This window comes from Rattus norvegicus, chromosome 3, assembly GCF_036323735.1.
Source record: "Rattus norvegicus strain BN/NHsdMcwi chromosome 3, GRCr8, whole genome shotgun sequence".
In the NCBI taxonomy this organism is placed as follows: Eukaryota; Metazoa; Chordata; class Mammalia; order Rodentia; family Muridae; genus Rattus; species Rattus norvegicus.
In genome coordinates, this window is record NC_086021.1 from 161858989 (window position 1) to 161999146 (window position 140158).

Sequence of the window (140158 nt, forward strand, 5' to 3'; positions counted from 1 at the left end):
AGTGAGAAACGACACGGAGGCTTCTTGAGTACGCTGGTTCTGGCTATCTCTCTCCTCTGCCGCCTCCTTCCCACACTGTGGAACCCTCCGGGCCACACTATTCAGGCCCTGGGTACTGGCCTGTAGACTTTGGTGGGCTCCAGGGACGATAAAGATGTTGCTCAACCCAGTTCCCCTGAGCCCTGGCGCCCTCTAGTGACCGATGTGGGGAGGACGGCCAATTGGACAGAGCCCTCAGCTTCCCGTCTCTGAAATGGAACTAAGATGTCAACATCCAGACGATGATGAAGACGCAACAGAATCCCTTAGAAGCCGGTTGTCCTGGGAGAGCCTAGCACAGAAGTGGTGCTGAAAGTTCTGTGAACCCATGCTCCCCCAACCTCACCCTGGGACTGGGGTACAGCAGAGGCCAGGACAAAGTCAGCCCTTCCAACGGGTCAAGTGTTTTCTCCATGCTCCTCCCCTACAAATCTGTGGTCAACTGTTGTGGGCTTAGCCAGCTCACGACCCCCGTCTACACTCACCGCTCAGACCGAGACTGCTACAGAGATTTTCACAGCTTCTTTTGAACAGAGGAGGGTTCTGAGGCCCAGGGAGGTTAAATAACTTCCTGAGGTTGCACAACTAATGCATGATAAACCTGGTTTTAAAACCAGGTTTTGCTTAACTCCTTAACATCATTTCATTTGTGAGGGTCAGGGATGAGGGCAGCCATAGGACCCCAGCTGTGGACCCCAAGAGCATAAAGACCATGCTGTTTTGCTCTGACCGCCATATCCAGCACTGGGCCCTGGAACATAGCAGCAACTCAATAAACATTCCTGAGATGACTGGGGAAAAAATCCAAAGAAATTCGGTCCTTTGTCAAATCATATAATTTTTTTCCCCCATAGAGTGGCTGTTGGTTGGGGGTGGGGTTCAGTGGTAGAGTACACGCTTAACATGCACCAGCCCAGGGGTTAAGTTACCTTCCTGACAAAGCCAGGGGAGGACAGGGAGGTGAGCTGCTTGTTGAAGGATCTCCTTCCTGTCCTCAGAAGTGTGTGATAGCCAGCAGGCACTGGGTGAAGCTAGCCTCTGGTCTTGGACTCTGCCTTAGAACTGTGTTCATTTCTCCAAAGACAGAGTCCTCCAGCTATTGGTGCAGTAGCCAAAGCCCAGGACTCTGTTTTGGGTCACCTTCCAGGTCCCCTGAAATAGAGGTGACAGGTAGGACAAAGGGTCTGAAACCGAGAGCACCCGGGTGGTAGGTCTCTGTTTGCTGTCGGTTGGCCCTACTCTAAAGAGGTCTTAGGGTCTAATCACTGGGAAGCAGTGCTTCAATGCAAACTGGGAGCGGTTTATGACAGGCTAAGGCTGGCTCCATGAGCTGACCTCATGACAAGTGATTTTATCCTATATCTGCCTCAAATTCAAGGGGCTTCCAGCTCAAGTGCCAGCTGAGTCCCAGGCCCTGCTTCCAGTGCTTCCTGCATTGTAAGGCTCCGTCCTCCGGGCAGAGGGGTGAAGGGTGCTTTGGACTTCACTGTTAGTGACCTGGTCAGATATCTCCACTGCCTCAGGGAGGGTAGTGCTGAAGGTAAAGTCCAAACCCCGTGGCAGACTGCTTTTAGTAGAAGTGAGAGAGGAAGCAGCCATCTTGGGGCTCATTCTGCTGTGTCAGAGGGTGAGGATGCTTCTGGCAGAGCTGGGCTGGGGATCTTGTGAGGCATCAGGTTACAGAAGCTTCCAGTAAAGGAGGAGCTGGTGAGCAAAGCATGGGGCAATGAGGCAACCCTCTTCCCACATTCTGGGTGGGAGACATGCTCGTCTTTGAACCACATAGACCAGAGAGTTGTACAGGGTTGGAGAGGGCAGCTGGGACGAGGGGGAGCTGGGACTAGAAGGGGTTGGGGAAGGGAGGCTGATTCACATGAGTCACGTGACCCTCCTCTCTGGCTGGTCTAGAGGACCTGGATACTCCTCACCAAAGCGCAGACTGGTGCTTAGGCTCAGGGTGGCCATCCTTAGTTGGGCTGGCAGTTCTCCTGGCACAGAGACTGAGCAAAGGGCCAAGAGCTTTGCATTGCACCTGCTGCCCACTTTGTGCTCATGTCCGTGTGCCTGTGCCCTGTGCCCATTTCCATGTCCAAAGATGCCCTTGTCTATCCCCCCATGGGCCTAAAAGGAATCTCCCGCCAGTCCTGATACCCATGTATTTTTGTCTTCTTTTTTTTTTTTTTTTTTTTTTTTGTACACTCTCCACTGCCCAGGCCGGTATGTCCATGTCCCCTGGGTTTGCTTGCTCTCCTGTTTGGTGCCATCACAGCACCCAGCTCAGACACTTTGTGAACACTCCCTTGGGCGCCACCCACAGCAGCAAGCTGGGCGCCAGATATCACGTGCAGCAGGCGCTGCACCACTCACATCGCCAGTGGAGGCTCCTGAGTGTCCCCAGGTTCATGCTGCAGCTTTCTGTCCAGCACAAGGTGGCTTCGAGCACCAGCATAGTCCTGTAGAAGAGCTGCACATGCAGCCATCAGTCTGCAGGGAAGAAGAGACAGAGGAGGGAGGAGCTCCTCCCCCAGGTCCCAATATCCATAACGCCAGCATCCTCCTTGGCATGGACCTGGAGGTCCTCCGATTCCCACTGAGTGAATTTTTGCCATTTTGACCTCTCAATCAGCATCACTGATATAGAAGTTGGGCAGTAGGAGTAATAGATCCCATTGTAGACGCTCATAGTTTGAGGACTCATTCAGTACAGTGCTCCTCTTGTGTGTTCGAGGATCTGGGTTCCATCCTCAGCACCAAATACAGCCAGATGAGGCCTCAACTCTACACAAAAGCTACAGACAACCGAGGAATGCTGACAGCTGGATAAATAGTTTTCCTCAGGGAAGAGCACACCAGTTAAATTATGCGATACCAAATGGTAAGTCCTGTAAATGTATATATACACGTACACATCATACAGACTGAACAGGTTGTACTTACGTGCTTAGGAACACACACACACCATCATCACCACTACCACCACCATCAATAACAACAACAAAGAAAGAGGAGGCCATGAATCTGAAAGAGAGCAAGAGGCAGGGTACTTGGGAGGGTCTGGAGGGAGGAAAGGGAAGGAGAAATGATGGAATTATAATATCTTACAAATCGTTAACAACAACAAAATAAGTCTACACAAAACCCAGGCATGACGGCACGCAGTTGTAATTCCGGTGCAGGGGGTTGGGGTAGAGACAGGAGGATCAGAGGTTCAAGATTCTCTGCTACATCGCAAGTCCAGGCCAAAATGGGCTGTACCAGACCCTATCCCCAAACCAAATAAGGAACGCCTCTAGTTTAGTGTCAAGGACATCGAGAGGCATGACTTGGGGTCTGGGATTCCAGAAGCTTCTTCCAGTAGAGCCTTTTATAAGATTTATTTTTATTTATGTGCATATATATGTGTCAAATCTGTGCAGGTGCCCATGGAGACCGGAAGAGCCCATTAGATGCCCTAGGACTAAAGTTATAGGTGGGTCTGAGTCAGCCAGCAGACATGGGTGTTGGAAACCAAGCTCCCATCCTTTGGAAAAGCCAAAAGAGCTCTTTATGACGGAGCCATCTCTGCAGCCCCACCAGCAGAGGTGCAAACACAGTAGCAGACACAATCATGAGGTCAACAGCTCGCACCTCCCTTTCATCAGCAATGGCCCTGAAAGTTCAGGTTAAGGTCTGGGCTCCTGCACCAGCCTCTGAGAGCCTGTCCTCCCTCTGCTGCTGGACAGCAGAGACCTGCTAGTAAAAAGCTGCATGGGCTCAGACAAGGTTAAGAGTACAGGTTACCACAGTGTGAGGTGTCTGGTTGCAGAATGGAATAGCGCTGTGTCTTAGATCTAGGCCAGAGAGAAGACAGCAATGGGTGAATGGAGTCAGTACTGTGGTCAGGCAAAGGGCCCGGGACACAGGAAGCTTCTGGCCTGCAGACCACTTCTTGTCCTTTTCTTTTGTGGCTAATCCAAAGTTCTCTGAGCATCGGAGAGGGTCAGCTGTGAAGGTGGAAGAGGAGACCTGGGTCCAGAGGAGCTGCCAGGTTATCTCCCTCTGAGCAGAGAGAGCACAGGGCAGTCTGACGCCAGCTAGGGCTAATGGACCCAAGAGTTGATGAGGGTGTTGGCGGGCACAGATTCAGATGCTGGGGAGAGAAGCCCTGGAGGGAAGGATAGGGAGAATGACAGAATTGGGGTCACAGGTAGACTGGATGCTGAGGGGGCACTGGGAGCATGGGAGATGAGGGCGTGGCAGGGACACAGATGATGGAGAGACCTTCACAGGGACGACAGATAAGTAGACAGGAAAGGGGAGGCAAGCAGGGGAGGAGGGGACCAATGAGAGAGCTGGATATGGAAGGACAGAGGAATGGACTCTGGGCAATGGGGGGGGGGTTGGGTGTGGAGAGGAGAGGCTTGGGGCAGACAATGATGGAACTGAAGGCAGGGCGGGTAATGGAGGCAGACAGAGCCAGGATGAGGGAGGGGGAGGAAGGATGAAACTGACCATGGCGGGAGAGCTGGAACTTAGGGCACAAAAGCCAGGTGGGGGATGTGGTGATGCTAGAGAGGGCGGGGCTGGTCCCAGGCATGGCTGAGATGTGCCTAGGCTGGCCAGGCTGACCTGGTCTGTCCTGCAGGCTGGCCCACTTACTTCCCTCAGGGACCCCTCGAAAATGTTCTCCTCATCACAGAGAGCCTGAAGCTCGGTGACTGAATCAAGCAAGGATGTGTCCCAAGAAAAGAGGTAACCCCAGAGAGAGTGACCACAGCCTACTGCCCATCCGCAGACAAGCCCAGTTTCTTTCTTTCTTTTTTTAAAAATATTTATTATGTATACATCATACAGCTTTCTGCCTGCATGTATGCCTGAAAGGCAGAAGAGGGCACCAGATCCTATTACCGATGGTTGTGAGCCGCCATGTGGTTGCTGGGAATTGAACTCAGGTCCTCTGGAAGAGCAGGTCCGTGCTCTTAACCTCTGAGCCACCTCTCCGGCCCACCCAGCTTCCTTATTTTCAAATATTGTTTACCAACCATTGTGAGTTCAAGGACAGGGGTGTGGGTACCCGGGTGATGCACTCTCGAATGTCCCAAAGGCCATACTCTTGTTGATGGCACAGAGGAGGCGGGTCTTCCAGATGGAGGGTTCCTCCTTGTCAGAACCCTCCAGGTGCTTGCCCTTGTGCACAGCCAAGGCCTGAAGGTGAGTGGGAGACCTGAAGAGGAACGGCCTTGATGGGGCTGGAGCTATGACACCTCCCATCCTTCCCCTCCCTCTCTCCCATCCTTTCTGACATCCATATTCTCTGAGCCCCCTACTGTATTGTAACCAGAGTTGGGAATAGATGGGGCCCACAGTGGAACAATCCTTATTCTCAAGGAGCCCCTGTGCGACAGTAAATAACAGGGTGTTGAGCGTAGATGAACGGCAGAGGGGTGACTGCTAGTCCCTAGAGTCCTGTTCAGCGCTTTGCATATTGGTTCTTTATTCTCATATATTATATGAGAATAAAGACGTCTTGACTTTAAAAGGAGACAACAGGATATAAGACAGTGGCAGTTTTGTCTTAGACAGAACCATGGGGCCACACCTCTCCAGATTACCAGGATGGACAGAGGTGATGCTCCCAGCTCCTATCAGCACAGACCATAGCACTGGGAAATTCCCTAAGCGGCCTCATATATGCATAAAGCACCCAGCACAGATACTGGCACAGAGCCACAGCCTACTTGTAATACTTAGTCACTGTAGGGAGGACACTCCAATCACAGGCAATGTGGACTCGGGGCAGAAGGTGCTGGTGAATGGCGGGAGTGGCCCTTGTTTTATGCGCAACTGTGACTCCAGTGACCAGGCAGTGCCTGGCACACAGGATGCTCAGCCAGCGTCTGTTAGACAAACCGAGCTGTACTTTAAGGCTGTGTGGAAGGCTGCGAGGCACAGTGATGTTCCTGCTGGGTGTGGAAGGACGAGGTGCATTCAGGGAACTGTGAGCAGCCTGGACCTAGACCAGCTGGGCGTATGAGTCTGAGGCTGTGAACATACCTGGGCATGTGTGTCTGGGTGTGTGCATAGTTGGATGCTTGAGTCTGATGGTGCGTGTGTGTGTGAGAGAGAGGTGTCTATTCAAAATCTGAATTTGCAATACATGCTTGTACTAAAGTGAAGGCTAGCTTTCTCTCTCTCTCTCTCTCTCTCTCTCTCTCTCTCTCTCTCTCTCTCTCTCTCCCCCCCTCCTGAAATAGGGTTTCCCTGTGTAGCCTTGGCTGCCCTGGAACTCACTCTGTAGGCTAGGCTTGCCTCCAACTCAGAGGTCCCCCTGCCTCTGCCTCTTGAGTGCTGGGATTAAAGGAGTGCTCCTGACCACCAGCTGGCAGTGTTTCCTTATTTACTCTAAACCTCTTTGTCAAGAGCCGGGCTTGGGTGTATGTATGTAGCTCGGTGATAACATCCATGCCTACCATACACAGGAACCCAGGTTCAATCTCCCTGCACCACCAGAATTAAAACCAATCGACTTATTTTTCCCCCATTATGCACATGTCTGAAACTTGCTGCTTTGCAGAAGAATTTAAAAACTCCCCTAAATCTCTCCCCTGAGCTTCAAACCACCAACGGCACATCAAGCCCCTGTCATCACCCTGACTACCATGTGTCCCTCTCCTGAGTAGCACTAGACACTGTTCCCTTCATTAATTCCTTCCCAACTCCTCCAGTCCTGGTCCCATCTGATTTCTATGCCTTTTTCTTGCAACACAAGTTTCGGGGTTTAGGAGTTACAAATACATTACAGGAAGCAGGGAAATGCGCAAATATGGACTCCATGTGGTAGGGAGAGGAGAAGAGACATTAAGGAAAAAGAGGTGGAGGCAGGGGTGGAGGCAGAGCCTGAGTGTCCTTGAAAGCCAAGCTTTATCCATGGGTGCAGGGGCAGTGGTGGGTGGGGGTGGGGTTGGGGTTGAAATCAAGGTTGTGAGTGTCCAGGTGGATGGGGAAACACCTCGGATGCTTCCAGAACACTGCTGTGAACAGTAGTGTGCAAAGTTTAAGGGACAGGCCCTGCAACCCTCCCAGCCGACACTTACAGAATGCCAGCTGCAGGTCAGGCACCGTGCTCGGTGTCAGATCAGTGTGACAGGGCAAGATGACAGACTCAGGATCATGGGGGGAAAGCAGTGAGTTAGAAGTTAGTGAGTCAACTCTGTTGGTCTTTCTGTGGGGTTCCTATCCCCTCAGGTCCTTCAGGATACCAGGGAGGACCCACCCTCTCAAGGGAGAAGGGAAGGGGGAATGGAGATAGGGACCGTGTGTGGGGGTGGGGGCGGGAAGTGCTCAATGTTTGGGATGATGATGATGATGATGATGATGATGATGATGGTGATGGTGGTGATGATGATGGTGATGGTGATGGTGATGATGGTGATGGTGATGATGATGGTGATGATGATGATGGTGATGATGGTGGTGATGGTGATGATGGTGGTGATGATGATGATGGTGATGGTGGTGATGATGATGGTGATGGTGATGGTGATGATGGTGATGGTGATGATGATGGTGATGATGATGATGGTGATGATGGTGGTGATGATGATGATGGTGATGATGATGATGATAAAAGTGAGTGAGTTAAGTCAATGGACACACCAGAGAAAGCTGTCTCCAGGAGAGATGGCTAGGTTGAGAATGACGGGGGAAGGTGGAGGGAGGAAGCAATACAGGCAGAGGAAGATCCTGTGGAAGCTCTAATGGTAAGATGAGAGAGAGGAAGCATTTAGAAACTGAAAGAGAGGAGAGGGAGGGCCAGCAATAAAGTCTGGGAGCGCAATTCCTGTGGCCCCTGTGGCCAGGGTAAGAAGGGGACCACAAGACGTGGCAGTGAGGAGCCATGGGTGACTCTGAAGACAGGGAGGTCATGGACATCGCATCACTAGGACGGGCCTTCTGGAGAGCCTGCGAACACTTGTAAGATGGATTCGCCAGGTGCTGGACCACACTGGTGAAGGCTAGGACGCCTCCTTTGAACTTGTCAGCTAGTGACATTATTAGCAAGAAGGACAGAAGCCAGATGAAACGGAGACTGAAGAAGCCAGGAGGAAGGCGGACACTAAGCGACTCGGGAGAGGGGAGTTGAAGACGTTCTCGGTGGTGTTTGTGGGCCTGATGTGCAGTAGGCTGCTCATGGCTCAGGGGAGAATTCTAAAAGCCCCATTCAACGTGGCTAATTCAGAAAGTTTGAGGTGCCTGGGCAAGGGGTAGAGCCTCAGTAGGAGAGCCCTGAAAAGAAGGTTCCCAAGAGGCTGCGGCTGGCCGTTTTGTGGGTGAGAATTACAAGAGAGGGTTGCTTTCTAGTTTCTCTGTGGGGTGAGAGGTGAGGACCCCAGAGGATGGAAGTGACAGGCAGTTGCAGGCTAATGCTAGCTAACTCTAAGAATGTGGGGAAAGGCCTGTGCCTAGGCTACAGCAGGTCACTGAGGCTTAGGCTTTCCCAGGACCCTGCTGCATCCTACAGCAATCAATCCGACCTGCCGTGTGGTATAGATAACCCTGCAGAGCCGCGTGTTTGCTGGGAATCCTCAGAAGAATTTTGCCCCAGCCTTCCATCATAATCCTCCCCAGCTTTCACTTTCTAGCTGTGCCACCAGCCAGTCCCAGAGATGCAGAGGCTCTCCAGTTCCTGCCATAGATTTCTCAAGGACGGGATCTTCCTAGGCAACGAGCTAGGGATGGCGGGCTGGACCTGCTTGTGTCTGAATCACCAGGGGCCTGAAGGGTGCACACACATAATGAAAGTGAAAGCTTGGGTAACGGTTCACTTTTCCAGTTCCTCTACCCCAAGGCCCTTTCCTTTTACTGCTCCTGGTGGCCTGCTCTCCTGGAGCCTGAGGACAAGGATGAGCCCCCAGAGTGCAGCACGCTCTGGTCAGGATTTTGTGGGTGGAAGAAGTCTCCAGCAGAGCAGCAACCTTGCTCCATGGGACATCTGTCCTCTGCTTCTCCTAGCCTACCTGCAAACGGTCTATTTTTGTTTAGTTTTTTCTCTCTTTCTTTCTGAGACTATTCTGTTATGTTACATGCTGGCCTCTCATTCCTGGACTCCAGCATTCTCCAGCGCCCCCCCCCCCCCCACACACACATAGTCGGACCACACAGGGTCCAGCTGTCAGTCTTCTCTCAGGACGTGGACTGTGGAAGTTAGAAAGGCAAAGTGCTTCTCAAACCTATTTATTCTTGTCATAATCAGGAGGCAGTTAGCAGCTTTAAAAGCACCTAGGTGACCTGCATGCCAGTCCCGAGAGGCCCAGGGACCCGAATGCTAGCCAGCTCCCTACTCTCATTCCGTGCAGGCACTCCATGGACCTCACTTGTCCCTCCTGGTTCGTGACTGCCTGTTGAGTGGCTGCTCATCATTGTGCTAGTCTGGCTGAATCCTCCCCCCGTTGGGTCTCAGGACCTTTAATGACTTACACTGCTGCTCTATGGCGTCACCGGGGACAGCTAGGATTCGAAGCTGTATGTCTGTGCCCCTCGCTGAGAACTACATCTAGAATTTACACGTTCCTGGTGGGGTTCATGATCCACTGAAATTACATGAGAACATTTTCACAGTAATGTATTGGGAGTGGGGAAGGTTGAGACAGGGTATTTAGCCCAAGCTAGTCTTGAATCAAAATCCTTCTGCTGTAACTTCCTGAGTGTTGGATTGTAGACACACACCACCATACCAGTCTTTAGGGTCTGTGTTTTTTATTATGAAGAAATATTTGCATTATGAAATATGCTGAGTAGTTCAGGCTGCCCCAGACCTTGCTGTATATGGGGTGGAACTGAGGCTCTGAAAGGAAAAAAAAATCCCCTGGTGCAGTGGCTGTTCAAGCCAGCATGGAGAGATGTGGGGAGTCAGGTCTTCCCTTCACAAGCATCTGTGGGAGGGCATTCTTATTCCTCCTCCTCTCGGTCCCATACACCAGCAGCTGTCCCAGGATATTCATGCAGTCAGGGTCACTCAGACCTGTGAACTAGGGGGTGGGGGATGGGCACAAGGTATTTCATGTGATTAACAAGAGTAATAATTAGTTGTCCATTTAAGTTGGGCTGGATCCAGGACCCCACTGAATGTTGAAATGCATGGCAAATCCTTTAAACCAAGTGGTGGACTATTTACACAGAACCGGCAAGAATACACCTATGTACTTTGAACCCTTTTCTAAAAATACTTCCAATGTGAAGCAAATGTCAGGTGCCTGATACATTGTTTAGGGAACGGTGACTAGGAATAAAAGTCAGTAGACATTTTCCCATCTATACTCTAACTGGGGCTGGAGTTTTAGAAGCCAATATGAGGTGTTCTATCCTTCTAAGCAGTCGACTCCCCTGTGTCAGAGGAGCCTTTCATATTTCTAGATCATAATGAAGAGTGGACCCTGCAGTCATATTGGAGTCTGAGCTCACATCTGAGTCCTGTCTTCTGCTTATAACCTGGGGCACTGTTAGGGAGGATGGGAAGAGGATCGGCTGAGCTGCAGTGTTTAGCACAGTGACAGAGTCCTTAGGAGGGAGCCCTCACTGTTACGATAAGGTGTATTGGTGATACTCGGCTAGGGAAGCATCTGGATCATTACACCAAAGGGGCTCGTTAAGTGGCTAAGGGTTAGGAAACAGTGGCCAGGTGGCAGTGCCACCAACCAATCAGGAGGAGGATGCAGGCTTCACATTGTCCTAACTCAGGGCCTTTGTACTGCTCCCCCATCCCACCCCCAGCCAGATGCAAGATGGTTCCACCCCCTTACCCCCTTTTTTATCTGGTGTTTTCCACTAGAATGTCAGCAGCATACAGGCAGCTCTTTGCTCACTGTGGTAGCCCCAGGGCCCAGCACAGTACCTGGCTCACGGCTGGCTTGAACACTTGAGTACATGAGGAATTGGAGGTTGGTGTCCTCATTTCACCATTCGCTCAGCTCGGTGCTGAGATCTCTGCCTCTCCATCTGCTACGAAGTCCCAAGAGTCTACTTGGGCTCTTTCAAGTCGTCAGCTCTGATGACACCCATTCCTCTGTTTGCCCATAGGGTTACTGTTTTATTGGCTTGGTTACCTTAAAAAAAAAAAAAAAAAGAGTCCCGCCACCCCCTGCATCCTGCTGGGTCTTTCTCTCCAGGAACCTCCTCCCTGTTGTCACAACTGGGAATGATCTGCCCTTGCTGTGTGTGCTTGGGCCAGCTGCCCGACCTCTCTGAGCCTGGGTGTTCTCCCTGAGGATAAAGCCATCTCAGACAGTGAACGGTGACATGAAGGCCACGCCACCAATTGGACCACACTGACCAGTTATTTGTGCAGAGAGGGAAGGAGAATTAGAGAAAAGGAAGGGGCTTCGGAGAGGTGAAGGGTCGGGAGAAAAGGGGCACAAGGGCGGTGTCAGAAGTCCAGGCCCCTGAGAGATGGAGGGGGCGTGGGCTGGTGTCAAAGAAGGGCGTGGTCTTGGATTTCAGCTCTGGAGACTGGTGGAGAATGGTGCTTCCCCGGGCCTCTGGAAGTTGTTCCTGCTCTGCTCCTGCAGGCCCTGGAGCCCAAGCTCTGCGGAATGACAGAGGCACTGGGCCAGGCAACTTCTGCGTCTTTAAAGATTCTTCTTTAATCTCCTCCAGGCCGGTCCGTCCCACCCGATCCTCCCTCCTGCTCCCCGCTTTCGCCTGTCAGGGTGGAGGCCCAGGATCCTTCTCCCGAGTCTAAGGCACCAAGTGGCTTGCAGCAGGCCGGCCGAACACAGACTCACAGAGCGGACACTGAGGACGGACGCAGACAAGCGTGGTGGGTACGGGGCGGGGGCGAGGCTCCCACGAGCTCTGGGTGCGTCCCAGCTGCGGGAAGCCCCGCCGCCCGCGAAGGCTGAAGCGTCAGGACGGGCGGAGCGGCGGATACGGCGCTCACTTGCCGCCCTTGCGCGACAGGCACCGGGGGAGGCAGAAGAAAGTCTGCTTGACGCGCGCCAGCAGCGGCAGCGGCCGGTGTGATTCCCGCGGCGATCGCGGCACCAGGCGCTGCAGGGTCCCCTCGGAAGCGGCCGAGGACGCTGTGGTGGCCGACGGGGCCGAAGTCCCCGGACCCTGGCGACAGCGCCTGCAGAGAGGCAGCAGCGCGCGCAAGTCCTCCTCGTCGCGGAACGGGATCTCCCCGAAGCGCTCCTCCAGCTGCCGGCGAAGCTGGGGCGGGGAGGGAGGAGGGGGGCGAGCGTCTAGCTGTCACCCGTCTGTTACCTCCACCTCTCCCCCAATACGTGGCTCATCTAAGCGCTCTCTGTCTCCGGTCTAAGACTTCCCAACCCTCACGGGGGTGGGGGGGTACACCCCCGCTTCAACTCAGGTCCTAACCTCTTCCGGAACCCCCACTGACCAAGACACTCCCATTTTCCAGACTGGCCCGCTGCAAACAGCATTAAACCACCCGGCTCCCAAGAAATACTAAGCGAAGGGACTCCTTTGCTCTCAAAAAGACCCTGGGTGGAACAGGACACAGACTCCTTCCCCCGCCCACAATGGATAAACCCTGGATTGTCTTGTGTTAGGGACACTTGTGTTAACTACAGTCTGGTCTAAAGGCATCCAAGTTCTCAGTTAAAAAGACAAAACAAAACCTGAAAACCCAGGTCAGGTGTGACCTATGGTACAATCCCAGTGCTTGGAGGCAGGAGGATTGTGAGTCTGTGAGCAAAGTGAGAGTGTAGAAAGGGGAGAGGCACAGGCTACATCCCACCCAATGGGTGCTCAAAATCAAGGGAGAATCCAGGCTTCCCTGGCCTTGCACAACTCCAGCCCTGCACAGCCCCCTACCTTCTGGGAGTTTGCCCAGCCAAACTCCTCAAGTTGCTGCCTAAAGCCCGGGTTTGGGTTGGCGATGGGCCGGGAGGCCTTGATGGCTTCAAGTACTTCCTGCCAGCCAAGTCCGGTCACTGTCATCACATAGGCGATCACTACGGTGGTACTTCGTGATATACCTGCAAAGCTACAGCCAGGACAACCCCGGACTTCAGGAACGCCCCAGTCCCTTCCATATTCCCTCCCTGCCAAGCCCCTGGCCTTACTGGGGCTTCTTCATGTTGTCCCTTGAGCTCCAACCACAGGGAGCCTGGCTTCACAAGCTCCAAGATTTGGCTTGTGACACTTCCCTTTCCTCTAACCAATACCACACCAAGGGGCTGGCTGGAATAGTCATTCATTCATTCATTCATTCATTCATTCAACAAACATCCCCTGACCATCTTTTTGTTCAGGTCCTGGGGTACAGTAAGGAATAAACCCATGGCCTCTGCTGCCCTGGAGACACAGCCCCTAGCCAAAGTAGCCATTTAAGATACTGATGACCGCTGGAAGCCAAGATGAGTCTGGGGCCACATAAGTGGAGAGGTTTCTTTAGTGGGAGTGGGACAGGTGTAGGGGAGAGGATCCCTAGGAAGTGACATCAAGCTGAGTTTTGGAAGGTAAGGTTAGCCCAGAATGTGGGGCAGGGACCGTAGGTGAGTTGTGGAGCCCTTGTGTGATGTGTTAAGAGTCTGAATTCAATTACCCATACCACAAGAAAAAACAAGACAAAATATTCTTAGGCAGTACGTACAAAGATCCCGAGGTGAAAGATAGGCTGTGGGTTTGAGGAAGGGGAGGTTAGGATGGCTGAATGTGGGGACAGCTATTCCCTTGGCCCCAGCTAGAACCCTTGGTGAGGTGCCATGGGATGGAGGGCATCCTTGGGTCAGGGACACTGGAGAAGACTCGGAGTCCTAGCCCTGCACTGGTGCCTCAAAGCCCAGCAGGGGAGGGACGCAGAAGCTAGGATGATTGGTCTTCCTATGTGACCTCATCCGGCTCCTTTAACGGCCCTGTCAACATGACATTTACTCCCCCACTTTACAGATAAGGAAACCGAGCCTCAGGGAAACACAGTTGCTGGGCTATGGCCATCTGGCTGCTAGGAGCAATGGGCCTCAGAGTGGTCTGTCTGGATGAGTGATGGACTGTCAGCAGGCTGGAGGGGACCTGCCCCACAGGAGAGACAAGCATGTGAGGACTCACCAGTGCACAAGGCAGTTCCCCCCGTTGAGACGACAAGAGTGGATAAAGTGGACACATTCTTTGAAGTGCTTTTTGCTAGAGAAGAGAGGGACAGGGAAGGCAGTGCTGGGGGGTAGGCCTCCCGGGAGTTGCCTCCTCCCCACTTACAGACAGCAAGGGATCTACAACCCTGGGTCCTCAGTGCAGCCAGTGTGTACAGTGAATGGGGCCACTGCTTGGAAAGGAGGCAGGCAGCATAGCAGGCAGGAAGAGAGGCCGGCCCCACCTCTCCGGTGGGTACAAGGAACAAGGACTTGGGTGTGAGGAAAGTGAGGGTGCCATTCTTCTGGTATCTACAACCAGAGGAGCTGGGGCAGTAGTTAGCAGTAGGTTGGGAGAAGAACCCCAAAGGGTCCATGCCAAACTCCAGGTACCAGTGCTAGTGAACCAAACAAGACCCCTGTTTTTCAGAGTCCCTGCAGTCATCAGGTACTGTCCCACATCCTCAACTCGGGTCACCTCATCTTTGCAAACATCCTTGACTCATCACATCCTGCCTTGGTGTAGCTGAAGCCCAGAGAGGATAAATGATTTCGCCAAGGTCACAGAGCAGTAAATGGCAAAACCTGGCTGCAAACCAGGTGTCTTAACTGCAAGCCAGGATGCAAGCCTGACCCTCAAATCTCCTGTACACCCAGTCCCGACAGACAGGACACTTTCTCCATGTCCTAGGGGAGGAGGCTGAAGCTCTAGAGAGAGCTGATAAGGGAGGGACATGCTACAAGGACATGGTTGAAACAGACTCAGGATGCCCCTGTGACAGCTTTCTGGCCTCAGTACTCTATGCCCTCACTCCCACCTCAGGGGCAGCTCTTTCAGCTGTTGACCCATCCAGGGGGAACTTACATGGGTACCTCAGGAGTGTCAGACACTGAGATTCGAAGATAGGTGATATCCTGCAAGGAGGAAATGCACACTCAGATGGTGGGGCCTTGCCTGCACCCCTCCCCCAGCCTGAGCTGCCCAGGCCAGTGTGACCCCAGCCCAGTTCGGCCCCTCCCTAGACCACCAGTGTTTTCCAGTCCCCAGGCTGTGAGCCTGCGAGCTCTGTGTGTAAGACGGTGTCCTCCCCCACGGGTGACATGGGCAGGAGGGCTTGCAAACTGGGAAGGTGTTTCCTTAAGGAACTCTCCTCTGAGCAGGGACTGCAAAGTTATACAGTGAAAAGGGCAGAGCTCATTTCTCTTGAAGAGAACAAATTATGAAAAGAACGATCAGGCAGAGCAAACACCCATTTGTAGTCCTGGCACTCAGGAGGTTGAGGCGGGGGGATTATGAGTTAGAAGCCAACCTGGGCTACCACAGCAAGTCTCTGTCTCAAAAGACAGACAGACAGACAGACAGACAGACAGACAGACACACACACACACACCACTACCGCCACCACGGCCACCACGGCCACCACCACCACCAGCAACAACAGCATCAGCAGTAACAACTTCACGACCTGGTCAGGCAGCCTAGCTTTGCTTCGGCTCCTCACAAGGGTACTGCAGACAGTTTGGCCCATACCCCAAACCCCTCACTGCCCTTTCTCAAGTATTCCCCTCAATGCTTTGTTACAACCCCTTTCGGGTGCCTGGTTTGCTGCTGACTGTGGCTCTTAAAGGACAAAGGACCTGTCCTCTTGCGTCCATGGAGGTTTTGTCCTATCTCTGTCTAACACTTCCAAGGTCACGGAATCCCTTGTTGTTTGCAAGATCTGCAGTTTCATTTTGCAGTGTGTTCAATGAGGGCTTGCCTGGTAGTGTCCAAACCCTGCCCGCTGCATTCCCCGATGGGAGGGGTGGCTGCTGGGGAGGTGTTGGGGGAGGGCTCTTTCTCTAAGCACTCATTGCTTTAATAAACACATTAATAACTTGGAAAGCATGCCCATGCAATCTGTTCAGACTACATACTCCAGTGCTCCAGAGCGAGGCTGCCCTAGAATGCAAAAATCAGACTCCACTGGCCTGGAAATTTCTTCATTGACAATGAAAGTCATAGATTATTGTCAGCTGCTCTAGAGACTATCAAATTGGATAGGTTAAAAAACAAAACAAAGCAAAACCTGAGGCCCAAGGTCATCACAGCAAGTCCGTGAGGTGTCCGTCATCACTTTTTAAAATTTATTTAAAAGAGTATTCTGCCTGCAGGTGCGCACATGTGTACCATTTGTGTGCCCAGTGCCCTTGGAGGACGTCTCTAGAACTGGAGTTACAGTGAGCTGCCAAGCGGGCCCTGGGAACCAAACCTGGACCTTTTATAAGAACAAGTGCTCCTAACCACTGAGCCATCCCTCCAGCCCCATGGAGCCTGTTTTTTGTTTTGCTTCTTTAATCTTAGATCTCCTGAGCCTTTTCAACCTATACCACAGAATCTAATATAATGGTCTCTTTTATTGGAATAGACATACACACAGAAACATATGAAAAATAATGTGTATATGTATGTGTATATATGCCTATACATGCACAGATGTATGTACAGGAGGGATACCTACATACATTTATGTACACACATGCTGAGGCCAGGGGTCTTGCTCCCTCATCCCCTGCCTCATTCCCCTGAGACAGGCTTTCTCACAGATCCTGGAGATGTTTTTCAGCCATGTGGCAGTCAGCTGGTCCAAAAGACTCTCGGGCCCCAGCCTTGTGCTATTCTCCCCATCCCCGTCTACCTCCAGTGCCCGGGCCACAGGCACACATGGGTATCTCTGGCTTTCACACGCGTGCTGGGGATCTGTGCTCTTAGCTACTGAGACAGCTTCCTAGCCTGGGGTAAGAGTATTTGGAAAAAAAAAAAACCCTTATCTTTTATCAGACTTTGTTGAGCGTCTATAAGTGACTCAGAGAAACTCAGTGAGGTCAGTACTATTGTAAGATTTCCACTTGATAGATAGGTGACTGGGGCTTGGCTCGTCTTGTGCACAAGGTCACAAGGAGAATAAATGGTCTCTTCACTAGCGCCAGTGGTCTTTCCTCTCGGTCCTAAAACCATCCTCTCTTCCTTAGGATTCCAGAGAGCAGAACCAACCATTTACTGACACCATGCCTTACAGTGTACAGAAGAATCTTCTACATCCGGCAGAACCTTTGCAACTCTCCCAACAGCCCTCTGGGGCAGTTGGGATCAAAAGTACCAATGAGCTGAAGTCACAGCCCAAGGTTGTACAGCAAGGCACAGAACCCAGGATCTTCTGTTTGGAACCATCCAGACACTTGGCAATTGGAAGGATGCCCAGGTAGGTGCAAAAAATAAAGGATTAATATGAGACCCGTGTTAAGGTCTTAGTATTAAGGATTGATTCAAGCCCCCTAGGGTCAGAATGCCTATGTTTAAATCCTAGTTGGCCAGCTTCCTCACTGTATGACCTTAGGTGAGTTCATTTACCTCCTTGGCCTCAGTCCCCAAACAGGGGTGATAAGACAGCCTAATGAGGATGGATGAGTCAGCTGGGGTCCAGATGGTAGTCCAAGGACGGTGGCTCAGGGACAGAGCATTGGCCTAGCGTGTTCAATGTTCAACACCCTAGGTTCTATCTCCAGTACTAGGAAGTAGGAGTGGGATGAGGGGCAGCCCGGACCAACAGCTCTCTCTCCCCCCACCAGCCCTGGAGCGGAGGGTTCGGAGTACCTGCAATAGAGGCTGAGGTGATTCGTGGATAGAGACGATGTGCGTGATCTTATTCCGGCCCAGCTGATCCGGGTCTTTGGCATCTGAAAGAAACAGGCCGCTTGAGCCAAGTTGGCAGGTGAGACTTATTTATTCCCAGTGACCAAGTGCAGCAAAAGCCAGTGCCCAGCTTGCATTCTCACCCCTCCCCTGCCCGCTTGGACCACCCTCTGCAGGCTTGCGTGTTCCTTCCCCCACCTCTGGGGCATCCACCGGACATAGGCTGGCGTGGCCCAGCCAGCCTTGTGCTGTTCTTCCCATCCCAGACACCTATCCCTACTTCATCCTCCAACCCAGCACTTGTACTTCTAGGAATCTGAGGACAGAGTGAGTGCACACGCAGGGCTGCACATGGAGGCTGGTGTTCTCTGCAGGGCCGTTTGATGCAGAAGCAGTTAACCGTTTAGAGTAACCTAATGCCCACCAGAAAGGGACCGGATGGACATAAGTACCTCCGTACTCTGGACTCCTGTGTGACAATTAAATCGATCCCTGCGAGCTGATAGATGAGGATGTCCCTGGTGTGTGTTTTAAGTGGGACACATCACTTCCTGAGCGGCATGCAGAGTGGGGTTCCGTTTGTTTTAAAAATTGCATCTGTATCTACACTACGTGACCCCTAACCCTGGAAAACACCTTTTCGGGATGCCAGTGGCCATCTCTGGGGAGTGAGATGTGCCAGCATGTGCCTGCTATGTGCAAGCTTTGGCTGGGCACTGAGTCTGGGGTCAACTTCATGGCACTGTCCTAATGGGACTAACACACAACGTAACCAGATCCACTCAGAAATCAATGTGGCAGGAGCTGCTATGGAGACTCCAGGGAGGAAGGAGTCAGGGCCATAGGGTGGGTCACCTGAGTCTTCCCTGTGACCTTTCCACCTTGGGCCCCTAGGCCTTGAGCCAGCCTGTTTCAGCACATTTTCCACCACAAAGTCAAAGGTCTGTGTTCAGCTCTGGCTCCCTAGTGAGCATGAAGCTGGTGATGGCAGGGATGGGAGGGCCCTCCCCCTCCCCCATGGAAGTCTGTGGGAGAGATGAGAAAGCTGCAGGCTTGCCACCCCTGGCTGGAGGCCATTGGTGCTTCCACTCAGGACTCTGCTTATAGGAGCTGGTGGGCCAGCTCCTCTTCAGAGAAGAGTTCACAGCTTCCCACCGAGGGAAGCCATAACCCTAGGCAGACCTCAACAAACACCTAATGGAGGAAACCCTCTGGGCTGGCAGGCTTTGTGCTGAGGAGGTTGGCAGAGCTCAGAACCTTCTGTTGTGTGGCCTTTAACCTGTTGGCGAACCTTGGGAGGGAGGCTGAATTGGGAGTGCTCTTTCCAGCCTAGGGCAGGCCAGCCGTTGCACTCCCAATCCTACATGAATCCTTTCTCCTTCCAGCCTGGCATCCTCCCTCCCCCCACAGTCCATTCTTGAAAGCATCTAAGTTGTGTGGGCCTGAGCGTGAACAGTGGACACAGGCCTGGGACAGGCAGAGTGCCATGGTCTTGGGGCAGTGCTCACCAATGAAGTTTCCAAGGTAGAGTCCAGGAAGTACCTGGAGGAAGGACAGCAGGGGTCAGGGGTCAGCCTGCACCCCTTCCCACCCACGGTAGCTGCCTCCCTCCAACTCCCCCCCCCACCCCGAAGCTCTTCTCTATTGGTGGTGAGACCTCAGGAAGCCATCTCCCTGATAGGTTCTGAGTGCTGCATGAGGGGTCTGGGCTTCTGACAAGGATGCAAGAACAGGGGATCAAATTAACCACAGGAGGGGCCAGGGAGGTCAGCCTGGGGAGAGGTAGAAAGAAGAGTTGGTGTGAGTAGGAAGTCCCAGGTAGAGATCAGGAAGGGGGGCAGGGACAGAGTGGACTGAGACAGGCACAAGTGGAAGGCCATGCAGAAACAGAGCTGGAGAAATAGAGAGAGGTTCCAGAGTCCATAAGTCAGTCTGTCTGTCAGTCTGTCCATCTGTCTGTCAGTCTCTCTCTCTCTCTCTCTCTCTCACACACACACACACACACACGCACGAGACAGACAAACAGACAGACAAACAGACAGACACATGCTCCTGGAGAGGCAAGCGAAAGGCACAGCAAAAGTCAAGAGTCCGCAGAGGACAGACAGGCGCAGGCAGAGACAGAAAGGCAGGCAAATGCAGTCTGGAGGGCAGAGTGACAGAGATGTGGCATACATCTTGGACATCTTGGAGTGGGAGCAGAAGGTCAGCGACCTGTCCAGGGGTCGTCGGGCACAGCGGGGATCCCCCCTACCTTGGTCATGCCATTTCCCATGATCCTGAGGCAGGGTGGCGGGGCGCACGCCCAGCTCAGCGCCTGGAAAGCGCTAGGTTCACAGCTGCCTTACTGGCCCAGGCCCGGAGCCTGCAGTCTGATGGAGAACCAGGGGCCGAGCGTCCGCGACCTTGCTTAGCCCTGTCCAGTCGCCACCGCCGCCCGCTGACCCCCGGCCCCGGAGGGAAGTGATGGAGCTGCTGCCGCCGCCACCGCCGCCGCCGCCGCCGGCTCCTCCTACCCTCTCGGTCATGTGGGCCCCCCTCCCCCGTGGGCCGTGGCGGGGGGCCGGACAAAGCCCTAGTGTGCGGGGCCCACGGCCCGCGGGACAACGGCAGCTTGTTGCGGCCGCGTGGGACGCCACCTCCGGAGGTGGGGGCGGGGCGCTCCCCCCACCCTGGCACCATCAGGCGCCGCGTTTAGGGCGGGCGAGTCGCCCCCAGCTTAAGGCTGTGCCTGCACCTGCCTAAGGCTGGGGGCAAAGCAGCTAGCTTCTCCAGCCTGGGTCCCTTTAAAGGTAGAGGCTGGACTCATTATCAAAGGTTTCTGTTTGCAACAAGAAAACAGAAAAATGTCCTCCCCAGCCCATGCAACCACCTTAGCAGTCATCCCTCTCCTCCCCTTTCTAGCTCATCTCACTGTTCTTGTCTACTCATCCATTCTATCCACTTACCCATCCGTTCACCTTTCATCCACCTATCATCCATATTTCCTTCCATCCATTTATGTGTCAGTTCACTCATTCACCCATCTCTCACCTCTCTCCCTCCCATCCATTCATCTATCCATCATTCACCCATCATCCAGTCTTCTCTCGTTCGTCCTCCCTCCCATCCACCCTTCCATGTATTCTGGTCCCCAGGGAGGATGGGGCCACGTGAACAATTCCACTTGAACCAGGTATAACTGCCATTAGAGGCCTGAAGAAGCAGGGGTAAATATGGGGAAAGAGTGTTGTAGAAGGGTTTCAGGCACCTGGATCCTGCCTCAGAAAACTGCAACAGGACGTCCATAATTCAAGCCCATGTGCTCACACTTGTTGAATGATCTGAGGTCTCCATGTGGCTTCAGCTGATACTGTCTTCATAAGCATGCTAAAATAAACGAGTCTAGGCACCTCCTGTGGGAACTGAATAGAAACAGCTGAGCCTGCTTTGTTCCCGTGGACATCATCCTTATCCTTCTATCCAAGTGATTGTTGGGGAGTGTCCACTCAGGCAGACAGAGAGTCCGTTTCAGCTGTAACTGGGGAAAAAGAAAGCCATTCTTCGTGCGACTCCCTTCCTTGAGTTCACAGTATATATGGGGTATTTGGTTCAACACTCTCAGTTTTCATAAAACCCAAATGATTCAGCAAATATTTAGTGAGCAGTGAGTCCTAGGGACAGAGTCATGGGGTAAGATAGGGTGACTCTTACCTTCCTTAGTTAACCCGCAGGCTAAAACTCAGCTTCCTCAGCTGTGGGCACCGACCAAACTGTGATGGCTGTGAAAAATTTGTGTAAAAGCATGCGATGCCTGATTTCTTTTTTTTTTTTTCCGGAGCTGGGGACCGAAGCCAGGGCCTTGCGCTTCCTAGGCAAGCGCTCTACCACTGAGCTAAATCCTCAACCCCGCGATGCCTGATTTCAAAACCAAACACAGTGATTCTGGGGGTGTTTCTTGGCTTTAAATCTCCAGCACACACTCTGTGTGAGCATTCTGTCAGGCACTCACCACCCACAGACTCTACCTGAGACACCTTAGCCCAGACTTGAGACTCTGGTGTTGTGAACTACAGTGTTTCACTGTACAACTTTCTTCTAGCTATGGGGGTGGGGGACTCAATGTTTTCCTGCCCCCGATCCTCAGCCTGTGTCAATATCTTCCCATTTCGTCATATTGAAATGTTTGGTATTGTGTTGCTGTTTTAGATGCTGTTGTGTTGCTGAGTTCAATTTCCTAAAACATTATTAAGTGAATGTAGGGTCAGGATTAGGGCGGAATTTTCAACACCTTCTGACATTTGTGCTGTATATTTATGCAAAGTGGCATTCCCAGCATTGACGGTTACAAAACTAAAATATCAGCCCTGAAGAATGCCCCGCAGTATCAAATATTCAGCCGAGATTTAGTTCTTTATGCAGAAGGTAAGTAAGTACCTCATCATCTCATTGGGATGCAAACTTGCTAGAGCCTTTACATATGTGATATTGTATGTAGATGAAAAGTTATCTTAAAATAAATTCTCTTCTCATTCATTATCAGTAAATGTTTGGTTTGCACATCTCTTTTATACACATACATACCGAGGGGTTATTTTGAAGTTACATGAAAAGGGGCTGGATACAGTTCAGCTGGTAGCGTTTACCTAACATTCATGAACCCTGGGTTTTGAACCCCAGCATTCCTGTAACTTCTTGTCATCTAGCACTTGGGAGGCAGAGGTGGGAGGATCAGAAGAGCAAGTTTGAGGCTAGCCTGGGCTACAAGAAACCTTGTCTCGAAAACAAAACAAACCCAAAAAAGGATGGAGATCACAAATGGAAAAAGAAGCCTTGGCCGAATTCCCTCCCACGAAGTACAAAATGTGTGCATGTTTAAATTGAATCTTTTTAGTATTTACATGAAAATAGTAGATGCAAATTAATCGTTGATCATATTTTGATTTAATTCAGTATATTCAGATCCTGATCATTTTAGCTTTTGGCCAATGTTTAGAGATGGGTGATGATGAGTCTTATGATCTTTCCATGGCATTGTCTTCAAAACTCCGTGTGTGGCTTCTACTTCTGACAAACCTCAACTCAGACCATGTGTGAAGCAGATGCTGGTAGCCTTAGGTGCCCAGTGTCAGCATAGCACACATCCCGGATCTGGGCGAGAAGGCAAAGGAAAACGACTAACAAATAATTCATTTACCAAAGGTCGAGGGTGACCACCAAGAGAACAGAGCAGGGTGGTGGAGAAAACCTGGGCAGTTGAGCTGAGAGCTGGCAGAGCCCCTGCAAGAGTGGAGGAGGACAGAGGACAGCATTGCAGAGGCCTGCCCTGGGAGTGTGGCTTGTGGGCCAAGCAGACACAGCTGAAGCAGAGGGAGCTGAGGCAGGGGCATGAGACAGGCTGAAGAGTGCTGCAGTCAGGGCGCCTGCTCAAAGGACCCTCCATGGCACAAGTAGGCTTAACATAGGTTTCTCCTCCATGGGATAGAAAGCCAAAGGGAAACTTTAACCAAGGACCCATGGCATCTGGTGTAAGCATTTACGTCCCTCACTATGTTCCCCTCACTGAAATCATCAAGGAGGCTACTGCAGCTGGGCAGGTGGAAGATGAAGGCAACTTGTGGGTGGAGCAGACAAAGAGGCTGCAAGGAAGGGGGGGGCGCTCCCTGTGTGTGAATATCTAGGAGTGTGGCAGAGGATACGCAGACAGAGGTGGGTGGGGAAGGAAGGGACTCCTAGGTTCCCTGACTTGAAAAATCATTATCTCTGCCACGGAAAGGAAAACATCAATAATTCAACGTGTGGTTATTGGATGTCGTCATAGGTGGAACGTCACACCAAAGATACGCTGATGTTGACATGAGTCTCCAGAAGGCCTGGTCCCTGAAGGTAAAGAAAAATATTCCTCTCTTCAGGCTCCAGATCCCCTGCTGCTAGGAGTCTCAGCCAGGGTCACCTCCAATGACTCCCTGGAGTCTCCCCTACCTTAGAGCTTCCCCCCACCAGTTTCTGTTTTCTTCCTCAGCCCTCCCGCCTATCCCACCCAGCTTCCTCCCTTCTTCTACTTCAAGTATTTATTTATTTCCCCTCTGAGTGAGATTCAAGCTTTCTCCCTTAGACCCTCCTTGTTACTTAGCGTCTTTAGTCTGTGGGTTGTAGCGTGGTTATCCTGCACTTTATGGCTAGTATCCACCTATAAGTGAGCACATACCGTGCATGTCTTTCTGGTCTGGGTTACCTCACTCAGAATGATTTTCCTAGTTCCATCCATTAGCCTGCAAATTTCATGATGTCCTTGTTTTTTTTTGTTGTTTTTTTTTTCTTTTTTCTTTTTTTCGGAGCTGGGGACCGAACCCAGGGCCTTGCGCTTCCTAGGCAAGCGCTCTACCACTGAGCTAAATCCCCAACCCCCCTTGTTTTTTAAATAGCTGGGTAGTATTCCGCTGTGTAAATGTACCGTATGTTCTTCATCCATTCTTGAGGGACATCTAGATTGTTTCCAGTTCCTGGCGATTGTGAATAGAACTGCTATGAGCACAGTTGAGCAAATGTTCTTATGATATGGTGACACATCTTTTGCGTATATGCCCAGGGGTGGTATAGCTGGGTCTTGAGACAGATCTATTCCCAATTTTCTGAGAAACTGACAAATTGCTTTTCAAAGTGGTTGCACAAGTTTGCATGGCTACCAGCAATGGAGAAGTGTCCCCTTGTTCCCTGTCCTCCTCCTGCAGCCAGGCAGGTCTTTCAGTGGAGGGAGGGGGACAGCAATCTAACCATAAAACCTTCCATCCCCAAATTTCCCTGCCTACAAGGAGTGCAAGGACAAAGATGGAGCCGAGATTGAGGGAATGGCCAACCAGTGAGGGACAAAACCGAGACCCATCCCATGGGAGAGGGCTAACCCCTGACACTATTAATGATATTCTGCTACGATTACAGACAGTTATGCTAGCATAACTGTCTCCTGAGAGGCTTCATCCATTAGTTGATGGAAACAGATGCAGAGACCCACAGCTAAACAAGGCAGAGCTCAGGGAGTCTTGTGGAAGAGTGAGGGTGGGGTGGGGGATGAGGGAGCTGGGGTGTCAAAGACACCACAAGAAGACCTACAGAGTAAACGAAGCTGGCTCACGGCAGGGGGGGGGCGGCTCACAGAGACTGAACACCAACCAAAGAGCACGCAGGGACTGGACCTAGGCCCCTTACACATGTGAGGCAGATGTAAAGCTTGTTATTCATATGGGTCCCCTAACATTGGGAGTGGGGGCTGTCTCTGTTATGGGCCTCTGGATCCCTTTCCCTTAGTGGGGCTGCCTTGTTGGGCCTCAGTGGGATAGGATGCGCTTAGTCCTGCTGTGACTTGATGTACCAGGATGGTGGGTACCCATGGGGGGGAGTTTAGAGGTGGGACTGTGAGGAGAGGAGGGAGGAAGTGCTTCGATCACGTTGTAAAGTGAATAAATAAACAAATAAATGGGGGGGATGCTAATAAATGGGGTGTGAACGTGCAGACCTGTGATCACAGCATTCCGAAGATAGATGCAGGAGGAGCAGGAGTTCAAGTTCAGTCTAGGCTACCTTGTGAACTTGAGCCAGCCTAGACTATATGAAATCTTGCCTCAAACATACACAACCCAGGGGACAGAGGGCTGAGAGAACTGATAAAGTATCCTGGAGACAAGGTCAAGGTTGCATAGCAGAGCACTAAGAATTAGTCTGTGAACCTAGGCAGGAATGGTGCTGGAGTGTCCAGTGAAATCACCAGTCTAGTGTTTTCTTAGTTTATTTCATCTATAAAAGATCAGCCCCAGTAGCCCTTTGTGTCCCGACTTGGTACTTAGAGGGAATGGTCAAGTCACAGGAACAAGAGACCTCTACCAGGGTAAAAGCCCCGAGGAGAAAAATAAGGAAGTTATTAGACATCACACACTTAACAGCTATGAACTCTTTGCTCTGCAAGGGCTAGCAGAGCCCGACTTCCTTAAATAAATCATGAGGTGACTATTTTACAAAAAATTCTGCTAAAACATGGGTCTCCACGGAAACCAGTCCACGGCTCACCGTGGTAACGAAAATGCTTGTTCTCAAAGATGTCCACATGCTGATTGCTGTCAATGTGTGTTGTGTTATGTAGGATGGGGGGAGATTAAGGCTGGAGGCGGATTAAAGGCATTGATTAACTGGCGTGAGGTGGAATGGTGCTGGAGTGTCCAGTGAAATCGCCAGTCTAGTGTTCTCCCAGGTGACAGGGAAGGTGACTGGGTTAGAGGGACATAGCACATAATAGGAGTGAAGGTGGGCAGGAACAGAGTGGTAAGTGAACTCTTATTTCTGGGCTTTTTTTTTACATTAAGAGGTCAATAGAGCATCTATCTCAGGGCAGGCTAGATTCCTTGAAAAGATTCAAAACAAGTTTAAAAGATAAACTGATGTCTTTGGAAACTTACAGGTAGCTGACCTTGGAAGGTGACAGATGGGCGAGGGAGAATCTCTAATAAGAGCGGGGAGGAAGTGGTGGGGAGGGACCCAGGTGTGTCACCCTCCAACATATTTCCTTAGGGTGGAGGTTGCTTAGCTCACACACGAGAGACTTCAGGAGCTGCTGGTGTAAACTTTAAGGAAGCAGAATTATTTCATTATGGTTACCAGAGAGAAATCGGCCATGTGGACACCTTAATTCATCCAGTGAGACCCATTCCAGGCTTCTTCCCAGAACCTTAAGATAACACGTTCATGGGATGTCTAGGTTACCAAGTGTGTGGGAACTATAAGTAGCAATCAGAAAGTTTCTATTGCTGTTAGGAGAAATCAATCATCCCACAGTCTGGTGGCGTCCGCTGTGCTCTTCAGTACGTTGCTTCAAGTCTATGAGCCTCATCTTCTTTATCAACAAATGGGAAGGCATTGAAAAAGACTCTAGGTTTGGGGGTTGGGGATTTAGCTCAGTGGTAGAGCGCTTGCCTAGGAAGCGCAAGACCCTGGGTTCGGTCCCCAGCTCCGGAAAAAAAAAAAAAAAACAAAAAAAAAAAAAAGACTCTAGGTTTGTAGTGTGAGTAGATGAGATGGCTTATTTAAAGCACCCAGTGGAGACCCTAGCACACGGGAGATTATGAGCCTTGTCGTGGAGCCCTGGACAAGTCTTAGGTGTTAGAGCACCCATTCCAGACACTTATAAATAGGTCATGCCCCCTTGCTACCTCACACCCTCTACAAACGTGCAACTGCTGGAGCTGGCTGGCAAGGTGGCCTGTGACCCCGCAGTCTCTCCCACCACCATGCCCTTTGGGGGGACAGTCCGGCTACTTGATGGCAAGCATGTACCATAGACTATTAATTAACCATGTCTGCTGACTCCCAGCCTGGGACCTTCTGCTTACCCTGGAAACCTTAACGTGTGTGTGGGCACCCTCTTTGCCTGGTACCGAAGACACCCCCACACTTCCATGTCCTTAACAAAACTGTCTCTTAAAGGGCAGTTTGTCTCAGCTCCTCTCTCTCCAAACCAAACCATTGCATCTCCCTCCTGACTGGAGCTTCTGGGTCACTCTCAGCGTGTCCAAGTCAACCAGCAGCATATAAAGATTTCTATCTCAGGCCTCACCAACACGTGGCCTTTCAATGACATCAGTGTGATTTCATTGTTTTTATCTTTTATGTGTAATTTCCATTTAATTTTCCCCAGAAGGTGGTTTTTCTGTCCTTAAGAATCCAGCTGTTGGGGCTGGAGAGAGGGCCCAGGAGTTAAGAGCACTCACTGATCTTGCAGAGGATCCAGGTTTGGTTCCGTGCACCCACATGGCAGCTCACAGCCACTTGTAACTCCAGTTCCAGGAGATCCAACACCCTCTTCTGGACTTTACGGATATCTGAATTCACACATGCACATACTCCCACCACACGTACGAATAACTAAAACTAAATTCCTTTAAAAAAAAAAAAGAGAGAGAGAGAGAATTCATCTCTTTACATGAACTTTGGTGGCAGTTGTTGGGGTAGCATCAGCGGGTCTAAATTGGGGTGGGGATTTGGTCATTCTGGACTTCACAAGGTAGATTCATGAGCACCTTGTGAACAGCGAACCATGCAATGCAGCCTTAGAGGTCTTGGGAGTACAAAAGCATGGAAGTCACTTGCTTTGGAAATGTCCCCAACAGCAGCAGCCTCAGTTAATCTCCAAAGGACAAATTTCTTTAATGGCATTGACTTTGAGTATGCACAAGTCCAGTAAATGAAGCCATTATTCTACACAGGTTCCTTCCTAGTATGGGTTCTCTCGGGAGCCAGGACCTGAAGCTGCTTTTATTTTTTTTTTAAGATTTATTTTATTTATTATATATGAGTACACTGCTACTGTCTTCAGACACACCAGTAGAGGGCATCAGATCTCATTACAGATGGTTGTGAGCCACCATGTGGTTGCTGGGATTTGAACTCAGGACCTCTGGAAGAGCAGTCGGTGCTCTTAACCACTGAGCCATCTCTGCAGCCCGAAGCTGCTTTTATTTTGTGCAACTGATATATTTAAAATCCTAATCTATAATTCTGTTAATTCTCAGATGGTTTGTAGTTAGAGTTGTCTTTCCTTCCTTCTTTTATTCCTTTACCCTCCCTTCCCTCCTCTCTTGTCTATCTCCCTCCCTCCTTCATCTTTTCCAGACAAGGTCTCAGTAGATAGCCTGGAACTCAATGTATAGCCAGGCTGTATTCAAATGTGCAGTAATCCGCCTGTTTCTGCTCCTCAAGTGCTAGGATCCCAAGTGTGCACCCCCTGCTCAGCAGATTTGAATTTTTTTCTGCAGAAAATTCCCTACCTTGGTGTGTGATATCGTCATCTTGACAGGATCTAGAACCACTAGGGAGGCAATCTCTGGGTTACCCGTGAGAAATTTTCTTCTTCTTTTTTTAAAAAGATTTATTTATTTATTATATATGAGTACACTGAAGAGGGCTTCAGATCCCATTACAGATGGTTGTGAGCCACCATGTGGTTGCTGGGAATTGAACTCAGGACCTCTGGAAGAGCAGTCAGTGCTCTTAACCACTGAGCCATCTTTCCAAGCTGAGGAATTTTCTATATTGAGTTAATTGACGTACTAAGACTCATCTGAAAACCACACAACCTATGACCTTCTGTGTGTCTTCTTTCCCTTAGCATATCATTCAGGTTCAACCACACCCGCGTCAGTGTGTCTCAGTCCACCCTGCCTCTTTATGGCTGAGTAACATTTGATTATATGTATCTACTGTAACTAATTTGTCTCTCAATGGACATTCAGGTTGTTTCCATTTTGGGGACCTTGTGAATCTTGCTATTGTGAATATGTGTGCATAAATATTTGAGTACTTGTTCTTAATTATCTCGGACATATATTTAGTTTGGGGCTTTGTATTCTACTCTCGCAGTTGGTAACTATCCATTTAATTGATATTTTCTCATTCATTCATGCAGCCACTGGGCAGTGTTAGCCAGCTGTCAAACGCTAGGCACAGTGGAAAATACATAAGTAGTCTTTTTTTTTCCTTTCTAGGTGCTTATGGGAGGAGATACTACAGATTTAGAGGATTTTTTTTTCCAGAATGGAATAATAGACAGCTGGAGAAGTTCTGAGACAAAGTGCAAGCTGAGGTTAGGGCAGAGGGGTGAGGAGAGCTGTCAGTAAGGGGACCCTGTGACAGGTGGACTTCAGAAAGTGGGGATGGGAAGCAACGCCAAATTGTCAACTGAAACAGGTTGGAGACTACATGGGAAGAACAGGGTCACAGAGTGGGCGGATGAGCTTAGGAAGGCTGCCAGTGGGTGTGTGTGTGGGGGGAGGGGTGTGGTGGAAAGTGTGTTCCAAGTGGTCAGGCATGATGCTACAGCAGGCACGGGGTGAGCGCTGGCAAACAATTGATACTTAAGGGTTATTATTATTGCCTGGCTAGTGGCATAGGCCTTTGATCCCAGCACCTGGGAAGTGGAGGTGGAGGCAGAGGAAGACCTCTGAGTTTGAGGCCAGCACGGTTGACAAAGTGTATTCCAGGACAGCCAGTGCTACACTATTAGACCCTGCCTTACAAAAAAAAAAAAAAAAAAAAAAAGGGTATTATTCCCTGTGTGGGATGTAGCTCAATTGTACAGTGCTTGCCTATTATACAGGAGGCCCTAGGTCAATCCCTAGCACAACAATGCAAAAACAGAGTTTTTATTGTAAATTGTAACTAGCTTATTTCTGTTTTTGAGGCAGGGTTTTATATCATACTGGCTGGCCTTAAACTCACTTTCTATCCAAGGATGCCTTTGAATCCTTCGGCCTTTACTTCCCAAGCAAATGCCACTTTGCTCGGTTGCTTAAAAGGTAGAGAAAGTTATAGAGCCAGATGTAGAGGTGTGGTGGAGGGAAGGGTATAGGAGTTCGAGGTCATCCTCGGCCTTGAAGTGAGTTTGAGGAGTGCCTGAGTAACGTGAGACCCTGTTTCAAACAACAACCCAAATGAAGAAAAAGAAAGAGAAAGAGAGGGGGAGAGAATATTAATAATATTAATGTTTCACGGGGAGACCAAATAAAGGTGACCCGGTGAGGAAACGTCCTTCAGTTAGATTAGAGGACTGCAGTTTTGTTTTGTTTTGTTTTCTTGCTTGCTTTTGTTTTTGTTTTGAAACGTGACCATTTTTCAAATGCAGTGCTTTTAAATGGGCGGGGAAGTAGAGCTGGAAGCAGAATAGTAAGTGCTATGGCGGGCAGCCAGCCAAGTGTACCCCAACGTTGGGAAGTGGCACCAAGAGAGAAAGATTGAGGCAGTCAACTGACCTGGGCAACACTTCCAAGAGCCATGGGTCTGAGGGAACCAATATATACGGCCTAAAGGCGAGTCATTCAAACAGATTGCTATTATCCAATCAGATTGGAGGATCCGGACACCTCCTTTTGTTGCCGTGGCAACGAGACGCCCAAGCTTTCTAGGGCGCCCGTGGCGGTTTGGTTTGGGCCCGAGTCATGTCGCGACAGAAGGTAGGACTTAAACAATCCGATGATTTCGATTGTTCTTAGAGGGAAGGAAACCGCGGAGGGATTCAGAAGGGGAAGGTTGGGTGCAGTTATTAGAGGGAATTAAAAAAAAAAAAAAAAAAAAAAAAAAGAACACTCTGGACTCTCCTAGGACTGCAATTCCCGACATGCCGTGCGCCACATAAACATGCTCCGCGAGAGCGCTGTACTGGCGGGAATTTACTGAGTGTAGATTCTAAACTGAACCTAGCCATTTCTGGGCCCCCTAGATACTTTCCTGACTTAGAGAAGCCATTAGAGATTCTTTCATCCCCGTTTGCCTGTCCGTCTGTCGGTTCGTCGGTCTGCCTGTCTGCCCATCCATCCATCCACCCATCCACCCAAAAAGTTCTGCTGTGGCTTCTCCAAGCCCAGTGCTCTTTGAATCTCAAATGAGACTGGAACGGACAAGCCAACTCTGATTTTAAGACCAGGAAAAATGAATTCTAAAGAAGGAAAATGAGTCTCCTTAGAACCCAACATTCTGGCCCCAACCTGCTTCTTATCTTGTGCTTCAACTCTTCAGAGTGCGGTGAATTTCCTCCTTTTACTAGGCTTCCTTATTCTGTCTAATGTTCTGTCTTTCCTTCTAGACTCCAGGGTCGACCAGCTCCCTGGTATTGTACCCCAGCACCAAGCACAGAGCTGGCACACACGTTTCACTACTGGGTGACTGACTGCTGTTAATCAAGTTAGCGAAACTAACTCCTCTGTTTCAATGCCTTCATCAGCAAATCCTTCTCTTTTAACTTTGTGAATTTATATTGAACTTATTCCCTCCACTTCCACTACCACTGGCTAAGTCATCATCATTCACTTCTTCTTCTTCTTCTTTTTTTTTTTTTTTGGTTCTTTTTTTCGGAGCTGGGGACTGAACCCAGGGCCTTGCGCTTCCTAGGTAAGCTGCTATACCACTGAACTAAATCCCCAGCCCCCATCATTCACTTCTTAATTGAAGTAACACTCTTTGAATACACAGGCTGGGAAATATCTCACTGTTAAAATGTCATTAACAAAACCCAAACCAGCATCTACTGCAGTAACCCTTTCCATACAACCTGTTTCCTTTTGATACTGAACAACTAGGGCAACCCCATCTTGTTCTGACGCCATTTTGTGTTTGATTAGACAGTTCTCAGCCCTCTAAACCCATCCCCCATGGGATGTCTGTCTTGGCAACACATTTGAGATTTTCATGGCTTTGACCATGTGTAATGGTCCATGAATGACACCCCAAGCTCAAATAGTATATATTCTACAAAGAGTGTTTTATTCTGCAGAAGTCCAGCTTGCTGGGGTCTGCCCATTACCAAGATAGACAATCAAGTGAGCTTGCAGGCCTGATTTAAAGCACATTGGAATTCCAGGGTAGATGAGCTTTATCTTACTCTAGCTCTAGGCATTCCGGAACCATTATCCGGACATGAATGCTAGAGCCTGGGTTTTGTTTTTTTGTTTTATTTTTTTTTTCTATTAGTAATCGACATGCTTGTCATTGCCTGGACTTAGCCAGTTCTTAGGCTTGGTCTTCTTAACTACTAATTTGAAGCCTGTCATGGAATCAGCCTAGCTGTCTCATGTGGTCCAGTTGTATTAACCAAAATAAAGTAAACTAAAGTAACTAGAAAGGATATGAGTAAAAAGCAATTGGCATGTTCTGTCTAAAATAATTACTATGCTCTTCCAGAAATGAGTGTTTTAAGGTTACTTTGACACTCATCTAATTTTGATGTAAATTATGGTCTTTATGGATGTGGTGGTTGAAAGTGCTTGGCCCAGAGAGTGGCACTATTAGGAGGTGTGTCCTCGTTGGAGGAAGTGTGTCACTGTTGGGGTGGGATTTGAGACCCTCCGCCTAGGCATGTGGGAGCCAACCTTCTCCTGTCTGCCTTTGGATGAAGGTGTAGAAACCTCAGTTCCCTCAGAGCCATGACTGACTGGATGCTGCCATGCTTCTTCCCTTGATGATAATGGGCTGGATCTGTGAACCTGTAAGCCAGTCTTAAATGTTTTTTATAAGAGTTGCCTTGGTCATGGTGTCTGTTCACAGCAGTAAAACCCTAACTAAGACAGAAATTGGTACCAGGGACTGGGGTATTGCTGCGATAGACCTGAACCATGCTTTTGTTTGGAAGAATGTGGATTTGGGAACTTTGGATTTGGAAAGCCGTGGAATGCTTTAAGTGGAGTTTAATGGGCTCTCCTAGTAGGACTATGGTAGACTTTGTTGCTGAGGGTGATTTGAACTGTGGAAGCCCTGGCTCTAGAGGCGTCAGAGGAAAAGAAGTTTAGTATGTGGCCGAGAGTCTGTTCTTGTGTTATTTTGGTGAAGAACGTGGCTGCTTTTTGCCCTTGTCTGAAGAGTCTGCCTGAGACTAAGGTGAAGTGAGTAAAATTAATCGCATTGACAAAGGTCTCAAAACATACCAGTTTAGACTCTGCTGTGGTTTAGTTTCATGAAGAGCATTTTGATAAAGCAGAGCACGTTGAAAAAGGAAAAAGTACAAAATGTGTGATTCAAGTAATAAAGGGGCACCAGGAAGTGCATGGAGCTGAATCCTGTGTTCAAGGAGATAAACAGATGGTGACCTCAGGGCAGGATCCTGCCCAGTTAAGTTTATTGTTTATGCGGTTGCATTTGAACAGGAATATTATGTTAGGTATCATCACCTGGTTTTTGTTTTTATTTGGACTTTTAATCTGGAATGAACTACAATCCAGAAATGGAGAGCACGCTTGTGATCCAGATCTTGAGGCTGGAAGACACAGGCTTTTATCCAGATCTTGAGGAATAGTGGCCATGAAAAGCTTTGGCCCAGGCATAGTGGTACACACCTTTAATCCCAGGAGACAGAGGCAAGTAGATCTCTGAGTCGAAGGCCAGCCTGGAATAGAGCAAATTCTAGGTGAAGAAAAGCTTAAGTCCAGGTGTGGTGGTACATGCCTTTGATCCCAGCATTCAAGACAGAGCCATGCGCTTCTCTGAGTTCAAGGTCAGTCTACAGAGCAAGTTCCAGGATAGCCACGCTTAGGCAGAGAGAGTTGGAAAGCAGAAAGCCAGTGATAATGTAGTAGAACAAGGGGGCCATGTTCCAGCTCTAGCAAGCAGCAGAACTCAGCAGCTTGGGTCATGTAGCCACTAGAGTGGCCATTAGAGTGAAAAAATAGAAGGGACTACTGGGACAATTGATGCTGGTTAGCTAGAGCTAAAGAAATTAGCAGTAATTAAGAAGAAACTAGCATCACTGATGTGAAATCTGGGAAGTGTTTTCTGAGAGCACAAAGAAGCTGTGTTCCAGAAATAGACAAGTTTGTACCTTGTGCTAAAGCCGGACTTGCTAATGTGTAACAATCACCCAAGGTATGAAGGGGTCTTGGAAAGCAGCTGAGACTTGGCACTGTGAGAGGTCAGAGAAGGCCACTGGTAAAGGTGCAGCCTCAGTTGCAGTTGATGGCTCAAACCGAAGAGGTCATGCAAAGGAGTTAAGGCTCGGCATCATGAAGACAGCTTATGAGAGGCTATTAGTGAAGCCTAGCTGAAGCAGAAGACCCCAGTGTATTGGAAATGCCAGTACCATGGAATGATCACCAAGAAGAGCAGCAGCAGTGGAGTGGATCAACCTGAACTCAGAGTCCTACAGAGGGACGAGCTGGAGAAGTGATGCCAACTCTTTGGAGGAGCCCAGAAGATCATGCATGGATCCCAGACATTGGAACAAGATGCTGTAATGTTGAAGTTGCCTTGGAGACTCCAAGATGTTCAAGATGCCAGAGCCAGGGGATATATGCTGAGGAAAGCTGCTAACAGAGAGTGGAACCAACCAAAGAGAATTGTGCAACACTCAACAAAAATGAAAGAAGTTGGAGATCTGAAGAGTGTTTTGACATCACACAAGAAGATGCAGAGCTTGGAGTTTGCCCAGCTGGTTTTTGGTTTTGTTTGGTCCAGTATTTACTATCATATTTTGAATGCTATTGTATATCCCAAATGATGCTTGAGGTATGTGATCTCTTTTTCATTTTGACTTTATATAGGATTACAGGTAAGTGATTGACTTTTAACATTGTTGAGACTGCTATAGACTATGGGGACTTTTGAAGTTGGACTAAATATATTTTTTTATTATGCTATGGGTAGGTATGGCCCCCGTAGACTCATGTATTTGTATATGCTTGGCGCAGGGAGTGGAACTATGAGGAGGTGTGGCCTTGTTGGAGTAACTGTGTCACTGTAGGCATTAACTTTAGTACCCTGGTCCTAGCTCCCTGGAAGTCTTCTCTTAGAGGCCTGCAGATGCAGATGTAGAACTCACAGTTCCCCCTGCACCACGCCTGCCTGGATGCTGCCATGCTTTCTCCTTGATGATAATGGACTGAACCTCTGAACCTGTGAGCCAGCCCCAATTAAATATTGTCCTTATAAGAGTCGCCTTGGTCATGGTGTCTGTTCACAGCAGTAAAGCCTTAACTAAGATACCTGGAGAGATAGCTTAGTGTTTTCTGTGAAAGAGTGAAGACCTCAATTAGAATGCCCAGAACCAAGATAAAGCTGGGAATGGGGGGTTGGGGATTTAGCTCAGTGGTAGAGCGCTTGCCTAGCAAGCGCAAGGCCCTGGGTTCGGTCCCCAGCTCCGAAAAAAAAAAAAAGAACCAAAAAAAAAAAAAAAAGCTGGGAATGGTAGCACACGTTCTGTAAGCCTAGTCCTCCTAGGAAGAGATGGGAGGTGTAGGCAGGGGAATCTCTGGGAGCTTGAGAGACAGCTTGCCTAGCATACAGGGCAATGAACAACAAAAGAGACCCTGTCTCAAACAAGGTGGAAGGCAAGCACTGGTAGGACTGTTCAGTGACCTCCACATATGCAGCAAGGTCATGTACCCTCTGTCTCTGTGTCTCTGTCTCTGTCTGGCTGTCTCTCTCACACAGTTCTTGTGGTGTCAGGCAGAAATAAATGTAAAACATCGCTGAAGAACTAGAACCTGATGACTCTGATGGGAAAATAACATAATTATCAGTGAAAGATGTTTTTAGTGACTTTCATAGTGTTTCCATAATTATGAAAGAAAAGATGCCTTAAGTAAAAAAATGTTTAAATAAAATACTGTTCATGATAAATCCTCAAGAAACTAGGGAACAGCAAACCATTTGCCCTTTTTGGTATAGGACAGTTATAAGAACCTATAGTAATATCATTGCTTAAAACAAATTTTTATTACTTTTTTAAAAAATTATGTAATGTGCTCCATGATACATATGGAGGTCAGAGGACAAGTTGCAGGAGTCCATTTTCTCTGTTCACCATGTGGGTCTCCAGGATTGAACTCAGATATTCAGTTAGTTGCAAGCACTTTATACACCGAGCCATCTTGCTAGCTTCAGCAACATCATTTTTAAAAGTTGAAACAGGAAATAACCCTCAAGGTCAAGTCACAAGTTAAGGATGCTTGCATTCAATACTTTTAGTCACCATGTATGAGGGTTTAGACACTGCAGTTGAGCAACGGAAGTAAATAAAAGACATAGATAATAGTTTTTTTGTGTGGATGCAATATAGGTTAGATTAGACCAGATTAAAAATAAAGAGAGATTTATTAGATGCTACACCTGGGCAGGTTCACCGTTCCCAAGCAATGTGACTGGGGAAATTGCGCACCCAGGCTAAGAAAGAGATGTTTTAGAGGTCTTAGGCAAGGGGTGATGTTGTGTCGGCCAGGAGCTGGGATTGTGTCCATGTATGGTCAAAAGCTGAGCCCCTGGGTGGGCACTCTTGTGTGAGGTTCTGGAAATGCAGATACAAGGGGTGATGACTGCAGTTTCTCAGTTTATGTGGGCAAGCAGGGGTTCCAGCCAAACAATAGATATCAAAAAGTAGGGAGTAAGTCTGCCTTTATTTATAGATAAGATGTATATACATAGAGAATACTAGGGAGTCCATAAGCTTCCTAATTGTTCAGCAAGGGTGCTGACTGCCGGTTACTACACATTAATTGGTTTTGCTTCTGCTTGTATCTATTTTCAATGGAACAAGCTAATCTAAGTCTATTGATTAGAAACCTTGTTACCTAGCAGGCCTGGTGGTCAGAAGTATGAACTGAGGTGTTGAGTTGACAAAAGCCATCTAGGAAAGACCATGGCAAGCGAGTGAGTTTCCTGGAGATGGCCACCATTTTGCGTGGCTACAATGGGTACACTCTGGAGAGGTGCAGCCCCAGAGGCTTCATCCCAGGATTGCTTCTCGCGGCTGATGTGCCTTTCCTGCCACTATTACATAGCCTATAGATTCCTGGGACTGATAGTCCACCCTACTGAGCAAATTTCCTGCAGATCAACATGAAGATAAACTTTAATAAATCAATGCTGTCTGGATGAATTAATGATTTTATAGAATTCCTAATTTGGGGGTTGGGGATTTAGCTCAGTGGTAGAGTGCTTGCCTAGCAAGCGCAAGGCCCTGGGTTCAGTCCCCAGCTCCGAAAAAAAGAAAAGAAAAAAAAAGAATTCCTAATTTGATTCAAATAATTTTAGGAAAAAAGTTTAAGGAGATGGTTTTAGTTGTTTTGCCAGAGAGATGTAATAAAGTTAGAATCAAGAATACAATGTACCTCCTCCTCATAGAATAGTAAGTAAAGGCTGCAGAATAAGGAATACCATGAGCTTTCATAAATTACACTAAGAAGAGAAATAGGCTTGGGACAGATTTGTGATCAAGGATTCATTGTAGGTCAGGTCCAAGGATGAAGCCACAGTGCGCTCTATAGTAAAGCAAGGCCATGTGAGACTGTTGCTTTGAACTTATAATGAGCTTACAGAATGAAACACTGCTCTGAACTTACTATCAGCATCTTTCTGTAACTCCCTTTTGTGTATCATTTTATCTGTGAGGTAATTTTATAAAGAACTTTTGTCTAAGAAAGTATAAGAAGGTCAGAGAGAAGGAATAAAGAGTGGCATTTGGGGCTCAGCCCCATCCACCAAATGTATATATTCATATGTCTGTCTGTCTATATGTATGTATATAGATATGTAGGTATATGCCTATGAATATGAATGAACACTTGCGGAATTGAGACCAGTGGTCAGGTTCAGCCAAAGTGTGCGAGTATGTGTGTATGTGGGTGTATGTCTATGTGTTGTGTGTGTGTGTGTGTGTGTGTGTGTGTGTGTGTGTGTGTGTGTGATTTTTTCTCTATCTTTTTCTTTCTCACTGGCTCATGAAGAGTTAATGAACTCAGAGCCTCTTGCTTAGCCAGGGAGGTACCCTTGAGCCAGAGAAAAACTAAGCCCTTTTTCTTAATCCCCTGCTGCTATCCGGGGAGTCAGATTACTAGAAGCCAGTGGCTTTTGGCCACAGACTAGCAAAGAGTTAAAGACAGAGCTGCCAACATAAAGCAGCTTTGGCCATGACACTGACTCCATATCCTTTGCCGCCTTCCTCCATGAACTGGGTTACAATGCAGATTACAATGCAGTAAAAAAGATTGCTCATTGCAGAGACAACCTAAAATAAACAAAGGGAGAAAATCGAAGATAGAGGACTTAGCTATTTGACTTCAGTATTTACTAGAGTCCACAGTCCTCAAAACACTGTGCCCTGGCTCTGGTAGCTGTAGTCTAGTACAGTGTGAGTTTAAGGCCAACTTTGTCTCAAAAATAAAAAACGAGAGCTGGAGTGGATGTTTGGGAATGTAGCTCAGTTGCAGAGTGGTTGCCAAACACACTCAAGGTCCTGGGTTTGAGCCCTAGCACTGAATGCTTCTCATCCCAGAATCTGAGAGCCTGAAACAGGAGGATGAGCGGTTCAATGTCATCTTTGTTACAGAGACAGTTTTAGTCTGAGGCTAGGCTGGGCTGTGTGGGCTCTGTCAAAACGAAACAAAACAAAACAAACAGCTTGGGCTGAGCTCATCACTGGAGGACTCGCCTAGCATAAGCCAAGCTCCACATTCAACTTCTGACTGCTTAAAAAAATGCGTTAGTGACACAGGACGAAATGCAAGCAAACCAAACAGAGCGGACCCTTGACAGGTAAGTTTCTTGCTGGGCTAGCGCGAAGAGTCTAGCATTTATGTGAAATCTGGGTGTGCACTGCGAAGATGGCTCAGGGGTTCAGTTGCCTGCACCGCGACAAGAGGACCCAAGTTAGGATCCCCAGAATCCATGTAAATGCTGAGCAGGCATGGCAATTCTCAAAGTCAAGGTGGGACTCCCAGAGCAAGCTGGCTAGCCATGCTAACCAGAGTATCAAGCTCTGGGTTTGATTGAGAGATCGGCCTCAGTGGCACAATGGGGAAGAGTGATGAGCATGGTTCCTCACATCAACTTCAGGCCTCCACATGCACACAGGTGTAAAGACTCTAACACACACACACACTCACACATACAAACACGTGCTCTCACACACATGTGCTCATACATACACATATACACGCACATACATGCTCACACACACACACATATACACACACACACATGTTCACACACATGCATGACTAACACACACAGAGACACATGCTCACACACATACATAACATACACATATACACGCACACACATGCTCACACACATGCATAACATACACACAGAGACACATGCTCACACACATATAACACACACATATACATACACATGCTCACACACATGCATAACTAACACACACAGAGACACATGCTCACACACATGCATAACTAACACACATACACACACACACACACACACACACACACACACCTGGAAATTGCAAAACAAAATAAAAACTGGGAATAGTATCCAAATCTGTAACCCCATCTCTGTTGTATAGGGAGATACGCAGATCCCAGGGGCAGTCTGGCCAGCCCAGCTATCAGAAATGGTGAGCTCTAGGTCCACTCAGAGACACTGTCTCATTTAATAATGATGGGGGATATCCGAGTGGGAGAAATGTACCCAACACTGATCTCAGGACTTTACTCTCACAGGCATGGGTGAGCACACCTACACACACATGAAGCATCTGACTTGTGTCCAGGATGTGACTGAGAGTGGAAGAAACCCCTTACTCTAGAAGAAAACCATCAGGGAGGCACCTGATGTGGTCTTGTGAGACACGTCAAACAGTCCATTAAGCTGTGTACAGACTCTCCATCCATAGAAACTATATGACAATAAATGCATACTCTTCCAAGACACATCTGTGGTACTGTGTTAAAGGCAACAGAAAAGCCCATCCACCCAGAAGTCATCCTGAACAGGGACAGTTTGCTCCCTACTCACCCATGTATCAGGGACTGATCCTACCAGGAAGTGGGGAAGGGGCAGTCTCCTTGGAACTTAATTGGAACCAAACAGTACCCCTTACCCATAGAGGATTGGGTAGGTGTTTGTCAGGGGTGGGGGTTGGGGATGTGAAGAAATCGCTTCTGAGAAATGGGCACAGTCCCTTCCTAGAGCCTGTGTACTATCAACACTCTAAGAATGGAAAGTCTAGGCTCTTCTTAGGGAGCTGGAGGAGCCCTCAAGCTGGGCTTTGAGTTAAGATTTGAAGTACTGGTGAGCAGGCCTTCATAGAGTGATCTCGCCTGCGGTGTAACTCTTCAGCAATGGAGGATTCATTCCATGGTAAGCAGGTAGGTTCTGCCTTGATTCATGGGCAGAGATGATGAGGAAGAACCCAGTCAGGCTGGAGGTTTGTGCCTGAGGACCTACACCCATTGAGTGTGGTGGTTTGCGTGGCTCACTCACGGAAAAGGTTAAGCAGGGAAGTACATGGGTGTGCAAATCGGTTACATCATTTTTCTTTTCTCTCTACAGAGTCAAACTTCCAAGGGCCACGGAGCGTCAAAAGGAAAAGAGAGGTGCGTGATCTCACTCTCTCCACACAAACAGGACCTGCCCTCCTTCCCTCCCTCACTTCTTTCTATCTCCCTCTGTGGCCCAGGCTGACCTAGAACTCACACAACGGGATGCTCCATGACACCTGATCATCTCTCCATTATTTAGTTCAATAATTATGATCGGAACTTTAGTGACCTTATGAAACAGTTGTTGAACGGCTATTGCCCGAGTCAGACCTTGGACCACCCCACCCTGCCCCTTGTACTAGGTCATCAAATCCTCATGTTACCACCATCCTTGAGGTAGATCTGCTAACGTGTCCGCTGTTCAGATGGAGGAAACTGGAAACTCAGAGAAGACAAGTGCCTCGCTGGGAATCCTGCAGTTGTAGAGCATGGCTGGTTGGACTCAACCACTATCTGGCCTCATTAGTTCTGTAAACCTAAGGCTTGCAGTGTACCCTCCCCTCTGGCACTCTGCATCTATAACAGCCTGGGCTCCACACTGAGCACTGCCCTAAGCACAACCCTCCTGAACCAAGCCAGAGAACAATGCTCTTTACTGGCGATTTTCCCGGTGTGGAGGGGTTTGCACTATACACATTGTAGCCAGTGTTTTTATCTTTACTGTTCCCTGAGGTTCCTCCGACTCCCTCCTCCCCTGTCAGTCAGGTGGCTCTGCTGTAGCCTTGCTCTCTCCATGTTTGGTTCTATCTCATCAATGTCTCCAGCTCACACAGACACATCCCAGATCTTGACCCTGAACTTGCATACCGACCCTAAAAAAACCAAGAACACTTCAGTCAATAGGACCCACCACCCTATGGTCAGGGTACCTGTCAATGAGAAACAAGTAACACCACGGCCAATCAGCAAATTGCATTTCCTTCCCTCATCAGAAGAAGCTGCAAGAGTGCTGCTACAGAGGTTTGATGTCAGAGCTTCCTGACTGTGTTGGGCCTACTGAAGCTGAGGCAGGAGGATTGGGAGTTAACATTAACTGGGCTACCCGAGTGCCTGTCTCAAAAAACAAAACAAAACAAACAAACAAAAAACCCAAAGAAACAATAACAACAAAGACAGGAATAGGTGTTTGTGTGTGTGTGTGGGGGGATTCCTGATACACCCCTTTCTTTTTTTGTTTTCCAGAAGTCCAGCCTTATCTTATTAGTCATAACCATAATATACGACCGTCCCTCACAGCTCAGGAGCTAGGGATGTGAGCTGCCTGTTTGTATAGTTTCTGCTCTGCACCCTGCTTATGCTGCAGAAAGTTACACTTTCAAAAAAAAAAAAAAACCCAAATAAGAACACAAAATGGTAGTTTGAGTATCAATTAGTGGGGCTCTGAACATGTGGGCCACTTCCAGGCTGTCCTAGGCTATCTCCTAGACATGTGGATCATCTGGTTCCCTTTGAAAGCCTGGGTGTGTCCCCCGAATCACACGTCAAAATAAAGACCCAGAGCAAGATATCTGGAGGATGGTTTCAGGAAGCACCAGGAAGTGAGGGGACCAGGCGACTACAGGAGGGAATTGGTGTGGCTGAGGCCAGTGGGCTCCGTCTGCCCGAGTAGACCATAAAGCAGAGCTGGGAATCAGCCTCCAAATCCAGGCACTGGCTGTGTGCTGGTGAGAGGGAGGCTGACTCCTCACTGCTTCAGAGCTGGTCTGAGCCTGAGTGACCCCTGGGGGAAGGTTCAGGTGCTGAGGGGGAAGGCACTCCGGGTTGGCGTGTGCAGAAGTGGAGAATGTTCATGGGATATGAGCGTGCTCCCACAGTGATGTTTCCATAGCAAATGTCAACAATTGAGCCCTGACAGAGGTCCCTGGCATGTTTCTGAGAATACACCTAGGTGCGTACTTGGTTAAAGCAGGGTATTTTCAGGCTCGGCTTTAATAGAACTGACCTGTGAGTCAGCCAGTGGCTGCTTCCTTCCAGTGTTTAGGGACTTGCTGGTTCCCTATGTACAACATATAGCCCGTGGTTTCTTTGTTGGTGGTAGTGGTTTTGTTTGGTTCTTTATTGGTTGGTTGGTTTTTCGAGACAGGGTTTCTCTGTGTAGCCCTTGCTGTCCTGGAACTTGCTCTGTAGACCAGGCTAACCTAGAACTCATAGAGGTCTGCCTGCCCCTGCCTTCGGAATGCTGGAATTAAAAGTGTGTGCTGCCACCACCATTCAGCTTGCTGCTGGTTTTAATAGGCCCAATCCCTGCCCACTAACAAGGTCCCAGACCTTAGCATGACTGACTCCATGATGGGAGTGACACTCTGGCTGTGAAACTCAGCACACAGACAGCACCACCTGCCAAAAATGAAAACAAGGCCCAATCCATCAGAGTCCACAGTTCTGGGAAAGTCTCTAAATGTTCTAACCTTGTTTTCTGGCTTCTGCAATTCTGCTTCTGGCTAACATTCCTGTTAACTGAAGTATATCAGTCCAGAACATGGTCTTTGTGTTTAAAAGCTTGCCTTGAGAAAGGTTCAGTGCTACATGAGGATCCTGAACACCCAGCAGAGGCATCGACTGGGTAGTAAAGAATTTCTATTGGTTTAAACTCATGTCTGAACATTCTTCTCTGGTGAATACCCCACACCACCATCAGCACCATATGGTAATTACGAGACCATCCCCCCTTCATGTGAACTTGTTATAGTCTGCTTAACATTTTCCCCAGTCTGGTGGATTTTTTTTTTCCGGGGCTGGGGACCGAACCCAGCAGTCTGGTGGATTTTGAAGCTGTCTTTTTTGTTCAGGATAACGTACTCCTTTGTAATGTTCCACTTGGTCTCTATTGCTTTTTAGCTAAACCTAACCTTCTTATTTTTTTTTTTTTAACAGTGGTTCTCAAGACCAACCTCACCTACTTCAGACCCCATTTCAAGAAAAAAGATGTTTGTGTTGTTTTAAAGGCAGGGTATTTCTTTGTATCCCTGACTGTCCTGGAACTCACTATATACGCCAGGCTGGCCTCAAACTCAGAGATTCCCCCAGCGTCTGTCTCTCAAATATGAGAAACACTGTGCATGCCTAGAAATTTTTTTTAGTTCAATCTGTTGTTCTGCTAAAGGATTAGAAGAAAAATCTATCTCATAAAGATAGTAACTCCTGAAAGAGAGCTGTAAACTCCCAGGAACACTCATGACGGTGACCCAAGGGGATCAAAATGTGCATCTGTTATGGTTTTTATATCTGTCTCTCTGCCCCCGTCTCCCAAACTGGAAGTTTAATCCCCAAAGTCTAGTGTTGATAGTAAGTTATTAAAATATTAATGTTATTTAGAGGTTGAATAGCAGAAATGCCTTTTCTGCTTTAGTTGATATGATTGTGTGATTTTCCCTCTTGCCTCTGCTCCTGTGATAAATTACATCAATTAGATTCCTAACACTGAGCCAGCTTCGCTTATGAGCAATGTGCCACTTGGTCATGAGGTATAATTATTTTTGTATTGTTGAATTTCTTTTGCTAGTGTATGTTTATGAACATGTGTGTATGCCTGTATTGTGATGATGAGGATGTACCCATGGTCTCACACATGCTAAGCAAGGACTCTGCTACTAGCCACACCCCAGCCCGTAGTCTGGAGCTGTGTTTTTATGTTAACTGAATTTCTCTATCAGATTACACTAGTGTCGCAGATGAGCCTGGAAGCTCTCTCCCCTCTTCTTCTTCTTCTTTTTTTTTTTTTCTGGGAGAAAGTGTGTAAAACAGAGGTGGCTTCTTCAGACCCCTCAGGGAATTAATTCTCTAGTGGAACCCTGTGGGTCCAGGTCCATCTTTTGGGGGTATTTTCATATATTAGATTTGATTTCTCTAAGAATACAGCTACTCCAATGTGTATCACACCAAGAGAGGGGTGGTAGTCTGGGCTTTTCAAGAGCTGTGTCCCCTCAGCTGTCATGCTTGAGTTTGCAGAGGGGCTAGCCTGCTCTCACTGTGGTCTTGGTGTCTGCAGGGTCTATAGTAGCACACCATTTGATCCCACCTGTGGTAACAGTGTCTTCTCTGTGTCGGTATTGCTGATAGATCTGTCAATTTTATTGGTCTTTCAAGACCTCCATTTTATTGATTTAGTCAATTGTTTTAGTAGTATTGATTGATAATTGCCTTAAACATAATCCCAGAATGGAAGGACATAGTAGGACATATCCCCATGCCTACTTATAGGAAAGTGTAGGCTCCCCCGACCCTAGGCCTCCTATGATGGGGGTAAGTGGTTCACCTTAGCGCCCGAGGGAGACGAAGGCCTCAGTTCCTATTCCTCCCCCTCCTCCGCACCATCCAGTGACAGAGCAAGTGTTGGGTACATTGATGGAGCCTCATGGGAAGTGAGGGCTCTCCACTTGACCTTTACTGGTACCCATGGAGGTAGACAGCAGGTATTCACCAGAGGGAAGCCATTATTATACATTCTGCTTGTGGAAGGCTGTTCTGTCTTGGACTTCCCTAGGCTGGAGAAAGCAGGCTGCTTTTAAATGTTGTTTAGGGCCCATGCCCATTACCATGTTGGGATGTCCGTTGGCTGGCTTTTTCATTTCCACATCTGGGATGTGGAGAGGCAGGAAGAGCACCAGGGTTGTGAGAGTTGCTGTCCCTTGGGTCTGGGTCTCTGGCTAGCTTCCTTGGGTACCATTCAGTCTTCTTACGTTTGTTTTCTACACAATGTTTTGGGTTTTTTAGTTGCATTAGTAGAAGGAATAGGGAAAAGTACATCTGTTCCGTCTCCCCAGCAAGGGGATCTGCAAACACTTACATGTGACATAAGAATTGAGTCACAGCACACGTGAGGCAGCCAGACCTTGCCTAGCACATAGTAGGGACAGGAGAAATGCTTGCTTTATCATCTTATTTAAGGCTGGCCTCAAATTACGTAGCCAAAGGTGACCTTCGACTGGCCCTCCTGCCTCCCGAGTACTAGGATGGCCGGTGTGGGCCGCCACACCTGGCTTATTGTTTTTATCATTTATTGTATGTGCACGGGTGTTCTGTCTACATGCAAGTCTCTACACCCTGGGCATGCCTGGCACCCACAGAGGCCAGAAGAGGGCACTGGAATCCTTGGAACAGGAGTTAAAGATGATTGTAAGCTGCCATGTGGGTGCTGGGAGTCAAACCTTAGTCCTCTAGAAGAGCAGCCAGTGCTCTTACTCACTGAGCCATATTATTGTTGCTGTTTTAGGACAACACTAGACGCTTTGTGGTCTAGGCTGATATCCAGTGGCCTTGAATCAGGGCCTTCTTCCTCCCTCAGCCTCCTGGATTTCAGGCATGGAGTATCTGCTTAGTTTGCTATTTTGCATTGCCTGCAGATGCTAAGAGTCTGGGTGTGGCTAGTCTAAGTGCTGGCAGGCAGTACCAAGCTCTGAGAATGGGCACATCTGGCTGTGGCATCTGCATGTGGAGTCTGGCTTTTCTTCCTCTGTTTTGTCCCGATCCTGGAAGACATCCTAGGAAAGTCACTGAGCATAATTTGTGCTGTCCTATCTTGCAGAGAGCAGAGAACATTAATCCGATTCAAGACCACGCTTATGAACACGCTCATGGACGTACTGCGCCACAGGCCCGGATGGGTAGAAGTAAAAGAGTAAGACACACACCCACCACCACCCCGCTCAGTTTCTCCCTCTCCCTCCGCTCAGCCCCTCCCCTTCCTCAGCTCCTCCCTTCTCTTTGTCTCTCAGGTCCTGGTCTCATTTTGTTTTTCTCTCAGTTCCTCTTTCTAGCTGCTGGAATTCACCCTAAAGCAGATGTGAGGTGTTTTTTTGTTTTTGTTTTTGTTTTTGTTTTTTTTGAGGGGGTAGTGAATGGGGGATTCACTTCACTTCATTTGTGTCCTACAAACATCTAGTCTATTGTGATGCCTTTCCGGGTGCTGGCCAATTGCTTGAGACCCTACAGCATGTGTGAAGGTTATATTAATTGTCAATCATATTACAGATTCGGTAGGGACAAGCCACCAGTATGTTTGTGAGGGAGTCTGTATATTAGGCTACTCACGGTAGGAAGACCCATCTTCACAGTAGGCAATGCCAGGTCATGGGCTGGGGCGGAGAGTGTCCCAGGTTGAATTTGAAGGGGGGGGGGGAGAGAGCTGGGCACCAGCATCCAGTCCTGACTGTGGAGGTAATTGACCAACTACCACACGCTCCTGCCAGCCTGATGGGCTGCATCCCCTTCAACTGTAAGTCAGAAGACTTCCTCCCTTCCTTCTGTCCTTCCTTCTGTCCTTCCTTCCTTCCTTCCTTCCTTCCTTCCTTCCTTCCTTCTTTCCATTGCTTGTCCAGTATTTTGGGCACAGCAAGGAGAAAACTAACACAGCTTTCAGACGTGCCTGTAGGATGCCATCCAGGTTTTGGGTGATTTCTGCCCACTCATTGTCTCTCATTCTCAGCAGAACAAGGCATGTTTTCCTGCTGGCTGGAGCTCACCAGGGACCAGCCAGGCCAAGGACTGCTCTTCCCCTGCCACTAATTAGTCTGTGGCCTAGAGAGAGTGACCTGACTGACTTGGCCTGCATTTCTCTTGTGCGGTAGCGGCTCTGGGGACAGTGACAGAGACAATAATACATGGGCACATGACATTAGGTGCAGTTACGGAGGTCTGAGGCTTGGATGTGTGTCACAGAAACCCACAGGAGGCTTTGACAGGTGGAAATTTCTGGATCTGAAAATCCAGAGACAGTAGAGCCCTCTGCCCCAACCCCCACAATGGGGATTCCATTTCCTTCCGTCTTTCTGTCCTGCTTTCTCATGAGTGAAGCCTCATCCTTGTGACCTGAGGCGACACTTCACTGTTGCCTTCACATAGCGGTGGCAAGGTGAGGTGAAGCAAGTGAGCCTGCCCCCCACAGTGTCTTTGGTGGGACTTAGCCATGTTCCACACCTCACTGCCAGGAAATCTGGACAAACTGCACCACACATTTCCCAGTTAAATTCAGGGAATTCTAGCTGGGTGTGGTGGTGCAGTGCTTGGGTGTCCGAGGCAGGCAGATCTCAGTGAGTTCAAGGCCAGCCTGGTCTCCTAGCAATAGTCACACTAACATGGTGAGGTTCTGGGAAGAGCATGGACTTGAGGGATAGGGCCCAATAGCCAACCATGCCAAGTTATCCAACAAGCAATTCATTGTGTCCCAGTCACTAAGCCACCTAGGCACCCTGAAGCACTTAACACCAAACTGTCTCTTAGCCACACCACAAATCTTCCACCTCGAATCTTCCAGGCAAGTGCCATTATGATCCCCCATCCCAGTAATGGGAAGCCAGGGCACCGAGTAATGGGAATGCCATCTTGAGAGTGCTCTGCATAGGAAGCCATGGAGCAGGCTGTGTGATTAGTGCCTGCCTGCAGAATTGGCTCGTCCCCTCCCACTCTCAGCAACCTTTCCATGAGCAAGGGAGGCAGCAAGCCAGCACCCTAGACCCCAGAGCTTCAGTCCAGCAGGAAAATGGACTGTGGGCTACATCTAACTGGTCCCCTCATTATCATTCAGTGCTAGTGAAGCTCATGGTGGCAGCTGCCCTGTTTGCCTTGGTCATCTCACGGTCGTCCTTCCCTGGAGCCTGGGCCCTGGTGCAGGCAATGGGAGATGACTTAGAGGACAAGCTAGAGGGCGGTGCAGAGAAAAAGATACTGTTTCCACTTGTCCTGTGTCTTGGGTCCTTCTCTGCCTCTCCCAGTCTGTTCTTCAGTTTGATAGCAGGGGATCTGAGGCTCACACTATGGGAGTCACCCTCAGTGCCTGATCCTCGACTGGCTGTCACAAGAGTTTTCAAGTCAGGAGAAGCTCAAAGGCCAGGGCCTCTCTACCTCTTTATTCCCTCTGAACCCAAAGTCTCATCCTTGAGGACTTGTATTTTCAAACAGAATTAGGTCTTGATCGAGAGCTTTGAGGTCAGAGTTTAGAACAGATATGGCCAAGCATATCCTGTTCCCTGCCTCCTGCCGGGAAAGCCAGTATGAGCGCAGGAGCCACCTAGGGACCCGGGCAGTCATCAGGATACTTCAAGGATGAGAATGGGAAGTAGAAGGACCTTTTACCTGGCTTAGTCATTTAATACCGTCCTCCATAATTAAAGAGTGGCCACATGGAATGAATGTGAAGATGGCGGGTGCATGAGTGAACTTGCAGGCTGGGATAGATCTGGTGCAGACTGCTCTGCAAGCCTTTGTTCTGTTGGGTCTTAGCTCTTTTCTCATCTTCGACTCTGGCATCTCAGCCACCTCTATGGCTTCCTTCATGCCCTTGAACCAGGGCATGTCCCCAGGGACCTGCTCCAACCCCCTCCCGCTGCCCCTGACCCTGCCACCCTCTTCACCCCCCAGACCTCAGCTGAGGGTCACTCAAAGGGTCCTTCCCGACCTCATGACTGCTTTGCTCTGAAACACAGTTCACAGTACCTCTCTCCTTGTTGTCAATCAAGCTTACTGGAGTGAGGGCAACATCTGGCCACGTGTTTCGTCATCTCACTCCCCACAAACTGCCTCTCACTGGCACCCCGGAGACAGCCTTCACACATCCCTCAGTCACTCAGTCAATACTCAGATCCCGGGGAATGCTAGGAGTGAAGTGCTGGTCACTGCCCGTTCATATCCTCGTGTTTCTGAAACACACTGCTATCTTCTAGTGAACACACCCTCAGCAGACAGTTCTAGAACATCTGCCCTTCTCCAAGCCCAGGGCAACCACAGCAGTGACAGTCCACAGAGAAAGGTCTACCGGTCACCTTTTGCCAGCCCCTCCTTTATTGCTCCCTTTCTTATTGAAAAGTAATTTCACCTACCAGAAGATAAACCCTTTTCAAACAATACAATTCTAGCTGGGCTCTGCGAGTTTAAGACCAGCCTGGTCTGGTTAGTGAGACCCTGTCTCAAAACGACAGCAACAGCAATGAGACCCAATTTCACATCTTTCTTTTTCTCTCACCACCAGTTTGTCTTCAGCCTCACTATGTAGATGAGGATAACCCTTTGGAGTCTTTCCCACTGTTCTTTCCCTCAGTTTGTTCTACTCAACCTCATAGAAATGGGGCTGGACAATGTGCCTTTTCTCTGTCTTCTTCCCTTCCTGCCTTTTTCTCCCTCTCTTTCCTCCTTTTCACCTTCCCTTCCTCCCTCCCTCCTTCCTTCCATCCCTACCTCCTTTCTTCTCTTTGTCCCTCTCCTCTCCTCCTTCCTGAGTCAGAGTCTTGCTAGTAGCCCTGTGTAAACCCATTGTGGCACACTAGCCTGATAGTCACTATGTAGCCCAGACTAGCCTCAAACTTGTAGCAGTCCTCCTGAGTGCCGGCATTTGTAGGTATGAGCCAGCTTGCCCAGTTCGTCTAGTCTTCTACTTGTTCCAAAGGTGCAGCCGTGTTGAGCATGTCTTCATTTGTATCAGTACCTTGTGCCCCATTCCACTGCTGGAGGTGGAACCCAGGACCTCATACATTCTACACAGCCATCAGGCCATTAACTCACCATCCCCCATTTTTCTGGTTGAATAATATTCCACTTCGTGGATGTACCACATTCTCCTTATCTATTCATTAGCCGATGGGTATTTGGATTGTTTCCACTCTAGGACTGTTATAAATAAAGCTTGTGAACAAGACCCATGTACAAGTTTGAGTAGATATGTTTTTATTTCTCCTGGGAGAAACACCTACAAGTAGAATTGTTGGGTCTTGCATATAAATTCTTGAGGAAATATTAGAATCCTCTGAAGTGGCTTCTCCATTTTCTGTTTCCAGCAGCAGCATATGCAATCCTAGTATTTCCATATCCTTCTCAATGTTCATTATTATCCATTAAAAAAAATTGACATCCAGGTACTGTCTTAGGGTTTTACTGTTGTGAACAGACACCACGACCAAGGCAACTCTAATAAGGACAACATTTAATTGGGGCTGGCTCACAGGTTCAGAGGTTCAGTCCATTATCATCAAGGTGGGAGCATGGCAGTGTCCAGACAGGAATGGTACAGGAGGAGCTGAGAGTTCTACATCTTCATCTGACTGCAGCCAGGAGAAGACTGGCACCCACGTAGCTAGAAGGAGGGTCTCAAAGCCCAACCCCACAGTGACACTTCCTCTAAAAAGGCCACACCTCCTAATAGTGTCACTCCCTGGGCCAAGCACATTCAAACCACCGTGGATATCATTGTGGTTTTTCTTATTTTGGTGATTAATGACATATTTTCTGTGATGTAGGTCATACGCAAATCTTTACAGAAACATCCTGTTTAAAAAGAAACTCAGAATACAATTTGGAAGTGGAAATTTTTTATTTATATTTTTTTGAACTAGCATCCAAAATAGCAAGTTTCCATGTGTACTGCTGCCCCGAGTACACACGGGGCACTTTGTCATGTATCACTGCTCCGAGTTTACTGCTGCCCCTCGTGCACCACCGCCCCTCAAGCACACTGGCCACTTTGTCATTTCCTTATTCCTTGGTTTGATCCTCCATCTTGTTGGCCCTCCTCTCCTAAGCAGATCCCTTTCTGCTTTCTTGACCAACAGAGACAGTGATTCCTGACAGTCCATCCCACAGGCCATTATACCCTTCCCAGTGTGATTTATTTGGAATTGTCCAGGGATGTGGCTATTAAATTTTGAAAAAGTCATTTGGAGCTTGGTGGAAAAACAGGGTCCACATGCTCAGAGACATTCCCACACAATGTCCTCTGCAAAGGACAGAGGGATTCCTCAAGCCCCACACCTCACACCGGAGGCCAGGCTCCTGTGCACGGTTGGCATCCAGGAGAGATGCCCATCCAACAGCTGAGAGGAGCGGAGAAACAATCTAAACCCTTAGTTTGGGAAACTTCTAATACCCAGCAGACCTCGCTGGCCATTGTTCCTCTTGCTTTATAGAAGTCTCAGAGCTTAGCTCTCTGGACATTAAGCCAGCAGCTCCTGTAGGCAGGTCAGGATTTTCCGTAGCCACAGCAGAGTGGCGTGACCCTGTGATGCCAGCGCCTCGGCCAGGAAGCATCCATGAGAAAGTCAGTGCGTGTGAGCAGCCATTTTTTGCTATTTTTTGCTCACACACTAAGAACTCACTTGTGCCATCTACCACAGAAGGTTCTCATAGCTTCTCCCCATCCTTGTAGCCTCCAGTCACTGGGGTGAAAGGGACAGTTGGGAAGTACAGTAGACTATGGCGTTCTTCCTGACTTGGTCCAAGTCAGGCCTGGTTTATTCATCACTTCAGGAAGCTGCCTCCTTATTACAGTTTGTTTTGACTTCAGATCCCTCAAGGTGTTTTTCAAAACTCAGTACTTGGCCACAATAACAACAGAAAGAGCAGGAGCAGGGATGGTGCTGGGGTGGGGGTGGGGGTGGGGGATGGGAGGGTATTTAGTTGAGTTTCCATTGTTTTGGCAAAATGTCTTCTAAGATAAACTAATTTAAAAACTGGAAAGAATGTCAGCAGCAGTGGCACACACCTTTGATCCCAGCACTAAATGGGGTGAAGGCAAGTGGGTCTCTGCAAGTTCAAGGTCAGCCAGGGCTATATAGTGAGATCATGTTTTGGGAAAACAAAACAAAACAAAACAAAAAACCAAAGGCTTATTGGGTTGGGGAGGCCGTGGCCCATGATCAGTTGGCCCTTTCCTCTTAGACCTATAGTGAGGCTGAAAGCATGCTGGGATCTCATGGTAGCCATGAGGCAAAACCAGAAGCCAAAAGCCAGGGAGGAGCTAAGGGTCAGACCCATATCCCATTCCAGCTCACGCCTCTCGATGAATAACAACCTTCTTCTGGGCTCCATCTTTAAAGACTCCACCATCTCCCAGTATTGCCACAGGCTGGTGACCAAGCTGTCAACACTCCAGCTTTAAGGGGACAATGAAACTCCAAATTAAAGTAGCAAGGCAGGGGCAGAGAGGGTGGATTCTGTGCTCTACCATACAATGCAGCCTGCAGAGGTAGCAGTGAGTACCGATTGAGGGGCTGCTGAAATGTTTAAGCAGTGCACCCTGCACCTCAGGAAGTGGCTGAGACTGGAGCAGGCATGACCACTGTTGAGAAGTACCAGAAGGCACTCTGGGCTAGGGCGGCAGCATCTGCTGGTGCCTCAGGGAAGCTAGCCACTGTGGCCAGCATTCTCCCTCCACTCACGGTCAGATGGTTGTGTGCTGTCAGATGGCTGTGTGCTGTGAGACCCCAGCAGCACCCCGTCCTCAGATCTGACCCTTGTCTCTCCCTCACTGCAGTGAAGGTGAATGGGATTTCTATTGGTGTGACGTCAGCTGGCTGCGTGAGAACTTTGACCACACCTACATGGATGAACACGTGCGAATCAGCCACTTTAGGAACCACTATGAGGTGAGCCTCCCGGTCTGTGAAGTGAGATGGGTCTGGGCCATGGGACTATCTGTTGGAGCCCTTCGGATTGTTCCTGCTACTCTGAGGGTCTGAGAGTAGACACTGGTACCAAGAGGTGGGCAGGAGGACCAGCAAGATGGCACAGCAGATAAAGGCTTTTGTGTCCAAGCCTGAGGATCTGAGTTTGACACCCAAGACCCACATAGTGGAAGGAGAGACCGACACCCAGAAGTTGCCCTCTGACCTTTGATACTAGTGGGCTCTATCGATTAAATAACCACAGTACTGGAAAGGCTTAGCAGCAAGTGTTAGAGCTCTCTAGACAGAGAAGGGCCCAGAGCTGGGTATTGCTGACTCTAAGGGGGTCAGGGGCTTTTCTAGTGTTTAGGTCTTCCCATCTTAGTAATTCTCCTACTTTTCCATTGGTCTTTTGTTTGTTTTGTTTTTTGAGACAGAGTCTTTCTCTGTAGCCCTGGCTGTCCTAGAATTCACTATGTAGACCAAGCTGGCCTCAAACTCGCAGAGATCTGCCTGCCTCTGGGATTAAAGGTATGGGCCACTATGCCTAGCTTCTATTGGTTTTAAGGTGTGCATGTGTCCTTTCTGTTGTGGGGATTAGATTGCCCTTTAGGTCCACAGACACAGAAATGGTTGAAATAGGGCTTGGTGCTTGAGTAGAGAAGTTACTATGAATAGGGTTGAGTAGGGTCAGACTGGGCCCCCAACACTCTTCTCCCTCTGTGGTGTAGGGGGGACAACTCACTGCTGAGGACAAAAGCTCAGAAAGGGGGTCACTATGTCCCCTTTCTCTTATTTTAGCCCCTCTTACATAAGTAAGTGTAATGAAACATGTTTTCTAACTAGAGGTGGGCAAGGCAGGAGCAGGGGGTTACCGTCTGCCCTCCCCGCTGCCTAGCTCACCAGGAAAAACTACATGGTCAAGAACCTAAAGCGATTCCGGAAGCAGCTGGAGCGGGAGGCAGGAAAGACGGAGGCAGCCAAGTGTGACTTCTTCCCCAAAACCTTTGAGATGCCCTGCGAGTATCATCTGTTTGTGGAGGAGTTCCGTAAGAACCCCGGCATCACCTGGATCATGAAACCTGTGAGTGCCTCTGCAAGGAGGGGCAGGACTGAGGTGTGGTGTCCCAGGAGGGCCCCGTGTCAAAACCGAATGCCTTGTGTCTCTTGGAGGTTTCATGAAAAAGAAGCAAGTCTGTGGGCACTTCAGGAAAGCACGCTCACAGGACCCTCAGGGCTCCGCAACTGGACCCCGGGGAGTCCTGTTTCAGGTTCTCCTGCAGAGCTCCAAGATGCATGGGGTTTGGGAGCTAATTGTTTTTCAACCTTTTATTTTTAAAGAAATATTTTAGATTTATTTTGATTTTGTGTGTGCATGCTTTGCCTACATGTGTGTTTCTGCACCACTTGTGTGCATTGCCCATAGAGGCCAGAAGAAGGCATCGATCCCCTGGAACTGGAGTTACAGACAGTTGGGAGCTGCCCTGTGGGTGCTGGGAATTGAACCTGGGTCATCGGGAAGAGAAGCCAGCGCTCTTAACTGTTGAGCCATCTCTCCAGTTCCTGCCTTAGGATATCCCCACATGAATTAGACCAGACTGCTCAGGCCCACCCGATCTGCCCAGTGACTCTGCCTTTGCACACGTTCCTGGGTAAGGCATGCGCACACTCAGGTCTGCTTATTTTGTCTTGATTTTTGAGACAAAATCTCTCTATGTATTCCTGTCTTGTAGCTCTCTCTATAGCTGTCTTGGAACTCACTCTGTAGACCAGGCTGGCCTCAAACTCAGAGCAATCCATTTGCTTCTGCTTCCTGAGTGCTAGGATTAAGGGTGTCCAGCATTACACCCAGCCTCACAGGTTTGTGAAACTGACCAGAGCTTCCTGGGGCAGTGTGAAGGGAAGATGCTTCCTGAACTCTTAGAAATTAAAAGAGAAATGGCTTGCTGTTGAGCACTGAACTCCAAGCCTAACCTGCATGTTTTGTATTCAACAAGCTCAGCCTCAGGGAAACTGAGTCCCATGACGGACCTGGGTCAGTACTGTCCCAGCTTACAGATGAAGCAGGTGGGCCTTAGCTCGAGGTCACAGAGCTCACGGGTGGCAGAGAAAGAATTAGAATCCAGGCACTTAAGAGGCCAAGGCAGGAGAAATGTTCCAAGTTTAAGGCCAGCCTAAGCTACACAGTGAGTTCCAGGATAGCTTGGGCCATAGAGTGAGACCTTATCTCAGAAAAAAATAAAGCCCAGGCACCTGCTCTCATTCTTGCATTTCCTAGACAGCATGCCTCAGCTGTGGGACACACACACACACACACACACACACACACACACACACACACACACACAGAACACTACCCACAGAGCCAAGGTTCCGCCTCTTAATCACAGCTGTCATGGTATCACCACTAACAAAAGCAGTGGGCTGGGAGAGGAAGCGGCTTAATGTGCAATTGCTGGTTCCCAATTAGCAGACAGTGTCACTTGATGCAGCTGGGGCTGCCTGTAGCTCTCTGCTCAGTCTCCTCTCTCTGCTGCCACCAGATTGCCTCACCAGCCTGTTCAGGACTCTGGGAAAGAACCAGGAGCCCGGGAGCCACCCTCCTGGGGGACATGGTGGACCAGTGTGTTTTCCAGTACTGCCTTACCTAAGTCCATCCCCCTCCAGGCACCTGTGCCATGGCTACACCTGCATAAGCCAATCCCAAGCCTGCTCCTCAGCCTCACTCCTCAGTTGCCTGCAGAAGGCTGTGCCCTGTTACCCAACTCTTACCCTCTTCCTTAGGCACAGAAAATACAAGGGGGCTTTGGCGATGCTGCACCCCCATCCCAGCACTGTTCTGTAGACTCTCAGGGCCTTAAGACCATCTATCTCTCAGCTTTCCTCTCTAGGGATAAGAACAGGCCTTTGTCCACTAGGCACAGCAGCACACTTGGGAGGTAGAGACAGGAGGATCAGGAATTCAAAGTCATCCTTGGCTACAGAGTGAGGGTTTGACTTTTATTGTTAGCACCCAAGATAAAACCAGATGTGGTGGCCTGTGCCAATAATACCAAGGAGTTAGAGATGGGAGCGTCCCTAGGGCTCACTGGCTGGCCAGCCCAGACTGGCTAAAGAACCAAGCCCCAGGTACCAATGAAAGCTCCTGTCTTAAATAGTAAAGTGGACATGCTGGGTGCAGTGACCTGCATCTTTGATCCCAGGTGGGCTGCTGTGAGTTTAAAGCCAGTCTGGTCTGAATAGTTCTAGGCCAGCCAGAGCGACACTGAGAGACCCTATCTCAAAATGAATAAACAAGGCAGGTAGTTCCTGAGGAATGACATCTGAGGTTGTCCTCTGTCTCCTACAACATGTGAACATAACAGGTACAGGAACCACACACTTGTGTGTGCCCCCAACACATGTAAATGTGCACACACGAATAATAATAGTATTAAAAAGGATCAACTAAAAGCTAAGAAATGGGCCTTTGGGTTTGACCATAGGAAGTCCAGTCTAAGAGCTGAGGGCATAGCTCAGTGGTAAATGCTTGCCTAGCTTGCTGCCTGAGGTCCCAGCTTCAACTGTCAGTCCCACAAAAACTAAAACAAAAACCAAACAATTTAAGTCCAGTCTACTGGAAAAGAAATCACACACCACACCAACGTTTCTCCCATCTGTCCTTCCTCTCCGGCTCCCCTGCTAGGACAGGAAATACAAGGGGGCTTGTCACTGAATCCTGAGAGCTGGCCTGCTTGGGCAGTAAAGATCATAAAACCATCTCCAGGGACCTAAGCAAGAGCGTGGGACTCCTGTCTGTCCATGCGCATGTGGAGAAATGCACCAACTGGACACAGAACAGTGCTTTATTTAAAGCCACTTCCCAGATATGATTGACATATGAAATCTGAACAACATCATGAAGCCAGAGAGAACTATGACAGAAGGAACAACATCATGAAGCCAGAATGACAGGACAGTGGCTTTCAGCCAGGGATAATGGCACATGTGTGTAGTCCTAGCACTCAAGCAGCAGAGGAGGAGAATTGTTGCATGTTGGACGCCGGCCTGGTCTATCAGTGACTAGCCAAGGCTACATAGCAAGACTGTCTCATGAAGTCAAAAACAAGACACAATAAAGAATGGGGGTTTTCAAAGCATAAAGTATATTTAATTACAAAAGAAAGCAGCTATGTCGAAAAACAGTTATTAAAACAGTTACTCCAGGCCCCCCAGGAAACGCATATCAAGAAAGACTAAATATGACTGTTGGAGAGAATGAGCAGGAGAAGCAGGTGGAGCTGAAAGACCTGGAGGGAGGGAGGCAGGGAAAGGAGGGAGGCAGGGAGGGAGGGGGGGGGAGAGAGAGGGGGAGAGAGAGAAGGGAGGGGGAAAATGTGGCTGGGGGTGGGTGAGAGTTAGGGCTGTTACACCCAGTGGCTTACTCTCCTACTGGGCAGACCCACATGCTCTCCATGGTGCAGCTCGCACACTATTAAGCATCCTCTCTCCTCCTCATAACATGCTAAAGGGCCTAACAGCAGACTCCATCCCTGTGGTGATTTGAGAATCGTAAGATACACGAATACTCTTCTGACATCTATGCAACAATTGTCCTATAAAGAGGCTGTGATTTCTTCTGATGGTAAAGTCACAGACATGACTAATATTCCCAAGATGGGCCACCCGCACGCATCATAGAAAGAAATGCACAAATCTGCTTAGATATTAATAGAACTAAAATATGAAGAAGTCTTCTCCTTGAAGTTTCTAAGCCCCAGGTGACTTTCTTTAATAAGAACAGTCAAGCCAAGGATGGTTTATTGGGTGTCACACCCAGCAGGCGGGCTCCTCCTGCTCACATCATGGCTGCAGCAGCTCCACTTTTACCTCACCTCTCCCCACCTGCCACCAGATAAACGAATGCCATGTCCTTTATCACTCTTGAAGAAGACACACTCTCTCAGAAGTCTCTGCAGCAGACCCCTTGGCGTCCTGAAGGCCAATGCCGGAGTCAAGCACGTGGTGAATTAGCAAGGCGCGACCATGAGGAGACCTCAGCCAAGGGTAGAGCCCCAGGAGGAGTTGATCAGCCCCTGTCTTCTGGGTGGGATGAAGTGGGAGAGGCTCTGTGGGAGACCGTCTATCAACCTCAAGGCCTCACAAATGACACCAGTTGTCTTAGGGCTTGTGTTGCTGTGAAGAGACCCGCGGCTAAGGCAAGTCTTATAAGGACAACATTAATTGGGGCTGGCTTCCAGGTTCAGAGGTTTAGTCCATTGTCATCACGGCAGAAGCATGGCAGTGTCTAGGCATGGAGCCGGAGGAGCTGAGAGTTCTACATCTTCATCTGAAGGCTGCTAGGGGAAGACTGGCTTCCAGGCAGCTAGGAGGAGGGTCGTAAAGTCCACATCCACGCCCACAATGACACACTTCCTCCACCAAGGTCACACCTCCTAGTAGTGCCACTCCCTGGGCCAAGCATATTCAAATCACACCACTGAATGTCACATAATGAATGGCATCACTGGGGGCAGAGCAGGGATGGTTAGGGAATAAGGACTCAGAGTGGACACACTGGTATAAAACCAAAGTTATAATGGCTTCCAATGTGGCTCTGTGGGTAGGGCACTTGCCTAGTGTGTCCAAGGCCATGGGTTCAATCCCAGCACCAGACTCTACCGAAGCTGGCAGCAGAACTTAGCAGCAGTATCTAAGTACACGGTTTTGCAGCCACGAAAGGTGAGAAGGCGTCACGGAGGCTTTCATCTGGGTTCCAGAAGGTCGTGTAAATCAGTGAGTGTGTGGCAGAGTAGGATCACCTGCGGAAAGCCCCAAGAAGCCATGGGTGAAGGTGTGAAGGGGAAGCCCAAGTTGTAATGGAGACCCCAGTGCACTGGAGATGCTGTGGCCATAGCACATCTGTCAGAGAGAGCCACAAGTGTGGAGTGGAGCTGTGCGGAGAGAAAGACTGTGCTGCAGGGAGCAGAGCTGGAAGGATGGGGTGGCCCAAGGCTGTTGGAGCCTGTGGGATCCTGTCATGAGCTCCACGTGCTGCCCTGAGGGGCAGGATGGGAATCTTCCCTGCTGTGTTTCAGTCTCACAGTGGACTTTCCTTGCTATACCCTATTCTTCCTTTTGAAATGATAATATGATTTTTCTATGCCATTGTGTGTTAGAAGTATGTAACTTGTGTTTTTAGTGTACAGGTGCTCATAGTAAATTGCCTTGAGTCTCAGAAGAGACGTTGGACTAAGGACTTTTGTTTGTCTGTTTTTTAAGAAAGGTTCTCACTCTATAGACCAGACTGGACTTAAGCTCACAGAGCTCAGCCTGTCTCTGCTCACTGGATACTGGCATTAGAGATGTGAGCCCTTTGAGTGGCTCTGATTTAGGACCTTTTGTTCTGTTTTATTGAGACAGGGAGTGTCTGTCTCTATGTAGCTTTGTGTATTCTGGAACTTACTATGTATATCAGGATAGCCTTAAACTCATAGAGATTCACCTGCCTCTGCCTCCTGTGGGCCGGAGTTTATCAATGTGAGCCACCATGCCTGGAAAGCATTTAAGACTTTTGAATAGTATAGAAATTTTGGGTGTTGGGCTCAGGGTTGAAGTTAGAATTCATGCATTTCACATTGGGAAGGCCATGACCCTGTGGGCCAGGGGCAGAATGTTGTGGTTTCAAGTAATGTGTTTATATATCAAGTTGGCAACACTTAGATGTGTGATAACACATTGTTAGCTTGACTGGATTACTAAACACCTACAAAATTAATGAGGTGCATCCTTAGGGTGTCTCAGAGGGTGTTTCCTGAGAGGTTTAGTTGACTAGAGAAGGCCCACCATGGATGGGAGATGGCAGCTTCCCATGAACTGGGGTCCCGGACTAAACAAAGAGGGAGAAAGGAAGGATTTGCTTTGCTCTGTTTCCTGCTCTGCCCAGAGCTGAGCAAGCCACCTGCTGCCAGGCCTTCTGTCGTCTGTGGGCCACACTGCTCAGAGAACAGAGGGAAGGAGGCGCTGCGCTCACCTGAGGAGTGCCAGAGGAAAGATGCCTTAGGGGAGTGGGGAGTGCTCAGTAGCTCAGATAACTAAAGGACTGAACTGGCGCAGGAAGCCAGAGTTGGTCTCAGAGGCCACAGAAGCCAGGCCAGCCAGCAGGTTTTAGCTCTGTATAGGTTCCTCTGGGAATTGTGACTTCTAAGTGACAGATACAGCATAGACCCTGGGGATGATCTGTAGCTCTGCCAAGGAGTGCTTGCTTAGCAAAATCAAGGTCCTGAGTTTGATCCTCAGCAACACACACACACACACACACACACACACACACACACACACACGCACCAATATACCTTTGGATGATTGCTTCACTATCCTGCAGTCCCAATGGACTGTGGGCTGTGGGGAGGGTGGTGAGCATGCTGACAGTGTTTCTGTACAAGGCCAGGCAGGTGAACACCTTAGAAGACAGAAACACCCCAGGCTATTAAAGATTCCCCCAACCCCCTTGCCTCAGGGGAGGGCATGAATTACCCATGGCAGGGTGCAGTAAAGGCAGACTGATTCCAGTATTAGCCGAAGCAAAACCTAATTAGGAAGGCAAATTGATTTCCAAAAAAAGCATTGGATGATATGTTCCAGGACTGGCCGAGATGGTTTCTTAATTGTCTGTCCTTCTGCATTATTCATGCAAATGTATATCTCCGTAGCAAAGCCCAGCTCGATTTCCTCCTCCAGCCCCGTGGGGGTTGAATGGCCATTCTTCTGGGCAGAGATTGGGTCCCACAGGGACATGGACACAGAGATGATCTGGGTAAGACCCTCAGCATGGGCCCAGGGAGGGACCTTGAGCTGAACTCTGCCTTTTTCCTACCCCCACCCCATCACCAGGTCGCCCGATCTCAGGGGAAGGGCATATTTCTCTTCCGGAGACTGAAAGACATCATGGACTGGAGGAAGGTGAGGCCACCTTTTTCCCTCACAAGCCTCACCCTCCAGGAGGAGGCTATACCTTCCTTCCTCCCGAACTCACAGTGCGACCTGTCAAGGTGTTCCACAAGAGTGCCAGCTCTAGGTTCAAATCCTGACCTCACCTCGCCCTTCTTAGCGTCTGCCCGAGGATCCCCTGTGCTGATGAGCAGGGTCCAATTAACAGCTGTGCTCTGAAAGATAGAGGAGACCTTCTGAACCCTGGCAGGGACAGCCGTGTGGGTGTGGGGAGCAGGAGGAGTCAACTCCCAGGGGAGACAAGCAAATGCTTACTAAATGCCTCTCCCCTTATGCACATCCCAATGTATCTCTTACACCTACTGGCAGGGCACTGCGGGGAAGAAAGTCACCAGTGTGGAGACCCAGGCTACTCGAGCCAATGTGAACCCTTCAGGCAGCCATGTGAGTAGAAGTGAGGAGGGCTCCAGGAAGGAGAGGCCTGGCTGCCCAGGTGGGTGCCGCGGCTCAGCAGGAGAGGGCTCTGCCCTGATGGCTGGAAGCCCCTAGTCCAAGCACTTACTGCTGTGCAGCTGTGAGTCCAGAGTGTACGGGACTCTGGGGTTTGGTTTTGGCTCTTCATGAAGTCACTGAGGTGGGGTCAAGGGTAACAGGAAGGGCTGTGCCTGTGAGTGTTGCCTGAACTGCTGGGTAGGAGGGGAGAGACAGCCCTGCTCTGGTGTTCTCTGGGCAGCCGTGCGCTAGAACTTCTACAGCCTGGACAGGAGCGATTTCTCTTCCCAGGTGAAGCACTGGACTCACAAAGAGAATTGATCGCCCCTCCTTCCCTCCCTCCCTCCCTCCCTCCCTCTCCTCTCTCTCCACCTTGCCCTGTGATAGTGACAGAATCTAGAGCCTTGCATATTGGAGGGCAAGTGAACTGCCCCTAAACTCACCAAAGATCTAAACTTTTGGAATTTCATTTCCTCTGAGAATGGAAGGCACAAGAGGGCGTGGCTCAGCAGACTGCCAGCCTATCAGTGCAATACCCTCCCCGTTATCTCCACCTCCCGCCAAACTGTACAGGACACAGCATTTAGGGTTTTAATCATTTGCATGTATGTGGGGGGCATAGACTAGGTGTCTTCCTCAGTTACTCTCTTTAGAGAGTCCCACTTTGACCGTCTCAGTACTGAGGTACTAGGAGCATTCATATTGTCACTTGTTGGGAACCCGTGGCCACTGTGTTTGCACCACTTCAAATCAGAACTCTGGGCATTCCATACCGACCTCCGCAATCCTGCTTTCAGCTGCAAGGCACTGGACTATGGTGGTGACTCCGAGAGGTGGATCCTCTTGTTGCTGGCTTATTTCATGCAGCCATTGGCTTCAGGTTTCGTTCATGTCACAGCATGTAGTATCGATATGAGTGTGAATGTCAGTGCCCACATGTGCCTTTTGAGGCGGCACAGGTCTAAAGCGTAACTTAGTGTCTTAGTTAGGGCTTACTGCTGTGAACAGACACCATGACCAAGTCAAGTCTTGTAAGGACAACATTTAATTGGGGCTGGCTCACATGTTCAGAGATTCATAAGGGCAGGAGCATGGCAGCATCCAGGCAGGCCTGGTGCAGGAGGAGATGTGAGTTCTACATCTTTATCTGAAGGCTGCTAGCAGAATATTGGCTTCCAGGCAGCAAAGGGGAAGGTCTTAAAGCTCACACCCACAGTGACACCTACTCCAACAAGGCCGCACCTCCACATAGTGCCACTCCCTGGGCAGAGCATGTACAAACCATCACACCTAGGCTCTGGGTTTGAATTACATATGGCCCCACACCCCTGCTGAACCTCTGGCCAGCTGTGTGACTTCAGACAAGGCATCTCACCTCTCTGTGCTTCAGGTGTGCAAGTGTAAAATAGGAATGGCGTTAGTTCTTACCTTAGAGACTTACCTAAGGATCTTACCTAAGGATCCAGTCAGATGCCCCAGGGAGGACACGGGTCACTTGCTGTGTGTTGTTGTTTGCTATTGTCACACCCAGGACACAAGGAGCTCTGATGACCAGAAAGATGATATCCCAGTGGAGAACTATGTGGCTCAGCGTTATGTGGAAAACCCCTACTTGATAGGAGGTGAGATGGCTGTGTCTGTCCCCTTCCCTCTGCACAGTTAGGCAACATGGCAAAGACCGGGCCTGTCATCAGGCCTGTAATGAAACAGAGACTTGTCCTGTACTCTCCTCCCTCCTCACTGCGAGTCTGCAATCCTCCAGCTTACCCTGATCTTCTTACTTCCACTGGGCTCTGGAAAATTCTTCTTGGGAAGCCAGTTCATTCATGCATGCTTTCATCCAATGAGACATTTACAGAGAGCCCCCTTGGTGCCAGCCACTGTCCTGGGCTCCATTCTAAGAGTTTGTGCTCCATATGAGGGAGCAGAAGCAAGCCACGTAAGTCTCACTGCAGCTGAGCTAATGACACTTGTCTCCTCCAAATGTCCCTTGTCCCCTAGCCATGACCTTTGTGGGAGCAGCCTCTGGGTCTCTCCTCTTTTTCCCTCCCCCATCGATTCCAGCTCTGTGTCCCCAGCTATGTCTCTTGGGACTCTCCTAGCAATTCCATACCAGTGTGCCTCAGATTTGGGACTGCTCCTGAGTCTGGCTTACCCTCCATCTTCTCCACTTGAGCCATGGCGTCTCCTCCCCCAGGTTGCTAAGCCAGAGTCTGGGAAGTGTCTAGGAGTATCTGGTGCTCTCTGGTCACTGTTCTTTTATTCTCTTTTATTTTTGTTTATTATTTTAATTATGTGTAGGTGCCTGTGTCTGTGCCTGAGTATGAGCAGGTGCCTGCAGAGGCAAGAGGCATCTGATCTCCTGGAGATGGAGTTAAAGGGGGTGTGAGTCACCTGAACTCAGCTCACATGGGAGAGCATTACACTCTCTTAACCACTGAGCCGTCTCTCCAGCCCCAGTCCTGTTGATCGTCACCAAGCTCAAATCAGTTCTAAAGCTGTCTGTCTGGCCACCTCCTTTCCCTGTCCCATTCCTAGCTGCCGCTGTCTCCCCACCTGGATGGCTGTAATGGCCTCACTGGTGCTCCGTGAGGGGCATTGACTCCTGCCAGTGGCTTCTTATAGTTTGGAGAACAAACCCCAAAGACTGCTTGGTGACTTGGCCCTGTCTACATTACTGTCCTTGTCTGCACAAGGCCTGGACCCTGCCACCTGCCTTGATTTCCTTTCATCCTCCTCCCCTGGACCCACAGTCTTTCCCCATCTGGGTCTAGCCAGCCTGGGCTAAGCCTACACCTGTCTATGTGTCTGTCAATCAGTCTCCACTTCCCATAGGGCCTTCCTTGGCCACTCAGCCTCCAGCTTTGCCCCAATACTGCGCCACCCAATCATCTCCCTGTGCCCTGTGTAGCTGTGTTTGGAACCTCAAACAGGAAGATCCCTGTCTGTCTGACCTTCTCCTGATATGATCTGAAACCTAGCCTAGGTCTGACAGCCAGTCAATAACCTTTACACTAACCAGTTCTTTCCTGCAGGCCGCAAGTTTGACCTGCGTGTCTACGTGCTAGTGATGTCGGTGAGCCTCTGGGGGGTGGGGGCCTGCTGGGAGCCCAGGGACATGGAGGGATAAGGCTGTTGAGAGGCATGTCCCTAGTGTTACATCCTAGCTGCCCATGTCTGCAGCTGCATTCCTCCCATCTCTCATCCCGTCCTTTAGGTAACCCTAGCAAACATCTACTGAGCACCAAGCCCCAGCTCTCAGCCCCACTCACTCACTCCATTGTAACAGCCTAGTGAGGTCCTCTGTCAAGTTATTAGCCATGTTTTACAGATGAGAATGGATGCACAGAGGTTAACCCAGAGTGCTCGGGAGGCTGAAGTAGGAGGACCTCAAACTTAAGGCCAGCTTGGTCTCCATAGTGAGCTCCATGCCTGTTACATAGGGAGACCCTGCCTCAAAAAAGTAAAAGCAAAAACAGATGCAGAGAGGTTAAATGACTTGCCCAAGGTTACACAGCAGGTAGATAGCCAAAATGGGATTCAAATCCATCTAACTCCACAGGCTGTTGCATCTCCTCACCCATTTATCATTCATTCATTCATTCATTCATTCATTCATTCATTCACTCAGTCAGCATGTGTTCAAACCTTCCTGGTGTACACTCCGTTCCACACTGTCTCAGGCTCACCCCATCCCTCAGGACCTTGAGGTCCTGGCCTGGGTGTCATGTATAGTAGTAGACCCATCGCTTTGCTTCTTTTGCATCTCTAGGAAAGGAAAGGGTGGAGCCGCAGGATGGGAGTATAGGGAATGAGGCCACTGTTGAGAGAAGGCAGGGCCTCCTGGGCAGAGGTAAGACAGTGAGAAAATTGGTACCAGGGAAAGATTCTGAGCTTCATTTCCCTTTTCTCTCCCTCACCCCCAACAGTACATCCCTCTGCGGGCGTGGCTGTACCGTGATGGCTTCGCCCGCTTCTCCAACACCAGATTCACATTGAATAGCATCGACGACCACTGTATCCTCCCAGTGGGACTCCTTTTGGTCCTCAGTCCCCTCCTCTAGCCAGCCTGCCCCAAACTTCACCACCAGAAGGATACTTGCCAGGTCCCCTACCCAGAACCAGCCTAGTCCTTTCTCTCTGGGGGTTCCCAGGCCCTCAGGAAATGGATCTGCTCAGGATAGCATCCCTCAAATGTCCCCGCTGGATGGTGGTCTTCATGAGTGCCCAGTGATGGGGTTTACCCACGTTCATAGGAGCAGACAGGTTGAGCTCTGCAGAACCTCTGCATCCTTCTTCCGCATCTTCCCAGGGCTCAGCTCCCTCGTCCACTCAGTTCCTTCTTGGCAGAAGCCAAAGCTCAGATACCACACCGTCCAGGCAAAGCTACGGGAGAAAGATGCTGTGTGTGTGGATGGCAGGAGTGTAGAGTAGGCTAGCCCTCTGCTGATGAGTAGCTGCCAAAAGCCGGACACACACACCCTCTGAACCAGCAAGCCCCATTGGTGTGCGTGCACACAACATGGGAAGGAACAGGCTTAAAGACTGCATATGGCATATCCTTGGTGGGGCGAAAAACCTAGGAAACAAGACAGGAGGTGCGTTTATGCATGGAATACTATGCAACTGTTAAGTGGAAGGCTGAACCTTGCTTTAGATACTGATGGAAAACAATCTCTAAGGAAAAAAGAATACTGCAAATACAGCAAAGGGTATGCTCTCATTTGGGCCAAACCGTGTCTATGTTTTCTTTACTCATGCAAAGACATCTCTGAATGATAGAAACTGACAGGACTGCATGGGATGGGGGATGGGGTATAGGGGGACCACACTCTGAGCAGACATTCTAACCCTGCTTTGGGCCAGCCTCCTCTCTCTGCCACGATGCCATCTTTCAGTTTAAGGGTGTGCCTGAAGTAAAACACTTTCATTGCCTGCCCCTGTGACTGGGTGTGGCCCTCTTGCACACAACAGCACCACCAGCTATTTTCCTTGTTTCTCAGACTCTGTCACTCCCATGTTAATTTTATCCTGCAGCTCTAACAAGCATTTGCCACATGCTTGCCATCGACTTAGCTTAGTTTGTTTGTTCTGCTGCCTCATTTTCAGTAAAATTAAGTAACACATACAAAGACACAGAAAGCAGTCGGCTAGAGTGACCCTGCAGCAAATGTCGCTTCAGAGTGCTGGCCCAGCCCTGGGTATCCTGAGGACATACTGAACAAGATGAGCCCTTCCCAGGAACCCGACGAGGGTCCACTCACTAAATATTCACACCAAGAGACTGCACCGCACTTTCCACCCTTTTAAATGGTTTTCAATTTCTTAAAATTCAAATATACAGAACAGACTACAGAGGACCCCTGCATGTCAGGGTCTGCCCCGGCTGGGAGCTCCCTTGCTCTGCTAGGCTGGCCGGCTGGAACTACAAGCACATGCTACTGTCCAGAGTTGGTTGGTTTTTTTGAGGTAGGGTCTCATCATGTAGCCCTGGATGGCCTAATACTCAATTTGTAGACAAGGCTGGCCCTGAACTCACAGAGATTTACCAGCCTGAGTACTGGGATTAAACCTATGTGCCACCATGACTGGCCATTCCCAGGTTTTTTTTTCCCTATGGCTTTTGGGCATCAAACTAAGGGAGCGAGAAGTTCATGACTGAGCTATTGCCCCCACCTTCAAGGTACCAACATTAAAATAATAATTTCTTCCATCACGAAACAAGAAATGCAATGACCTTAACTTTGGTATATGTAATATACAATAAATGCAGCAATTCGAGCATATATACACATACAGACACAAACAGGACACGCAGCTGAGCACACAGATGTGCTGAGGTGTCAGACGCCCTGACAGGAAGGAGTCTAAAGGAGATTGATGTGCTAACAATCCCATTTCCACTTTTTCCCCCCAAAGAGAGAATGAATTTTACATTTATTGCTAGGTATGTTAAAATATACTATCTCCCTAGGATTTATTTATCCTTTATTTTTGAGCTTATAATATAACTATGACATTTCCTGCTTCCCTTCCTCTGAATCCTCCCACACAGCCCTACCCCCTGCTCTTTCCCAAATTCAGGCTGCTTTTTTTTATTAATTGTTGTCACCGATTTCCACTCTTTAAAAGCTTGTTTTGTTTAGGAAGCAGTTTGAAAGGCCACTGTCAGCCATTAACTTATTAACTTTGGAAACACAGAGGATCTGGAATTGGGGGAGGAAAACGATTTGAAGGTAGCGCTCCTACCTTACCGTTCATCTCCGCAGCTAATACACTCTAACAAAAATAACAAAATGGCCTGAGGCAGCAGCTCACCAGGTAAAGGTGTGAGACGCGCGCGCGCGCGCACACACACACACACACACACACTTATAATAGTAACAATAATAATAATAATAAAATTTTGTACAATTGCTACAGCACAGAAGATTATGATAAAATCCAATGTATCTATTTCTTCTTCTGTTGTTTGTGCTTTGCTGTCATAGCTATTGTGACTCTGAAGTGACAATGACTTATCCCTGAATGCTCTTTTAAGAATTTTTAGTTTTGCCTCTTGCCTGAGAACTCTGCAGTGCGTTTGAAGTTGAGTTTGTGTGTGGTGTGAGGAAGGGGCTGGTCTGTGCATCCTGTTAGGTGGTCCGGGCAGTTTCCCACCTGGTTGCCCGGGTGCTCCTGCCCTGTGTGTGGGTAGGATGCCCCTTTCTCTGAGAATTACCTTGAAATCTTTTTGGAAATCATTGAGCGCGAACGGAAGAGCCCTTTTCCTGTTCAGTGGTTGGCCGTGTGTTCACTCTTCCAAAACAAACCTCTCAGATAAGGGTGAAAGAAAATGGGGTTGGGGATTTAGCTCAGTGGTAGAGCGCTTGTCTAGCAAGCGCAAGGCCCTGGGTTCGGTCCCCAGCTCTGAAAAAAAAAAAAAAAAGAAATTCATATGAACAAGGTCTCCCATCTTCTAGAGGCTGGAACCGCCAAGCCCTACCATGCTGGGGATAGACAGAAATGTGCTGACTTAGACTCAGGCAAGGGACTAGGCACTGTCCCCTCCCCACCTGCAAATATATTAGGTCTTGGGGTGGTGTTAGGTCATCTCATTTGATTTGGGGATGCATAGTCCCGGGGGAGGGGTGCTGAGGAAGGGGATCTGAATGTCTGTGCCTGTCCTTTCTGAGCCTTGAAAGTCTCACCCGCCCGTGACAAGGGCATTATTCAGGAGCGAATGAGATGGCGCTGGAGCAGTGTCTTGTGGGACACTCAAAGGGCACTCCATCTAATCCCTCAAATATCCCAGGGAGCCATTGTGTGCTCCCAGCCAACAGGCTGGCGCCTTAGGTTTCTGGTGCTGTGATGAAACACCATGACCAAAATGGAGAAAGGGCTTCTTTGGCTTACAGTTCCACGCTGTGCTCCGTCACCAAAGGACGTCAGGACAGGAACTCACACAGGACTGGCACCGGGAGGCTGGAGCTGATGCAGAGGCCATGGAGGGATGCGGCTTACTGACTTGCTCTCCAGGGCTTGCTCAGCCTGCTCTTTATAGAACCCAGGACCACCGGCCCAGAGATGGCACCCACAATAGGCTAGGCCCGCCCCCCTTGATCACTAGGAAAATGCCCAACAGCTGGATCTTGTGGAGACATTTCCTCAGTTGAGTCTCCCTCCTTGCAGGTAACTCTTAGCTTGCTTCAGGGTGACACAGACTAGCCAGCACAGCTGGTAAACAGGCTCAGAGAGGTCACCGGATTGTCCAGGAATCCACAGCCCCTGAGATGTACCCAGAACTCGCACCCAGGCCCACGTGACTGCAAAGCCCATGTGTGTGAACACTGGCTGGGTTTTGTTTCATTTGTTTTGTTTTTTGCTTTCCTGGTCAACTCCCAAGCCAGGGTCTCAGTTCAGTCCTTGGGGCAGCAGGAGCTATGTCTGCCCCTCTCTGTCCACACTGGCCCTTGACCACCAACCTCTGCCAGATGTTCACCTCACCAATGTTGCTGTGCAGAAGACATCACCTGACTACCACCCAAAAAAGGTGAGGAAGCCAGGCACCTGCCCTCCTCCTGGGCCAAGTGGGGAGGGACAAGCAAAGCAACATGGAACCCAAGATAGACCATCACTTACCAGAGAGGAAGGGGTCACCCATCTGCAGAGCTAAGGCAAAGCTACAGTGGGGAGCCACTTGGCATGAACCTCAATATTTGACAATCAAATTAATGTACCTCGTAAACAGGATGTGATCTATCTTTATATCCTAGGTGTCTCTTACTGATCAACCAATCTATCAGCTGGTATATTAAACAGATATTCTGCCTACCAATCATCAATCTACCTGTAAATCTCTATCTATCTGTCTGTCTGTCTGTCTGTCTGTCTGTCTGTCTGTCTGTCATACCTACCTACTGATTTATCATCAGTCACCATGAGAGCCTGAAAGTCAGTACAACTATAGAGTTCTCAGACTTCTCAGAGTTAAGGGCCGAGCCAGGGAGCACGGATGAGTCCTCACTCTTATCTCCTCCCTCCCCTGGTTCATCTCACATCATCCTAGGAACAGAAACTTACTGTTCCTTTCCACCCTAAGAGGCTACCAGTGCAGGCCACCAGGAGAAGCCGCCTGTATGGGCCAGAGACATAGCCTGTCTGTCTTCTTAGCTATGTAGATATTCACCCCAGAGCGAAGGGCTTACCCAAACTTCCTAATCCCAGGGCTCAGGTGGAGCCCTCCCACCAGGCTTGAGGGACCCAGTGCGTGGGTTTGTTCAAGAACCATCAGGTGGGCTCCAGTGAACTGGGCCCCTCTTCCCAACCTAACTGCCCGGGCCTCAGGGCTGCAAGTGGACTCTTCAGCGATTCAGGCAGTACCTGGCCTCCAAGCATGGTCCCAAGGCGGTGGAGACACTCTTCAGTGACATGGACAACATCTTCATCAAGAGCCTGCAGAGTGTGCAGAAGGTGATCATCAGTGATAAGCACTGCTTTGAGCTGTACGGCTATGACATCCTCATTGACCAGGACCTCAAGCCGTAAGTGGCCCAGAGAGCCAGGGTGGGATGGGGGCCATGGTGGGCTACACATCCCAGGGCAGACCACCATGGCTTGAATTCCAGTTCTGCTGTTTCCTATTTGTGTAAGTTCAAACATGCTTCCTTTTTCTGTGTCTCAGTTTGCCAGTCTGTAAATTGGGTTTGATCAGGGTGTCTGTCTTTAAGGGATTGTTAAAAGGATAATCGAGGGGGTTGGGGATTTAGCTCAGTGGTAGAGCGCTTGCTAGGCCCTGGGTTTGGTCCCCAGCTCCGAAAAAAAGAAAAGAAAAAAAAAGGATAAATGAGATCTAATTGGTGCAGGCCTCTTCTAAAGGGATCTCTACCAATTGTAACTGAAACAATGTTGCAAGACCTTTTTGAGGAGTCTATTTCTATTCACAGATAGAGACCATGATAAACCAGAGAGAGAGAAAGAGAGAGAGAGAGAGAGAGAGAGAGAGTCTCCCCAAGTCTAACTGGGGGGACCGATGGGTTTAAGTGGGGTTACTTTGCTCTTGGGAGCATGGCTAAGCAGTTTCAAGAGAATGGGAACTCACAGGCAGCAGGTAACAGACAGATCTCCCATCTCAGGAGGAGACCATGCCAACCCTTGTCGCTGTGCACGAGGACTCTGAATGGGCCCAGTCTTGTGAGGGTCTCCTGTAGGAAGTCACAGCCACTCTGACTTGGAAACAGAGATAGCTGCGGCCCGCTGGGGGACAGCATTTCTCAACAGCACTCCAGTTACTCTGACTCTTGTTTTCTGCCTACCTTTCTACAGTGCTTCCTGAGCCTCAGAGGGAGTGAAGGAGAGACCTGATTATGCACATGCTCTCTCTCCCACCTCCCCCCTTCCAGCCTCTTCCCCACCCCTCCCCCACCCCCATTGGGCTAAGCAGTGCTATTGTAATCCTTGCTATTCCTTAGCACCCATGAGTCTCCACAGTAACTGCAGCCATTTGCAGAAAGAGGCTTCCCCCAGGCCGGCGCCAACACAGCAAAGATGGGGTGGGTGAGCGGCTAGATTTAGAAGGTGTTTTTTACAGGCCTCATGTCCAGTTAGCAAAACAGCAGCAATGGGCTTGTGCCCTTCCAGCTGTGGGGTTTGTCCTGACTGGCAGTATCAAAAAAGGTTCCCTCCTGTGGAGCAGGCCTTGGATCTGATTGGAAAGTAGCTTTGGCCCATGGGGCCACTGTTGTGCCCTGGGCACACCTTATGCAGTGTGCTGATGCCCCTAGTGTTTTGCACCTACAGGTGAGCAAACGGTTAACTCCCTCCAGCAGCCCACACAGCGCCTTCAGCCCCACAAGTGCTAGCCTTCAAGGAGGGAGCATCCAGGCCCAGTCTGGCTTCTGCAACCAGAGTGCAGTGACCCCGGCAACAGGGTCTTATCATCCGGTCCTGGGACACAACAATAGCTGTGTAGTAGCCTGGGCAACCACTCAGGGAGGTAACCCACCTCAGTACTACAGCTTTGCTCACGGATCTTACAGCATCCAGAGGTATCGTTCCACCCACATGGGGTAACTTTATTCCAGCTCTTTCTCTACTGCCTTTAACACTCCCAGACATGGGGTGCTGTAGGATTTCCTGCATCACTTTGCTGGGTATCATCATCCAAATACAGAACTCAGAGCTGCGCTGAGCCCTTGCATCCTGGTGGGTTCATTTCCCATCCTCACCTGGGTGTGTGTGCACATCTTTTGGATGTTTTTCTAAGCTGTGAGACACTTGGGTTCGCACTGTATTGTGAAACCTTTCGGCAGAAGGTAAACAGGACCTCTGACAGCCCTCCCCAAGTTCTCTCGTGCCCTCTCCAGGTGGCTCCTAGAAGTCAATGCATCTCCTTCACTGACAGCCAGCAGCCAGGAAGACTATGAACTCAAGACCTGTCTGCTGGAAGATACCCTGCATGTGGTGGACATGGAGGCCAGGTAGGGTTCTGTCTGTATCCCACATGTGGCGGGCAGGCAGGCTCCTGTCAAGGAGAGAGGACTCAGAACCTTGAGATTCGTAGTTCATAGATGGAGAAACTGAAATGTTCATGGGCCCAAGAACTCAGTGTAGCTGGATGTACTCAAAGTTTCCTTACGATCACTTCCCTCTCTGAGGTTTGTTTCTGTTTCCTCAGAGCATCCTAACTCCCCTGGGGCTGTTGGAGAAACTCTGAGACAATGTCCTGTTAGGTACCTGGCTCACAGCATTCGCTAAGAGGCTACTTACCTCTAACACCAAGTCCTGGAAAGCAGACAGGAGTGGGTGAATCCCTGAGGGGAAGGGGCAGATTTTAAACCACAAAGGACAAATTGGGAGCACATTACTAACAGGATGAGTGGGGCCTCCTGAGTAGGAGGAAGTGAATGTGACCCCATTGCAGATCTGGCATTTGGTTTTAGTGGACAGGCCCTGTCTTCGAACCTCACCAACTCCATGTTCTTTTGCCCTTTGCATCTCCAGGCTCACAGGAAAGGAAAAGAGAGTCGGGGGCTTTGACCTCATGTGGAATGATGGCCCTGTCAGCAGAGAGGAGGGGCCTTGTGACCTATCGGGGATGGGAAACTTTGTAACCAACACTCACTTAGGTACGCTGAGCCGGACAGGAAGTGAGTAGGAGAGAAACATCATAGGAAGTGGAGGGGGACTGGGACTGCTTGGCATAGCAGTGAGATCATATAAATCCAGTCAGCAGCATACCAGCTGTGTGACTGGGGCGAGCAACTTGACCTCTCTGTTCTCCATCCAGGTGTCATGTCCAACCTGCAGCCTGGGGACTGAATGCAGCTAAGGGTGGCAATGAATGTGGCCCAACACAAAATCATATACTCAATTAAAACATTTGTGAGATTTTTGTTCAAGTGTGTGTGTGTGCGTGTGTGTGTGTGTGTGTGTGTGTGTGTGTGTGTGTGTGTGTAAATGTTTGCTCGGTTCTCAAGTGTGAACTTTGTAGATGGCAATGTCTGGTCACAATGTCAAACGGTTGGATGCTCCTGGTAGGACCCTGCCCACTATAGTGAGAAATTTCTGAGTTGTCCGGAGGGGGATTTCAAGACTCATGTGGAGAACAAATTATCATTAGAAAAGTTAAAGACCGTGGGACTCTGCAAGGTAGTATGTGAAATGTGAAAAAAATTCCCGATTATAGAAATTCACACTCATTGTAGACTATTTGAAAACTAAAGAAGGAAAATTTAAAACACATCCAGACATAACCATCATTAACAATCTGGTGTTTCCTTCCAGTTTTAAAAAATGCATATATTCATATTTTTGTAAATCTGGCACCAGGCTGGCGTTTGGAGTCCCACTTTCTGTGTGGCTTCTCTCCATTCAGGATTACAAAGGGCCTCCTATGGGAAGCAGGTGTTAGCCAGGGCGGTTTACGTGCATTACATCATGTGGTAGCTTCTGTGATTACCCTGAGAATGAGGAAATTGTCTCCAAAGGCTGTACAGACCACAGAAGGCTGTTGTCATAGAGATGGGCTAGCCTGAACCCTAACCCCTGAATTCTGGCCTCTAGTCTCCTCTCCTTAGAAGAGTTACAAAGCAGTTACGGCATGGCTGCAGAGCATTTCAGCCCACGTGTGTGCCAGCATTCAGCAAGCCGATCTCTTACCGTTGGGCATTTGGTGTGATTTCATTTTTTTACTTTTCTAAACCACCCTGTGGTGAATGTTCTCTCCTGTGAAACCCACGGACACTGGCTGTTTTCTTCTTCTAGTTCCCTGGAAGTAAAGTCACTGAGCTGAAGGGACAGACTTAGTAGAAAGAGGTCCAAGCCCCTTGGTGAATTCATTATTATTTTAATTCCATTGTTACTGAAGAGGCTTCAGTTTTTAATTTGTATTTCCTCTTTTGTAAGCTGTCCTCCCTTTTGCCTAATTTCTCTTTTTAATACTAGATCACTTTTATGAAGGAACATGCACCTAGCTCTTACAGGGAATTTACTTTTTGTTCGTTTGGTGGTGAGGTTTAGACAGGTTTTTCTGTAGCCTAGGCTGTCGTTTAACTCACTGTGTAGTCTTGAATTTCTGATCTTCCTGTTTCTACTTCCTGAGCACCAGGACCACAGATGTGTGCTAATGTCCAGGTTTTCATGCTATTAGGACTTGAACCCAGCACCTCATGCGTGTTAGGCAAACACTTCACCAACTGAGCCACACGCAGCCTGAGCTAGCTTCAATTCACTGTGGAGCTAAGCCTGGGCTTGAAGTCCTTTTTAATCCTCCTGCCCTCAGCCTACAAAGTGTTGGGATTGTAAGCATATGCCACCATTCCTGGCCTCTCCTCTTTACCTGTCTTCCTTCCTTCCTTCCTTCCTTCCTCCCTCCCTCCCTCCCTCCCTTCCTTCCTTCCTTCCTTCTTTCCTTCCTTCCTTCCCTTCTTCTTCTTCTCCTCCTCCTCCCCCCCTTTTCTTCTTCTTTTTCTTGAGACAAAGCCTCTCTAGGCATCTCCAGGCTGGCCTCAAATCCACCTATTTCTGCCTCCATAGTGCTGGGATTAAAAGTGTGTGCTGCTATGCCTAGCCTGTACCTGGTTTTCTCTGGGTTGCCTATAGCCTCCCCCCACATTTGTAAAGACACAATATTAATTGCTAAAGACATTGCCCCTGTCCCATCCTGACCCATCAAATGTACAGTAAACATTTTCCTAAGTTTCTCATTAGTTGTTTTTAGTTTTGGCTCCTTTTAAAATTTTTCTTGGCCACAGGATCTCACTGTGTAGCTCTGGATGGCCTAGAACTTATTACGTAGATCAGCCTGGCTTTGAACTTACAGAGATCCACCTGCTTCTGCCTCCTGGGTACTAAAATCCTGTTTCTTTTACGAGAGACTTGATATCTTTTAAAGAGTTTAGTGCGAGTTAGAACTAGGCTTGGCTGCACACAAGAAACCCTAATACTTCAGTAGAACAGGCTGACCTAGCCAGCCCGAGGACCACAGACTTGTAAACCCAGGCACTCGGGAGGCTGAGGGAGAAGAATCACAAATTCATGGTCTGCCTGCACTACAGAGTGGGTTCAAGGTCCTTAGTGAAACCCTGCCTCAAAGTTAGAGTGCTTGCCTGGTATTTACAAGACTCTAGGGGCGGAGGGTGTCTCAGGCAGCACCCCTTAGGTATGTCCTAGGGCACTGACACAATGGGTTTGAGATGCCTGGGTGACCCTTTCCTGGACTTCTTGCCGCACTCAGGTCTGCTGAATGCTCTGGTTGTCTTGTGGTTGCAAGATGGTTGCTCCAACAGCAGACACCGAACTTTGAAAAGTGTAGATGTCTATGGGGATGAAGATCTGGCTGGTTTGCAGTCACTCAGATCGGCAGAGAGAGGACCACTTCTGTAGAAATCTCTAGAATCACTTTCATGTTTTCTGGTTTTGTGTTTGGTGGTAAGTGGGAGGAGCTGTTTTGTGAGCAGGGAGAGGAAGAACGTTGATGATTGAAGACAAGCTAGGAATGTGTTCAGGGTCACTGGGTGAAAGGTTAGCAGAAATTCCAGTGATGAATCTGGAACTCCAAGAAAGGGTTTGCGCCGGACCTGAAGATTTGGCATGAGGAGCAAGCCAAAACATTAAAGTAGGTTCCCTGGGATCACTTTGGGACGCATGGGCCGGAGTGCAGAGGCCTTGACAGCTGGGCAGCCTTGGAGACAAGGGTAGAATGGGGGTTACTAAGAAGCAATCAGGAATCTCCAGGTCAATCCTCGTGGCCATGGAGTGTCAGCTCATTCCAGTAGCACTCATGAGTGTCATAAATGTGCCTGGCTAAGATTAAAAACTGGTGTTGCCTTAAGAAGCAGCTCTGAGACCAAGCAGATTGCCTGGTGAATGTGCAGGCAGAGGCAGCCGTCTGGCATGGAGACACTTCCGAATGTGCTGGGTAAGAGATGTAAGTTAGCACTTACTAGGCATCGGGCACTGCTGGCTTTTGTGTTTTCACTGAGCACAGCCAAGGGCAATGTGGTCTGGAGAAACAGCAGGTTCCCTGGAAACACTTTGGGACGCTGTGTGTGACTCTGGCTCCACACCTAAGGTCAACTCTCGGTTCTGCTGCTCGTGCAACTCAGGGTAAATGGCAACCTGAGTTTGCTGGCTACAGAACTCCTGAAGGGCTCGACAAGCTCATCTGGGGCCAGTGCCTGAGACAGCAGGTAAACTCCCAGTTAGCCTAGGCATTTGCTGACCTCTGAACTCACTCTGTAAGGCAGGCGGTGCCAACCTGAGAAAGCTGATACTCAGGTGAGCTGAGGGCAAGCCTAGTACAGGAATGGGCCACCCATGGCCACACTATTCCTGCGGCCCACGTGTAGCTCGTGGGTAAGAGGCCACCGCAACCAACACCTCATTCTTTCTAGGCTGCATCAACGATCGGAAGGAGCAGTTGAGGCAGCTGTTCCGATCCCTTCAAGTGCAGAAGAAAGCCTCTAGCTGACCCCCAGCCGGAAGAAATGAGGCCCTGGCAGGTGCCGCCCTGGCCTCTAGCAGCGGGATCCCAGCACAGTGCACCAGTCTTCACCTTCCTCCAGCATGGCAGCTGTTTTACTGGAGAGGCAGCCTCAGCTTGCTAATTGGACCAAACGGACCCTGGACACCCCTCACCCCCCTCCAGCCCTGTGCATCTTTGAACCAGGAACAGCCAATCTTTCGAACTGGATGGGCTCATCCTTGGCCCAAAGAAGCCAAGCAGCAAGTTCCACCATTCAGAGAGCATGTCTAATAAAGAACAGGCTTAGAGCCACTTAGCGCTGGGCCAGGCTCGGGATGCTGCTGACATTTTGATGTTTCTTTAGTCATGGGTCTTCTGGGCTAAGAAACTTGTCTTTAAACAATACTTGCAAAGTAAACAATTTCAGATTGCTCACTGGAGGTCTGAGATGGTGCCAAGCCCCAAATGTACCGTCCTCTGCTATGTGAAGACTGCTATGTGAAGATAGGGCCTCCTGTATCTCAGGCGAAAGAGAACTGAGAGGGCAGCGCTGCTTAGCCAGGGTCCCTTGGAAAACGGGCCTCTCATTTGGGGCTTTGAGGTTAAAATCAGAAAGGAAGGCTCCAGTTGACAGGCAAGACACACAGGGAATCAGAGGCCTGTCCTCCTGGTCTAGCAGGTAGCTTGGGCTGGAAGGCACCTTACTCCATGGAGAAGAGGTCTCCAGGGGCCCAAGCAGCTCTATTACTTTCTGGGCAGTCTTTGCCCATAAGTGCAAACCTGACTACATAAGTAAGCCCAAAGGAAAGTCTGGGAAAGAATCACCAGCAAATCAAGCAGCAAACCAACTGGCCAGTGGTGGGACTGGTAGGTAAGACACTCTGTATCTGCTCCTAGAGACCAGGGGTTTCCCAAACCCACAACCCCCAAGTATAGACTTGAGGTTCTTGCTTCAAGAATACAGAACTGCTGTGCTCTTGGCCTAGCACCCTGGCAGGCAGAAGCACTGTTCCATTGGGGAAATTATGTGCCAGGCAGCTGCCGTCAAAGTGAATTCTGTTGGGCTTGCATTTTACTCATATGGTTTGGAAGGTCAAAGCTTATGAAGGGTTGGGTAACAGTATTACCTCCCCTCCACCCTGCGGCCTGTCCTTCGGGGACCACACAGCATCTACCAACAGTCAGTGGTCAAGCGTTGCTCGGCCCTTGCTCTGGTTCCACCTCAGGGTTCAGCCTGAGCCACCCTGCCTCCTTCCTCTGACGCTGTGGTCTTATAACTAGAGCCCAGTGCAGACATGTGGCCTGGTCTGGGTCTACCAGGGGAGTGCCTATAAAACCCAAGAAAACAAACCTTCAGGGCACGGACCAAATTTGCCTGACATAAGGTGTCTATCTTGATCAACATTTTTAAATATTCCTTGAAGGTATCAGCAATATTCAAAATATTTGGCTGATTTCTAATTTCTAGTTCCTTATCTGTTTTTTGGGACAGGGTCTGTCCTGTAACTTCCTCCGTAGACCAGTCTAGCCTTGAACTCGGGCAGTGTGCATGACAATTGGAAATAGAAATTTCCACCTACTTCTGTCTCCCAAGTGCTGGGATTAATGGTGTACACCACCATACCTGACTAGTTCATTTTTAAAGATTTGTATGGGCATTCTGCATGTATGCACATGTGTGTACATGTACTGTGTATGCCTGTGGAGAATAGAAGGTGTCAATTCCCTAGAACTGGAGTTATGGATGGTTACAAGCTAGTATGTAGGACTGGGAACTTAACTTAGTCCTCTGAAAATGGCAAATGCTCTTAACCCCAGGGCCACCTCTCCACCCCCTTCTTTCAAGAAACTTGATAGTTACACCAGCTCCTTTCTGGTGTAACTATGGGCCAAATGTGGTGAGGGTAGCAGATAGTGGTCTGTCTATTCCTGATGTTACACACTTTAAGGCAAGAGCCACCATTTCTTAGGTAGCACTCTAGAAGGGCGGGACCCTTGGTGAAGGACAGAATGAGGTGACAACTCAGAGCTGTGGTTTGTTCAGCTTTTATCGAGCTGCAGGGAACAGAGGCCAGCTTTGCTCTCATACCACGCACACTGTAATCTCAAGCCAGCTAGCCAGCCAGGCCCTGCTCTCAGAGGTCAGGAGGATATTCCACGTCGAGTCACATCAGGAAGGGCACTGCTTGGCGGCCCCGGGCCAGAACTCCTACCTCAGGAGCAATCACAGGATGACTGGCAGCACCTACTGCAGAAAGCCAGTGGGGGTTGGGGGATTTGGGGGGTCGGGGAGGGCAGAACTGGAGCAGTGGGGAAATGAATGTGTCTACCCTGCAGCTGGTGAGGAGTACTAGGTCTGCTTCACACAGAAGTGAACTGTCAATCTCCTGCTTTATTCCAGTTGCTACACAAACTGCCTGAAATGCCTCACTGTGCAGAAACCTGGAATGGAGCTCCCCGTCCGCCCTCTCCTCCATCCCTAGCCAGGCCCATGTGAACAGCAGGCTACTGTTGAGAAGTGTCGGCTGCAGACATTCTCACACACCCACACACCTGCTGACAGCTGCCAGGGTTGTCAATAGAGCTTGTGTCTAAGCTCTGGTGGCCAGGCCAAGCCCACAGAACAGACTAAGGGTTCTCTCTTGTCACAAAGCAGCCAAGCACCACAGAAAAGGATTTTGTACAGAAGCCACATTCCTTATGCCTGTCCCCTTGACCAGACAATCCTGTCCTTGCAGGTCTCAAGGCTGGGGAGGGTCCTAGTCACAGGTCCCCATCCTGCTGTGAGTCTCATCCTTTCAAGATGACCTGGAGGGCTTTAAGCTCATCCTGGTTGAGGGGGTTCAGGTTAAAACCCTTTAGCTCCGGTTTTCCTGCAAGAAGTAGAAAGTCACGATCAAATCAGGTTCCCTGCTGCCCAACCTACTGCTGGCTCTGGAGCCAGGCCCAGGAAAGAGGCTAACACTGCATTTACACTGCCAGCTCAGCCTGAGAGGTGCAGGGCTGGGCCTCAGATTCTGCACTGCACAGGCTGATGCAGATCAACGCTGCTCCTGGGCTAAGAACCTGCATGGTCCCGACTGCTGCCCAGACTCCAGGTTCCAATCAGACCTGGGATCCGATGTGCTGGTTTACTCATAAGCGCTGACCTCTGACTAAAGTCTTCTGAGTTCCTCCTGTCCTTGCTACCCTAGTAACATGCAAGATCATCCCAGGCAGCTCTAAGTGCCTGGGAAAGGAGCTGTGACAAGAAGAAGCTTCACAGGCCTCAAGTGCTATCTCTGAGCAGCTACAGACAATGCTGTTCACTTCCCACTGCCCAGCTGAGTGCTTTTCTACTCCAGCTCTCTAATATTCTCTCAATAGCTTCCTCCTCTCCCACCTTCCAGCCCCACCAGGCCAATACCTTGGGCTTCTAGGAGGCGGTTAACTTTCACTTTCAGTTGGCTCCGCAGCCTTTCTATTTCTTTATCCAGGTGCTCCTGATCTGTAAAAAATTCGACAGGCAGACAGGACAGAGTTTTGTTACATAGAGGGACCCAAGTTTCCACCTAATGCCCTTAAGAGCCAAGGCTTGTAGCGCACAGGAAGGAAAAGGTGACCTGAGAGACCAGCAGAGGCAGGGCTAAACTCTAGGAGTGACACTACCTGCCCAAGTCCCTGAGCTGGCCCAGAACAAGGCCTGCCACTCAGTTATTCAAAGAATGCTGGGTGGCTGGCTGCTGGATGGCTGAGAAACTTTACAAACCCAAGTTCCATCAAGGACCTGTGAAAATGTGGCCCAAGTAGCCAATGGGAGAGCCTGCTGCTCCAGCATAACCTAGTCGGCCATGGTGGATACAAGGACCAGCCTAGCATCAGCATAGACTTCACTGAGGAGTGCTGGCACAAAGACACAGGCACCCTTCAAAGCTTATCAGCCAACTATGCTATGAGGGACATTCTACTGGCTATCCGCTGCCTGTCTGCTCCCACTTCCTAAAGAAGAAAGGCCCTGACTAGCCATGCCTCACAGCTTTGGTAATTGATTTCTTGATTATAAATAAGAAACTGTTTATGAACTTGTTCAGTCTATATTGATTTGGGAGAAAACTAGAACCCTCATAGATAAGAGATTAGACAACATCTGTGGGTCAGCAGGACACAACACCGAATCCTGAACTCAGGCAGTGACCCCTAAGTTTTTAGCTGTACAGTCTTTGCCCATTACCCAAGCACATTGACCCTTAATTTTAAAATAATTCTTTACATGTATTATTATGTGTCTGTGTGTTTTGCCTGCATATATGTTTGTGCACTATGCCATGCCTGGTGCCAAGAGGTCAGAAAAAGGTGTTGGATCCCCTGGAATTGAAGTCACACCAGTTGTGACCTACTATGTGGTGATTGGAACTGAGCCCTGGTCTCAGAAGAGCACTGTACTCAATGAGCCACCTTTCCAACCCAACCCTTCATTTTAGCCACACTACCGTAATTTAATAGCTGAAATTTCTGCAGGTTTGTTCCAGTTCCCAAAAGTATAAACATATCCTGTCTTCAGGAAAGGCAACCTTACTGGTCCTTTTGATCCATGTGTTTTTGAGGATGTAAAAGAGAAACAAGTGTATCTGTCTTTTCCCAGGCTTCTCTTTACAGAGCTTCTCTGAGGAGATCCCAGTTGTTCACGGTTTGAGACCTGAGCAGTACTTTGCTTACACAAGCTGCTCAGACTATAGAGGCAATCTTGCTCTTTCTATACTCCATTTTCTTGCAGTAATTATACCCAGGGCTTTACACAGGCTAGGAAAATGCTCTACCTCTAGCTATGTACCCAGTCACACCTTCACTTTCAGCACAGTCTCAGCTGCAGGGGACATGAAAAATAAAAGCTCACTCGGGCACTGGGGCGATGGTTCAGTCAGTAAGTGCTTGCTCTGCAAGTGTGAGGCCTGCATCTCCAGTACCGATGTTAAAAGTCACACATGCTCAGTGTACCTATTATCCCTGCACTAGGGGACAGAGACAGGCAGATGCAGAGAGCTTGCTGACCAGCCAAGGTAGCCAAAGAGGTTGGGAGACCTCACTTAATTTGAGGGAGGAAGTAAAGTGGAACGGGCTAAAGGGGGAACCTGACACCCTATTCTGACCTCTGCATACTCATTGCAATACACACACACACACACAGGCAGACACACGCCACAAACACACAGACACACAGGCTCATGCAAAACTTCACTTATCCATGACCCTTCACAGCTACGGATGGCCTTGACCAATGAGATTCTGGCAGAGAGTGGCCTTATTTTCAAACAGAAAGCAAAGGCCCATATGGAAGAAGCCCTTTGCCTTTCCCCAGCCTAATACAGTTTTGGTTCTCAGTGCTGGATTATGATTCAGACTGGGGGGAAGGTAGCCATGTCCTTGACCCCTCTTCAGGACACCTTACCTTTCTGGATCATTTCCTTCGTCTTAAGGTGAGGCATTTTGATGAACATGTTCCCAAAGCAAACCATCACGTCTTCTGAAACAGCAAACAGACATTTCTTCATGTTTTGTTTTTCCCTTTTGAAGCACCTATCATCTGACAGGCACTGTTCAGATGCTAAGAACATAGCAGAACAAGACAGTTCATGCTCTCGTGGAAATCACGTCATAGCAAAAGATGGGGAGTGAGCGAAGCTGTTTTCCACACACCGCTTAAGAACTAGCATGGAAACCTGTAGTGGCAGTTTTGGCATTTTTGTTTCTTTAAAAACAAACAAATAAACAAACACAGAAATCCTGTAAGAATTATGTCTTCCTTATAATCCCAGGTGTGGGATATGGGGAGCTCAGAGAGACTGAGCACAGCAGCTGACTGTGGTTTGCCTCATGCTCTGGCATGATTTTGCCAGCTGCAGATAGTTTCTTCGAGTGTGTGATGTTTGGAATTCTGAGGGCTTTTGAGAGGGTGTAATAACGCTAGGTGCCCCCTTTCCAACCCCCCTGACTTTATTCAAGGATCTCTTTTCTTCATCCTTTTTTCTCTCTTATCTAGTGTTGGGGGTTGAAAAGGTGGAAAAGTTGGGGGAGAAGGGTGGAAGAGCCCAGAGTGTGGCAAAAGGACCAGTTAATTAAACAGACAGACAAAAAACCCAACAACAACAACAAAAGCTGTTTAAAGAGCTGGGAATTGTCAGAGGACTGATGTGTTGAAAGTTGGTATGAGACTTCTATGTAGATGTGACATTCAGGCACAGAACTGAGGAAAGGGAGGACACTACACTTACAGACATGTGGGAAAACAGAGCCAGGCTAACAACCAAGGGACCAGTGAGTGAGCAGGAGAGTCAGGGCTAATAGGGGTGTGGGGCTGGGTCATGGGGAGTCCTGCAGGACAGCTCTGGGTTTCACTCAGGTGAGATAAGCCAGTGGAAGCCCTACATGTCAGCCTTCACTATGGCCTGGATGCTGCCCTCCTTTCCAGAACTGCTTCATGTCAGACCTCTGCTTGCTACCACCAGCCACAGCCACCTGGCCTCAATACCCACCCATGGCCTCTCACCATTTTCAGTTATGTGTCTATGCTGCTTTTCCTCATGTGGAACATAAGGGCAGAACTATTGCTTTTTATGTGCCGTGAGCACTCTCTGTATCTGCCGTCAGTGAGTGATGAGCTAATGGCCTGTCGCTGAAGTGAGCAGCTAAATTCTGAGTCACAGCATATGTCTGACCTGCAACACTGGCTTGCTCTTCTCCACAAGCTGTCTTAGTTCCCCATGAGGGTGAGTCACACAGTCCCAGCCTCCTGCCTGGCTGGTCTTTACCAGGGATAATGAAGTCCCTGAACCAGCTTCCAGGGCTTCAGTAAGGATGCCACAACTTACCAGAGACACTCGGGTCTTTCTGTAGGGCCCTCAGGCCCTCTCGGTTCTGATTCCTCTTGGTGTCCAGGTCTACAATCTGAAAACAGGAGCAGATGGGAACTCAGCTGCCTCCTGCCCCAATCTGAAGAAACAAGGTATCGTTTCTGGTGAAGTTCCAATGTCTTGCCTGACATGGACGACTCAGGTGTGAACGTTCTTCTTTACCCACTTGGTTTCCAGCTCCTCTGTTTGTATGGAGCTTTCCTCCTCCACAGAAGGTGGTGGGAAAATGTTTGCAGATTGAGCCACTTTGTATCATCCACTCAAACTTGAGAGTATACCGGGGTCACCAGGGAGTTAGTTGAGTGTCTCCTCTAGACAGTGACTATTGACAAGCTCTTGTTAAGTAACTCTGACAGTCTCACCAGACATTCAACCATACTGGACTGGAGCAGCTGTTGCACCGTACCACTATGACAACTAACTGCTCAAGAGGCGACTTTCTGGGGCTGCAGCTAGTGAACCATCAAGCCTTTTCAAATATAGATCACGAAGAGTCATTACGGTCATTATGGTAGCTTCTGAAGACCACCAAGTATATGTCTCACCCCATCATTCCCATCTTGTCTAAATCCAGATCATCTGGATCAGCTAAATGGCTCGCTGCACTCTAGGAAGGAGCCAGAGAGAGACTTTTAAAATCTAAATGCACACCTGTAATCCCAGAACTCAGGACACTGACAAGGACATACCACGGGTTGTTCAAGGCTGTCTTAGGCGACACAGTGAGTTCGAGAAGTCTGAGATACATGAGATCCTCTAAAGTTTAGTCTAAACCAACCGATCAATCTATCAGTCACTATTCAATGATAACATCCCCAGGACGAACTCCCTTTAGGGACTACTTACCACAGAACCAGAGCCAAGCACCCCTTTCGGGTCTACGAAGCCTTCAACCAAGCCGCCGCCCCCCACGCACACGCACACGCACATCAGTGTACTGCCCAGACACATCCTGCCCATGTCTCAACAACCTGATTCAAGATGGGCCTGGGACTGCGTTTGGAAAGTGGTGTCAGGGATCCGGGGGACCAGCAATGACGGGGCAGGGTGAAAGGAAGGCAACTGCCCAATACAGAACTGACTGGCGCTCACTAGGCACCAGGCCGCTAGGAGCAGTGACGCCGGGAGGCCCGGTGATCACCCTGCGACGCCGCGCACTTGCGTAGGGCGCTCGCGGCCGCCGCGTCTCTCACCTGCCGCTTGTCTGAGAGCACTGCCTCTGCCAGCTCCTCCACTTCGACCAGGTACCGCAGCACTCGATCCGCCTCGGGGGACACCATGGTGCCACAGACCTCTTCCGACACTCGCACTACTACTTCACCCCAGCTCCTTCCGCGCACGCGCCGTTCTGGGACTTCCGGCAAGCCTGCGCAGTGAAAAGAACATGCGCCTCAGCTGGGCTCCAGAGGGGAGGGTCAGGCTTTGGGAGCAGGGAAGATGCGCCCCCTGCAGGCTCTGATCGAGCAGCCCAACGCACTGCCCTTTCCCCTCCCTTCAAAGGGTTCCTGGGCATCCACCATAAACCAGGTTGGGTGTCGGGAAGGCGGCTGCAAAAGAAGCATCCCGGCTCTAGGAACGTCATTCCATTGGAAAACAGCAAACACTGACAGCAAAATAATTACACATTATGGGAGGTAGCGATAATGGCTTTGGAGACACAGAGATCATAAAGTCCAGTTTAACATCGCCAAGAAACTGAGTGTGGCAAAGAGACTCATATTTTAACCCGCGACACTTTCAGCTTCCAGTTTGTAAATAATGGGTATAGAAATTCCCCGCACTGACTCTCTCTGTCTCTCTGTCTCTGTCTCTGTCTTTCCTGTCTCCCCCCCCCGCCCCCACCACCACGGAAGACAGAAAGGAAGCAGAAATCATTTTAAATTACATCTGGTTGCAGCGTTTGTTGAATCTAATGTCCACAGTAGCAAGCCAAGATTCACAGAAGGAGCTGGAAACTGTCCAGGGTGAGCAATGAAGTGTCAGTAAGATCTGAAGAGTGAATTAGGATCCTGGACTTCCGGGGGGTGGGGGTGGGAGGGTGATGACTGCCCGACAGAACCAGAGGGGTCCCCCAATCTCTTACTGTACATTTGCAAAGCTGGAGGCTTAGAGGCGGGCTACCTCACCCATCCTCTTGTTTTTCCGTGTGTGGAACTGGAATTACCCCAGTGCCTCTCAAGCGCTACACCTGAGCTATATCTCATCTGTTTTCTTTTGTGTGAGTGTATGTGTGTGGTGCATGCATATAAGGGTACTCTGTGCCCCTGCAGAGACAAGCAGAGGCCAGAGCAGGGTGACAGGTGTCTTCCTTTGACATTCTCCACCTTATTGTCATGAAATAGAGCCTCTCGTTGAAACGGAAGCTCTTTTGGGTTAGGCAGCCTAGACTTGGGGCTCTCTGGATCTGCCTGTGGCTGTTTGCTCCCCAATGCTGAAGTGACAGGCCCACACAACCATGTCTGGATTTTTCTGTAGGTGTTTGGGATTCAAACTCAGATCCTCATTCTGAGTGTAAAGTGAACACTCCTCACTCACTAAGCCACCTCCCCAGCCCTAAGACTCAACTCTGACATCCATTTTTTAGTCTCCTTTTTTGACTCTGGGTAACTTAGCCCATTCATATTCTTGGCCTCACTTGAATTTCATGGCCACTTTTGTAGAGACCGGATTACGACTGTTTAGTTATACAGCTGCAGGCTGAGGCTGGGACAAGGGCACAGATCCCCAGGGTGGAGGGTGCTGGTCTCTGTCTCACAACTGTTGACGGACACTGACAAACTGTGGCTCACGAAGCCCAGAAACACCTCCGTCTTGTCTGGCTTTGGGCTTCCTTCAATTCCTAGAGACTGAGACAGTTTTCTCTGCAGCTGCCTGGTGTGGGGATGGAGGAAGCGTCATTAAGGATTCCTCATAGAGGGTGAATTTGTCGCCAAACCCAGGATGTTTTGTGTAAACACCTTCTGGTTCAGAAACGCAGGCACAGGCCCTGTGAAGGAAGTGGGGGTATTTGCCAAAGGAAAAATGAGTCTTCCAGGAATCCCTGGGGTCTGGACCCTAGTCCTGTATCCTCTCTCCACCTTGGGGCCAAAGATGGCTGGAAAAACTGACACCCCTGACCCCTGCTGGGTGGGCCTGAATGGAGAGAAGTTAAGGAAGGTTCCATGTTAAATTTCTTGGCTCTGACTGGCCCTCGGGGGCCACATCTGGTCACTGGATATTGCAGGGAAGGTCATACTCATCTCCAAGAGTCAAAATGAGCAGATTGTGGACTCTGGGACATCTCTGACATTACCTAACTATTCGTGTCATGAAAATGTAGCAATTTCCCAGGCTCAGAGATTCATGAGTCTACTGTGAGCAAAGCCGGTGTGATACCTGCCTTTAGGCTGTGGAGGCAGGGGAGTGGACCATCGACAGGGATATAACCAAATGCATCCTGGATCAAACGTAGATGCGTGTTGCCAGGTCCCCAGCAATGCAAGGTGGACAGGGAGAGATACAGGAGCCATTTGGGATAGGTGGTTAGAGAAGGCTTCTCCGAAGAGGTGGCATTGGAACAAAACTGTGGAGGAGGTAAGGGGTGAGACATGAGGGTACCTGGATGGGGTGAGGTAGCACTGTAGGTAGAGGACGCAGCAGGCACAATGACCCTGAGGTGAGCAGCAGTGAGGCTAATGCACATGTAATAGAATGGGCGAGGGAGAAAGGTGGGAGATGAAGCCAGAGAGGCAAAGGAGCCACTGGATATAAATAGCTGGGGAAAAGGAGGTGTCAGTGCCATATCCTCACCCACAAGGCCCTCCTTGGCCATTGCCTGCAGACTGCAGTCCCTGCTGCCCAGACCTGTGACTTGTCTCTGCTCACTGAGGCAAGGCCAGCAGCAAGTACCAGGTAAGGTTGGCAATGGAATGAAGCCCTAGAAAGGAGGGAGGAATGAGTGACTCATCGCCCACATCTTTACTTCTCTGTGGGGTCGACATTGATGCTTCTCATGTGGGGCTGCTGCATCCATCCACATAAGAGAAGGTCACTGGACCGAGGGGCGGTGAGGATCCTCAGGACATTTGCACACAGTGGCCCTCAGCCTGGTTTGATTTTCTCCCAGTTCCTTTGTTACTGCAGTCATGATGTGTCTCCACCTGTCAGGTCACGTCCTCTCTCTTCTGTGCTGTGTGTCCCCACCTCTGTATCTCTCTCTCTCTCTCTCTCTCTCTCTCTCTCTCTCTCTCTCTCTCTCTCTCTCTCTCTGCTCTCTCAACATCCCTTTCTGAGCATTAGCTTCTTGAAATGGATTTTGTGAATGAAGTTACCAGAGAGAGAGGTCACACCTACTCTGAAAAATCGATGGACTGATCCAAACTTTGTGATTGCAAAGAGTTGAAATGTTGCAGATTCAGAACTGAATTATCCTGTGCTGTCTTTATTCCCCTTTCTAGCCGTTTGTTGCCCACACCTGTGACTTTTTTTTTCCTATGAGGTAAAAACCTTTGAAATATATTTTACGTAGATCAGTAGATCTCACACCACCCAACTGCTAAGAAGGTCAGCAGATAGCGTCTAAAACCTGTAACAACTTCCCCCATTTTGCCATTCCTTGTCTGACCGCAGCCTCCACCAACATATTTAATAAATGGGGTGAATTTTGCCTTTGTTTTGTTCTATGATTATCAAGAGCTCATGTAACCTGGGCTGGGCTTGGTAGCTTGTGCCTTTAATTTCAGCACTCTGAAATTTCAAAGGTATCCTAGAAAGCAGGGTTTTCTGGGCCAGTCAGGTCAATATGGTGAGACCCTGTTTCAGAATAACTCATGTAACGTTTGTCCACAGTGGAGCAGTCATCTGAGATAATCTGAATCTGTGTTTGGGGCAATGGGCTCACATATTTGGCGGCTCAGAATAAACTCTCTTATTCCCTTTGAGATGACAGCTAGGTTTTCCCTGACAGGACCTTGGCTGTCCAGTTCACAGCCATCTCTAGACCAAGAATGAACTTGGCACAGTTGTGCTCAGTCAATGATTATGGGATGGATGTGAGGGTGGACTTTCTAAACCCTGGCACATGAAAGATGAACAGAGCCAGCTCAAGGTAACAGCTGGTAAGTCCAGGCTGGGTGGCCACATGGCTAGTGTATTGTCGAGGTGATTAAAGCTGTAGGAGGGTGACTTTGTGATCCTCTTCCTTGTTTTGTTTTGGATACAGGGTTTCTCTGTGTAGCCCTGACTATCATGGAATTTGCTCTGGCTTCAAACTCAGAGATCTGTCTGCCTCTGCTTCCCAAACGCTGGGATTAAAGGTGTTCACCACCATCACCCAGCCTTCTTTTTGTTCCTTATTAATCTAAAAGTTCCACCTGATCACATTTTGGTTTATCCCCAATTTGAACCACATCAATTTTGGGGTATGGCTCTTTGGCCTTGGTATTTGTGGACTGCAGCCAATAGCAACAGTGTTCTGCCCATCCCTCAGAGCCTCTGTATACTCAATGATCACATCCACAACTCTCCTTGGGAAGTAGGTCCTCAGGCTACTGCAGCCTTTCCGGCAACGAACCTGCCTTCCTAGCTAAGGCCATCAGCTTGGGACTTGGAGGCCTGTCCTTTTGAATGAGGTGAAGGGTGAGGGACGGTACATCCACGTCTAGCTTACAGATGGAGCCCCCTGAGGCAGATGAAGCTGCCATCTGTGCCTCTGGCTGAGATCACAGCCATAATGGACTTCTGTCTGTCTCCCCGACTCCTTCATGCTTTAAAACCCTCCACGACTGTCATTCACTCCCCAGCCTGCCCTAGATGACCCGTCTACCGCCACGGTAACCGAGAAGTTAAGAGGTTTTGTTTTGCTATTGAAGATGGTTCATGTAGTCCCAACACTCAGGCGGTTGAGGCAGGAGGATCGTGAAGAATTCAAGGCCAGTCTGGGATACCGAGGAGGTGAGGTGGGGGGGGGTACTCCATCCTTGCCAGTACTCCTGGACAGCTTTCTCTACTCCTCTGTCCTGTGTGCTCTGTACTTTACTTAGGGTGCCACCTGTGAATCACTCTGAGCCATAAAGGAGACGTTGTGAGGGCACGAGCCATGATACATCCCAGAACAGTGTATGGCTCAGAGTAGGTGCTCAGCACTGATTCTGATGAATGAACGGAGTCACCAAGGCGACTTCTTCATGAGGCTCCTAACCCTGTGCTGACCTGCTTAGGTTAGGACCAGGAAGAGGCACAGCCTACCAGACGCTGTTGGTGAAGGGAGTGATGGGTGAGAAACTCTGGAGGGTTCTGAGCAACCATGGAAACCATGAACTCGATGAGGTCAGCCTGCGAGAACCATCCCCCCTCCCCCGACTCTGGTGGGATGATAGGCTGAGGGGGACAAGTAGTCATCTGGACTGTGATGAGTGTATTGTGATGAGGGGTGGGAGGTTGATCCCTAACCCTTGACCAGCTGCAGCTGCATTGGGGGTAGAAAGCATAGCTTTCCTCTGTATCAGCATCCCAGTGCTCCAGACAGCTTGGGTGGCTGCCTCACCAGTTCAGGTCCACAGCTAGTCCAGGTGCCCACACCCCTGCTCTCACCCTCAATGTGGGCTGCTGGCCTGGGTGGTCCCCAGCTCCTCCCTCTCCTTCCTCTGTGGGTTTGGCAGGTGGGAGTGAGGCCTCCCTTCCTCTCCTCCCATGACCCAGAGCATAATCCCTCACATTCAAGTGATTCTCCTGTGCCCTTGCTTCATCCTCCCACATCCTGCGATAATGCAGAAATATGATTCCCATTGGGCAGATAAGGACATTAAGGCCAGGAAAGGGGGTGGGATCATCCCGAGGTCATGCAGCCAGATGGAGACACCAGGTGGGGGCAAGTCTCCAATTCCCCTTGCCTAGATTTTCACCAGGCAACAGATGGCTCTGTGGCTTGAATTGAAACATCTTAAATGACCCCCAAAAGAGTGTAAGTCCAGAGCAAATTGCAGGCCTCTGGGAGCAAAGCTTTACTACAAACCCAATCCTAATTGTATTCTGTAAAATTCTGTGATCATGGCCTAACAGCTGTCCTGCAGGACTGAAACTCACACACTGAGCAAGTGCTGCCACTGAGCTGTAGCTTTCTACTTTTTATTTTGAGATGAGGTGTGACTAAGGCTCAGGTTAGCCTTGAACTCACTGGACAGCTCAGACAAACCTTGCACTTAGGATCCTGCTCTTACTGTCTTAGATAGCATTGCTCAGTTGAGATGACAGGACTGTATGAAGAAGGCCAGCTTACATCCATCTTTACATGGGTTCTGAGGGTGGAACTCAGGTCTTCAGGCTTGAGTCACCTCGCCAGTCCGCCTGCGTATGCCCATCTTCTGTAGGTCGACATTGGCAACGGCTCTAGGTATTGCCTTTACTACTGTCTTGTAGGCAGGCATCTAAGCTACTTTCAGCTGTGGATTATAGGAAGCGCTGGTACAAGGACCATTGGTAGGCTCACACATTTGAATGCTTAGTCACCAGGGGGTGGAACTCTTTGAAAGGATTAGAAGGATTAGGAGGTGTGGCCTTGTTGGAGGAAGAATGTCATTGGAAGTAGGCTCTGAGGTTTCAAAAGCCCATGCTAGGCCCAGTCAGACTCTCTCTCTCTCTCTCTCTCTCTCTCTCTCTCTCTCTCTCTCTTTCTCTGCTGCTGCTCATGGTTTAGGATGAAGAACTTTCATCTCCCTCTCCAGCATCATGCTAGCCTGAATGCCAACATGCTCCCCACCATGATGACAGTGAACTAAGCCTCTGAAACTGTAAGCAAGGCCTAACTAAATATTACTTACATACATACATACATACATACATACATACATACATACATACATGTGTGTGTGTGTGTGTGTGTGTGTGTGTGTTGTTTTGGTCATGGTGCCTCTTCATACCAATAGAAAAGTGACAAAAATAACTCTCATGGTGGGATTGTCCTTGTCTTTCCACATCTTCCTCTACTCTTCTAGGTCTAAGTCCTCAAAGGTACCTCCCACTGTCCTTTCTTAGACTATGGCCCCTGTCTGGAGATGTCCTTTGCTTTTCTTATCCAATGGTGTTTACTCTCCCTTTGTGCATGTGTGCATGTGTGCACACACACCAACACACACACATATACATACACACAAACACATACACACACATATACATACACACAAACACACACACAGAGTCACCAGGTCAGCCCTCAGTAGGTTTAGGGGTTTCACTGTGGCCTCACCCACTTTCCCTGTTTTGGACAAGGCCTTTTTCTCTTTGTGTATTTGGTATTCTCACCAGGACAGAAGTCATATAAGACATGGATTCCAGGGACTTCCTCTCAGGGGTCAAGGACCTCAGAGTGGGCTCCAGAAAGGTCTGTTAATTGGCTGAAGATGACCACAGCCTAAAAATCCTGAAGGGAGTTAAGGATACAGTTTGTTGTTTTGTGTTGGGATAGGGTCTCATGTAACCCAAGCTAGCCTCAAACTTGATATATAGCTGAGGATAACCTTGAAGTCCTGATCTTGCCTTCATCCCCAGAGATTACAGGCCTGCCTGCTTTTCAGAGTGCTGGGGATTGAGCCCAAGGCTTTTGCATGCTAGAGAAGTAGTTTAATAAATGAGCTGAGCTATATCCTCAGCCCCAGAATCCAGGTCTCTCCCTCTCCTTCTCCCTCTCCTTCTCCCTCTCCTTCTCCCTCTCCCTCTTCCTTCTCTGTTTCCCTCTTCCTCTCCCTCTCTCTGTCTCTCTATCTCTATCTCTGTCTGTCTCTGTCTCTGTCTCTCTGTCTCTGTCTCTCTGTCTCTCTGTCTCTCTCTCTCTCACACACACACACACACACACACACACACACACACACACACACCTTCTCTTCCTTTTCCTCCCCTACCCTTTTCTCTCATAGGTAGTCTTCCTTCCACTGGGGGAAGGATAGAATGTAGGGGCCAAGATGGGATGGATGGATCAACCCTCTGTGAAATGGGTGTTGGTGTGAACGACAATACCTGTGAGCACTGACATTGTCCTGGGACCTGGAGGCCCAGCCGTATACGGGACAAGACAGTGCTCAGCTTGGTGGGCTTTCAGCCATGAGCATCATGTGGTTGACATTTACTCATGTGCCATTCCTAATTGTGATAATGCTTGAACGAAATCTCACAGTCCAGTGAGATTGCGTAGAGGGTCCCAAATTAAATCTAGGGGTGGAGTAAGGCTTCTTGGGAAAGTGACATTTAAGCTGAGATCTTAGGATAACTAGAAATAAACTAGGCAAAGGAAAAGTGTGGAGATGGGGCTGTGTGATGCTCAAAGCTGTGTGAATGGGTTCAGGCTGCTGCTTGGCCTGGGAGACTCCATTTTACAAGTAGCATTTGGCTGCACTTGACAGTATCAAAGGAAGGATGACTTTGCATCTTGGTTATTTACATAGACACCACCACTGTATAGCACCAGGCAGGAGGCTCAGACCCCACTGCTGGGAGGTACCATACCTGAGGCACAGACCTCATCACTGTGAAGCACCAGCCATGAGACTCAGACTGGGAATGTACTCCTCCAGAGAAAGAGGTGTCACCTAAAGCCTTACAGAGTGGAGTGAGAACAGATGGGCATGTGGGTGTATCAAAACCATGTCAGGAAAACCAAGCCTGAGAACTTACTGAGCATACCAAAGACGAAGGCTGCACCACCCTCAGACTCCAGAAAGAAAAGGACATCGAACCCCGGAGGGTGACTGCTCACCCTTCGACCTCCCTGATATCTGCCCACTCGGGGTGCGTGTGTGTGTGTGTGTGTGTGTGTGTGTGTGTGTGTCTCTGTCTCATCTGTCTCTGTCTCTCTCTGTATTTGTGTGTGTGTGTGTGTGTTTCTGTAGGTCTCTCTCTGTCTCTGTCTCTGTGTGTGTGTGTGTGTGTGTGTGTAAGTCTCTCTCTGTCTCTGTCTCTCTGTCTCTCTGTGTTTTTTGTGTGTGTGTGTGTTTCTGTAGGTCTCTTTCTGTCTCTGTTTCTCTGTCTCTCTGTGTGTTTGTGTGTGTTTCTGTAGGTCTCTCTCTGTCTCTGTCTCTCTGTCTCTGTGTGTGTGTGTGTGTGAGTGTGTATGTTTCTGTAGGTCTGTCTCTGTCTCTGTGTGTGTCTGTATGTATGTGTCTTATATGTCTGTCTGTCTCCATCTCTGTCTCTGTCTCTCTCTGTGTTGTGTGTGTATATATGTATGTCTGTAGGTCTCTCTCTGTCTCAGTCTCTCTGTCTTTGTCTCTGCCTCTCTCTCTCTCTCTCTCTCTGTGTGTGTGTGTGTGTGCGCGTGCGTGTGTGTAGGGGCCATCAGGCAGAGACTCCCACCTGTCCTTTGGCTTCAGTTGAACATAGTGGTGCCCATTGCTTGATTCCACTGAGACTGACCTCCCACCTGTCAATCTACACAACTTTCTAATATTTGAAAGTCCAGCCATCCGTAGTGGTCATGTGCTACTCTGCTGTCTTGTCTAGTCACCTTCAATAACATCTGCTCTCTGCTTTTGTCTTCAGAGGGATCTCTTTGAACTCTGCATCCCAGTTTAACCCCTTTGTAGCCGTTCTGAAACACATGTATGATGTGTAATATGTGTTCTGAGAATTAATATTAGCAATTAAGGTCAGAGTAAAAGAGTCTATGGTTCACAGATAGCAAGGAAAATTTGGATGACATGGTAAATGGCAGTCAAATATATCAACATAGCTGGCAAATTTATTCTTAGTCGATCAATTCTGACATTGTGGAAAGACACACACATGTCCACCTATGCTTCTGGCCTAGCACACTCATAACACAGAGGCTATGGGTGGGGGTGGTCACGGAAGTGCCTCAGCAAAAGAAAACAGTAACAAGCAATGCCTATGGCAAGAGGGAACTTGCATGAGGCTAGTGTGGCCAGAGACAATGGGGGAGGAGAGACTGAAGAGTCAGACAGGGGCTAGGCCACAGTGAAGGACCTGGTGGGCAGAGAGGAATTAGCAAGTGGACACACCCACTGAACAAATACTGACTGTTTGCTGTTAAGCAGGGGCTGTGCTACACCACTGGCCAAGACAGATGTCCCTGATGGGAGCTCCCTAGGGTGTGCACATCAAGCAGATGAGGAATCAGAGAGCCCCTGCTGTGTTGGGAACCCTGCTGAACACTTTCTTGATCACCATCCTTGGATCCTCACAATCATATAAAGTAGGGGACCCTTGCAATTGAAGTGGGAGCTGAGGTCTAGTACAGTGGAGTGTTTGTCCATCCACAGGGATTCTGAACGTCACCCAAGTCCCAAGGTCCATGGTCCGTTCCTAGTCACTGTATTAAAGAATGGTGAAGGAAGCAGACACAGTCACAGGCCTGTAATCCTGGTGCTTGGGGGGCAGAGGTGGGGGCTCAGCATGAGTTCAAGGATAGCTTGGTCTATATAGTGAGTTCTAAGCCAGCTAGTGAGACCCTGATGAAGATACTGGTGAAGGAAGAAGGATTTATTTAGTATTTATTTATTTAGAGACGATTCACAGAGAGAAAAACTAGCCCTGTCCTTTTCTGTTGCAGTATTACAACTTCAATGAAGGAAGAAAATAAGGAATGGCAGCTGGAGAGGTGGTTCAGCAGTTAAGAGCCCTGGTTACAGAGACCCTGGGTTTGATACCCAGAATCTGCACACAACCATCCATCATCTTGGGTATCTGATGTCCTCGCCTGGCCTCTTCAGGCATCAGGCACCCACATGTTACACTGACATATATGCAGGGAAAACACATATATGCGTTAAATAGAATAATAAAGTAAAATAAAATGATAATAAAGAAAAAATGAAACAAGGCTCACACCTATAATCTCAGCACTGAGGCAGGAGGATGACTCAGGAATTTGAGGTCAGCTTGAACTACGAAGTGAGACCATGTTGCAAACAAAGCAAAATTGTGCAAACAAAATCCGGGAAATAACCACATGGAAGGTTAGCCAGGTGTCAGCTGTGTGCAATTGCTCTGTGCTGGGACCAGGGTTTCAGCCCATTCTTTCCCTAGCATGGGGTCTCCTAGAGAACCTTCTATCCTCCAGGGTCCGTTCTTTTAGACTCCCTGCAGCAGTGTTACAGGACAACTCAGGACAATCCCTTTTAAAGGGCCTTTTACAAGCAACCTCTTTAATGCCATTGTCTGGAGGACAGACAGGAGCAGTCCCCAAGGAGAGCATCTACCAAAACCATAAGCATTCGTATCATTCAATCAACAGACCTATAACTAGAAACTTATTCTAATAGATACCCAAAGGCTGTGCCCAACAAGTTTCTGGCATACTGCCACGGGCTGGAGTCACTCGATTGCCCATCATTTAAGAGATGGAAAACGTAGGTTACAGGACATGCAGTGGAATTCTGGGTACTAGGAGAGAGAATGTTTATGCAATGGAACAGAGCAGGCTCTGAAAATGCTGTCACTGGGGAAAGGCAAGGTACGGGACTGGATACAGTTTAGCATCTGTTTGTTTTTAAATGGTGTGGGTGGCTATGGAGGAAGGCAGATGAGCACGTAAAGAGACAAACTGCAAATCGCTAATCTCAACCCTGGGGAGGCGGATGCAAGAGGATCTTTGCGGTGTCAAGGCCAGTCTGGTCTACATAGCAAGTTCCAGGCCAGCCAGAATTGCACAGTGAAACCCTGTCTCTAAAAGGGGAAGGTAAAGGGGTTGGGGGTTTAGCTCAGCGGTAGAGCGCTTGCCTAGCAAGCACAAGGCCCTGGGTTCGGTCCCCAGCTCCGGAAAAAAAAATAAATAAAAGGGGAAGGTAGGATGGCTGGATTCAATTGACAAAGTGCTTGCCTAGCATGTATAAGACCCTGGATTCAATCCTCAGAACTTAAGAGGTGGAAGCAAGAAGAACAGAAGTTCAAGATCATCTTAGGCTACACAGTGAATCTGAGGCCAGCCTGGGCTACACTAGACCTTGTCAAAAACAAAATACTCTTGTTCCACTGGTTGCCTATGGAAGGGAGCTGGTGGCTGGAGAACAGGGCAGGAGAAGCCTTTCCCAATAAACCCCTTTGTGTCTTTTGGGTTTTGACCATGCAGACATACTAAGAAGTCAATGTTTTGTGTTTATTTAAGTGACTCTTGGATCCTACAATGAAGAGCAAGACACTGAAATGAGGAAGACACCCTAAGATGGTTAAACTGAGGAACAGGCTGTCACCTCACCATAATTATAGGCCTTCCCCCCTTTCCTTTTGCAGCTGAGCCTGCTGGCTCCCCTAAGTCTCGATGACACGTTGCTCAACAACCCAGGCATTCCACTATGTATCAGGAACAGTGTATCGTAGTCAGGTAGTAACAAAGGCAATGAATGAAGAAATAAGGTGGAGAGGGGCCCAGTGTATGAGTAGGGTGAGCAACAGAATGTCCCGTGAAGCCAGGCATGGTGGTGCACATCTATGATCCCAGCACTGGAAAGGTTGCAGCTGAGGGCAGGGAAAGCCCCTCTGAACAAGCCGCACATCTTAGAGAAAGGCAAAGGCTTGTAACGAAAGCCCAGAAAGAGGAGGTGACAGACTTGTTAAGAACCAGGAACTCTGGGGACTGGCTCGGGGGCACCTAACCCACCTAGTGTGCATGAGGCTCGTGTTTAGTGTTCAGAACCAAATATAAAGACAATTGAAATGAAATAAAAGGAAGGGCAAGCTGCCTGTGTGGCTGGAACAGGGTGAATGAGAGGAAGGCAACAGGAGATGAGGCTGATGAGGGAGAGGAGAGATGGGCAGGATAGAGATGTTTGCAAAGCTAAGAACTGACCACAGGGAGGTGGGGAAGAGACAGAAGGCACTCAGTGGACATGAGGCCTGATCACGTCTCCATGTTAAGAGCTTTCTCTGGCTCGGGGTAGAGACTGGATCTCAGGAGTACGCAGGAGGTGTACAGAAAACCCTGGGAGGAGGCTGTGTCAGCCATTCAGCCAGGAAAAACATAACAAGGTCCTGAAGTGTAGAGTGGGGCTGGGAGCCATTTGTCTCCCTGTCTATCAAAAGGAGCTGAAGGGCATGGTCCTTACAGGTCTTTCTGGGATTGGAACTTGGTTACTCCAGGGTTTAAAATTGGCAAGTTACCTCAACATTCGCCAACTGTGGGTGGCTCCTCTTTTCTGACAGCCTCTTAGGTTTCCCTTCTTGGATCTGATCCTTACGAGATTGACCAGAGCCCTGCTGTGTGAGCCCTTCCCATCCCCTCACTGCCAGCCTCACTCCTGTCCCCACTTCCAAGGGACAGATGGGTGGGCAGCAGGAGGCAAGTAGGCCTTGATGCCTACAGCATCTCAGGGGAGAGAATTATCTGCGAGTTCACAGCCTCTCTCTGCCTTCTAGAGCTTGAGTTAAAAGCCCTTAGTGTCACAGCCCCAAGGGGCAGGGATTGAAGGGTGTCAAAAGAGAGGCAGAAGGAGCCAATTTTCATCCTGCAGCTGCCCACATAAGAAAAACCTGGAGTGCTGAGAGCTCCAGGCCAGGGGCAGGAAGCCATCAGGGCCCAGGCAGAAGGCAGGCCACATCTGCCCCACTGCTTATTTACTAAGCAGAGAAGTGTTTGAAGAAACCTAGAGTCAATGTCTAAAATTCAGGAAAACTTGGAGTAAAATTGAGATTTCTGTCTCCTCTTGAATAGCTAAAAAGAAATCTGACCACACAGATGCCTATTCCTGTGTCATAACATCCAGCAGATTTACACAGCAGCTGTCCAATTGTAATTTTATTGTATTAAAAAGCAAAAACATTCACATGACTGCAAAAATATATACACAACAAATAATGACTTTCCCCTCCATCCTTATGCCCAATTCCCAGTGTCCTCTTAAGCAATCTTTATTATGTAATTCCAAAGTTCCCTTTTTAAAACAATTTTATTACAATTTATTTATTTTGTGTGCACGTGGGTGCACGTGTCATGGCTTGTGTGGAAGTCAGGGAACAATGTGGCCCCTGGGGAATTGAACTCTGATCTTCAGGCTTGTTGGTGGCACCTCCCTCCCCCCGCCTCCCTCCCATGCCATCTCACCAGCCCCAGAATGTCTTTATGTTTATATAAACACGTGAAACCAGAGCTTGTCATTTCCCATTTCACACAGGTTGCCCCCTCTTATGTCCTTGCATTTCCTCTGTGAGGTCTTCTCCATATTAGGACAGAGCACTCACTACTCCAGGCCACGCCATTGTAACCAGCCCCCGTGGCTTATTTAGCCAGGTTTATGATTGACATTTGGGTCCCAGTACTTGCATTTATAAACAATGTAGTACCAATTATCCCGTGCACAGTTTGCAATTAGGAGTTAAAAGGAAACCATCAGGAACTGCCCAAGCAGTAGGTGGGGTGGAGCCCTCACTGAGTAGCATTCAAGGCCCAGCAAAGAAAGGTGGCAAGGATGATTCTTAAGAGCAATTCCCCACATAGCTTAGAGGCCATTATGTCTCTAGGGCTAGGAAAAGGCTCCCAATCACTTTGGCCACTGGCTAACTTAGGTTATCTCTCCAGCCCCCAGGGTTTCCATCTGTGAAGGGAGAGAGGCCGAAGTGGGTGAGCTCTCAAAGGGTCTGTCCAGCTCTGACTGGCTGTGGTCCACCTCCCTCCACACCAGCTAGACTCAGCCCAGTTGACTGTGTTTAGATCAACCTCATTGTAGAGTCTTTGCCCAAACTTTCCCCAGCCCCACCTGGCTGCCTCTAAAACATGGTTATCTTGTCTCTGGGTTCCATTCACAACATCTGAAACAAAATATGCTGCCATCTGAACGCAGCAGTGTAAACCTCCGGGTCGGACAGAATCTCCTCCTTTTACAGCAAACTTGATAGGCAGGCTAAGCCCGCACCTGACCTATGCTTCAGCTCTCCCATGAAGTCCTCTCTCTGTATCATTTCACCTGGTCTAGTCCCTCAAACGGTACAGGCTCTTGAATGCCAATATTGCTACTTCCTCAAAAAAAAAAATGGCTTTGAGGCGCAATTCCTAGTGATTCAGTTTCTAAGTAACAGTTTGAAGCCAGTTTGTAAGTAACAAATAGGAGCGATGCAAACATCTTAGAGCCACCAACACTGTGGGACTTGCAAGCCACTGTGTGGTTTACAAGCCACTGCCTCACAAGCCATTGCCTCTGCTGAGTAAGTCACCTTTATAACTGGGGAGAAAAAGGTCACTGTGTCTCTGAGTTCGTAGTTCACTCACTCATTAACTTGTCCAATGTTCTGGAGCCCAGGGTTAAATTTGCTTGTTTCCTTATTTTTGATACAGGATCATCCTATGTAGCTCAGATTGATCTGCTGCTCACTATGAACCTCAGAATAGATTTGGATTCACATCAATTCTCTTGCCTTTGCCTCTACTCCTTACACTAAGATCACAGGTGCTTGTCACAATGTCTGGGTCTCATTGGATGTTGTCTGTCTGTTTTTCATTCTTATTTTTATAAAGATTTATTTATTACATATGAGTACACTGTCGCCGTCTTCAGACACCAGAAGAGGGCATCAGATCTCATTACAGATGGTTGTGAGTCACGATTTGGTTGCTGGGATTTGAACTCAGGACCTCTGGAAGTGCTCTTAACTGCTGAGTCATCTCTCCAGCCCAATTCTTCATTATTTTTTATCTATTTTTTTGGGGGGGGGACAGGGTTTCTCTGTGTAGCCTTGGCTGCCCTGGCACTCTATAGACCAGGCTGGCCTCCAAGTATCTGTGTCTGCCTCCAAGTGCTGGGATTAAAAGCATGTGTCACCACTGCCCAGCTTTTATTTCCTTTATTTTAAAAAATTATTATCTAGAGTTATATAAGGCTATCTTCATAGTTCATAGGCTACCGACTGAATACTGACTTTCTAGCATCAAGCACTAAAAAGTTTCAGGATGAATGAAGGAAAGTAGGTGAATTTCCCTCAGGAAGATCCCAGACACCTCTAAACAGACACCCACGAGGAGATAAACTGGTGTGAAGAAGGGAAAGGCCAGGGTGCTGTGCCAGTCACAACCAGAGTACTGGGGAGACATTTCACAGAGCAGGCCTTCAGTGGGCAGTCCTTATTGAAATGTCCCATTAACAATTGTCTTCACTGTTGTCCTAGCAGGAAGGCATGGAGTATCCTCTATTTTGTTGTTCTGTGAAGTTAAGAAAAACTGAGTGGTTTACCCAAAGCCATGGAATCATGAAAGGACTATGGGTATTCAACACAGATTTTCTGGCATCAGAGTCTAAGAATGTACAACCTGATTTCTGCTACTGGATTAATTAAGCTGTTTATGGGCTATATGGAGACCTCCACTAAGGTAGGACCCAAAGGTGGGATCCTATCTTTGCCAGGCCCTTCCAGGCAAGCACCTGTGAAGGCAGTGATACAGATCACTGAGGACCGACCATAGGGTGGCAGGAGCCGACTGACTCTTCTGACCCCACTTAAGGTTCTATATGTTAGACTGGTTTCTATGTAGGAGACAAAAAAACCAAAGATGGGTCTTTCTGATTCAGACCCCAGCCTGCTGTCAGTCTAAACATTGGCTGCTGGCCTCAAATCCAGCTTGGAAAACTCTCTTAGTCCTTAACGACTGACTCCCTTCTGCCTTTAGCTTTAGGCCTCAGCTGGTACCCCAAGCATCACCGAGACCAAAGCAGTCCCTGGACACGAAAGAGAAGCCAGGCTGCAGGACAGCAGATGGCTGCTCCACCCAGCCCAGGACAGCTGTCTCCTCCTGTCTTCCCTGTCACTCTGAGGCAGGGTGGTCCTTCCACCTCACTTCCTCCCCTCCTCCCTCTTCTTCATTCCCTTGAGCTTCCAAAGTCTATTCAAGAGCCAGGTTTGAATTCGTTTCTAACACTTACTACATAATCTTAATTAAGCCGCTAAACGTATTCCTATGACTCTGTTTCCTCATCTATAAAATGGGCGAAACAATATAGACCACATAAATTGTGAGTCTGAAATAACTAGTGATTCCTCCTTGCTTAGAATAATGACAAAGAAACGGTTCGATGTCCTAGGATATGACACCAAGCCAAAGTGGGAGGTTGGGAGGAAGTACTCAGGCACATGAGAGACCTCTACCTCTTCTCATGGACTGTGTTTATGACGTCCCTCTGGTCTCTGCAGTTCCAGGCTGTTGCTTTGTGATCCCTGCTCCACTTCGGCTGTCAAGTCATCTTGCTAAAACCTGACCTAGCCACATAACTCCTCAAGACACTCTGCAGCAGGTGCGCCCCCCCCCACCCCGTTGCCACCTTCTGGGCCTTCACGGTCCTATCCACCAGAAATCGCCAGTTCTATCGTTCTGCACCTCCACCTCCCTTCCGGACACCCTAGAAAATGTGGCCTCCAGGGGTGGTGGGAGTAGCTGTTTGCACTTGCTCTTTCCTCCCCAAGGGGTTCCCTCCCATCTCTTTCCTCTGCCTTCCCTAATCGGGCTAGTGGCCAGATGAACGCGGTTCCTGAAAGAAGACCGCAACTCAGAACTGCAGTTTCTCAGCTTGAAAAAAGACAATGAGAAAAGAGATCTCTCAAGATCAAAGGAGGGGATGAAACAATAAGTGAACACGGGGGAACTAGGAAGTGGCGTTGGAAGGAGTGACTGCTAACGGGTTATGGCAGGTGCCCAAGCAGCTGCCCCAACCTCTGTCCTTTTATTCTCAGACTCCCACCCTCCTGGGACATTGAAAGACCCAAACCACCGGAGGTACCGCAGGAGATCAATGGAAAAGGAGAGGATAGGGCGGGGGCAATCAAAGGGGGAGGCCAGAGGCAGAAAGCATGTGGTTGGGCCCCACGCCTCCGAGGAAGCCATGCGAGGGTGACCTGGGATGCTCTCCCCTCCCCGGCCCCCTCCCTTCCCAGGGGGCGGCCCACATCCAGGCCGGAGCCCGGGCGGGGCGGCGCCCGCAAGGATGAATAATTGAGGTAGAGGGGAGGAGGAAGAGGAGCGGCGGAGGAAGAGCGGGAGGCGGGAGCCGCCCGCGCAGGGTCCTCCCCACTCTGCACCCCACCCGCTCCGCCGCCCGGAAGTCGCTCCCCGCCTCCTGCTCCGCCAACATGGCCGCGAAGTCGGATGGAGCGGCGGCCGTGGCCGGCCCGGGGCCGGAGGGGCCGGCGGGAGCAGATCGGGGCGGGGCGGGAGGGCGCGGGGAGGTTGCGGCGGGGATCGCGGGTCCGGGACCGGTGGAGGCGGGGTGCCCGGGGCCACGCTACGAGCTGCGGGACTGCTGCTGGGTGCTGTGCGCGCTGCTCGTGTTCTTCTCCGACGGCGCCACCGACCTGTGGCTGGCGGCCTCCTACTACCTGCAGGGTCAGAGCACCTACTTCGGCCTCACCTTGCTCTTCGTGCTGCTGCCCTCACTGGTCGTGCAGCTGCTCAGCTTCCGCTGGTTCGTCTACGACTACTCGGAGCCCACAGGGACCCCGGGACCCGCCGTCAGCACCAAGGACAGCGACATAGTCGGAGCCGCCATCAGCACCAAGGACAGTGCTGTCGCCTTCCGGACCAAAGAAGGTAGCCCCGAGCTGGTTCCCCGGCCCGCACCATCTTCGGCCGGCGCTTACCGCCGCCGCTGCTGCCGCCTCTGCGTCTGGCTACTGCAGACCCTCGTTCACCTCCTGCAACTCGGCCAGGTCTGGAGGTAGGAAAAGAGCAGGTGAAGGAAGCTTGAGTCCCGGGAGTGGGATTCTGCCCCAGATCTGCTCTGACCTTTCTAGCCCGCCCTGCTCCTGTCCTGATCCTCACCCCGACCCACACTCCATTGCAGCTCTGATTTCTTCTCAGTCAGCTCCTCACCTCTGCCAAACTCTGTCGGACCCCAGATCCATAGCTTTGATCTGGCTAATGGGGCAAGATCGGGTCAGAGATCCTGAGTGCTGTGTGAGCAAAGAGTAGTCAGGGAGCATGGGGACAAGTGTTACTTGAAATAGGACGGCAGGGATCCTTCCAGTCCTGACCCTTCCTCCATCCAGGTCCTGGTACCAAGCCTCGACTTAGGAAATCACTCTGAAGTCCTCTCTACCGCTCACAGGTACTCAGTTCTGAACTGCAGCCCACCCCAACATCCTGGGAAAGGCAGCTAAATGACTATCCCGCCCAAACTTCCTGGTTTTGTAGAGAAAGGGCCTGAGGTGAACCCAGTTCAGCACTCGTTGGCTCCTACTTCCTAAGGAGCTCCACAGTGCCCTCCCATCCCCCCAAAGGGACCAAGGAGATTTCGAATCTTGACTTTGACATTAGATGGCTACTGGCTGCCCCTTAGTCCTCAGACCGGAAAACAAACGCTGGGGCTTCATTCAAACTGTTCACTTCCAGGCTTCATCCTTTGCCAGCAAGTAGGGTGCCTGCTGGGCTGAGTTAATTGGAGAGAGGGGGGATTCTAAACCACAGCTCCTCTCAAATCAGAATCACTCTAGCTCCTTGGGCTGTACTCTGCAATGACAAAATGGGTTGGCTTACTGTGTGTTCTTAGGCACACCTCCTCCTCCTTTCAAGTCTGTTTCCTCACCTGCGAAATGAGGGGAATCTCTACTCTTCCCATCTTGCTGGCTTACTGCTTTTTAACCTGTTGGGATGATCAGGCAAGAGGAGGTCTGTGTGGGGACTCTGGAGGCTGGAGCATGTTTTGGGAATGTCAGGGATGACTGTGATTATAACGGAGGTGTGGAAAGCGAGGGGAAAGCCACTCTTCAGATATGGAAGGGGATTATTTACTCCGTTGCATCTTCATGTACTCTGCCTAAGTCAGAAGACATTGTTCTGAGTTGAGCATTGGAAACTGGACCCCTGGTGTTTGCCCCAGCTGCTCACTTGCTGGGTGTCACTCTTCTTCCGTGGTTGGTTCTCTCTCTGCCTTAGTTTCCTCCTCTTCCCTAGCCAAGATGATGTGTATTCCCCTTCTCTTACCCCGGAGTAGGGGAAAGGGGAAAACACTCTTCATGGTCTTATTATTATTAGCTTGACACGCAAAAATATTCATGTCTACATCCAGGAACTAATCTGCATTTATCATTCTGTGCCCAAGTGGACAGATGGTGAGTTATTTTTAGATTCTGAAATGGTAACTTCCTATTCTGGGTAGCCAAAGCTTCACCCCCCTTTCCCTTTAGCCTAAAGTGGGCCAGCTGCCCCACAACTCACAGGCTACCCTCCTCCCCATTCAGAACCCACAGACGTGAGGCTAATAGTAATCTTTCTTGAACAGAAACTGAGTTTCCCTCCAATAGGGAGAAGGACCGACCATAGATGGGTATGGTGGGGGAGTGGCTGGGAATGGCTGAGGGTCCACTGAACTCCATGGTTCTGAATGTAAAAGACCGCTCTCTGATATTTCCACTGTTCTACACTGGGAAAGTGAGAGTGGAGATGAGCTGACTTGGAAGGGAGAACAATCAAATGCAAGTGGGGGGAAGCCTAACTTGAGGAGCCTAACTTGGGGAAGCCATTTGTGTCCATTGCATAGTATTTTTAAACTCAGAATCTCTCAGGAAGGGGAAGAAATTGCCTGTAATAGTATCAGGCCCGTAAAAATCTTAGAGTTTGCATGGTCCTAGTTTTTGAATTGATCACATTTTTTAAAAAAGCATTATTCTTAGGCACTTGAACCCTAATTTACAATGCTATTGTAATTATTTTATTAAGCGCTCGGTTTCTGCTGAGCCTACTGGTTGCCCTTTTTAACCTTCATTCTCTCCTGTGTCTTCTCTTAATAATTCTACCTTGTGGTTAGTATTATAATTTTCACTTGGCAGATGAGGGGAAGGGAGGCTGAGAGAGGGGGCACCCTTGCCCAAGGTCACATAGTGATCAACTGGGAGCTTTGGAACTCAAGATTCTGCATCTTCAAAACCCAAATTCAATTTATCCACCTTGCAATTCTGCCACCAAAGTGTTCCCCAAAGCTTGAAGAATTATGAGTCTGAGATTGTGAGATTACACGATGATAGGAAGTCCGGCTTCTGTTGCGTGGAGATAAGAATGTGGAAAGAGGGGGAGGCAGAGGAACGGCGTAGGTAGCGATGAGGAAACTGTGTACTGTGGGGAAATGCTGGGTTTGGGGAGGGTGTACATTCAGAGGACTTACATTTTCATCTCGGTTGGGGAGTGACCTTGGGCCAGGCTCTTTCCGTTTTGGAGCCTCAGTTTCCCTGTGTGTGAAATGCCATAATTGGATGCTGTGCTCCTAAGACTCGATATCGTTCTCAGGATCCATAATGATGTGGTACAGTTCCGTGTGACCACCTGCTGCCCAGAACAGCTTAAGGTCATCAAGGTCAATTCGGGGTCCTTCCCCAATACCCTTTCTATGTCTAGGTTGTAATACTGTATCCTCTGCCTCCTAACACCTGCCCTTTGGACGGGCTCTGAAATGAGTTGGTCACCTGCTGGGTACTTTGTTCCACGCATGAGGCTGGGGTCTACAGAGAGCTAGAAAGCAATTACTGCCAGCTTGACTGCTCAGTAAATTCAGACTCTGCAGTCAATTAGGAGAGATCTCATAGAGATGGCTATAGGGAATGGGATGTGCACAGCAGGCCACATTAACCCAGCTACAGTTCTGACTCTGGGTCTGCTCTCACTAAATACTGCGGACCCTTGTCCCACAAGCTTTGGATTCTTAAACTGCCAGGGGCCTGGATAAATAGGAATATTCAGAGGAAGTAGAGAGAAGCCATGCAGTCTGGCATGCCTAGAAATTAAGTGATGTTGGCACAAGACATTGGCATACCACATGAGGTGTTCCAGAAGATGTTCTGAGAGGTGAGACTGGGGCAACCAGAGAAAACTGAGTCCTCTGGGGTAACGCCTGAGAGAATGCTGATCATTCTCCTCCTGATCCCACACCCTAGTTCTGAATTTTATTCATAAAGTTAATTTCAACTTTTCAGGACTGTACAGTGCCTTCAAAAAGCCAGAAAGGGTTCTTGGGGTGTCAGACAAGGGGGGTGTTATAGAATACAAGTGTCCTAGACAAGATGAAGATACCATCTGGTCACTCTCTAATAATGCCATGAGAAATCATGGTTTCAACATTGCCAGGTCTTGACTTTTCAAGGGCAATGGGAAATTGAACTACTAAGATTCTTTAAAAAAAAATGTGTCAGTGAGGACCAATGAGATGGCTCTGAGTGAATAAAGGTGTCCCCACCAAGCCTGCCTGACAACCCGAGTTCACTCTCCAGGACACACGTGGTAGAAGGAGAGACTGACTCCAACAAGTTGTTCTCTGACCTCTGTACACCTGTGCAGCAGCACACACATGCACACTCAACCATACACTCACACACACTTAAAAAAAATAGCATCAGCCAAAGGAAACACTGGGGCAGGGTGTTCTTTATACAACCCTGGGCAAACACTTACAAGAGATATAAGGTCCTTTAGTCAAAACATAAAAGGAAGGAGCTCATAGACACCACACGCCTGCCATGTTGTAGCGAGGGCTGTGTGAGAGGTTCCAGGCACCTTGTATTAAAACCTTCCCTCGGCAGTTAGTGATAGCATTTATTCATCAGACAAGGAAGCAAAACTCAGAGAGGTCAAGGAACTTGATTGAGGTTACAGGAGGTAAGTAGGGGGAGGGAGGCTGCTACCCAGCTTTGTCTAGTCTCAGACCCAGCTCCACCCCTCACATGGCATTGGGGATCCTAAGAAAATGCCTTGAAGCAGTAACAGACTGCGTCCCTGGAAGAGCAGCAAACAGATCCTTTGGTGAGGCATGAATCCGGCTGTGGCCTGGACACCAGCCTGCCCTTAACCACCTCCCACCCCAGCCCTCTGAGCCTTTAAGCCATCGAGGGCTGTTAAGCCAATTAAAGTCCCAACTCTGCCTTCTCTGATCCTGTGGGCAGCAAAGCAGTAAGCCATGAATCCTGCTCTCCCTAATCTTGAACTCGTGGGCCCCAGCTTTGCCCAGATAAGCATGGTTTCCTAAGCCAATTAGTGGAGGAGACCTGGCATGGGATTCCTCCCCGGCTGTCAGAGTCTGAGCACCCTGAGGTGGGGAGGAGGAGGAGGTGGCAGTGAGCTTCCGGGGCCTCCCTCATACAGTAAGTCCTGCTGCACTGTCACTGCCTGTGTGTGCCAGCGAGTCCTACACTCCAGAGAACTGCAGTGAGTCAGTGCAGCCGAGAAATCAAGCTCTTGGTCCCTTCTGGGGAGCTCGATCTTTGGTGTAGTGTGAATTGTGTGAACTCTTCATTCAGGGGCTTCATTCAAATCCTGCACCCCTTGCTCTCTCAAGCCACCTAATCCCCATGCCTTCCAAAGGGGAGAGCATAATTGCACCTACCTGCTTCTTGTGCTGCTTTGGGTTTAATGAGGTAACACATACCATGGACTTAGCAAGGGCTCCCATCATTTAAGTATTCAAAACCTGGTGGCAGAACAAGGGGGACATTTTGGTAGGTAGAGGATGCCTCGAAGCCTGATGACCTGAGATCAATCCAAGGGACTCACATGGTAGAAAGAGGGAACCTGTGAGTTTCACATGTGAGCCGTGGCATGCATACACCACCCCTACACAGGTGCACACAAAATACATTAATTTAAATGTAATTTAAAAAAAGAACTGGTAGGGGCTAGCACCACCGGTGTCCTGTGAATAGTTGCCAATAATGAGAGGGGGCTGTGAGCCACAGTGGCGTGTCACTCATAGATTTAATCTGCAGTTACTTGTTCTGCAGATATTTATGGAGCACCTGCTGTATACCCACAACTGTTTTAAGTACCAAAGATAAAGAAACGATTAACATGGCAGTGTGGACGGCAGTGGGTCACACGGTGGTATATGCTATGTGAGAGGATGAAGTAGGGCTGGGTAGATGGTTCAGTGAAGTTGCACAGGCCTGAGGAGCTGAGCTCTGATACCTGGTACCCACAGAAAAAGCTGCATGTGCCTGTAACCCAAGTGCTGGCTGAGGGATGGAGACAGGAGGATGGCTGGGACTTGTTGGCTGATAGTGCCCCCCTGCCCCCCGCATTCAGTAAAAGGCTGTGTCTCAAGGGAATATGGCAGAGAGTGAGACAAAAGGATACCCTTCGGTGATCTCCGTGTGCACACCTGCACATGCGCACAGGTACATACACCACACATACAAAGCTGAAACAGAGCAAGGAGTTAGTGAGTAGCAGAGTAGATGACTTGGGGAGGACAGCCTCACTACAGAGGTGGCACATGGGTGATGGCTGGGCTAGTGAGTGAGGGGCTTGTGGGTCATGCCCACAACCCACCCTCTAGAATCAGCAATAGCCTTGCATCTTCCTCTCTCTGTGACTTTGAGCAAAGGTCATAACTTAACCTGGGTCTGGATAACAATAGCACCATCACGTGGCTTGGGGTGTCTCGAGCTAAACAATATAGGTACCGTGTTCAGCAGACACCTGATGGTAATTGGTCCTTGCTATTTACATATGTGTGTAATGTCCGTCCCAAGTCACAGTCTTTCCAAACGGTTCTCCGTCCTCTCTCCATCATTTCCACCCGGGTACCCACTTCTCTTGTGTTGGTTATGAGTCTAGGATTTTGAATCATCACACCCACATCTGAAACATGTTTACAATCGCTTGGACTTGGCTACGGCCCCTTCACAAATGTTCCTCCCTGTGCCGACTTGGCAGGGTTGTTTCATTGTGGCCTCCCCACCCTCCTCCGGGGAGACCCTCCCCAACTCGTTCTGCTCTCCGCCCTTCCTTCCCCTGTTGTCTGGGCAGCCACCAGAGCCACTCCTAACAGACACAGAGGCTGCACTTAGGCCCTGTCCTCTGATCTATAAAGACCACACAGGCGAAAAGCCCTGGGGAGCCAGGGGGAGGGAGGGCTGCAAGGAAATGGCTTTGAACCCCAGCAGCTGGGGCAAAGGTCCCTGGGGAAAGGAGGAAGTGGTTTGAGGCCTACTATGGTCTTTCCTATTAGCCATCCTGCCTTTGTGAAGGTGTTCAAATTCTTGCACCTGGAAATGCTATGGGCTTCCTCTGCCCTGTCCCTCCCTCCCCACCCCTCCCTACCCACAACTAGAAGAAAGTGGAATTCATAGATCTGATACTCAGGAGCCCAGGGACGTCCCTGGCTCCCCTCCCCACATCCTGCCTCAGAGCACTTGGCCCTCCTGATGCCTAGGGCTGCTTCCTCCCTCTGCACCCTCTCTCACTCCCCACCAGGGAACCTACACTCCTTTATCCTGGCTGTTCTTGTGTCAACTTAACACAAGCTAGAGTCATCAGAGGGGAAGGACCCTCAACTGAGGAAATGCCTCCATGAGATCCAGCTATAAGGCATTTTCTTAACCATGATCAATGGAGGAGGGCCCAGCCCATTGTGGGTGGTGCTGTCCCTGAGCTGGTGGTCCTGGGTTCTAAAGGAAGCCGACTGAGCAAGCCATGGGGATCAAGCCAGTGACTGGCACCCTTCCATGGCCTCTGCATCAGCTTCTGCCTCCAGTCCCTGCCCTGTGTGAGTTCCTGTCCTGACTTCCTTTGGTAACATGGAATATGGATATAGAAGTGTAAGCGGAATAACCCTCCCCCCCAAACTCTTTGGCCATGGCCTTGCAGCAATAGAAACCCTAACTAAGTCCCTTTAAGGGACTTCCACGTTGCCTCTTTCTGAAAGCTTTCCCTGAACAAACCCAAAACCACCCTCAGCCCCTCACACCATCTTTTGCTTATTCAACTGGGCAAAAATCATCTTTATATTTTCCTAAAGTGAAATTTTCTTGGCAGCATTGTTTATGGGAGAGTTATATATTCCAGCCACCCAGTCGCATCTCATCAAGAAGGGATATGATTAAGGGAGATTTCCACTTGCTAATTAGATTTTGAGTCTGTTTATGTTTTGAGACAAGGTCTTTCTGATGAACACTAAGTTGCCTCAGATGACCTTGAACTTCTAATTCCTTCGGAGCTGGGACTGCACGACATGTCACTGCATCCCGATTTATGTGGTGCTGGGTATGGATGGAGTCTAGGACTTAGGCTGTGGAGGTACACACTCTGTGATCTGAGCTATATCCCCAGCCTATAATTAGGTATTTCTTGCATTGTTTGAAGATATTACTTCTGGACATAATTGATTACACCCATGTGGGTTGGAAAACTCAGTTATTTTGATGGGTGCGGTGGCACCTGCCTCTGTAATTCCAACACTTGGGAGACAGGTTCAAGGCCAACCTGGTTTACATAGTCAGCTAGGTTATAGAGTTAGACCCTATCTTAAAAAATTGAATATTACTAAAAATTAGAGTCATCGCTTATTAAGACTTAGATTAAATCATTGCCTCTGTGACAGTCAGGATGAAGAACAAGGGCCTGCAGAACCCAAAACCCTATTTCACCACCTACACGTTTTTCAATGAAGCCACTCGACCTCTCTAAACCTTGGCTTCTTCTCATCTTTGAGGAAGGGATAACAGTCCCTGTGTGTAGGCATATTAGCCATGTGTGCAGGCATACTGAATGAATACATAGAACATGTTTTACATATTATTAAGCATTATTCAGCACATAGCAGTGCTCCCTGTTAGCTAGCACTATTGACCCATTTTACAGATGTGAAGCTGAGTTACAGAAAGGACTAGGCTCCCGGTTACTAGCAAAGCCAGTGCTGATAATCAGGTGATCAGGCCTCCCAAGTCCACCTGTGTGTGAGTTCTAAACCATTTTGCCTTCTGCTAACTATGTGTATGCTTTGTAAAAATAATTTTTCGTTATGTGTATACATGTGGAGGGAGGTGTGCATGAGAGTGCAGCTGCCCTCAGAAGCTAGTATAGAGGTCACTTGATCCTGGCTTACTTTACGGGCAGTTGAGAGTGGTGTGATCTGAGTGCTGGGAGCTAGACTCAGATCCTCTGTAAGAGCAGCAAGTGCTTTTAACTGCTGGGCCATCTTTCCAGTTTTGAAAATATATATGTATATATATATATATATATATATATATATATATATATATATATATATATATATGTGTGTGTGTGTGTGTGTGTGTGTGTGTATTTGTGTGTCTCTGTGTCTCTGTGTGTGTGTGTAATTTTTTTGTGTGAGTGTGTGTTTGTCCCTTCATATGTGAGTGCAAGAGGGGATGTGCTATGGGCATGTGTAGAGGTCAAAGGACGACCTTGGGTAGTCAGTCCTAGCCTTGCACTTTGAGACAGGGTTTCTTGTTGCTTTGCATCTGTGCACACCAGGCTAGCTGGCCCACCGACTTCAGGGAATTCTCTTATTTCTGCTTTCTCTCACTAAAGGATTGCTGGGATTACAGGCACATACACCACTGCAACACACACACACACACACACACACACACCCACACACTTTACATGGGCTCAGGGGATTCAAATGCTGGTCTTCACACTAGCACAACAAGTGCTTTACACACTGACCATCCCCCTAACTTGGTTAAGTGTTTTCTTATAGACTGACCAATCAGGTGTTATTTTGAGAAGAAGGAAGAAAAACAACAGAAAAGCAGCTAAAATGTTTTTATTTTAATGTAAAATAAAGTACCTGCTGCCAGCATTCCAGGCTCTTCCTCAGCCGCACCCTGGGACCATCACTCACTCCTGTCAGCCCATCTGACTGGTTTCCCCACAGATCACAAGCCTGGGGAGGCCTGGCTGTGTCCCTGTTACCTTTGGTGGCCTTGCACTCAGCCAGCTCTTGGATGGGGAGCCGGCTGGAACAGGTTTTGGTTTCAAGCTGTAGTATCAGAGCTGGCAGTGCAAAGCCTGCAGTCTGGGCACAGCAGTGAGGTTTGCTAAGACTCCAGCCTCAGCCTCCAGTTGCCAGTGGGCTGAGGGGAAAGTTCAACGTGAAAACCAGAGTCCAGTTCCCCAGAGGAAAAAGGCATAGCTGACTTAGGACACAGAAGAAGTAAAACTCCTTGTGTGAAGTGGGTGCTTACTAATGTGGATGAACCTTTGAGGTCGGAGTCCTGGGTGAGTCATTTCCTGTCTATAAAGTTTAGGTGAGGGACTGAGGGTTTCGGTCTGAGTTTTCCCAGGGCTCGGGAAAGAAAACGAGGAGTTCGGATCACTCTGGATCCTGGGCAGGTCAGGATCTCTTCACCCTGGAGCTGTGTGATCCTGGGCACAGTTGCTCCATCAGCCAGAGGCTGTCTATGAGATGGGAGAGAGATGATGGCTCAGCTCTCTGGGTTCCTTTAAAGATGTCAGAACTTGTCACAGAGTACATTCTTAGAAAGCACTGAGTGTTGCTACCCTTATGGGCTAAGTCCATCCTATTGCTTAAGGAAAAGGGGATGGAATGGAACCCCGGGGGTCCTAATACTCAGTGACCCTCACCTACTGTCCCGCCAAGGAAGATCCTTGTTCTGTGGCTCCAATGTAGTGTGCACACTGAGGACCTGACGTTAAAGGGGTTGAGGGGTTTTGCATAAAGGCAAGACCACCTCACCTCAGAGCTCTCGCAGGGGCACTAATGCCTACCAGGAGAGAGGGTGAAGAGCAGGCGGCCAGAGATACTGTAAGTTGGGACTTTCCTTTTCTTCCTTTTAAAGGACACATGAGATGACTGTAACACCCTTATGGTTTAAATTCGCAGCCCTGACTTGGGGTCTTGTAATGCCAAGTCCCATGCTGCTGGACTGTCACTTTGCAGGCCACAGATTGGTGGCATTTGGGGAGACGCAGCCTGGGATGTGTTTCTTCCCCATAATCTCGCCTACTCTCTATTGCTTTCATTTTATGTGTTTGGTTTTTAATTTTAGTTCACCTGGTTTTTGTGGCGCTGGGATCAAATCCAGTCCCTCACACAGGTCAGGTGAATGTTCCACCTCGGAGCTCCATCCCTGCTGTCCCCTACTCTTTGAAGCAGCCTTTTAGTTTTTAGCACATTAAATTCCAAACATATAGGAGCAGAATGACTAGGCTGACGAACTCCACAGTGTATCATTAATGTCGTGCATTCCCGGCGAGCCCGGTTCTGTAGAGTTTCGTAGCCTGCTGTCCGATGACCCTGTGGGCTCAGCAGAGTTCTGGGTCTGCACTGTCCAATGTGGCAGCCCTCAGCCACCAACAGCTATTGAGCCCTTGGGATGGGAGCAGAGGGATGGATGGACGTGTTTTTAAGTAAATTTAATTTCTCTAAATTTATTTTTATGTGTATGAGTGTTTTGCCTGTAGGTACATATGTGTACCGTGTGCAGGTGTGTATGTGCATGTGTATATGGGTCAGAGAGCACTCTCCAGGCTCATTTCTCAGGGGCCTGTTTGAGACAGGAGTCTCTCATTGGCCTGGAACTGCACCAAGAAAACCAGACTAGGTGGCTAGTGAACGTCCAGGGATCAACCCATCTTGGATTCCCAGTTTGCTGTCATCACTGGGCTTGTGTGTTCCCCAAAGCCTGGTTTGTGGGGGGTTTTTCTAATGTATAGGAGTGTTTTACATGCATGTATGTTTATGCACCATGTGTGCCTGGTGCCTGTGGAGGTGAGAAGGGAGCGTCGGCTTCCCTGGACCTGGAGTTACAGATGGTTGTGAGCCACCGTATAGGTGTTGGGAACCAAGGCCAGGTCCTCTGCAAGAGCAACAAGTGCTCGTAACTGCCAAGCATGTGGTGCATATAAACTCATGAGAGCACAGAAGGGTTTTCCTTGTAACATCGTCTGATATCTCATTAACTAGTCACCATCATTCCCAACGTGGGACTTACCTTTTTGGTTAATGTCCTAATTTCTGGGTGGGCTTGAAAATGTTAGAAGGGGAAACAAAATGGAGCCTCTGTCGTTGAACTGTATCCTCTCCTAGGATGTGGGTGGTCGGAGCTGAAGCAGGCTTCCTCTTTAGATAGAGTGTGCCTCTACACACACACACACACACACACACACACACACACACACACACACCCCGCAAATGAGATCAGTCTACTTCTGGAATTTCCGTGAGACCACAAACAGCCAGATGTGATTCTTTCTGTCTGCGTTAGTTTCCAGATACCTTCAAATGTCACCAGGAGATTGGAATGAAGGCCCCTCCCCACTGTCTCTGAACATCCTAGCTCCACCCAGAGGCGGGGGACAGGATGGGGCATGGGTTTGGGGGGAGAGCAAAAAAGGACCTTCAGAACCTTCAGAGCACAGGGCTCTAAGCTTTAGTCTCTCTTGCACATCACCAACCCATAACATAGCTGGCAAAGCTGAGGCCCAGAGAAAGGAGGGATGTGAGAAGCCTGGTCCCAAAAATGTTACCCCAGAGTAGCTTTTCTGTTTTTCCACTGAGCAAGAATAGAGCCTCTGGCTGGGGGGTGGTGAGAGAGGGTGGGGTGGGAGAAAGTCACAGGTTTGTAGCTAAGGCCTAAACTCAGTGGCCGGAAGTGTTTGGCCTGGTGCCAGTGAAGAAGAGGGGCTGTGGCTCTCCAGGGGCTGTGAAGGAGAAGGGAGACAGCCTGGCTCCCAGCACCACATGAGATGGGAGCCAAACGTGTAAAATCACATTCTTTACTGACATTTAGGATTCTTTTGGCTGCCAACCCCAGGAAGGGCCTATTTTCGCATCCGTGCAGGAGTGCTCAGAATTGAGGCATAAACCAAGAGAAGGGGACGATGAGGTCATTCTTCCTGGGCTCTCCAGCAAACCCCACAGGTGGGGCCTGGGTTCCTCCACTCAGCTTGATCCTCTCGCTGGCGACATTGAGGCACCTCTCCGTGTCCTGAGACACAGCTCTGTTGCTGTCCGGATGTTGGAGTTGGAAGAGTACCTCTTCCAAATGACTGGTAACTGTCTCCTTCGTTGACAAAAGCCCATCCTTTTCCTGAACGGGCAGCAGACCTACCCTCCACTCTTGTCACCATGAGGTTCTCCACAGCTGTCACCTCTAAAACCTTCCTCTTTAGAACCTTCCTGGGTCATGAGATAAAGACCTTTGCTCAAGTTGTTTCCTCTACAAAACCTCCCCTCCTCCCCTGTCCACCTGCTTAGCTTCTGCACCTACTTCAGATCGCTCGGCAATCACAACTCCCAGAGAATCCTCCCTGTCTGTAGAACCTTCTCCACTCCCACTGGTATTCTCTATGCTGCAGCACAAAACCCATGACTGGAGCCTAGGGAACATGGTCTCTTCGAATTTACACAATGATTTAATCAGTGTCCAGGCCTTCATTATTAAAAAATATTCCTACAAATGGGTTGGAAGAACCCCACCCGTGTCCACCATAGTTCTTGGCACACAAAGGGTACTCAGCAGTGTTTGGGAAATAAATGTCAAGTGGAGCTAAGAAGATAGTTCAAGGACAGAGCACATGCTTAGCACGTTCAGGGCCCTGAGCTCAAGCCCCCAACACCCACCCCACACGCACATCAAATGAACTTTTTCTTTGATGATATCCAGTCTCTTCATCAGAAGATGGGCTCCCAGTCACAGAAGTCACGTGATTTTAGCAAGGTCCAAAACAGAATATAGTGGACGAATGGCAGTTACTGTCTGCCGTGGGTGGAGAACCCCTAGAAAAGAAACTGCCCATTGAACTCGCCTAGCCAGACAGATCTTCTCTGGCCCTCTGTTCTTAGGGACAGCTTTAGTGGGAAACTCAACTTGGCCAGAAACTACCAACCTCTTTCAGTTAGCAATTCTGGCTTTTTGTTTTGTTTTGAAACAAGAGTCTCACTGAGTAGCCCAGACCAACTTGGAAGTTATTATGTAGCACAGGCTGGTGTTGGATTCACAGGAACCCTTCCGACTCAGCTTACTTGTTTTGTAGTTTGAGATAGGGTCTAACCTTTGCTGGCCTCAGACCAGCAATCCTCCTGCTTCAGCTCCCCATGGACAGGCTTACAGGCAAATATGATCGTGCCTAGCTAGAAAGTACCAGGTTTCTTCCCTGACAAAGCCCCTGAGCAGCATCCTTCAAGATGCCTTGCTTATGTGTCTGCTTGTACCACATTACCACTTTTTTGATTCCCCAGTTGTGCCGGAAGGTTGGTGCTTAATGTGAGTTGATATCATTATCGGCAGGCCCTGCACACTGTCTGTCATCCTGCAGATGTGAAGGACTTGGAGGATGGGAGGCCCATTGCCTCCCAGCCCCACCCTCAGCCAGCAGATGTCACAGGGCAAGACAGGGGTCTTTAGCAGGCCTGCAGGCTGCTTCCCCGATGGAGCAAGCAGAGCGGAGGAGCCTCTGGAAGCTGTTGTGGTTTTGGCCCAGAGCCCTGAGGGGGAGTGGTGAGGGGAGAGAACACAGGCTCAGAAACTCGGAGACCGACAGATGGAGGAGCTGAGGATGTGAGAGACACAGACAGACAGGAGAAGAACCCAGAGTCAGGAAGAAGAAAATCAAGCAGGAGAGAACGGCTGGAAAACGGGCAGTCATGCCGAGCCATGAGCTGAGCAGCAGGCCAGCAGATGGACCACTGAAGGACTGGAAACCCCAGGCAGAGAGACCCACAGAAGGGGAAAAAACACTGTATCCAGAACGTAGGTTAGGCTGTCAGAGGAATGTAGCATCTGAAGAACAGGATGGTACAGCATAGACAGGTGTGATGGTGCAGCGTCCCAGAAAGAGACCCTCGGATTGACTGACCATGGTAAATGGATAGAAATGACCGATGTTCAAGGGGAGGCACCACTAACAGACAATGATCTGAGGTCTGAGGCCACGTTTGCCTGTCTGAATGGAGACAAAAATCAATGACAGGAACTTTACCTCACAGGAGAGAGATGGGTAAGCCGAGGACTGAACTCAAGTTTCTCAGGGACAGTGACGCACCTCCTTGTCTCCATTAAAGCAAATCCCTTGGGCTCTAGAAGATGCTGGGCCACAGGAGTGACCGGATAGGGGAAGAAGAGTGAATTCTGTCCACTTACTGGTTCTGCTGCCTGCTCATGGAGGTTGTAGGGTCTTGAGGAAGCCATGGATCCAGAGCAGGTGGATTCCAGTACTAACTGTTGGCCTCCACTTCTCAGGCCAGGCCTTTTTTGCTCTCAGCCCCACCTGTTTATGCTTATTGGCTCCTCAGCTTTCTCTTCTAGAGCACGCTTCTTCTCTTAGCATCAGACAGTGAGCTGGAGGCTGGCGAGATGGCTCAGAAGTCAAAGACACTTATTACCAGGCCTAACCACTTGATTTTGATTCCTGGGTCTCACATGTGAGAAGGAAAGAGCTGACTCCCACAGGATGTCCCCCAACCTCCACACATGGCCCACACATGCCTACACACACACACACACACACACACACACACACACACACACACACACACACCAAGAAATGAAATAATATCTTGATTGGTTTAGAGACAGGAAGTCAGAAATGACACAACAAGATTCACATCGGCAATCCTAACTCTTGGGAAGATAAAGCAGGAGCAATCTCATAAATTTGAGGCCATTCTAGATTATTTAGTAGATTCTAGGCCAACCAGAGTCGTATAGCAAGACCCTATCTCAAAAATTTTTAAAAAAAAAAAAGAAGACTAGGAACCAGAAATTCAATGTCATTAGATATCTCTATACCCTTGTAAAGTGAGGACGCAAGCTACAGTGGCCTGTAGGTTAAGGGTACTGGCTGCAGAGTCTGGGCTTCAGGCCACTGACATCTGACAATCATAAAGGGGCACCAGGGAAGACTTCCTGGAGGAAGAACAACAGAATGAATACACGGAGTGGAGTTCTGGGAGGTGTTCTGGCTTTGTGTGGACTGAGACAGAGAAGCCCAGAGCCTGCAAAGACCAGGAAGGAAACACACACAAGACTTCTTTATCAGTTCATTCAACATTTATACTTGCCTTCTACCTGTGCAAAAGCAGAGGGCACTCTGGTGACCGTTACAAACGAGGCCCCTGCCCCGTGGAGCACCAGTGACAGAATAGAGAGAAAAGGTCTAGGAGCTGAAGACCAACCTCAGCTGGCAGAATGCTTGCACGGCATCCACAAAGCCCTGGGATTGATCCCAGCCCTTCATAAACAGGATGTGGTGTCTCACACCTGCAATCCCAGCACTCAGGAGATGAAGGCTAGAGGACCAGAGGGAAGGCAGGAATACGATGGACTAGAATGAACCTTGGGGGTGGTAGGCGCAATGTGGGATGGGTGGCCTCTAAGAATGTGTGAGGGAGCTGATGAGTAGCTAGGCAGAGCAGGATCTGGGGAAGGGTGTTCCAGGCTTGAGCACACAGCAAGTGCAGGAGTCCTGAGACTGGAACGAGTCTGGCAGGGAACTCCTGCTGCAGCTGGGGTGCGGAGAACAAGCAACCCGTAGTTTGAGACACAGTGAGAAAAGGATCAGGCCAGATGGTTGGGAGCCTGCAAGCTGAGGGGAGAAGCTTGGGTCTCGTTCCAAGTGTGATAAGAGGCCTGTGTAAGGCTTCTAGAAAGTGAGTGACCAGATCTGTAAGCCTTTAAGAATTTCCCGCTGGGAAATATGGAGAATGAACTGTAGGGGGTGGGAGTGGATGGATGAGATCCACTGAGAAGGGAAGGCTGATGTGGTTGTCCTGGCAAGAGATGATGATGGGCACTTGTACCAATTGGTGGCACCCACCCTAGAGATGGCTTGGAGTGGCACTGGATGTGTTTTGAGGTGTCCTGTGTGGGTGTTCTGCCCCAACTATGGTGACATCTGCTTTTTCAACGGAATAGGATGTAGCATGCAGGGGGATTCCTGGAGGAGGTTTCAAGAGCAGTCGCTCTGTGGCCACAAGGAGTCAGAGACCCCCACCCAATACATGCTTCTCTCACTGATGCTGTGCCCACATCCCGACAGTTTGTAAGTTACCGTTATCTCTTTATCACTTGGTGCTTACAATGATGGGGGAAAAATATAAGGTCCAGGAAAGCTGAAATGACCCAAGGCCACAAAGCAGGGTCCATGGCAGGGCTGGGACACAAACTCACACAGCCATCTTACCTTGGGGATCTTCATTCTGGTGACTGTGATGCACATAGGGTACACAGCCGTGTTCCAGAGGAAGGGGAAAAGCCAGGGAAATAAGGTTGCATGTCCTAGACAGTATGGTTTTAAGACCTCAGTGGCTTAACATCAAGCATATTAAAATACAGCCACATGAAACATCAAATGTAAATTATATATAACCCAATAAAAGCAAAATTGCAAATGACTAGCTGACATCATGTTCTGTTTTGCAGACATTTAATTAAACATTTATTAACTTCAATTCTGTAGGTTTTCCCCGTGTTTTAAAGTCCATTTTCCCCACAAGCCTCCAACATCTCACGGGCCCCTGGCAGCGAGTAGTGAGCGCTGGCTGGAAGGAGCAACCACTGCTTTGGTCCTGTTGCCAAAAGGACAAGAGTGAGGCTGGGCTCAAAAGGGCTAGGCAGTGTGGTTTCTGTGCTTCTCTTACGCCCCCAAGCTCCGTGGACGGGTGGCACAAACCTCCTTTCACCCCTCCCCATCCCAGGTCTGGATGATGTGAGCCCTTTGTCTGCCATTAGCTGAAAGCTGGCAGAGGAGGGAGGAGGAGTGGGCGGGGAGGTAGCAGGAGGCCTGCCAGGTGGTGACGGATGCTGGCGGGGCTGGCGCCTCCCTCATCCTAACCTGGGCGGAAACAGATGGTCTTCTAGATTCGGAGAAACTTCCAGGGTATTGCTCTTCCCCAGCTCCCCAGGCCCCTGCACATTGGACCAGCTGGCCTCTCCCTTCTATTCGAAGTCAGAGCCTCAGGAATGAGGAGGGCAGGAGACGTGGAGGCCTAGAGTGAAGATCTGTATTCTGGGTCCCCCAGAAGCCCTGAGACCTTCCTCCCCCCTTAGCCCTCACCACTGGCCACTTCCTGGTCTGTTCTCTTCCCCCCTGGTGTACCCTTCCCTTAGCTCAACTCTGTCACCACTATCCTGGAGGACCAGCCCCAGCCTCTCCTTGGCTTTCCTCCAAGCCAGCCCTCAGAGTGTGCTTTTGAAGCTCTGAGCTGATCCTATCACCTCCAATTCTGGGATTCGGATTAAAATTTAATCTATACTGTCCAGTCTAGATTCTTTTTTTCAGGGATGGAACCCAGGGCTTTGTGCAGCTAAACATGCACTCCGCTACTGAGCAGAGCCCTAGCCTTGCAGCCTGGAACTGGTTACAGAATTTGATGAAATTCCTCAAGGTGATGAGTTATGAAAATTCTGGTCTTCCTGAGCCCCTGTCTCATTAGAAGCCTCCTGTCTAGTCCCAGTCCAGCAAACTTCAGCCCAGAAGGACATGGGCTGTCATGGCCTCTTTACTTCACATCTGCCCATTCTACTGAATCCCTCTTCTCTTACTGTCCCCAAGTGTGTGTGTGTGTGTGTGTGTGTGTGTGTGTGTGTGTGTGTGTGTGTGTGTGATTTACTTATTTGCATTTTATCTACATGGGTATATTATCTGCAAGTATGTTTGTGCACCATGGGAGTATAGTGCCCATAAAAGAAAGCACTTGATCTCCTGAAAATGAAGGAACAGACAGCCGTGAGCTCTCATGTGGGTGCTGGAATTAGAACCCAGATCGACTGGAAAAGAAGCCAGTGCTTCTAACCAATGAGCTATCTCTCCAGCTTCCCCCCCGCCACTAGTGTTTTTATTGTACTTTATTTGACTTGTTTTCATTTTTCCAGACAAAGTCTCTTTTCATAACCCAATCTGGACTTGAACTTGTGGTCCTCCAGACTCAACCTCCCACGTGTTGGGATTATAAACAACGTGTACTTAAAACTGAAATCAAAACCAGGATGGTGGTGCCTATAGGAAGGGAGGTGGGGAGTGGAGGCAGAAGGATTAGGAATTCAAGGCCTGAGCCAAGTAAGGAGTTTGAGGTCAGCCTAGACTACACGAGAATCTACCTTAAAAACAAACGAAACAAACAAAAAAATTAGCATGGTGTCACATACCTGCAATGCCAGCACTCAGAGGTGGAGGCAAGAGGACTGGGAGTTCAAAGACATCCTTAGCTACTTAGTTCTAGACCAGCCTGGGCTACCACAGATAATGTCAGAAAAGAAAGAAGGAGAGAGAGGACGGGGTGAGGGAGAAACTACTTCTTGCAGGAAAGCTTGCTCCTCTTCCTTGACAAAGCTTTTCATCTCGCTGTCATGGAAGGGTGAGATATGTAGGGACAAGAACCTAATACAGAGCTAGAATGAAGCACTCCTGCTATATGGCTGAAAGGTGCTGACTGTAGGGATCCTATGCGTGAGTCACGGGGAGAAGCAGGAGACTCAGAAAAATGGATGACACAGGGAGATGACTTACCACCACTCATCAGAAGAAACACAGCCCAGTCCTGGGCCACTCAGCAGCCAAAGGAAAAGCTTCTTTCCCCTCCTGGCTACCAGGTGTCATATTGGGAATGTGTCAGTAGCATTAATTAGGGCCAAGAGGACACCGAGTTGCATGTTCTTGGCCACATTTTGGGGAACAGAGCCCAGGACTTAGAAGACTAGTTCTGAGGAGTGAGAGCCACCAAGCTCACCCCTCTCATTACCATGGAGGCCCTACAGGGCCATGGCTCCTTCCACAGGCTGTCAGCACAACATATATATAGTTGGTCCCTTGGTTTCAGTGTCCTAGAAATGCCAGCACTTTCCCATCCCTGGTGCCTCAGTTTGAAGTTCAGGCAATAGGTCACTGGATCCGTGTTGGACACTCTCCATCTGTTTTCTGGGGAGGCCACTTTTAGAGAATCCTCTGAGGTTTGGGCAAAGAGCTAACCAGTCATATGCATCAAAGTTCTTTGGGAACTGGGGAGAGACAGGCTCTGTGGTCACGAGGGGAAACTAGACTCAGTTCCTCGAACCATGTGGGCAATACTCTTTACCATCCGTCCTCTCAGCTACTTCAGAAGGAGTGGGGACTCAAGAGAGTAAGTTAGAAGTAGAATCCGGAATGGAACTCAGACCTTAGATCCTTCCCTTCCTGCTCCAAGGTTGTTGGAGCCATTAAAGTCAACAAACTTACCAACTATGTATCCATTCATCTGTGGACATGTGGATTGAGCACCTACTGTGTGGTAAGAGCCGTGTGCAGTACTTAGCAGGTGATGTAGACGCTGGTCTGGAGCTCACAGCTGGAGGAGATGTGTGTCTAGCCAGGAAGCTCAACCTGCTGTGGCGAGGGCTGTGGCAGAAGCGGGTGGCAGCGGGGCTAAGCTGAGGGACGCTCCTAACTCCAAAACATGGTCAGTAGAAGTCTGATATTTAAAACGAAAGCAAAACTTACCCAGGTTTGGGAATGGCGTGGAAACAGGGAGCGGGTGTTCCAGGTATAAGAAACAGTAGAAGTATAAAAGCCAGATGGTGAGGGGGACCATTAAATGTCCATGGCTTGTGCCAAGCAACCATGAAGTTTGTTGGGTGAGCAGTTTCCCTGAGGCCAGGAGCAGTGAATGGGTCAGGACTCGGATCGGCACCAGCTGTGAACCATACAGGAAACCCATGAACAAATCTCTTCAAAGTTTCCAGTAAGAAGCCATGTGGTCTGTTCATCGCTACCTAGAATTGAGTTTTGGTTCCGCTGTGTGACCTTGGGCAAATGCTATGGTCTCTGACTCCCAGTTCCTTCCTCCAAACTGGAGATGAGGATAGAACTAGGCGAGACGCTAACTGGTGCACTCAGTGATCTGCAACCACACCCTGCAGAACCTATTTTACAGTCACAGTAGGTCCTGGAGGTGGGGACTTGCCCTGGCGCAGGCAGGAGGCAAAGGAAAGGAAACACGTAGTGGGAGGAGCCTAGACCTGAGTACCACCTCCCCCGCAGGTACCTGCGCGCCCTGTACCTGGGGCTGCAGAGCCGCTGGCGTGGGGAGCGGCTGCGGCGTCACTTCTACTGGCGGATGCTGTTCGAGAGCGCGGATGTGAGCATGCTACGTCTGTTGGAGACCTTCCTGCGCAGCGCTCCGCAGCTGGTGCTGCAGCTCAGTCTGCTGGTCCACCGCGGCCGAGAGCCCGAACTGCTGACTGGTGAGCCCCACCCATCACCCGCTGACCCCTGGGGATTCCCTACGCCCGACTCCCAAGGCAGAGTTGCTTGCTCTGAGTTTAGGGAAACACACTGTCCTCACCACCTTCTAGGCCTCTCCATACCTCTCCCGTCTGAGTTGTCTCTTCCAAGCTTAGGCCCCCTGAGGGAGCCCTCTACTGGCTATGTTCTACAAACCGAGTCCCAGCCTGTGCCCTCTGGGGACCCCTTGCTTTACAGACCTGTTCAATCACCATCAATTTCCAGAGAATCTATCTACCTATCCCTTCACTCGATGTCCTGGTCTCCTCCCTTGTACCAGGTACTACTGTTCACGCCAACACTGCCCCTTCTGAAACACTCCAGTCCAAGGCAGTCAGTGTCACAAAAAAACACATCACCTATCCCTAACGCACTTCCTGGTCTTCCCGCCTACACACTCCTTAACCTCAGTGTCTTGTCTTAAGTTCCATCACTAGCTCCCAGGCCCCTCGGGGACACCTTCTGCCCTCTCTCCAGCCCAGAATGCAGGGTCCCACGTGGGATTTTCCTCCTTAGTTCTGCCCAACTTTACTTGTCCCTCCAGACCTAGCCTCCCCTCCTCTAATGGTGTCCTGACTCCTCCATGACCTAATGATCCCTTCTTGATCCCCTCTTCTACTCCCAGAGTCCTGGACCCTAATTTCCCACCCTCTACCAAGACCCCTGAATCCTGGCTACACCCCACACTCGAATCCTAGACTTAATGCCTATGAAGATCAAAAATCACACCAAATCTATTTCTCTTTATGCTCCCACACCCACAGAAGTATCCAACCTGTCCCCCACCCCATCCCCGTATCCCTGCCCTTGAAGACCCCACTCCACGCCAACCCCACTTCCTCACACCTGATCCATAGACCTTCATGCCCGCTCGGAACCCAGGTCCTGACCCAGCACCTCCTCCTCCCCAGACCCCAACCTGGACCCATCCCTAACCCAGCCCATCCCACCCCTACCCTGTCTCCACAGCTCTCTCCATCTCTGCCTCCCTCGTGTCCCTGGCCTGGACACTGGCATCCTACCAGAAGGTGCTGAGAGACTCCAGAGATGACAAGCGACCTCTGTCCTACAAGGGTGCTGTGGTCCAAGTGTTGTGGCACCTGTTCACCATCGCGGCCCGAACCCTGGCCTTCGCCCTCTTCGCCAGTGTCTACAGGCTCTACTTTGGCATTTTCATTGTAGCCCACTGGTGCATCATGACCTTCTGGGTTATCCAGGGCGAGACAGACTTCTGCATGTCCAAGTGGGAGGAAATCATCTACAACATGGTGGTGGGTATCATCTACATCTTCTGCTGGTTCAACGTCAAGGAGGGCCGCAGCCGCCGCCGTGTGACCCTCTACTACTGCATCGTGCTGCTAGAGAATGCAGCGCTCACCGGCTTCTGGTACTCCAGCCGCAACTTCTCTACTGACTTCTACTCCCTCATCCTGGTCTGTGTGGTGGCCTCCAGCTTTGCATTAGGCATATTCTTCATGTGTGTCTATTACTGTCTCCTGCACCCCAATGGCCCCATGCTGGGTCCCCAGGCACCCGGCTGTATCTTCCCCGAAGCCCCAGGGCCTTGTGGTCCTCCAGCTGACGCCATCACAAGTCCGCCAAGGTCTCTGCCGAGGACTACAGGCGCTGAGCGTGATGGGGCTGCAGTGGGAGGTGAGCGAGCCGGGACCCCTACACCACCTGTCTTCCAGGTGCGACCCGGTTTGCCTCCCACGCCAGTGGCTCGCCCCTTGCGGACAGAGGGGCCTGTCATTCGGATTGACTTGCCTCGGAAAAAGTACCCAGCATGGGATGCTCATTTTATTGACCGCCGGCTCCGGAAGACCATTCTGGCACTGGAGTATTCGTCGCCTGCCACGCCCCGGTTGCAGTACCGGAGCATGGGCACCTCCCAGGAGCTGCTAGAGTATGAGACCACAGTATAGGCACAGTCTGCCTCCCAAAGGGGCAGGCAGGGCTGACCCCACATTGACCACAGTGTTGAGTCTAGACTTTTCAGGGCTACCAGGCTAAGTGGGAGTAGATCTTTGGATCCAAGAGTGGCCCCACCATTAGGATCCCTTAGGGGAGAAGGCAACCCTGTGGAGGCCCTAGGCCTCATTTTAAGCCCTGTGGCCCATTCTCTAAGTTCCCTTGGACCAGGGCACAGGGCATCAACTGGTGCTACCCCTCATGGACTGCCACACTCTCTTGGAAATGCCATCTAATGCTTGGCACAGGGGTCTTAACTCTCCCTGGCCTAGATTCATCCCACATCATCCCTGGTGGGTCCACAAGAGAGAAGGCACTGCCTGGGGCCCAAGCACCCCTCAGGGAGTGTGGGGGGAAGGGCTGCCATGTGGTGGGAGGGGACCTCAGAGAAGGATGGAGAAGGCTGTTGAGGGTGTGGGATGAGTTGGGGGGATCTCTGGACAGGGTTGGTGCAGTTCCTGTAGGAAGGGGAGCTGGCCAGGAGGAGAATTAGAGCAGAGAGTATGAGAGGGGACTTGGGGATCTGAAAGTGCATGTGTTGGCAGGATAAAGAACCCTGAGGGGTGAGGGCTGACAGCAATATGAAGGGGTACAAGTGTAGGGTGGGGTGCCTCTGCTGGGAGGTACACTTGGGAGGAGTTCTATCATGGATGAAGTCTAGTCCCCTCAGGTGAAAAGTCACAAGGTGCCATTTGTTCTAGAATGTACATATGGGATGTGCCCTCTAGATGAAGGTCATAAGCACAGCAGCTAAAATGTCCAGGGAAAGTCTGTCTGGTTCCACCATAGATGAGGCCCTATAGCCTCACTCTGGCACACTGAGAGAGGACCTGTTGGGGAGACATGTTCTAGAATACCTCTTGATAACATGTCCTATGGAGCTGCTGATCTTTTATAAGGATCAAGGACCTGGAGCCCTGATGCTCTGATGGGGAAGATTCTAGCTTCTACTGTGGGTAGTGGGAGAGGGAGGAGCATGAGTCACCTGTGACGTTCTAGAATGGGTGCTCTAGTTCTAGGCTTCCAGGGCCTATGGGAGTTCTAGATCTCCTTCTACACCCCCAGCCCTGTCTTCTCTAAAAGGAAATTGTCCTCAGGACCCTTGAGACATTTCTGCTGCCAAGAGGTTCTCAGCTGGGGGGAAAAAGGCTCTGGGGACGTGACATAAATTTTGGCTTCTTGCCACCCTGCAGTGAGGTTCTCTGGGGCAATGTCTGGGAGACTAACTTGTTTTGCCTCAACTCTGCCAACACCCCGAGCCTGTGACCCATTCCCATGGTCCAGACATCCTAGGTTGAACAAAGGGCCACTCATCCTGAACCATGTCCCTGACCTGGGACAGCCAGTCTTGACTGGGATGCAAGGTGATGAGACTAGGGAGCTAGGATGTTTGTGAAATGCAAGACCTAGAGTCCCTTGTCACTCTCCCATGCCAAGTGAGGTGAGCTCACCGGAAGGGGACAGCCTGGAACCTTAGGGACAAGGGGAAATGGGGCTGGAAGTGTGGCAGCCTGAGAGAATCCTAGACTATGCAAATAAGTATTTAGCCCTACCTGACTCAGCTTTCCTTGGAGTTACAGGTAGAAAACCGAGGCTCAGAGTGGCAGCTACTCTCACAAGGTCCCATCAGTGCTGATGTGGCAACGGTTGATTTGCTGAGGATGCAGGGAGGGCTCTACGCTCAGTCTCAGTGAGGCTGAGAGGGCGCACACAGGCACACATCATATCCAGGATACATGCCATCATGCCTGGCACCACGGTAGCTACATCTGTTCTGCCAGTGCAGAATGCTTTTTTTTCCTGCCTCCCAGAATCCCTGAGAGGCCTCCAGAGTGACAGGTAGCTCTATCCTGGCCCAGGCCTGCTCTGAGAGAATCATTCACTCTCTTCCCCCTACCCAGGACTAGCTTGGAGACTAACTCCATGGCCAGCTACACACACACACACACACACACACACACACACACACACACATGTCACAGTCTGTAAGACAGAACATGGAGGATGGGCCCCAAACCCAAGCCGACTGTCTCTGCAGGGCTCACGGTGCCAGGAACTGTCATCCCATTGTTTACCTGACAGTCTTCCTCTGAGTGTGGCACCCCAACAGGAGCTCTACACCCATCCCACACATCACTGGCATGACATCTGGGCTACCCTTGACAAGTTGTTCTATGCCTCCCACCCCAGGAGTTGCCCTATGGATTCCCCATTCTCCAGCAGCCGACAAGGAAAGGTTCCTAATCCCCTGGCTGGTTGCTGCAGGAGGCCAGGGCAGGCAAGGAACCAGGATGAGCAGAGCTCGAGGCTGCTGGGAAGCCATGGCCACAGTTTTCATTCTAGTCTCACAGAGCTTTCCCCAGGACACTGCCTGTGAGAGGATCTGGGCACCAGGAAAAGCCATGGACAGAGGCCCTCACCCTTCTCATTACCTGGACAGAGCTCATCTACCCCTAGTATTACCCCCAGCCCCCGAGCTCAGGACCCTTCCTTCCTGGCTTGAGGCCTCTTGTTATTGGCCTGTGTTTTTGCTTCTCTAGGGCAGAAGAATCAGAGTTGGGGAAGGCCCCCATCTTCTTGGAACTGTTTTCTGGTTCCTTCTCCTACACAATCTACCTCAGCTGGTCTCTTTCCCTGTCACAAGTGGACCCCTGGGGTCCTCCACTCCTGTTCCCAGACCATCAACTGAACCTGGATTCTTAGTTCTTCCCTTGATCCCTATAAGGTTCTTTCAGTGAGAAAGGACTTTAGAATCACAACCTTAAAGGAGGGGGCGGCGTAGGTCCCCAAAGTCACTTGCTCTTCATATCTAGCATATGGGAGAAACAGAGAGGGCCACACATTTGCCCGAGATCACACATCGAGTGAATGGAACCATAGGGTTCTCCTGGGCGTCAATAAAAGTTGGTTATGCCTTCTTCAGGAGCAGCAGACAATGGGACATCTTGGGAACAGAAATGCTAGACAGGCCCTGACTAATATCTAATCCTTAGGCCTTCCTTTCCTAACATAGAACCCTGCCCCTTACTCCATGAGCTTCTGCCCTCAAACCAACTCCAGCTGCCGTGCTCCTCAGACCTCCCCAGGCACCACGCATCCCTAACTGCACCTCCACTCACCAATGTACCATGTGCCTTGTAACAGTCACCCCAGCTGACAGCACAGGCCCACCCTCCCCTGCAGGGACTGTCTAAAGAAACGGGCACTGTCCCTTCCTCCCATTATCCCCAAATCTGCCTTATTCTCAGCCAGATCCCTCCTGCACCTGTGTCTCCATGAAGCTTGTCACCTCGAGGGCTGGAGAAGCAGAGACCCAGGAGGGCAAGACTGAGAATGTGCAGACTCCCAGAAGAGAACTGGGGAGGCTTGGGACAGTCGTCCCCAAGCATTCCCCTGAAGGCTAAGGTCTGCAGGCCCCTCCCCTTGCAGCTTGCTTGGTTTTGGGGTCTATAAAGGCCTGGCAGTGGAAGAAAGGCTCTCTGGGGCAGGATGCCTGAGCATAAACTCAGATGCTGCCAGAAAGGAAAGGGGTGGATAGAGGTTTGAGAAAGCAGAACTGTGGGGACAGGCAGGTGGGTGCTCTGTGACAGCTAGGCAATAAGATTTAGGCTTTGGAAAGCAATCTGCTGGCCACCAGCTTGAGGCTTCTAATGCATCTGCCCCTCCAGGGATGTCAGGAGCCTCTAGGTTGTATGTAACCCTAAATGTCACCCTGGTGATCTGGAGGACCCCAGGGCTCTGGCTGTTCCCAGCATCTGATAAGGGGTCGGCTGCTTAGGATCTGGAGTCTTTTCCAGTTTGAGAACTCTGGGTTCAGAGGGACTCTCTCCAAGTAGAGGGAGAGTCTAGGCACAGTTTCTAACTTAATGCCAAGAGCCCTGATCCCATCCTCAGCTGCCTCACAACTCCAGCATCTGCCTCCTTCCCAGCCTGAGCCAGAGGAGGCTGCAGGAGCAGAGCTGAAATCTCTAGGCAAGTGTTTTGTGGTGTCACAATGGAAGGGGCCTGGGTCCCCTTTCTAGTCAAGGACTCTTCTGGGGCTTGGGGAAACAGGACACATGTGCCATTCTGGTTAGGACACGGAGTTCTCGCTTACCACCGGGAGATGCAGGAGGACAGTATCAGGCCACTGCAGGAGATGGGTTAAGGAAGGACCACTCCATCCGGGTCTGGGTCTGGGAAGCAGAATCCCCAGGGCACAGAAGAGTTCCCTGCTCGGCCCCTCCCACTAACCTCACACAGAGGCCACCTCCTCCCTGCTCAGCAGCTCTGGCCTTTATTCTATGCACAACTCTCTAGGAGTCCCCAGGCCAGGCTGGATGGTGGAAGCTCAGGATTCCTGCAATAATGTTAAAGGGGAGGGGGTCTTAGAAACAAAGATGGGGTGAGGAGAGCCACAGAATGGCGGAGGATATTCCTCTTCAGACAGACAGACAGACAAATCTAACAGGACTCTTTCCTTGCTCCTCTCCTGTCTCGTTCCTAAACCAGACATAAGAAAGGGTCTGGGCATCCCCAGAGCCCTGAGGATTTTGTGGCTTGAGAACCTTTTCCCCTCCCCCAACAAAAAAAGGCCACCTTAATAAGGTATCAATTTCACTACCTTAGATTAATAAGCTGAGTAGATTACAGATGCATCCTAGTGAGGACTCACATCAGCTTCCAGGTTACGTGTGAAGGACTTCTGCATTCTATCTTAGATGGCTTAATGCAGAATACTCACGGCTGCCTGCAGACCCTTGGGCAGGGCCTGGAACCCCCAAATTTGGCATCGGTGGCTTAATACCCAGTTACTTCCTAGTTTACAGAAGGGGCAGGCCCAGAGACGGGAGGCAACCTGCCCAAGCTCACACAGCAAGCTGGTGGTAATCTAGGACTAGAGCCATGGTCCCTTGGGAGGGGGATCCCACCAGAACACCTTCACCTCTGATACCTGCCACACGTCCACAGGAACCGCCAGCCATGCCTAAGGGCCCGATCTCCATGTCAGCACAACTCCAGGTGACTCTTCCCGTGTTCTCCTTCCCTTCTGTGGTCAGTCCAAACTTCTGCCCGCTTCTTAGCCTACCCCTGGGCCCACTTCCTGGTATTTACTACATCTGTGCCATTCCCAGCCCCACGGTCCAACTTGCCCTTTCAAGCTTTTCCTGGGCAGGGGAGGGGCCACACTGGGGCTTCTGTACCGAGACTTTTGTACACCACAGACTTTTTGTATATTTTTAATTTTGCTGCGACATGAAATATTAAAAGTCATTTCAGTACACTCTGCTTGTGTCCCGTTTGGTTATTCTGGGCCAGGGCCAGGGGATGAGAAGGAAGAACCACTCTCCTTCAGGATCTTTTAAAGGTACTTGTGTGGGAAAGAGCAGAACTTTATCTAAACCTTCCTGTTGATTGGCTAGAACATCAATCCATCAGCCAGAGTCTCAGCCTGGATCTTCCTAGAGATTTTCTCCAAGTCCATTTTACAGAAAAGGGGGAAAGGTGAGCGATGGGAATGTCCTGTTCCAAGGTCCTAGAAGGTTTCTCCTGAGGCCCCTTTCCTTGGCTTAAAGATCCAGTGTCCCACTGCATTCTTGGGTGGACTCTGTGTGTATGAATGTCACTAGTGTCTTTTAAAGTGTGTCAAATCTCTTCCTTTGCTTATACAGGTCCTCATAACAGTGCTATTTCAACTTAATTGTTTCTTCTAATAAGAAAGAAAGAAGGAAGGAAGGAAGGAAGGAAGGAAGGAAGGAAGGAAAGAAGGAAAGAAAGAAAGAAAGAAAGAAAGAAAGAAAGAAAGAAAGAAAGAAAGAAAGAAAGAAAGAGAAAAAGAAATTAATTCTAGGCTGGGCATGGTGGTTCACACCTTTAATCCCAAACTTGGGAAGCATAGGCAGATGGATCTCTGTGAGTTCAAAGCCAGACTGGTTGGTCTATAGAGCAAGTTCCAGAACAGCCAGGGTTAGGGTTACACAGAGAAACTCTGTCTCAAAAACAAAACAAAAACAAACAGTATTTGTTTGTGTTTTTTAAAGATTTGTGTGTGTGTGGTGTGTGAGTGTGTGTGTGTGTGTGTGTCTGTGTGTCTGTGTGTCTGTGCACGTACGTGCATGCGCTGGCAGAGCCATCTGCATGTACAGCTGCAGGCTAGAAGAGGGCATCAGACTCCAGTGGAGAATGGTTGCAAGCTACCATGTGGTTGCTGGGACTTGAACTCGGGACCTCTGGAAGAGCAGACAGTGCTCTTAACACCTGGGCTATCTCTCCAGCCCTTGTTTGTTTGTTTTTACATTACTTCACAAAGAAGCCAGGGCCCCTTGCAACCAAGGCGAATGCTCTAACATTGAGCTGTGCTCCAGCCCAACTTAATTATTGCTCTAAGGGACGTATCTCAGGACTGAGGCTGTAGATCAGTGGTAGTGTGCTTGCCTAGCATACACAAAGGCCCTGGGTTCTGTCCCCAGCACTGCACAAAGTGTAACCCCTGCATGAGGGGAACCAAACAAGCAGAAGGATCAAAACTTCAAGGTTTGCATAGTGAGTTCAAAGCCAGCCTGGGCTACAAGAAACCCTGACTTAATAAATAAACAAACAAGTGAACGAATAAATAAATGAACAAGTTAAAAGCTCTGTATCCAAATACTGTTATATCTTACTGTACCGTGGGTGAGCTGCTTAGCTAACCAGCCCTGAAGATATTCTGACTTCTGCTGAGCCACCTGCGGTTGGAATTGGCTGTTTGTTGCAGGCAGAAGCAGCGCAACTCCGAACCACATGTTTGCTCAAGCTGCTCCCTCTGCGTAGAGTAAGCTAGCCTGCATTCACCCTTTCAGGCAGAGCAGGAAAACCCTCCTCACACAGGCTGCTTGCTGTATGGCAGAGTTCTTCTAGGTAAGATGCAACTGCTGTGTTTGCCCTGTGCCTAGGACTGCCATTGACATTAACCTCTGCTGCTGCTGTGGGTGCAGAGGTGATTTTTATAATCCTCTCCACAGCAGTCGGGGCGGCTGATCTAACTGGGGCTGAACCTGGCTGCCACACGCACGACTCTGATGGCATTTTCTGGCTCTGCTCACCTCGGCTTTGATTCATTGGCTGATTTTGGTGATGTGTGTTACCATCACATTGCTGTTTCCATTTTGTCCCGAGAACAGCTTTCTGAGGAAAGCACCATTATTATCCTGCTCTTAACACGTGAGGACTCTGAGGCTCTGAAACATGATGTAAATCGCTCAAGGTCATTTGTGATTGAACCCTCGTCATCTGTCTCCAGGTGATTTACTGACACTAAGCCCTTGATCAGATCAGGGCTCTGGGGTGGGTTTCCCTTTCTAGTCATCTCCTCGTCCTGGTTGAGATTCCAAGCAGTGACATTTGGTCCCCTTAGTGATTCCTAGAGTAAAGTAAGATCCAAGCTTATGATTGTGGAGGCTGAGCCCCAGAGACAGCAAAGGGGTTGCGACAGCCAGTTACTGAAGCACCAGAGACCACCGTCACAGCCTACTGTGATGATAAGGCTAGCGCTCTATGCTGGCTCAAGGGGCTATTTAGCTCTTCTGATGCTCAGGGCAGAGTCAAGGATTGACTGTCATGTCCTGGTCTCTTTTCTTTGGCCCGGCAGGCAGAGTGGAGGTCTCATGTTTCCATGTTCAGATACGACTGACAGGATGCAGGGGCTTCAGAGGGAGAGGTGTAAGTCTGGCACCAAACTGCCTAGACCATTTCCTTTCTGATGTGTGGATAGAGATAGGGATGGCTAGGGTTGGGGGTGTCCTGTAGCTCCCACACCCATGAATCTTGAGAACCCAGACATGGTATTCCCACCCTTTCAAAATTACCATGCAGAAAGTCCCAAGCACTGGCACCTGCTGACTGTGATCTGTGGCCTCGTGTCTTCCATGCCATAGAGGAGCTGTAGCAAGAGAGGACTTTGGGGATCGCCTTTCCTTTGGGAAGGTTGGGAACCTGAAGCCCAGAGCTTAGAACAGTCACTGCAGCCAGGAACATCAGCCAAGCAGTTCTAGAGCTCTGGCATTCAGAACCCAGATGCTGTGGCAGATGTTCATGGGCCACTCAGAACATTCCCAGGTGTGCCTGGGAGGTTAGAGCACCAGCAGCATTGGACACTAGACTTCAGGCCCAGGGAGGCTGGGAGCCCCGCGTTCTTATTCTCACAGTACGATATGAACCCCCAGCCTATGCAGAATATTTGCTGAGCACGTCACCTGTGTGACCTTGTGTCAGGATCTGCACATGAGACTGTATTTTTAAAATTTATGTAACTGGGGGTTGGGGATTTAGCTCAGTGGTAGAGCACTTGCCTAGCAAGCGGAAGGCCCTGGGTTCGGTCCCCAACTCCGAAAAAAAGAAAAAAGAAAAAAAAATTATGTAACTGAAATCATGGTCGCAGACAGAGTGAGGAGTAAGGGAGTTGAAATGTGCCAACAAGACAGTGAGGCAGCCCGGGAGCCATAGATAAGGAAATAGAATTTGGTTTTTTATTTATTCACTTGCAGTGCTAAGGACAGAACCGTGGGCCTGCAGGCTGCTAGGTAAGTGCTCTCCTGTTGAGCAGCTCTAATAGTTAATATTTATTAAGTACTCCATATGTTCCAGGAGCTCTTTTAAGTGTATTTAACCCTGGTCAATTTGCTATGAAGTCAGGCTGAATGTGGAAACTGAGGCACAAGTGATTGACTAAGTAGCTGGCAGCCAGTCCAAGAGACCCCCCCATATACCACTCTCTGAAAAGTAATAATTTATTATTTATTTATTTATTTATTACTATTATTATTGCTATTAGTGTTACTATTACTGTTACTATTATTATCTCAACTTGCCTGGACATAGTGTGGAGCACTTTCCACCTACCCTCTCATTCATTTCTCAGAGAAAAGCTGGGGTTTCTCCTGGTGTGTACCAAGAAACAGGCAGCAGGCTTTGAAAGAGGCTTTGACTGTCTTACCTTGCCAAAAGTTATCCAACAAAGTTGGTGACAGACATAGGGAATGGCCCAAATGTGATCTCCAACGGGGGGGTGGGGATTCTTCCCCCGTCTGCTCCAAGTGCCAAGCCCCTTGGACGCCATGTTGGCTCCCACCCTTTTGCAGGGTTCCAAGGCACTGTTCTCCATTTACCCCCACCCCCACCATCAGATGGGAGGGGCAGGAACTCGGGTACTGGTGGAGTTTCCGACCGACCGGGCAGGAAAAAGAACAAAGGAAATGGAGGGGGGTCGGGAGGGGGCAGAGAGGAGGGAGGCAGGAGCCGAGGAGCAGTTTCACCATGGAATATGAAGCCAAGAAAGGGAAGAAGGTAGGTGGGAGTTTGAGAGGGCCAGGCTTGAGAAATGTCTCTGAAGGTGGAGTAGAGAGGTGAGTGACATGGAGTTAGCAGACCGCACCGGGAAGGGGGCTTCCTTCTCTTTTGGAAGGAAGTTTCTTTCTGTCCCTGACAGCCAGACATCTGGGCTCCGGTCTAAGCTTCAGTATTAGTGGCCTCTGTCATACTTGTGCTGAGAGACCGACAGGCTCTTCCTGGGAAATCTGCTTCCTGGACATTCTGGTAGTAGCTTCCTGCAGCCTCTGGGGGAAAGGGACAGACAGACACCCAGCAGACACCTTCCCTCCCTGCTCACCCAGCCAAGGTGATTATAGGTTGACAGATTGCCCATCCAGCCTGGGACCTCCCACCTGTTCCCTGCCTGCTGTCTCCCAAGCTACACCTGCCCTCCCCATCCTTGTGCAAAAAACGGACCTCGATTAAGCCATCCCAAGTCCTCTCTCCACCTTCCCCCTTTTCTGAATTTCAGAAGCTTTCCCGATTCCCAACTCCCACCGCACCCTCATCCACATGGAGCTCTCTTCGCCCAAGAAACAGGGTTCAGAACGTTTTCCGAGGTACTCACATGAGGCCAGAATGGTGGCACAGGCCTGTAATCCCAGCTATTCTGGAGTCTGAGGCAGGAGGATTACAAGTTTAAAGTTAATGCAGATAATCTACTGAGAACCTGCCTCAAAATTGTAAGTGGACCGGGGGGTTCAGTCCTTGGCAGAATGCTATCAAGCATGCTAGATCCCAGGTTTGATTGCAAACTGATAATAAGAATTTTAAGTGCAAAGAAGGCCAGCGGCATAAAGCTCAGAGGTTTTATTATTTATTTATTCATACAACTCTGGATAAAATCCCCAGTACTGACACACAAACATTTGCCCCGTGCGAATCACTGGGGCCAACATGCACATACTCTCTATGTATTTATTTAGGAGACGAGGTCTAACCATGTAACCCAGGCTGATCTTGAAAACCCACTATGTAGCTCAGGCTGGCCTCAAACTCACCGCAAGTCTCCTGCCTCAACCTCCTGTACCAGAATTCACCCAGTGAGGTCCATTTGGTAGATGTGTTCCTAGGTGACAGCCCCTCCTGTTTGTGCCTGTCTTTCAGCGAAGCCAAGCAGCATGCCACGCCTGCCACCAGAATTTATGGTTCGCTTTGAGACTGCAACGTTGTTCTAGAATGCCACTAGGGAGGGGAGCCGCTCGGTTGCTGCCCCCGGGGCTTCATATTCCATAGGTCTAGGATGGGATCCGGGAAAGCACTTCTCTCAAATTCCCTTCATCCATCCTGGGTGTTTTATATTGGTGTCTCTGGGTTATACTTACATTTATTTATTGAGTATTTCTAACTCACAAACAGGCGATAGCTTAATATCGCCCAGGCCTCCTCCACTTAGCCCTGGGCCTTGGCCATTCTTCGAATCTGGCTGGCAGGAGCCTCACCCTCCCTAGGTACTTAAAATGCAGGTTTGGGGACAGGAATGCCCCATCTCCTGGTGTTCTTTCCAACTGTCAGTCTGGAGCTTTTTTTTGCTTCTCCATTTGAGACGGGGGTGGGGGTGGGAATGAGGGTGGGGTGGGGGTGCGGGGGGTGGAGGGTGGGAGGGTTGGGGGGGGGGGACACAGGCTGCTCCTCTGGAAGTTTTTTCGGAAGATTAACTTAGGTTGGGGGAGTAAACTGAGCTCACAAAGTCAGTGCTGTAGTTATTGGGACTTTCCTTTTTCCACCAGGGCTTCGTGTCCCCCATCCGAAGGCTGGTGTTCCCGAAGGCTGCACGCCAGGCCGCCTTCAAAAGCAATGTCAGCCGCAGGCCCCTGCACTCTATGCCTCTTTATCCCCCTGACTACCTCATCGACCCCCACATCCTGCTGTGTGACTACCTGGAGAAAGAGGTCAAGGTGAGCACGGGACAAAGGGGGTAGGCAGGTGGGCTTGGAGGGACACCAAGCTCCGCCACACCCTGTGGTACATGAAGGAAGCCTCACTGCCTCGGGCTGCACATCCTCGGCAGGTGTCACCCACCCGCTGAGCCCCCGTGGGAGTTTCTGTCCCAACATGGGGCTCAGAACCCACCCCCACAGGAGACTGAGTGGGAAACTGTGCTGTGTTCCCAGAAGCTCAACCTACTCATGGGATTTTTGTCTGCAGACTCCCTGCTTATTCAGTGTCCAAGAGCAAGGCTGGGCGTGTGGCTTGGTGGTAAAGCGCTCGCCCGGCATTCTGGAGGCCCCAGGCTGCACATCCAGCACTGGAGGCAGGTCTGGGGGCGTGGAGGGTGGAGACAGCCGTAAGATGGACTCCTACTACTCAAAAGCTTCCATTTTAGAAGCACTGTGAAGGAGCTTTGGGTAGGTTAGCAGGTCTCCATTAGCCGAAGATTGGTGTGGAGTAGGATTAAGGTAATGAACAGGCTACTTCGGCAAATTTGAATTGCAGATGAGCAGGGATTATTCCTCTAGCACAAACATGCTCCAAATGTTAAACAGAACTAAATAGGTACCAAAAAAAAAAAAAAAAAATCCTGAGAAGAAAACTGTTGTTTAACTGACATCTTGTATTTTATCTGGCAACTCTATAAATAAAGAAAAGCTAGGAAAAGAATATGTTTAAAAACCAAGGGCTGAAAGTTTACAGGATAAAAAGATGTAAGTGGTGAGATTCACCCAGGATCCTGCGATTAAAGCAATAAAAAGTTAATTCTCATGCTGAATAACATTTAAACGATAATGCTGTTATAACTAAGAATACATGGGAGCCCATATATTGACTGAGAATCTTTTTTTTAAGAAAATGATGTATTAATTCAATGCTTCTTTCCATTTAATCTGCAACGAGGTTGTTAAAAGGATTAATAATGCGTGGGGTGGGGAGAGGCACTAAGCAAGGAAACTCCCAGGGTCCCTTCAAGATTTCATAGTAGCTCCTGACCTGGGACAGGCGTGGAGAGGGAATGATTCGATGGATAAAGTGCTTGCTGGCAAATTTGAGCGCCAGAGTTCCTTTCCCCCAAGCACATGCAAAGCATGCACCATGGTCCTGAAAACCCACAGTGTGGACATGGGAGGTGGAGAAGCCCTGGAAGCTCAGGAGCCTGAGTCTGGCAGGGGAGTACAAACAAGAAGCTCTGGCTCAGGCGAAGGCAGGAGCTCATCCCCTGACTGCCACACAGGTGGCATAGGCCTGCACTCACTCACAGGAACATACACACACACACACACACACACACACACACACACACACACACACACACACAATGATAGAGTCTGGCCTAGCATGCAAAGAGGCTTGAAATCTGACCTTTAACATGACAGTGGGGCGGGGGAGGGAAGCACTGTGTTAGTGACTTTTGCTTCCCTAAAAAGTGAGATGGTCATGTGTTAGCGTGTGTCAGCTAACTTTGGAAACGTGGGCACACGCATTCAAGCGACCTCACGAGAGCCTGATGTAGCCCAGGGAGGTCTTGAACTCACCATGTAGCCTTGGACTCTTTGTTTTTTCAAGACAGGGCTTCTCTGTATGGCCCTAGCTGACCTGGAACTGACTCTGTAGACCAAGCTGGCCTCTCAAACTTGCCTGCCTCTGCCTCCTGCGTGCTGAGATTCAAGGAGTTCATGGACACCACCGCCACTCCCATGGCTGACCCTGGACTCTTTAAATGTCCTGCTTCCACCTCCCACCCGCTGGATTCCAAGCATGCTCCACTACAACCCGCCCAGCCTTACCCTTTCTAGCTATCATTCTGGGCCAGGCTCTTTAGTTAACTATACCAGGCTGAGCCTTTTAATCCTTAAAGCAAATGTGAGTGAATGGGGAAATATATACATGTATACATATATGCTTAGAGTTGGCCCCGAGTTCAACAAAAGTTGTTATCAGGTTGCATTAGTGTATTAGACAGGGTTCTTTTGGGGAACAGCACTGATGACTGATGGAGGGGCCCAGAGGCTGTGGTCCAGCCAGTCCAACATAGGCTGTCTTCTAACAGAAAAGCCAAGAATCTGGTAGTTATTCAGCCTATGAGACTAAATGTCTTAGCTGGTCTTCAGGAAATCCTGAAGAATTGGGATCTAATTGTAGCCTCGGCAGCAGAACAGATGAATTTGCCGGTAAGACTGGGGTGTGGGGTGGGGGGGAAGCAGGTGAAAAGTGAAAGTTTCCTTCTTCCACACCCCTCTAAGTGGGCGGCCACCAGAAGGTGTGGCCCAGATTTAAGACTGGTCGTTCACTTCATAGGATCATTCAATCAAGAGAACCTTTCACCAGTGTGCCAGCTGCTTGGCTTTGGCAAGTTGACAACCAAAATCAACCACCATACAGGTTATTATTAATTTGAGTATTTCGGCCTATCCTGCATTAACTCGGAGATGAGAATCTTCCATTTCTATCCAGTTCCTGGGTCACCTCACCTGGGTGACTTCCTCACTGAACCCCTCCAGCCGAGATGAGCTCCTGCAGCTGCTGGACACCGCCAGGGTAAGGTCCTGGGAAGGGAGGAGGGTAGGGTCTCTTTCCCTTTCCCACCTCCTACCCCGAATTCCCCGGGACTCAGGTGATCCGACTCACCCCGCAGCAGCTGAAGGAGTTGCCGCTGAAGACCACGCCGGAGCAGGACAGCATCCTGAGCCTGTCTGCACGCTGCCTGCTGCTTACCTGGCGGGACAACGAGGAGCTCATCCTGCGCATCCCCACGCATGAGATTGCTGCTGCCTCCTACCTGCAGGACGACGCTCTGCATCTGCTAGTACTTAAGACTGGTGCGGTGCGGGGAAGACAGGGTGGGAGGCCAACCTGCAGTGCTGCGACCATTGCTTGAGGGCACCAGGGAAGGGATCCGAGGCTGGGAAAGGGACGACAGAAAACTCGAGCGCACAATTCTAAGACTAAGGGCAGGCAGAAGAAACCACAGGCAAGACCAGAGGAGGTGGTTGAAAAACATAATCGCTTGACTCTGATCTGACGGTAGGGGGCGCTCTGGTTAGGGGAGGAGTCGAGTTTTGTGGCAGGTCAGCAATCAGGAGGTGGGACTGAAGATAGCAGGGAAAGTCGTACTGGAAGGTGGGATGCTTGACCAAAGTCACCGTTCAAATGAAGGGTACAGAGAAAGGGGACAAGTTGACTAACACCCCCAATTCGGAAAGCCAGTTTGAGGAGAAGGGCATTAGGGTGTATTGGGGAGGGTGGAGACTTTGTGGCTGCCACCTAGAGGTCTGGGGCGGAGCCAAGGTTGGAGGCGGAGTCATAGGCCTGGAGTAGTACCCAGGTCGCAGAGGCAGCCAAAC

At 49.5% G+C, this 140158-nt stretch overlaps 5 protein-coding genes and 2 long non-coding RNA genes across 33 annotated transcripts in view; 3 read left to right on the plus strand and 4 right to left on the minus strand.

The window, feature by feature from the left end:
* Window positions 1-9757: 9757 nt before the first annotated feature.
* Window positions 9758-21444, minus strand: Dusp15 (dual specificity phosphatase 15). Of its 4 annotated transcripts, none has more exons than XR_005501941.2 (8): window positions 20036-21185; window positions 19290-19323; window positions 17743-17825; window positions 14974-15023; window positions 14089-14163; window positions 12853-13024; window positions 10910-12225; window positions 9758-10046 (listed from the first exon to the last, which is right to left on the minus strand). XR_005501941.2 is itself a non-coding variant. In NM_001108598.2 (8 exons), the coding sequence occupies exons 1-8, from the start codon at window positions 20054-20056 to the stop codon at window positions 11950-11952; spliced, it is 735 nt and encodes a 244-aa protein (NP_001102068.2). In that variant the 5' UTR covers window positions 20057-20262; the 3' UTR covers window positions 9758-11949. The 4 variants fall into 4 exon arrangements, 3 of the variants coding, with proteins under 3 accessions (NP_001102068.2, NP_001231713.1, XP_038961415.1); NM_001108598.2 differs by adding an exon at window positions 13634-13657 and having other exon boundaries at window positions 9758-12225; window positions 20036-20262; NM_001244784.1 differs by having other exon boundaries at window positions 9758-12225; window positions 20036-20262.
* Ttll9 (tubulin tyrosine ligase like 9) lies at window positions 17723-77138 on the plus strand. 14 transcript variants are annotated; one of them, XM_063283827.1, is made up of 16 exons: window positions 17723-17860; window positions 23582-23646; window positions 40573-40616; window positions 46087-46179; window positions 52798-52909; window positions 53826-54011; window positions 60800-60868; window positions 61226-61300; window positions 62880-62970; window positions 64384-64424; window positions 65278-65365; window positions 69322-69380; window positions 70175-70371; window positions 72193-72306; window positions 72830-72954; window positions 76723-77138. In XM_063283827.1, exons 2-16 carry the CDS (start codon window positions 23617-23619, stop codon window positions 76797-76799), a joined length of 1401 nt encoding a protein of 466 aa, XP_063139897.1. In that variant the 5' UTR covers window positions 17723-17860; window positions 23582-23616; the 3' UTR covers window positions 76800-77138. The 14 variants fall into 14 exon arrangements, 12 of the variants coding, with proteins under 12 accessions (XP_063139897.1, XP_063139898.1, XP_063139903.1 ...); XM_063283828.1 differs by lacking the exon at window positions 76723-77138 and adding an exon at window positions 73116-73221; XM_063283830.1 differs by lacking the exon at window positions 23582-23646 and adding an exon at window positions 53365-53458 and having other exon boundaries at window positions 17725-17860.
* On the minus strand, window positions 58177-63656 carry LOC134486186 (uncharacterized). 2 transcript variants are annotated; one of them, XR_010064994.1, is made up of 3 exons: window positions 61003-63656; window positions 60262-60368; window positions 58177-58728 (listed from the first exon to the last, which is right to left on the minus strand). It is a non-coding gene; the product is annotated as an uncharacterized LOC134486186 (long non-coding RNA). The 2 variants fall into 2 exon arrangements; XR_010064993.1 differs by having other exon boundaries at window positions 58177-60368.
* Window positions 77139-78823: 1685 nt separating the features above from the next.
* On the minus strand, window positions 78824-84993 carry Pdrg1 (p53 and DNA damage regulated 1). Its single transcript, NM_001014762.1, has 5 exons — window positions 84874-84993; window positions 83639-83714; window positions 82219-82293; window positions 80200-80280; window positions 78824-79666 (listed from the first exon to the last, which is right to left on the minus strand). Exons 1-5 carry the CDS (start codon window positions 84958-84960, stop codon window positions 79584-79586), a joined length of 402 nt encoding a protein of 133 aa, NP_001014762.1. The 5' UTR covers window positions 84961-84993; the 3' UTR covers window positions 78824-79583.
* A 16884-nt stretch (window positions 84994-101877) lies between these two features.
* On the plus strand, window positions 101878-126321 carry Xkr7 (XK related 7). Of its 2 annotated transcripts, none has more exons than XM_039105068.2 (3): window positions 101878-103293; window positions 123342-123544; window positions 124496-124778. In XM_039105068.2, exons 1-3 carry the CDS (start codon window positions 102710-102712, stop codon window positions 124633-124635), a joined length of 927 nt encoding a protein of 308 aa, XP_038960996.1. In that variant the 5' UTR covers window positions 101878-102709; the 3' UTR covers window positions 124636-124778. The 2 variants fall into 2 exon arrangements, with proteins under 2 accessions (XP_038960996.1, NP_001012092.1); NM_001012092.1 differs by having other exon boundaries at window positions 102547-103293; window positions 124554-126321.
* Window positions 119739-123494, minus strand: LOC108350503 (uncharacterized). 3 transcript variants are annotated; one of them, XR_005502968.2, is made up of 3 exons: window positions 123361-123494; window positions 120162-122994; window positions 119739-119895 (listed from the first exon to the last, which is right to left on the minus strand). It is a non-coding gene; the product is annotated as an uncharacterized LOC108350503 (long non-coding RNA). The 3 variants fall into 3 exon arrangements; XR_005502969.2 differs by having other exon boundaries at window positions 119745-122699; window positions 122802-122994; XR_001837326.2 differs by having other exon boundaries at window positions 119745-120315; window positions 122541-122994.
* An 8407-nt stretch (window positions 126322-134728) lies between the features above and the next one.
* Window positions 134729-140158, plus strand: part of Ccm2l (CCM2 like scaffold protein) — a 15656-nt gene continuing 10226 nt past the window's right edge. For 6 of the 7 annotated variants that reach the window (XR_010064998.1, XR_005502970.2, XM_039106863.2 and 3 more), the window contains exons 1-4: window positions 134729-134855; window positions 136610-136777; window positions 139269-139352; window positions 139450-139633. Coding sequence is in view for 5 of the 7 variants with exons in the window: in XM_039106863.2 (XP_038962791.1) it covers window positions 134826-134855; window positions 136610-136777; window positions 139269-139352; window positions 139450-139633 (466 nt within the window). In the remaining 2 variants the exon portion in view is untranslated. Of the gene's footprint in view, window positions 134856-134892; window positions 134915-136609; window positions 136778-139268; window positions 139353-139449; window positions 139634-140158 lie in introns of those variants that run through there. The other variant, XM_039106865.2, reaches the window with a different exon arrangement.

Coding starts and splice junctions, on each gene's coding strand:
- Dusp15 (NM_001108598.2), bottom strand. CDS start 20,056: ATGGGAAATGGCATGACCAAG. Junction 19,324..20,035: donor TGGGAAATGGCATGACCAAG/GTAGGGGGGATC, acceptor TCCTTCCTCCAG/GTACTTCCTGGACTCTACCT. Junction 15,024..17,742: donor CACCTCAGCCTCTATTGCAG/GTACTCCGAACC, acceptor TCCTCCTTGCAG/GATATCACCTATCTTCGAAT.
- Xkr7 (NM_001012092.1), top strand. CDS start 102,710: ATGGCCGCGAAGTCGGATGGAGCGGCGGCCGTGGCCGGCCCGGGGCCG. Junction 103,294..123,341: donor CAACTCGGCCAGGTCTGGAG/GTAGGAAAAGAG, acceptor CCTCCCCCGCAG/GTACCTGCGCGCCCTGTACC. Junction 123,545..124,553: donor AGAGCCCGAACTGCTGACTG/GTGAGCCCCACC, acceptor CTGTCTCCACAG/CTCTCTCCATCTCTGCCTCC.
- Ttll9 (XM_063283827.1), top strand. CDS start 23,617: ATGAGTCTCCAGAAGGCCTGGTCCCTGAAG. Junction 52,910..53,825: donor ACTTTAGGAACCACTATGAG/GTGAGCCTCCCG, acceptor CCCGCTGCCTAG/CTCACCAGGAAAAACTACAT. Junction 72,955..76,722: donor TGTAACCAACACTCACTTAG/GTACGCTGAGCC, acceptor CATTCTTTCTAG/GCTGCATCAACGATCGGAAG.
- Pdrg1 (NM_001014762.1), bottom strand. CDS start 84,960: ATGGTGTCCCCCGAGGCGGATCGAGTGCTGCGGTACCTGGTCGAAGTG. Junction 83,715..84,873: donor TGCTCTCAGACAAGCGGCAG/GTGAGAGACGCG, acceptor TCCTGTTTTCAG/ATTGTAGACCTGGACACCAA. Junction 79,667..80,199: donor CCGCCTCCTAGAAGCCCAAG/GTATTGGCCTGG, acceptor TACTTCTTGCAG/GAAAACCGGAGCTAAAGGGT.